Source organism: Rana temporaria, chromosome 3 (assembly GCF_905171775.1).
Source record: "Rana temporaria chromosome 3, aRanTem1.1, whole genome shotgun sequence".
NCBI lineage: Eukaryota > Metazoa > Chordata > Amphibia > Anura > Ranidae > Rana > Rana temporaria.
The window spans coordinates 341,117,079-341,244,146 of NC_053491.1; the positions used below are offsets into that span (position 1 = coordinate 341,117,079).

Genomic DNA, 127,068 nt, shown 5'->3' on the forward strand with positions numbered 1-127,068 from the left:
TTATGCTGATATGCTCGACATGTTTCGCGGAAGATAATGTATAATACTATAGAATAGAAAAGAGAAATACACTAATCATAATAAACAGTGTATAACATCACAAAAGGTGACAACATAGTCATAGAGTAATGCTGAGCACAGTGTCCCTCCCTCAAGGTAATCATGACCGTTACCTAAAGCGGCAACAGTGGGTATAGAAAAAAATCACCCCCCTTGAAAATAATCAAATTTTTATGCTTTGCAGTCTGAAATGAAGGCAAATTACAGTTTTTATTTTATCCAGCTGTATTTACAACTTATAACATCCAGGTGAAAGATATACCATCAACTCAACAGGTGCCAAAACGTACCTTGAAGATTCTGAGGCCACATGGAAAAAGGTGTTATGGTCAGATGAGACTAAAATGTAATTATTTGGCCTCAACACCAAACTATATGTCTGGTGTAAATCCAATACAGCTCACCATCCAAATAACACCATTCCTACAGTAAAGCACGGAGGTGGTACTATCCTGTTATGGGGTTCTCTGCAGCAGGGACTGGAGAACTTGTCAGGACAAAAGGAAAAATGCATGGGTCAAATTTTAGATTTTAGATTTAAATACAGCTGCATAAAACAAAAATTGTATCTGTCTTTATTTTAGGCTACAAAGCAACAAAATGTAATTATTTTAAAGGGGGAAAGGGTGATTCTTTTTTATACCCACTGTATATCTATATATGGGTATAAGGCAAATAACATAGTTCTTATTTTATTTTCAATATAGCAATTAAGTAGCTCAGGAACAGGAGGGCAAGAAATTACAATGGGCGGCACACACACACATGAAATTGACTCTCATAGTGACACTGACAGCAGCGTGCAGCAGCACAGATGATGATGACACCTCACTGACACAACACATCCCCTCCTCTGTCACAATGACAGTCTTTCTCTATGTCAGGTGGTCCCTTTAGTTCACTCTGGTCCAAACAGCACTGACAGTCCCACTCCCGGCTTGCATTGCTCCCGTCCCCAGAAAACCTCACACGAGGCTCCGGCCGCTCCACTCAGCTCCCTTGCACATGACATCACACAACACACTCAGGAGCACTGCCTCCACCAGACCTACACTCCACCAGTGAGGCACAAACACTGTAGCAGGTACTCGGATAGTCTTGGCTGGCTCCAGACTGGAACTGCGCATCTGCCTAGCGTCACAGCCATATTTTTTACTGGCAACCTTTTCCTGTCACTGGCATTCACTGGCAGGAGAAAAAGTGTCCAATTTTTACTGGCTGCTAGTAAAAATACTGTTGGTTGGCAACACTGCAGGCATTGATTACATATTAAAAGTGTCTGTAAAGGTTTTTTTTTTATTAAAATAACAAACATGTCTATACTTACCTGCTCTGTGCAATGCTTTTGCACAGAGCAGCCCCGATCCTCTTCTTAAAAGGTCCCCCGCCTGTGCTCCAGGCTCCTCTACTTCATTGGGTGTCCCCACGGAAAGCTGCTTTCCATGGGGGCACCCATGCGGACTTGCTACTGAGTCTTTCTGCTGCGTCCATTGACACAAACAGTGAGACCCGGCCCCACCCCTGCTCCCCCGTCACAGGATTTGATTGACAGCAGCAGGAGCCAATGTTTCTCACTGCTATCAATCTATCCAATGAGGAGAGAGACAGTGGCTGAACCACTGCGTTCGTGGGCATCGCTGGATCGGGTCGGGCTCGAGTAAGAAAAAAGGGGAGCTGAGGGAGTTCTGCAGCACAGAAGGTTTTTCCCCTTAATGCATGGAATGCATTAAGGGGGAAAACCTTCAGGCTTTACAACCACTTTAAGGAGATCACAATACACCACCTAAAAATGCCTTTGTGAAGGACTTGTATGCAATTGCCTATATGCTTCAGTCTAATTCTCTCCCTGCTTTTTTAATGCTGTGTGTGTTAGGTGTAAAAGGTGATTTCATGGGGACCCGAATGACTCATTCCTCTGCATAACAGACTGTTGAAGTGCTAATTTACCATCCCCAGCCAGCTCTCTATTTTAAAAGGTAATTGATCTATTGTGTGTGTGTGAAGAAGACCTGTGTTTACCCTTAAGAAATGTGTCTGTCAGGTTCGGTGCCAAAGTGTCTACCTATAATCTGTATGGGAGCCCCCAGTGTGTGGAAAGGGGGTGGAGATTTCATTGTTCTTGGATTGATGATTAGCTTGTAAACTGCATATAACTAGCTGAATTCTGCCATTAAAGTGTCTCTTGTTCCAGCATTAAGCTTTGGCTCATGTGTGGATTATTGGGCGATTCCAGGGATTTCTACTCATGGAATATTGGGTGATTTTCTTTTATGGGAAGAAGGGAATGCTTGACAGGGATATTTTCTACTACCATCACAACTGGTTGGCAGCAGTGGGATTTTCCCTTCTACTCTCCTTTACACCAGGATTCCAAGCAGACACTGGAAGAACTACTGGAAGTTCGTGGAAGGATTGCTAGCAACAAAACCAAGCGGGTCATCATAGCAGAATTAATGGAGCTAGACCAGGAGAACTTGGTTGCAGCAACGCCAGCAGTACAAGAGATGGAGACACCAGTGATTTAGGAAGAGGAATCACCAGCCAACAAAGTAATGAGAGAGAAGCTAGCATGGTTCGGTCCGAACTCAACGGCGGATGTGGTGCTGAAAGTGATAGATCTGTTAGCGGAGGAGGCTAAACAAATAAGAGATGCAGAGCTACAGTTAAAACTGGCAGCAGTCCAACAAGCAGCCGCACATTCTCCAAACAGTGAGTACAGCACAGCAGACACAAGGAAGATTCCGTTTAGCGCTTTTAAAGCTTTTGATGAAAAAGACTGTGAAATTGATAACTACCTGGCAGATTTTGAGCAACAATGTAACCTGCACCGAATAGCTAGGAGAGTGGGTTTCAATATTGTCAGGCAAACTGTCAGGCAAAGCTTCTGATGCTTTCCGGACCGTGCCAGATCAGGAGATCCATAGCTACGCCAGGGTTAAAGAAGTGCTCCTGGCTCGTTATGCAGTAACCCCAGAGTCCTACCGACAGAAGTTCAGGGACTCACGCAAAACCACGAAAGACTCTTACGTGGAATGGGCATGCCAGTTATCCCTGTCGGCCTCTAACTGGGTTAACAGCAGCCAGGCCACCACCACAGAGGACATTTTGCAACTAATGCTCCTGGAGCAATTTTACAATCACATCCAGACGAATGTCAAAGACTGGGTGAGAGATCGCAGGCCCCTGACTCTACCAGAGGCCGCTAAGTTGGCGGATGAATATGCGGATACTCGCAAGTCGAACCAGGTCACACCACGGGTACAACCTCCACGACCAACGGTGCCCTCACACCCATCAGCCGCTAGATACCAACATCCTAACAGACCGGTGACATCTAGCCCTCGCTATCCTCGCCAGGAGGACAACGAACAACGCTGCTTCCGGTACAAACAGCAGGGTCACTTTAAGCATAATTGCCCCATGGACGACAACACCAGGTCAAATTGGTCTCGACCTGGGTACCGCCCACCAGCAGCAGTCCATTGTGTAGACTCGGCTTGGGATCCCCAGGAGCTGGGTGAGGAAGAACCATTGGGCACCCCTTACGAAGCCCTCATGGTACAATCCGTTATTCCGGACAACAGGAAACACCATTGTCAGCTGGGCATGGGTAATGGAAAAACTGCCCGGGGATTAAGAGACAGCCGGGTGGGTGACAGCCATGAGCCGGAGGGGCCCTGGAGGGAGCTGGGCAGAAAGAGGCACCGCCGGCTACCCTCCAAGAAGAAGAGGTCCTGGAAGCCGTATAACAAGCTGACCTGGGAGGAGAAGAAGCGACTGGAGGAGAGGGAGTCGCAGCGGGCGTCCCAGATGCGGGCCGAGATGTTCGCCAAGGGCCAACCGGTGGCCCCTTACAGCACCACCCAGTTCCTGATGATGAAGTACCACGTGAAGAGCCTGCAGGACATGAGCAAGCAGGAGCTGATCCGTGAGTACATGGAGCTGGAGGAGTGCATAAGCCGCATGGAGGAGGAGAACAACCGCCTGAGGTCACAGCAGGCTGACCCCCCCAAGCTCCATGAACTGGAGATGGAGCTGGAGAAGCTCAAAGAGGAGAACCGGAGGCTGCGGAGGGAGCAGGGGGTGGCTGACCCTATGGGGCACTGATCCAACCCCCCCCCAGACTCTGAGCACCAGTGCTACAGCATTTCAACAAATATCAATTTTCCTTTTTATGAATCTCCTGTGATTGTCACTTCAGAGCCATAACCTGCCCCTTCCCATAGCGGGACACTATGTGAAGACGGCGCACAGACCCATCCGCCGTCTTCACACTGACTTCTGGTGACTCTGCAGATCGCACAAAGACTTGGGGACTGACCGGCGTGTGATCTGACGACCCGGTGGCATACCTGAGTCAGAAGCTGTTGCCAAGGGAGGTCAGTTACGCCACCATTGGAAAAGAGTGTTTGGCCTTGGTATGGGCACTCAAAAAGCTCACACCTTACCTTTTATGGCCGGGCTTTCACTCTCATCACCGATCACAACCCCTTGGTGTGGCTTAACCGGGTTTCAGGGGACAACGCCCGTTTGCTACGCTGGAGCTTGGCCTTACAGCCCTATGACTTTGCGATTCATTATCGCCCAGGCAAGCAAAACAGGAATGCCGATGGATTGTCACACCAAACGGAGTTAACCTCGGACTAAAAGCTCTGAACCCGTCAACCCTACTGGACCAGGAAGGTCCAACCGAGTTGCCGGAGCAGGGAGAAAAAGGGGGGCCATTGTGAAGGACTTGTATGCAATTGCCTATATGCTTCAGTCTAATTCTCTCCCTGCTATTTTAATGCTGTGTGTGTTAGGTGTAAAAGGTGATTTCATGGGGACCCGAATGACTCATTCGTCTGCATAACAGACTTTTGAAGTGCTAATGTCCCATCCCCAGCCAGCTCTCTATTTTAAAGGGTAATTGATCTATTGTGTGTGTGAAGAAGACCTGTGTTTACCCTTAAGAAATGTGTTTGTCAGGTTCGGTGCCAAAGTGTCTACCTATAATCTGTATGGGAGCCCCCAGTGTGTGGAAAGGGGGTGGAGATTTTATTGTTCTTGGATTGATGATAAGCTTGTAAACTGCATATAACTAGCTGAATGCTGCCATTAAAGTGTCTCTTGTTCCAGCATTAAGCTTTGGCTCATGTGTGGATTATTGGGCGATTCCAGGGATTTCTACTCATGGAATATTGGGTGATTTTCTTTTATGGGAAGAAGGGAATGCTTGACGGGGATATTTTCTACTACCGTCACAGCCTTTATCTTTCTTTCTCTCAGAAGTTCTTGCCACCTTTGCTCAAGCATCATTCAGGGTCAGCTACTTTCTTATTTTATCGTTATTGCGGTTACTGAGACCAATGTTGGTGGTAAGTATTGTTTCATTGAAATGGAGCTAACTAAAAGCCTAAAACATTTTTTTTTAAAGGGAGACTATTTTACACCCAAGTTGGAGTCCTTGTGGTATATAATAAAGGAAAAGCACCCAAAGCACCACGTGTTGGGAAGCCATATGACTTCAATACACAAATTCTAACATATAAATGTATAACCATGAACTACAAATAGTCTCCTGTCCATTCATCTTCAATGCTGAGGCTGCTGAGAAAGGGAGATCGATGCCATGGGAGGGACAGCTGCAAGCACCAGTCTTTCTGTATGGCATTTTAGCTGACAGCCGCAGGTGGGAGAGGAGGAGAAGCGGCTGTCAGCTGCCTCAATTAAAGCGGAGGTTCACCCTAAAAAACATCTATATACCATTACATCCAGCATACTCCCGACATCTACAGTATGCCAGAACCCAGAAGCCGGGGGGAAAATAACAATAAAACGGTATGTACGGCAAAAAAAAAAAAAAAACAGCATACTGTAGATGTCGGAAGTATGCTGAATGTAATAGTATATGATTGTTTTAGGGTGAACCTCCACTTTAAGGCTATACAGAGAGGTCAGTGCTTGCACCTGTTCCTCCCGCTGCACCGATCGCCCTTGACTGTCAACCAGGGGATCATCCATGGGTGCACTATGGGTCACAGTGCCCCCCCCTACTAGGAGCTTGTGTGCAGTGAACACCCTGCACCCATGGATGATACACTACTGGTCCCAACACTGAACCTTGGGGTACACCACTGATAACCTTATACCATTCAGAGTATGAATCATTAACCACTGCTCTCTGAATTCTATCTTTTAGTCAGTTTTCTATCAATTTACAAACTTTCCTTTCCAAGCCTGTAGACTTTACTTTACACATGACCCGTGTGTGGGGAACCGTGTGAAACGCTTTTGCAAAATCCAAGTGTAGTACCTTGATGTTTAGGCAGGGTTGCTCTTAAATTTATTTGCCAAGTGATAGTTGCCTTCGCCAATTGCTAGGGGGTCGACTTCGCCCTATTAATGGAATTACTGCACTTCTCTCTTCTGTCACTAGGTGGCTGGGTACCTGGTGACATTAGATAAGGGCATTGCAAGGACAGATTTGGAGTATATGGGGTATCTCAGCCAATGGGCAGGGATTTTCTAGAATTCCTTGACATGCTGGGAGAACCTATTTGTTTGGGTGGAGTCAGGTGATCGGGGTTCTATGCTGTATGGGTGGACGCGTGTTGTACTGCCCCGGGCTGCTAGATCTATTGAGAAAGCCCAATCAGAGGGCGATACGCGCATTGAGGGGAAGAGCCGAGCCTGTGAGGTCACGCAGCCACAGTAGTGAGCCAGATTATACAGAGCTGGTTTTAACTGAATGTTTTGTAAGTGTTTTTTAATTGGGGCATTTTAATAAATGTTGCAAATGGACAGCACTATGTATCCTCTACTTTTTTGTTGCATGAATGTGGAGCCATATCCTATCAGAAATACCGAGTAATAACGCTGGTGTCAGGGCTGGCCTTAGGTGTTCAGGCGCCCTGTGCAAGCTAATCCTGTGGGCCCCCCATCTTCACCCCCTGGTCACCTAAACATACACAAAGGGGCCCTGTCAGGCCCTGCCCATGACCCATTGCTGGCCCTACCATGACCCACCATTGGCCTTAAATTTGTACAAAGTACTACCTTTAAAAAAAAAAAACACTGTTTAACAACAGAGTCTAATGGGACCTAGAGGGGTTTCTTTTTCTAACAGTGTCCCATGGACAGTCTGTTAGAAAGTGTCCCCTCTAGGCCCCATTAGAGACTACAACAGAGTCTAATGCGACCCCCTCTTTGTGCCATGACTCTCACCCCTGCCACAACCTCTCACAAAGTAGAAATAAAATTGTAGTGCTACTCTTACCTTAACTATGGGTGCTGTAGCTTTGGCTGGCTCCCCCATCCTCTGTGGCTGGCTCCCGCGTCCTCTGTGGCTGGTTCCTGTGGGTGGCTAGCTGGCACCTGTTGGTGGCTGGCTGGCACCCTGCTGTGGCTGGCTGGATCCCCGGTGTGGGTGGGTCACTGTGGGTGTCTGGCTGGCATCCTGCTGTGGATAGTCACCATGGCTGGTTTGCTCCTGTGGCTGGCTCCCTGCTGTGGGTGGGTCTTTGTTGCTGGCTGGCTCCTGTGGGTGGTTGGCTGGCACCCTGTTGTGGCTGGCTGGTCTCCTGGTGTGGGTGGGTCACCGTGGGTGGCTGGCTGACACCCTGGCCCTGCTGTGGATGAGTCACCATGGGTGGCTGGCACCCTGGCCCTGCTGTGGGTGGGTCACCGTGGGTATCTGGCTTCAGTGGGTGGCTGCCTATCACCCTGCTGTTGGTGGCTGGCCTGGCTCTCTGCCGGGGGTCAGTGGGTGGGTTGGTGGCTGGCTGACATGGTGCAGCCTGCTGTGGGTGACTGGCCTGGCTCCCTGCTGTGGGTCAGTGGCTGGCTTGCACGGTGCACCCTGCTGTGGGTGGGTGGCTGGCCTGGGTCCCTGCTGTGGGTCAGTGGGTAGGTGGCTGGCACAATGCACCCTGCTGCAGGTGGCTGGCCTGGCTCCCTGCTGTGGCTGACAGAGAGGGGGTGGGCTGAGAGGGGGGTGAGCTGACAGACCCCCTCCATTAGTACAGACCCCCAGGACAAACCACCCCCCTTCGACTATTACAGACCCCCTCAGGACAAACCACCCCCTCCATTAGTACATACCCCCCATGACAAACCACCTCCCCCTCCATTAGTACATACCCCCCAGGACAAACCACCCTCCCTCCATTAGTACAGTCCCCTGGGACAAACCACCCCCTCCATTAGTACAGACCCCCCAGGACAAACCACCCTCCCTCCATTAGTACAGACCCCCAGGACAAACCACCCCCCTCCATTAGTACAAACCTCCCCCTCCATTGGTAAAGACCCCCCTCCATTATTTCAGACCCCCCCCAATATTAGTACAGACCCCCCTCCATTAGTACAGACCCCCCTCCATTAGTACAGACCCCCCCCCTCCATTAGTACAGACCCCCCCCTCCATTAGTACAGACCCCCCTCAGGATAAACCCCACCCGGGCGGCAGCAGGAGAGGAGAGCACAGTGTGCAGCCGTGCCGCCCGGGTGGAGAAAATGGTGACAGAGACTAAGGAGGAGAAGCACAAATGACGGGCACTGCACTGCACGGACCGCCCCCCAACGACGTCACTGCGCGGGTCTGCCACTGTGATCTCCTCTGACAGGAGGATGGATGGGGACGGACTTTAGCAGATCAGGAAATATAGCGGCGGTGACCGGCAGAGAGAGCTGCCTCGCCTCGGACACTGACAAGGAGAGGAGAAGGGAGAGGAGCACTCTTGCGCTTGAGCGCCCCCACCTCTGTGGCACCTGGGTGAACTGCACCCCGTGCACCCGCCTCAGATCGGCCCTGCTTCATGTGAGTAACTGACTGCGACACACAGCTCGCACACCCCAAAGGCCAGCCCTGGCTGGTGTGGAGGAAGGAGAAAAGCAGTGGGAGTATATACAGTAAGAGAGATCTTTCTTGTGATCCCCCTGGGAGGCTACTGATTGGAAAGTGGACACAGAGTAGCTGGTTGGAAGTGGAAGAGATGAGACCATAGCTGAAAGAAAGGAGTTGTTTTGAGTCTGACTCGTGTATGAGGTGAGCAGGTATAACGGCTGGTGAAGGTGTGCACATTATCTTCTGAAGATACAATTTGCACAGTGGTGGATGATATATGAATTGAGAAGTCACAATAACTTAACACAGAAAAGTTTTAGCATATGAACTTTAATTGAACACATTATTATATAGATTAATTAATTTATTTGAATATAATTTGACATCACTGGATATTTCACATGATAGATTAATAGCACTGCACTTAAATTTTTCATTTTATTTTATATGCTGGGAGAACCTATTTATTTGGAGTCAGGTGATCGGGGTTCTGTGCCACCTGCACGGCTGTCTGGGTGGAAGTGTGTTGTACTGCCCCAGGCTGCTAGGCCAGAGCCTGAGGTCTATCCCGGGGACATCTGGCTGCTAGGCTGTCTGAGGGCCTATCCAGAAGCAACAGAGCAGTGCAGGGTTGGGACTGCAGCTTGCAGTCCAACCAAAAGTGACCATCCCCCTTATTACCAGGGACCACTGTGAGTAGCTGAAGCATTACCAGAGCAGAATTCTCACCAACCGGGGACTGTGAAGAATTGGGAAACTTCAGCAAGTGTCAAGCCAGGGACGCATCCAGCAGAGGTGACGCTTGCAGAACAGTCTTGTTTGCCAAGCCAGGGACCGAGCAGGCCAGTGGGGTGATGCTTGAAGAGTATCTGTGAGTGCCAAGCTAGGGACCCAGCAGGGAAGCGGGGGTGACGCTTGAGGAAGATACCGTGTGCGAAGATTGGAAGAGCTCAGAGGATCCAGCAAATCTAGTGAGAGAGACTGGGAACTTGGTTGAGTGAAGATCTACGAGAGAAGAGTAAAGTAAAGGAGTTTGTTACAACTTATGTTAAAAACTGTTATAAGATTGTTGCCATATGAGATAGTGATCCTACTCATGCAGATGTGGTGTCTTGCTGGATGCATTTCCCTGCATGGCTGTCTGCCTATAGAAGTTTTGGAGTCTGCCAAATTAACATTGCAACTACTAAAGGATGTCCTGGTCCTAACCCTCTCTCCCACAGTTCCATTCAAGGGAAAATAAATCTCTTTGCATTCAAGAAGTGTCTGGTGCCCATAAATTTACTTTGCACTACACCCACCATGCCTAGTAACCCACTCTACATAGAAGGCTGTCAGCTGTATCTAACTCTGGAGGTCACCATTAGGCCCCAGGACCTTGCTACACAAGTATACCACGTCCACATACACTCCTTTGTCCAAGGTTTTACTTACATATTCATAAAGCTGCTATTGTGTGACCCTCTAGGTGTGCACTTGGGGCCCCCAATAATTTTCAAGTTGACCACCTCTGCTGTATTCTATCAAAATCTAAAAACTGTTTAGGCCATAAATGCACTTTATTAAAGTTTCAAGTAGTGCTCAAACTTACTATAGTCTACTAGCTGCCTGTTAAGTGACAGGCAGGATGCCAATTTAGTTGTGTGTTTAAAATACACAAATTGGAGTTAAGGCTACTTTGAAAGTTACAAAAAGCAAACAAGGGCTTAGTGAAAGCTTTGAAAAGGCTTTGCATACACTGTTCTTATACAAGCTGATGCCCATTGTATGCAAGATCTAAGATGGATCTGGCCACTGGTAAGAACTGCTAAAAAAATCCATATCTGGCTTTTTTTTCTCAACACAAATGTAAGTCTTGCAACCTTAATATACAGGATATAGTGGGAGGTGGCAGTTACGCAATCACCTGTTTTACTCCTTTATAAATGTCCTGCCTTCCCTCCGTCTCCTGTGATTCAATCCAAGACAGGAAAGTTGGCACATTGCAGAATCTTCACAACTCCTACTACGTACCTAATACGCAGGTAATGGCAACTTTGTGCAAATCATTATTTATTGGTCTCTATTTTATTCCTTATAGAAGTGTAGTGTAGTAAAGATGAATCTCATTGCATGCTTGCATTTTTAGGGTTTTCTCGCTCTAGATTAGTGTTTCTTAAACTATGGATCAGGACCCAAATTGTTTGTGATGGGTCCTTACATGACTGAGTAGTAACCTATTGCTAGTTTATGCAAGCATTAAATAGGAGGTAAGTGATACAGTGCAATTTTTATGTTCATATTCTGCCATATGAGATTTAACCTATAAGCAATCTCTGGAATTCATAAAGAGTTTTGTAGACAGATTCATGTAACCGTCAGTTAAGTGTATATGAATCTGTTTCAGAATTGGTCAAATGATTGTCCAATTTATTTTGGAAAAAAAATGTATAATTCACTTGGATACACTAAGTCATTGCATTGATATTTACAGTTTTACTAACACATGGCAAAGCTGCAAAACTGGTTTCAGGCATTAAGATTTGTTTTACCTTTGGCATTATGAGGTTAATCATTAATAAACTTGAAAAGTGTTTTTACTTTCACCATTGTATGTTAGGATTGTTTGTAGTTGTGGCAAAAGAAAATAAATCTTGGTGTCAATGGGTACTTACCCGTTAGAAGAGAGGAAGGGCTCCACTAGTTCCACACCACTGGACCGACTAACATTGGTGCCAGAACTATGCAGGCGTTATCACTAGTGTTGCTCACGAATATTCGCATTGCGAATATTCGACTCGAATATAGCATATTCGAGAAATCGCGCTATATTTCGAAATTCGCGGTGAATATTCGCAATTCCGAATATTCGATTTTTTACAATTTTTTTTTTGAATCAGATCACATCCTAGATATCTCCATCGACGTCTAAAAGCATTGCTGGTATAATTAGAGACCCTGGGCCGAGTAGCTGAAGCGTTCATTGAATTTTCCAGAAAGATCGCAATGCGATTATTCGGCAAACGCAATATCGCGCGATTATTTTCCTCGCCCCGATCTTCCGCATCAGAGCGATTTTTACAGTTTCATTTTTAAAACAGATCACATCCTAGTGATCTCCATAGACGTCTGAAAGCATTGCTGGTATGATTAGAGCCATTGGGCCGAGTAGCTGAAGCGATCATTTTATATTGCCGAATATTCGCAATGCGAATATTCGGCAATAGGAATATTGCGCGATTATTTGCTCCGCCCTTTTGCATCAGAGCCAATCAGAGTTCTCCTTCCACACTCGTCACAGGTTAGCAACCAATAGGAACCTGCCTGCATGGACATTATATAAGCTCACTCCCAGCACCATTTCATTGCAGATTCAGAAGCTTGCTATAGAGTGTGGAGGCTGTTTCTGTGTTCCTGGTTTCCTGGTTTCCTGTGTCTTTGTTCTTGATTGATTTAGATCATCACCAGCATTGCTATTTAGTGATTCCAGTGGATCTTTTCCAGTATATCAACTGCTTTTTTCAAAGCAATAGACCCAAGAGCTTTTTTCAAAGCTACGTTTTGTGCTGTTTTGTGCTGTTTTTTTCATTTGTGTTACTGTTTGATCCTGCAATCCTCCCTGTTCAGTTATATTTGCAAGAGATTTCAGAACACATATTGATCTGAGCTTTATAAAAGAGCTTTTCTAAAAGCTAAGTTTTGTTCATCTTGTGTTACTGTCAGATCTTGCAGGTTCACTGTTCAGTGATATTTGATAGGCATCTCAGTTCAAATTTTGTTTAGTTTTCCCTAAAGAGCTTTTATAAAAGCTAAGTTTTGTGTTCAGTTTAGTTAAATTTTGTGTAGTAAGTGTACACACTGTTAGTGTACATTTATTTCATCTAGCTTAGCTTAGTGTGTGTTTAGTGTCTGTGTTTAAAAAAAAAAAAAAAAAAAAAGTTAGTGTTTGTTTAGTGCTTTTTTTTTTTTTCTTTAATTTTGTAGTCCTTGTCTGGTGTACTACTTTTCTTATAGTTTAGTAGCTGTCTGTGTACGTCTTTGTCTGCGTGCCTGTCTTGTAAAAAAAACACAAAAACACATTTTGTTCACATTTTCCCCCCCAATAAAGTTTAACCCCCCCACACACATATCAGCAATTATGAGCGGCATCCGTGGCCGTGGCAGTAGGGGTAGGGGAGTTACTCCCAGTGCTGGATCGCTGCCAGCACGGGGTACCTCTCGTGCCCCTACTAGTGGTAGAGGATCGGGTGCAAGGGGAGTACGCCTGATCCGGGAGTTCTTCCCATCGGGCAGCCGCCCGATATTGCCATCTCAGGCTCAAGTAGTGGTGGACTACATGGGGCACAGCAGTGCCACTGAGTCGTCGGTCCCGACTCACAGTAGTACCACCATTACACCGTTGCCTGTACTACCCCCCCCCAGCCCCCAAGAGTCCAGCATCTTACTGTTCGACAGCGACAGTGATAGGGATCTCTTGGGGGAGGCCATGCATCAGGCAGACCTCCAGCTCTGTCCTGATGGTCAGGACCTTTTTGAAGGGATGGATGAGGAGGATGGGATACCTGCTGGCAGTATCCCAGAGACATCCCTTCAAACTGGTGCTGCTGTTTTGGTGCAGGAAACAGCAGCACCTAGTCAGACCCAGGCGTGGGTGAGGGGACAGCGGAGCCAGGCTAGAGGCTCCATGTCACGTGGTTCCCTCAGACCAACACATCTCAGCCCTTGGTCTGACATCTCTGGGGGCGAAGAGGGTGACCCATCATGGTTGCCATCTGACGCGTCGGCTCACTACGTCAGTGACGACGGGGAAGGTAGGCACCCTGGTGAAACGGTGCGCCAGGTCACCACCAGGGAGACCATCGTCAGGGTCTCCACTGGTGATGGCAGCAGGAGGTGTCAGGAGGAGGAGCAGCAGCAGCAGCAGCAGCAGCAGGCAGCTCCACCTGTGCGCACCGAATCCCAGCAGGTGCAAGTAAGCGTCACCCCATCTGACAGGAGGGCGGTGCTGAAGTCACCTGTCTGGAATTTCTTTACCCTGGTGGCAGACAACCCTACCGTGGCCATCTGCCGGATTTGTAAAGTGAGGGTGAAGAGAGGGAAGTGTTTGGCTCGGGTGGGTACCACAGCCCTGAACCAGCACCTCAGGATAAACCACTGGGCGTTGTATGAGGAGATGAAGCGTGGTGGTGGTAGCAGCGCCACCACCACAAGTGAGCAGGGTACAGCAGCCCCTGCCACATCTTCATCTGTTTCCAGCAGGTCATGCCCCCCCGCTCCCTCTAGTAGAGGTACTGGTACCGGCAGCCAGACCTCTACTTCCACAGCACCCTCCACGTCTGTGTCCCGCACTGCCGTCCGGCGCCAGGCGTCGATTTCAGACGCCTTTGACCGCACCACTCCCTTCCCCCCTGGAGACCGACGTGTGCGTTCCCTCAATGGGCTCCTGGCAAGGGTTATTGCCCAACATCTGCTGCCCTTCAACATAGTTGACAGCAACCCCTTCAGGCAGATGTTGGAGCAGGCCCAACCCCAATGGCGTGTCCCCAGCCGCCATTTCTTTGCCAGGACTGGTGTCCCTGCCCTACACCAGCACATTGTTCAGAATGTAACCCTGTCGCTGGATCACGCTGTCAGCGACAGGGTTCATCTGACAATGGATGGCTGGACCAGCAGGCATGGGCAGGGACGCTACATCAGCTTCACGGCCCATTGGGTTTCCCTCCGAGGCGTCGGTGAGGGATCGTCGGCAACCGATCTTGTGGTGCCGCCCCGGGGTGTCCAGGGGAGAACTGCTGGTCTCCCTCAAGCCACTGTCTCCGCAGCTGCTGAGCCTCCCAGCAAGCGCCCCCGTAGCTACTCAAGTGTGGGGCACGTGCGCTGTCAGGCCGTGCTCCAGCTTGTTAGTTTAGGGGACCGGAGACACACTGCAGAAGAAGTGCTGAAAGCACTTCAAGCTCAGGTCCAGAAGTGGCTGACACCCCGAAGGCTCCAGCCAGGTATGGTTGTCTGCGATAACGGCAGCAACCTACTCGCCGCCCTCCATGCTGGCAGTCTGACGCACGTGCCCTGTCTGGCACATGTCCTCAACCTGGTGGTGCAGAAGTTCCTGCGCACTTATCCAGGGTTGAGTGACATTGTGGCAAAGGCGCGTAGGATTGCCAGCCACTTCAGGCGCTCCCCAACCGCTACCGCGTCCCTGTCCAAATTGCAGCGGAAGTACAATCTGCCCCTTCACAGGCTGATTGTGGACAGTGTGACGCGGTGGAACTCCACCCTCCACATGCTGAAGAGGTTGTGGGAGCAGCAAAGGGCGGTGAGGGAGTACCTGATGGAACTAGGCACTCAGAGGGCTTCACCACAACTCCCTTTCATCGCCTGTGCGCAGTGGGGGCAGATAAACCAGGTCTGCCAAGTGTTGTCCTCCTTCGAGCAGGCGACCAAGATGGTCAGCAGTGAGCAAATTGGCCTCAATAGCGTGCTGCCAATACTGTTCATGCTGGAGAGGACACTAGATCGCCTGCTCGAGGCTGGGGAGAGTGCCTTGGTGGAGCAGGAGGAGTCAGCAATGCTCCACCGAGACCAGGGCCAGGACCAGGAGGAGGAGGAGGAGGAGGAGGATGATGATGAAGAGGAGGAGGAGGTGGTTGCTGGTGTCGTCCCGGAGTCAGGGCCTGGTCAGGAGGGAGAGCCGGTGTTGGGGGCACCGATAGTCCGGGGGTTGGGCATGTCTGAGTTTGACCAGCAGCGCCTCAGGGAAGAAGAGTCGCACCTCATTCACCTGGCCAGCATTGAGGAGTCACAGCGGGCTGTGCTCTTCCCCATGGCTGCCCACATGCTCAGATGCCTCAGGAGGGACCCCCGGGTTAAGACCATCAAGACGAGGGATGATTTCTGGATGGCCACCCTTTTGGATCCCAGGTGCAAGGGGAAACTGGAGCAGTTCATCCCAGCCAGCCGGAGGCAGCACCGGATGGAGGAACTGCAGGCAGCCATTGTCAGACGGTTGGAGCAGGCAACTCCCCGGCCTCCAGTTGTCCCCCCTCATCTCACCCAGCAGGTGGCTGCACCCAGCTGCAGCCGAGCAGGGGACCTAATGGAAGAGATGAGGATGTTCTTCCAAACCGAGCGACCCAGTACCACCACCAGCAGCAGCAGCAGCAGTCACCACCAGCGGCTGGCCCACATGGTGGCAGACTACATGGCGTCCGTCGGTGCTTCTGACAGTATGAGCACCGACGACCCCATGGAGTACTGGGTTGCCAGATTGGACACCTGCCGCGAGCTCGCTCAGTATGCGCTGGAGTTATTGTCTTGCCCCCCCTCCAGCGTACTATCTGAGCGGACATTCAGCGCGGCAGGTGGGGTGGTCACGGACAAGAGGACCCGTCTGTCCACAGAGTCCGTGGACAGACTCACATTCATAAAGATGAATGAGTCCTGGATCGGCGGTGACTTTCTGGCACCCGTCGTCGGTTCAGGGCGCTGAAGGGTCCCTTGCCATGCATTCCCTGATGAAGCCCCGGACCTGATGTATTTACAGTGCTGAATATAACTATTTCAACATCAGAGAAAATCAATGTTAATATTTGGTACAGTAGGCTTTCTTTGCAATTACAGCGGTCAAAAATTTCTTTTATTTTTACACCAGCTTTGCACACACTGGAGGAGGGATTTTGGCCCACTCCTCCACACAGATCTTCTCTACATCAGTCATGTTTCTGGGCTATCGCTGAGAAACACGGAGTTTGAGCTCCCTCCAAAGATTCTCTATTGGGTTTAGGTCTGGAGACTGGCTAGGCCACGCCAGAACCTTGATATGCTCCTTACAGAGCCAATCCTTGGTTATCCTGGCTGTGTGCTTTGGGTCATTCTCATGTTGGAAGACCCAGCCTCGACCCATCTTCAAAGCTCTAACTCAGGGAAGGAGGTTGTTGCCCAAAATCTTGCAATACATGGCCCCGGTCATCCTCTCCTTAATACAGTGCAGTCACCCTGTCCCATGTGCAGAAAAACACCACCAAAGCATGATGCTACCACCCCCATGCTTCACATTAGGGATGGCGTTCTTGGCATGGTACTCATCATTATTCTTCCTCCGAACACGGTTAGTGAAATTATGATCAAAAAATTATATTATAGTCTCATCTGACCACATGATTTTCTCCCATGACTCCTTTGGATCAGTCAAGACAATTATGTCAGCAGTTATTTCACACCCTATATACTCTTATTAAGACTGCTGTACATCATGGCAACTCCTGCCCATGTGATATGACTCTGTATCAACTACTACTGTTAATACTACTACTGATGCTTCTGCTGCTGCTGCCGCCCAGTCAATACACCTATGTCAGCAGTTATTTCACACTCTATATACTCTTATTAAGACTGCTGTACATCATGGCAACTCCTGCCCATGTGATATGACTCTGTATCAACTACTACTGTTAATACTACTACTGCTGCTTCTGCTGCTGCTGCCGCCCAGTCAATACACCTATGTCAGCAGTTATTTCACACTCTATATACTCTTATTAAGACTGCTGTACATCATGGCAACTCCTGCCCATGTGATATGACTCTGTATCAACTACTACTGTTAATACTACTACTGCTGCTTCTGCTGCTGCTGCTGCCGCCCAGTCAATACACCTATGTCAGCAGTTATTTCACACTCTATATACTCTTATTAAGACTGCTGTACATCATGGCAACTCCTGCCCATGTGATATGACTCTGTATCAACTACTACTGTTAATACTACTACTGCTGCTTCTGCTGCTGCTGCCGCCCAGTCAATACACCTATGTCAGCAGTTATTTCACACTCTATATACTCTTATTAAGACTGCTGTACATCATGGCAACTCCTGCCCATGTGATATGACTCTGTATCAACTACTACTGTTAATACTACTACTGCTGCTTCTGCTGCTGCTGCTGCCGCCCAGTCAATACACCTATGTCAGCAGTTATTTCACACTCTATATACTCTTATTAAGACTGCTGTACATCATGGCAACTCCTGCCCATGTGATATGACTCTGTATCAACTACTACTGTTAATACTACTACTGCTGCTTCTGCTGCTGCTGCTGCCGCCCAGTCAATACACCTATGTCAGCAGTTATTTCACACTCTATATACTCTTATTAAGACTGCTGTACATCATGGCAACTCCTGCCCATGTGATATGACTCTGTATCAACTACTACTGTTAATACTACTACTGCTGCTTCTGCTGCTGCTGCCGCCCAGTCAATACACCTATGTCAGCAGTTATTTCACACTCTATATACTCTTATTAAGACTGCTGTACATCATGGCAACTCCTGCCCATGTGATATGACTCTGTATCAACTACTACTGTTAATACTACTACTGATGCTTCTGCTGCTGCTGCCGCCCAGTCAATACACCTATGTCAGCAGTTATTTCACACTCTATATACTCTTATTAAGACTGCTGTACATCATGGCAACTCCTGCCCATGTGATATGACTCTGTATCAACTACTACTGTTAATACTACTACTGCTGCTTCTGCTGCTGCTGCTGCCGCCCAGTCAATACACCTATGTCAGCAGTTATTTCACACTCTATATACTCTTATTAAGACTGCTGTACATCATGGCAACTCCTGCCCATGTGATATGACTCTGTATCAACTACTACTGTTAATACTACTACTGCTGCTTCTGCTGCTGCTGCCGCCCAGTCAATACACCTATGTCAGCAGTTATTTCACACTCTATATACTCTTATTAAGACTGCTGTACATCATGGCAACTCCTGCCCATGTGATATGACTCTGTATCAACTACTACTGTTAATACTACTACTGCTGCTTCTGCTGTTGCTGCTGCCGCCCAGTCAATACACCTATGTCAGCAGTTGTTTCACACTCTATATACTCTTATTCCTACTGCTGTTCATCATGGCAACTCCTGCCCAAGTGATATGACTCTGTATCAACTACTACTGCTAATACTACTACTGCTGCTGCTGCTGCTGCTGCTGCTCAGTCAAGACAACTATGTCAAAAGTAATTTCCCACTCTATATACTCCTATTACCACTGCTGTTCATCATGGCACCTCCTGCCCAAGTGATATGACTCTGTATCTACTACTACTACTACTACTGCTGCTGCTGCTGCTCTGTCAAGACACCTATGTAAAAAGTTAATTCCCACTCTATATATACTCCTATTACCACTGCTGTTCACTGATACCACTGATAGTTAATTTATCCCTTAACTACCCCCATTTGTGAGGGTCGGGGTTTTCCTTTAAAGTCCCATGCAAATCAATGGAAAATGTATGTTCCCACATAACTTCTGTACGCCTGGAGATATTTCAATAATACCCGCTATACATATTACTTATATGCCAAATAAAAATATATAACAGTTAAATTAACCCTTACCAACACCCTTATATAAAAGATGGGTATATTTATATTACTATGATTTTCCTCCCCAAAAGGTTAAGATAGGAAGACCGGGCAACGCCGGGTATTCAGCTAGTAATAGTATAAAATGTTTTCGGTTATTATTAAGCTAGATGTGTTGATGTTGATGTTGATGTGTTAGATGTGAAGTTAGATGTGAAGTTAGATGTGTTTAAAAAACTAACAATTTCAATAAGAAATGAAACCTTTGCAAAATATAACATTTTTTATTAAAAAAAAAAAAAAAAAATTAGGACATTAACTTCTGAAGCTCTGTCACCTCATCCATGTTTTTCGCCAGTTGTTGCACCAGTTGTTGATTTTGGCGCATCAAAAACAGTATCTGCTGCTCATTTGCCATTACTCTCTTCGTGAGGTTTTTCATGGCAGCTTGCTTCACCTCTAGCTTTTTTAGAACTGTTAGGATATAAGAAAAAAACATTTGGATTTCAAAGACCGTTACGAAAGATTATTTTCAGCCATAAAAATAATAAAGTCTGACTTAAGAGACTCTATGAAAGAGGATCTGGCAGAGGCAATTCTCTTCCTTAGAACTCTACATTGCATTTATTTGCATTTGCTAAGCCTAGAACTACATTTCAAGATTAATATAAACCATTTCTAGGTTTTTCATATTTTTTTTTTTGGGTTCATTATAGATAAGCTTTGTTTTGGTTCTAAAACAGCCAAATAATGTGGTCTGTATTTTTGAACTGTTAAAGATCATGTTCCTGATGTTTAAGCCTGCTGCTACTATCCAGTCACTTGATTGTTTTCATTGTGTTTGTCTTTTGCTTAAACTGTGCAATACAGTAGACTGTTGGCTTCCCAGCCAGTAGTCCTGTGGTAGTTTGCGTTTCTTTCCCTCAAGGAATCTATAAAATACATTCGCATATTAATACAGAGGAGTCGGAGTCGGGGAGTCGGGGAGTCGGAGTCTGAAGTACATAAAACTGAGGAGTCGGAGTCGAAAAATTTATCTACCGACTCCACAGCCCTGCTTTAAATGCTGTCCATTTTTAGAGCTACATTTTATTGTTGAAATTTTATTAATATATGTGCACATATTTACCCTCCTGATTGACGGTATAATTAACCGTCTCATCCTGCTCCTCTTCCTCGTCACCCACTACTCCACCAGAAGTTTCGGGGGGGGGGTGCAGCTCCTCCTCTTGCTCCTCCACAGGAACTGGGGGTGGTGATGTGGATGGCCCTGGCTGCTCCTCCTCATCCCTCTCCTCCTCTTCCACATCCTCCTCCTGCTCCTCCTCTGCGGCCTGTCGCCTTGTGCGCTTGGGGCGCACAGTTGGTAGCGGAGCTCCTATAATAACACAATGTTCATATATTATAAAAATGTTTTCTAATGACGTATGCAAATTCTGTGTACTCTACTGTATTGTATATGAATACAAATTAATTTATATAGACAGTTAACCAATGGGACAATGTTATATTAAAGGGTCTTGTGGGCACTACAGGGGACTGAGCGTGAGCTGGGCTGCCACCATGGTAAAATGAGCTGTTTTTGTCTCCTTTGTTTTGTTCAGACGATCTCATGTTAAAAAAAAGTACTTGATGGAGTACACAGGATTACTATAACAACCCCACGCCTAACACAGGAATTTAGTGGGAATCTATATATATAAAACTCAACGTGTGTGTGCATGTATGTATGTATGTTCCACCATCACGTCCAAACGGCTAAAGATATTTACATGAAACTTGGCACACAGGTTACTTATATGTCAGCCACAAATATAGGATTGGTGGTTTAACCCATACCCACCCCCATTTGCCTTGGTCAGGGTTTTTCTTTAAAGTCCCATTCAACTCTATGGGAAATACATGTTATTTCATAACAGCTGTAGATATTTCGATAACACTTGGTCACATGTTATCTATACGTCCACTTAAAGTATAGGATCGTTAATTTATCCCTTAACTAACCCCATTGGTGAGGGTCGGGCTTTTTGTTTAAAGTCCCATGCAAAGCAATGGGAAAAGTATGTTCCCACATAACTTCTGTGTTCCTGTCTGCTGTCCCATGTTTTTTTCCAACAGTACTATGAATACCTTGGCTGGTGGTGATATATGTTACAACAACATGGCGTCTTGGTTAACAACATCTGACCTTACATTAATTACATATGACCTTCCATAACTGTCCCCAAGGGACCCGGGCTGGCTCAACGCGATTGCCACTGCGCTGACAAGCCATTCACCTCTGCAGCTAGGGGTTCGGATCCCGCTCTCGGCTACATGTGAATTGAGTTTGGTGGTCTCAGCTCGGCCCCCGGTGGGTGTGCTATGCGAGGTAAGCCTGCGCTTAGTATGCCCACCTCCCTCCCACAAAAACCACCACACTTACACACGCACTCGCAATTGGGTTAACATGCACGCACTCTGACCATGCGGTCTCTAAAAAGAGAGGCGAAGGACTAACGGGGCTGGTTGAGCGGGCAAATCCTCTCACTCCCTTATAGGGAGTCCCTCTGCCCCGTGGGGCTTCGAAGCGGAGCAGGTAGGACGGTCTGTGTGGGAGGACCCCCTCACACCCGCCATTGCCACCCGGGGCATGGAGAAAGGTGGCAGATTACCTCTGGGGGAGGCCTGCCTACTCCCAACTCCTGCAGTCCGGCTCCTCTCTCGAGTACACGCACAAAATACACTTTAGGGAAAAAAAAACATAACTGTGACCAATAACTTACCAGGATGATATTTATTCCGGATACGCCTGACCCGGTTCATCTGGCGCCTCTTCAGGTCGGACCACTTTTTGAGGATCGCCATGCGAGTGTGTTCTTCGCCTAGTTCCTCAATCAGGGAGCTTATAACTCCCTGTTTTTCTTGCTGCCTCCGCAGCTCATCGTATCCTGTTTCCAGGAACTTCTGCAAGATGAAGAACAAAGTATATTGTAATACTTTTGTTGACAGCCTTATGGATATATGACATAAATGTATGCTATTCAACAATTGGAAGCATTCTCGCCTTATTAATCAATGACAGGGGTAACATGACAGATTTTATATACTGCCATTTCCGTCGCCACCTTTTTTACATAAATATAGCAGCCATTATCATTTGCATAATTATGAATATATACTAACTTTTAAACTAGACTAAAATGCAGTTGAAGATAATGAAATAACAGTGGTCAAAATACTTACACAAATCAGCAACTTTTCCTCAGATACAGTGAAATTACTTCCAACCATCTTGCTCTGCGATTGCGTTGCGATCATAAAGTTGGAAACTGGCAAGGGTCCAGGAAATGGTCGCGTGTTGTTCGCGTGTTGATTGCGCTGCTTGGACCGAGATGGGTCCATATGGCTTCGGCTGTATGGACCACAGTAACTCTTTTCCCTGTCAGGAGCCTAACGCCCCGGGGGGTCAGAGACGGGACCTTTTCGGAGGACCACTGACGTATGCAACCGTCGCAGTTTTTTGTGATGTCACTCTTTAGGTGTGTGCAAATTTTTCCTTGCACCGGGTGGAGTTTTTGGGTTGTGTTTTGCACGCCACAGGCTTTTCAACAGAAAATAACCAGCTGGAGGCAGAATGGTTGCAAAACACTACGGGTTTGTTACCTAACTCTGGGTTTCAAGACCAGTCCACCTCCAGCTGTTGCAAAACTACTACTCCCATCAGCCACGGTCTGTCAGTGCATGCTAAGAATTTTACTTTTGCTGCATCTAGGGTGCCACAGTTTAGAGACCCGTGCATAAAGGCCTGAAAAATGTGGGCCTGCAGAACTTACAATACTAGAAGTGCCAGCATTCCCAGGCATGCTGGAAGTTGTAGTTCTGCAACATCTAAAGGGCAATATGTATTCGAACGTCCTTGGGCCTTGAGGACACTGAAGTCAGGACGTTCGCATACGTCCTATGTCCAAAAAAATTTTAAATTCATTATGCTAAATAACAAGGAAAAGTGCCTAAATACACATTTGCCAACCAGGGTGTCTGCAGCTGTCCAGGCATGCTGGGACTTGTAGTTTTGTAAAAGCAGGAGACACATTTTTGGTTAAATACTAATATCTGATCATATATACTAACTTTTAAACTAGACTTAAATGCAGTTGAAGATGATGAAATAACAGTGGTCAAAATACTTACACAAATCAGCAACTTTTCCTCAGACTTTGAGAAATTGCTTCCCACCATGTTGCTGTAATATTGGGAAACTGGCAAGGCTCCAGGAAATGGTCGCGTGTTGTTCGCGCAATTGCGCATGCGCGATCGAAAAATCGCAATCGCAATATGTATTTTGGTTAAAATATCATACATATTCGATTTCAGAGTGCTGCTACAGCAGTTTTCGAAATATCTGCAATAAATTTCGCATTCGCATGTTGCGATATTTCGATAAAATATCAGGAATATTCTGAGCCAATCAGAGCGCTCCTCCAGCATATCTCGAAATTGCGCAATAAATATCGCATTCGCATGTTGCGATATTTCGATAAAATATCAGGAATATTCTGAGCCAATCAGAGCGCTCCTCCAGCATATCTCGAAATTGCGCAATAAATATCGCAATCGCATGTTGCGATATTTCGATAAAATATCACGAATATTCTGAGCCAATCAGAGCGCTCCTCCAGCATATCTCGAAATTGCGCAATAAATATCGCATTCGCATGTTGCGATATTTCGATAAAATATCACGAATATTCTGAGCCAATCAGAGCGCTCCTCCAGCATATCTCGAAATTGCGCAATAAATATCGCATTCGCATGTTGCGATATTTCGATAAAATATCACGAATATTCTAAGCCAATCAGAGCGCTCCTACCGCAGTTATTAAAAAATCGCAATTATTTTCGCATTCGCAATAGCGAAAAATCGCATTCAATTAATTTCGATAAAATATCACGAATATTCGAATTTAGCGAATATATCTCGAATATTCGAATATATATTCGAGATATATCGCGAAATCGAATATGGCATATTCTGCTCAACACTAGTTATCACACAGAAGATCAATGCCACTGCTCAAAGAACCTAGTACCAGGGTTGCCAACTGCTAGTACATTTACTGACAGTTTGTAAAAATCAGGGATTTGTGAACTGCCATTAAATATCAGGGGCTGATAATTTGATGTTGTGTTTACTTTTTAAGTGTAAATCAAGCAAATTACTTTGTTATAGGTATTGTCAGTGTTTTCATATCATGTTTATACTGTTTAAATATTCACTGTGTTAGTTTTCAATAGGAGTTTTGTAATTTCTCAGGTTGCTAGTAAAAAATGTGCTCCGCCAGTAAATTATTCTATGTTTTGTTAGTAAAAAAGAGGTTGGCAACCCTGCCTAGTACACTGCTCAAAGAACCCCAGCAATCTCAAGAACAAATGTAAAAACAACCAAAAATTAGGTTGAACGCTGCACTCAAATAAAATAAAAAAAATACAACTGAATATACTACAACAGCTGCCAGCACAAAAAAGTTTGCAATACACAACTCATAAATAAAATGAAGAAAGGGTGTGCAGCGCTATAAAGTGATATACCAAAACAGTATTGAATACAAAAACTAAATAGTAAAAAATATATTGAATGTGAAAAATAAGTTAAATTAGTAAAAACACTTCTAACATATGTGAACGCCAAAATGTGAACTGCAGGATTCGGTATCACTCAAAGATATAAAAAGAATAAACTTTCATGATGTAGTACTGATTAACTTCAGTTTTATGAAAGTAAAAAAGTCGCACTTACAAAAATGCATATACAAATACGCGGTGTGTAATAAAAACGGGAGCGGCGTCTCCTCGGGCTTCCTCTGCTATATTCCATTATTGTTTGTTGTATATTTTTCACCATTATTCACATTTTGGCGTTCACATATGTTATAAGTGTTTTTACTAATTTAACTTATTTTTCACATTAAATATATTTTTTAGTATTTAGTTTATATTAGGGCTGTTACTGATTAAAATTTCCACGTTCGAACAATCGTTTTTTCTTTAATCGATTAATCCAGCAGTCCAACCTTTTTGACACTGGGGACCGGCTGTGTGGAATAAAATTATGCTAAGGCACGGGGGGATGCGTTTTTTCGCGGGCGATTTGTTGGGGAAATGGCTGGTGTCGGCGCTTCAATCATCACAACACCATGGTTGTTATGGTGTCAGGATGATTGAAACGCATAATTTCTATTATTACATTGTAATAAAAAACAAATAGTTCAACTCACCATAAAGCAAAATCAGTGGGAACCCTGAGTGTGTCACTTGCCACGTCACCTGCCGCCAGAGGGGGACTGTCAGATGGGGATTGTCACTTGCCAGATGGGGATTTTCACTTGCCATGTGGGGACTGTCACTTGCTAGGTGGGGACTGTCACTTGCTAGGTGGGGACTGTCACTTGCCAGGTGGGGATGGAGCTGCTATACTTAGGTAGAGTTCATTTAGGTATGACTCTATCACTGGAGTGGATACATGTGAAAGTGGATGCAAAGGGACTGCAGGATATCATCAATGCCAAGATATAAGGATTGTAAAAAAACATGCGGCAATGGGGGTCGGGCAGTGAGAGATTTTATCTCTCGGGCCGCCGCACCTCAGTGTAGTGATCGCGCCAGCTGTGAGGACTGGACGGTGGTGGGGCAAGGCAGGCAGTAAGAGATAACATCATCTCTCTGCTCTCACACACCTCAGACAGTGTTATGTTCTCGGCCGGCTGTGTGGACGGAACAGCTGTGATGCGGGGCAGGCCGTGAGAGGTGATGTTATCTCTCTGCTGGCCCACTCCTGCCGAACCTCCGAAAGTGCAGCCTTCACAGCCCGGCTACAAATGGGCTACGGCTCGGTAGTGGGCCGCGGGCCGGGGGTTGGGGACCCCTGGATTCAGTGCCGGCCCAAGACATGGTGCTGCCTGGGACCAAGAATGAAATGCTGCCCCCCCCCCCCCACAAAAAAAAAATAATAATAACGCCCACCGAAAGGCCACTCACATTCATTGTTTTATATCATGATATAAAATCGAATTTATCAGAAAAGCAGATTTACCATATGCAAAATTACATGACATACCATTACGTTCAAGTTCAAACCATGGCACAGTGGTGACAATTGATGGCACGGTGGCTGAGTTTGATGGCATGGCACAGTGGTGACAATTGATGGCACAGTGGTGACAATTGATGGCACAGTGGCTGCGTTTGATGACATGGCACAGTGGTGACAATTGATGGCACAGTGGCTGCGTTTGATGGCATGGCACAGTGACTGCGTTTGATGGCATGGCACAGTGGTGACAATTGATGACACAGTGGTGACAATTGATGGCACAGTGGCTGTGTTTGATGGTATGGCACAGTGGTGACAATTGATGGCACAGTGGCTGCGTTTGATGGCATGGCACAGTGGCTGCATTTTATGGCATGGCACAGTGGTGCCAATTGATAGCACAGTGGTGACAATTGATGGCACAGTGGTGACAATTGATGGCATGGCACAGTGGCTGTGTTTTATGGCACAGTGGCTGCGTTTGATGGCATGGCACAGTGGTGACAATTGATGGCACAGTGGTGACAATTGATAGCACAGTGGTGACAATTGATGGCACAGTGGCTGCGTTTGATAGCATGGCACAGTGGTGACAATTGATGGCACAGTGGTGACAATTGATGGCACAGTGGCTGCGTTTGATGGCATGGCACAGTGGCTGCGTTTGATGGCATGGCACAGTGGTGACAATTGATGGGCCCAGTGGCTGCATATGATGAGCACAGTGAGGCTGCAATAGTTTTTTTCGCCGGCCACTGGACAAACTAATGAATAAACTAATAAACTAATGAATAATAGTTTGCAGACAGACAGGCAGTGCACAGCTGCCCAGGCCCCGGCCCAGCACATGCCACATTGCCACAGCTACTGAACTGTAAGTTTAGTTACATTTTCTTTAGAAGTCAGTCATGATGCACAGTACCATCCATGTCATGGCACAGTGACTGCGTTTGATGGCATGGCACAGTGGTGACAATTGATGACACAGTGGTGACAATTGATGGCACAGTGGCTGTGTTTGATGGCATGGCACAGTGGTGACAATTGATGGCACAGTGGCTGCGTTTGATGGCATGGCACAGTGACTGTGTTTTATGGCATGGCACAGTGGTGACAATTGATAGCACAGTGGTGACAATTGATGGCACAGTGGTGACAATTGATGGCATGGCACAGTGGCTGTGTTTTATGGCACAGTGGCTGCGTTTGATGGCATGGCACAGTGGTGACAATTGATGGCACAGTGGTGACAATTGATAGCACAGTGGTGACAATTGATGGCACAGTGGCTGCGTTTGATAGCATTGCACAGTGGTGACAATTGATGGCACAGTGGTGACAATTGATGGCACAGTGGCTGCGTTTGATGGCATGGCACAGTGGCTGTGCTTGATGGCACAGTGGCTGCGTTTGATGGCATGGCACAGTGGTGACAATTGATGGGCCCAGTGGCTGCATATGATGAGCACAGTGAGGCTGCAATAGTTTTTTTTTGTTTGCGCCAGTCGCCGGCCACTGGACAAACTAATGAATAATAGTTTGCAGACAGACAGGCAGTGCACAGCTGCCCAGGCCCCGGCCCAGCACATGCCACATTGCCACAGCTACTGAACTGTAAGTTTAGTTACCTTTTCTTTAGAAGTCAGTCATGATGCACAGTACCATCCATGTCATGGATGGTACTGTGCATCATGACTGACTCCTAAAGAAAAGGTAACTAAACTTACAGTTCAGTAGCTCAGCTGTGTGGCAATGTGGCATGTGCTGGGGCCTGGGCAGGGCAGCTCTTACTTATTGCTCATGGAATACATGAGCAATAAGTAATAGCTGCCCTGCCCAGGCCCCAGCACATGCCACATTGCCACACAGCTGAGCTACTGAACTGTAAGTTTAGTTACATTTTCTTTAAGACCCCATACTCACGACCAAACATGTCTGCTGAAACTGGTCCGCGGGCCAGTTTCAGCAGACATGTTTGGTCGTGTGTGGGCGCGAGCGGGCCGAATTCCAGCAAACATTTGCCCGCCGGGCCTTTTCCCAGCGGGCAAATATTCCTGGACTTGTTTTAAAACCGTCCGCTGGAATCCTGCCCGCTCGGACATGTACGGTCGTCAGTACAGACCTACCGTACATGTCCAGGCGCCCGCCGTCCCTCGCATGCGTCGAATGACTTCGACGCATGCGTGGAAGCATTTTAAAGGCAGGCCGCCCACGTCGCCGCGTCATTGTCGCGGCGACACCGCGTCATCGGCGCGGCGACACCGCGGACACGCCCCGCGTATTGTTTACGCGCGGACTTCTGTACGATGGTGTGTACAACCATCGTACAGAAGCCCTCTGGCAGACATGTACGGTGAAAACGGTCCGACGGACCGCTTTCACCGTACATGTTTGTCCGTGTGTACCCGGCCTAAGAGTCACTCACTGTCTTAGAGGCTGGCCGCTGGCTCACACTGTCAGTCAGACAGTCTGGTCGGTGGTCGGCGTCGTCCGGTCCACGTCCACAGCACAGTCAGGAGTCAGGACTCGAGATGGAGGATCAGGATGGATCATCCGATCATGGAGGAGGTGCAGTCGACTCGTGCAGAGCAATTTGGCGCAGAGGAGCGGCGCGCTGTGAATGCTGGGGCGGTCGCAACCTCCTCGGCTCCTCCTCTGCTCCTCCTGATGTAATCACTCACTGGGTCTCTCTGGTTGCTAGGCGCCGGTCGCTGCGGTCGGCACGGCTCTCCGCGGTGCTCGTATGTTAGTGACTGTGAGTGAGACTGTGTAACTTTCAAATTCTGTCGGCCGGATTGCCGCTCCCACCAATATGCCGCCTGGTACCATGGGTACCATTGGGTCCCATGGTAGGGCCGGCTCTGCCTGGATTAATTGACTAATTTTGATTAATTATAACGCACATACAGATTCAACTACTACTTTTAGCTGATCTCCTTGCAGGCTGATTCCCAGTGCAGCTACCAACCACTGGAAAAATTTATAGCAGGATTAAAAAAAAACACACAAAGGCAGCGCTCGATGGGAATAGCATTAAAACTTTTATAGTCTAACAAAATAAAATAAATATTGCACTGGAGATAAAATCGATGTAGCTACATAAACTGTAAAAATGGTGCGAGTAATACCAAACGGTAGTAAAAACATGTAGCTAAGTGTGATACTGGTATAAAAATGTGTACAACGATACCACTGCTGAATCCAGATGAGAAGAGGTTAACATCAGTCCGTAGGCATGTAGATGTCCCATGGAGGTAACTATCACAACTCCCAGTGGATGGCTGTAGAATCCCAGGTTGATAGAGAGAAGTGATAGAGGGAAGTGATAGAGGGAAGTGTGTGGCAGATAGTAAGGTCCCGCCAGCATGCAGATATGAAGGCACAGCAGGGGAAGCCCTTCAGATGGACACAGCAAGCCCCACCGGTGTGCGTGACATCACCGGATCTCTTACAGAACTCCCTAAAGACCCAGAAGACAGCGGAGAGGTGAGTACCGATCAAAAGAATTTTGATCGATCAAAAAAAATAACGATTCATTGAGGAATTAATAGTTACATTTCCACAGCCCTAGTTTATATATTTAAAGCGGGGGTTCACCCTATCAACGAAAAAAAAAAATTTTTTTTTTCTTTTACCATCGAGACAGGCATTGTAGCGCGAGCTACAGTATGCCTGTCCCGAATTTTTTCCCCCCGTACTCACCTTGTACGCGTAGATCGAAGATACCGGGGAATGGGCGTGCCTATGGAGACGGAGGATGATTGACGGCCGGCTCTGGCGCGTCACGCTTCTCCGGAAATAGCCGAAATAGGCTTGGCTCTTCACGACGCCTGCGCATAGCCTGTGCGCAGGCGCCATGAAGAGCCGAGACCTACTCCGGCTGTCTTCGGGGAGAGTGACGTGCCAGGGCCGGCCGTCAATCATCCTCCCTCTCCATAGGCACGCCCATTCCCCGCGGGAGCCGAAATCTACGATGTCCGATTACAAGGTGAGTCCGGGGTTAAAAAAATCGGGACAGGCATACTGTAGCTCGCGCTACAATGCCTGTCTCGATGGTAAAATCAAGCCAGTGAGGGTGAACTACCGCTTTAATACTGTTTTGGTATATCACTTTATAGCACTGCACACCCTTTCTACAATCTCAAGAACAGGCTTTCTCAACCAGGCTTCCTACTGAGGTTGCAAAGGGTTACTTGAGCAATGAGCAATGGGGAATTGATCTCCCACCTATGCTTACCACCAATTCTACACTAACCATCAATGTTAGGGAACACTATCATTTTTATTGTCTACATTCGTTTTCTGATATTATGATTGATTTGTAATATTTTTGATTTAATCTTAAAGCCTGACTCCAGGCAATTAAAGTCTGAGGCCCCGTACACACGACCAGACATGTCCGATGAAAACGGTCCGCGGACCGTTTTCATCGGACATGTCTGCTGGCTGAATTTGGTCTGATGTGTGTACAAACCATCAGACAAAATTCCCCGCGGACAAAATACGCGGTGACTTGGCGGCGACGTGATGGCGACGATGTGCGCAAACCGGAAGTTCAATGCTTCCACGCATACGTCGAATCACTTCGACGCATGCGCGGGATTTCGGGCCAGCGGACATGTCCGATGAGTCGTACTGACCATCGGACATGTCCGACGGACAGGCTTCCAGCGGACAAGTTTCTTAGCATGCTAAGAAACTTTTGTCCGCTGGAAACCTGTCCGCTAGGCCGGAAAACTGTCCGGTCGGCCCTACACACGGTCGGACATGTCCGCGGAAACTGGTCGTGTGTACGAGGCCTTAGAGAACTATAAAGGAAGCCGATCCTCCGCTCCTCCCCACTGCTTGACCGGTCCCTGCAGCACCTTCTTCCCCACACTCCAGCAGTCTAGGAACATGGCATCATCAAGACCAGAGCGGGATCCATAGCCCTGCATGGATGTGACGAAGCCGGTGGACAGTCTACTGCCGGAGCATGGGGAAACATCGTCTGCCTGGGAGAATGCCCTGAGTTGTGTTTTAAGATTCCTAAAAAAAAAAAAAAAAAAAAAAAAAGATTGTTGTACAGAGCAGAAGAGTATGAAAAATGATCTACCCAAGGTGTCAATTATGCTAAGTATGCCTATTAAATCTTCATTTAAAATATTCTGCAATTTAGTGATTTTAGCATGGGGTTCCCTCAAACCTGAAATACACCATATTGTCAAAAGTCTTGGTACACCTACCTTTACACGCACATGAACTTTACTAGAATCCTATTCTTAGCTCGTAGGGTTCAATATTACGTTGGCTCACCCTTTGCAGCTATAACAGCTGCAACTCTTCTGGGAAGGCTGTCCACAAGGTTTAGGAGTTTGTCTAATGCCGCGTACACACATTCGTTTTTGAAAAACGTCATTTAAAATGATCGTGTGTGGGCTTCACATCATTTTTCAGATTCTGAAAAACGACAAAAAAAAAAAGTTCGAACATGCTGCATTTTTTAACGTCGATTTAAACTATGTCGTTTTTCGGCTTGTAAAAAATGATCGTGTGTGGGCTAAAATGATGTTTTAAACCCGCGCATACTCAGAAGCAAGTTAAGACATGGGAGCACTCGTTCTGGTAAAACTACTGTTCATAATGAAGTAAGCACATTCATCATGCTGTAACAGACAGAGAAGCGCGAATCGTCTTTTATTAACAAGGAATTCGCTAAAGCAGCCCAAAGGGTGGCGTCATCCGCATGGAACTTCCCCTGAATAGTGCCGTCGTACGTGTTGTACGTCACCGCGCTTTGTTCATAATTTTTTTAAAACAATGGTGTGTGGGCAACGTCGTTTTTAATGATGAAGTTGAAAAAATTTTGTTTTTTGGATACGCTGAAAAACGTTTTTTTTTTTTCATGCTGAAAAATGATCGTGTGTACGCAGCATCACTCTATGGGAATGTTGGCAATGGCCAGTGCCATTAAAGGCAATCGGAGGTCCTTGTGACTAAAATTTAAAGGAGACCTACACTTTTGGTGATGGCACTGTCACTGTATGCTGCTCAAAAATAGATACTGTAACTTACCTGTAAAGACAAAATTCTATAGGCTACCATTGCTGACCTTCTTCTGAAAAAATAGTGGCTGCCTGACTGCCTCTGACTTCAGTTCATTCTGGGTCACAAGTTTGAAAAAAAAACATGCTGTCAATAAAGTCAGAGTGAAGTACAGAACACAGCTTTGGTTTAAGAGCCAATGAATACAAAGGTAAATAAGTTACAGGGAAAGATAATATAATGAGACAACTAGAATTTTCAGCAGAAGTGTTCCGGATGGATTACTTGTATATTTTTCTCATGACAGGATTCCTATAAAGAGATTAGGATGTTTGTTTGCATCCTGCTCCCCACCGCTACTCGAAGAAGCTGCTGGCACACAGGGTACAGGTTCTATATTCAGGCATAATAACTCCTTAAAGTGAAGTTACGCCGAAAAAAAAAAAATTAAAAGTAAGCAGCTACAAATACTGCAGCTGCTGACTTTTAATATTAGGACACTTACCTGTCCTGGGTGCCCGCGATGTCCTGACCCGAAGCCGATATGTCCCTTTGCTCTTGGGTGCCTTGCGGCTTCACTTCCTGGTTCCCTACTGCACATGCACAAGTCACGATGCGCGATCCCACTGGTTCCTGCTGTCTTCTGGGACCTGTGTGTCTCCCAGAAGACAGCGGGTGGGACAAAGTAGGCTCTGGACGTGGCGTAGGTCACCAAAGTGATCTGTGCCCAGAAGTGGAAGAAAATACCTGGTTTACATAGGTATCTGCTCCCTCTTCCCCCCTGAAAGGTGCCAAATGTGACACCGGGGGGGGGGGATTCCGAAAAGCGGAAGTTTCATTTTTGGGTGGAACTTTGCTTTAATACTGACTGTATGCACATATGTGTTTACAGGAGAATATTTCCTTGGTGTCACCTCAACAGCTAGTGATCATATAGTTACATAGTTACATAGTTAGTCAGGTTGAAAAAAGACACAAGTCCATCCAGTTCAACCACAAAAAATAAAAAAACAAAATAAAAAACACAGTAAAATCCTATACACCCAACTCCCGAGAGGCAATCGGATTTACCCTGGATCAACTTTACCTACAAATCTTAGTACTCAGATATATTCTGTACATTTAGGAAATAATCCAGGCCTTTCTTAAAGCAATCTACTGAGCTGGCCAGAACCACCTCTGGAGGGAGTCTGTTCCACATTTCACAGCTCTTACTGTGAAAAAACCTTTCCGTATTTGGAGGTGAAATCTCTTTTCCTCTAGACGTAAAGAGTGCCCCCTTGTCCTCAGTGTTGACCGTAAAGTGAATAACTCAACACCAAGTTCACTGTATGGACCTCTTATATATTTGTACATGTTGATCATATCCCCCCTTAATCTCCTCTTCTCAAGAGTGAATAGATTTAGTTCTTCTAATCTTTCCTCATAGCTGAGCTCCTCCATGCCTCTTATTAGTTTGGTTGCTCTTCTCTGCACTTTCTCCAGTTCTCCGATATCCTTTTTGAGAACTGGTGCCCAAAACTGAACTGCATATTCCAGATGAGGTCTTACTAATGATTTGTACAGGGGCAAAATTATATCTCTGTCTCTGGAGTCCATACCTCTCTTAATACAAGAAAGGACTTTGCTCGCTTTGGAAACCGCAGCTTGGCATTGCATGCCATTATTGAGCTTATGATCAACTAAAACCCCCAGATCCTTCTCCACTACAGATCCCCCCAGTTGTACTCCCCCTAGTATGTATGATGCATGCATATTCTTAGCCCCCAAGTGCATAACTTTACATTTATCTACATTAAACCTCATCTGCCACTCAGTCGCCCAATTAGACAGATCATCCCACATGTGCTTAACCACTTCAGCCCCGGAAGGATTTACCCACTTCCTGACCAGGCCATTTTTTGCGATACGGCACTGCTTTATTTTGACTGACAATTGCACGGTCATGCAACGCTGTACCAAAATTGATGTCCCTTTTTTCCCACAAATAGAGCTTTCTTTTGGTGGTACTTGATTACCTCTGTGATTTGTATTTTTTGCGCTATAAACAAAAAAAGACAAACAAATTTGGAAAAAAACACTATGGCCCGGATTCACGTAGCACTTACGCCGATGTATCTCGAGATACGCCGCGTAAGTGCACATATGCGCCGTCGTATCTCTGCGCCTGACTTTGAAAGCAAGATACGCCTGTAAATAGTCGTATAGTGGGCGCATATTTACGCTGGCCGCAAGGGGCGCTCCCATTAATTTACGATTCGAATATGCAAATGAGTGAGATACGCCGATTTACGAACGTACTTGCGCCCGGCGCATTAATATACGCGGTTTACGTAAGTCGTACGTCCGGCGTAAAGTTACGACTCATAAAGCAGGTGTAAGTCAGTAGCATCAATGCAAATGGCTGCACCAGGGAACACAGCCGTGGTTATTTACGTTGTTTATGTAGTACGTGAATAGGGCTGGGTGTAGGTTACGTTCACGTCGTAGGCAGTGATTCGACGTATCTTAGGCGTTCGATCCAAATGATTCTGAGCATGCGCACTGGGATACGTCCATGGGCCGGCGCATGCTCCGTTCGTTATCCGTATCTCGATGGCGCTCGGCCCATCATTTACATGGGGTCACGCCTCATTAGCATGGCTCACGCCCACTGCCACTTACGACGAGTTACGCCGAGGGAACCCAGCGTAGATTTGGGGGCAAGTACTTTGTGAATACTGTGCTCGCCGCTCCGTGCTACGTCGGCGTAGCATATATTCGATACGCTACGCCGGCATAACTATGCGCCAAGGTATGTTTTTATTTTCTGCTATAAAACATACCCACTATAAACCAAAATTATTGATCAGTTTAGGCCAATATGTATTCTGCTACATATTTTTGGTAAAAAAAAAGCATATATTGATTGGTTTGCGCAAATGTTACAGCGTGTACAAAATATGGGAAAGATCTAGGGACATTTTTTTTTTTTTAGACCCCTTTCACACTGGGGCGCTTTTCAGGTTTTTTAGTGCTAAAAATAGCGCCTGTCATGCCTCCCCAGTGTGAAAACCCAAGTGCTTTCGCACTAGGGGGGTGCGCTTGCAGTATGGGAAAAAAGTCCTTTACCACTAACACCGGCACCGCCCCAGTGTGAATGTAGCATTAATTTTTTTATTCGTAATGGCGCCAATCTGCGATTTTTAGCAGGACTGCAACATTGCGGCGAACAAATCTGACCCTAAGTGACACTTTTTGATGACCAGTGACACCAATACAGTGATCAGTGCTATAAAAATGCACTGATCACTGTATAAATGACACTGGCAGGGAAGGGGCTAACACTAGTGGTGATCAAAGGGTTAAGTGTTTCCTAAGGAGGTGCTTTCAAACTGTCAGGGGGATGGGCTCACTGGGAGTAGAGAGAGATCGCTGTTCCTGATCACTGGGAACAGCTGATCTCTTTCCCCTGTCAGAATAGCGATCAGTCTTGTTTACAAAGGCAGATCCCTGTTCTGCCTCTCTTTCTCACGATCGCGGGTGACTGGTGGACATCAAGTCCGCCGGACCCACGACAAGCTCCTGCGAAGCACGGCAGGCGTGCATGTGTCCACAAAAGCCAGTGCAGAAACCGACATACCAGTACGTAATTTTGCGCAGCCGAGCCACCTTGCCGCAGTATACTGTAACTGTGGCGGCTGGTCAGCAACTGGTTAAGTGATTGTAAACGATCACCTTGTAAAACCACCCATTCAGCTTAAAATAGAAATGAAAGGCAAAACATTTTTTTCCCCTCTTTTTAATAAATGACCAAATTCCTTCTGTTCTGGTGTAAGAGAAGCAGCAGCACATTGAACTTTCTAGTGAAAGGCTGTACAAGGGAAGCCGTGTCAGGACAAGTCTGATCGTTGGGAGAGAGCAGGCTGTTCCCAGCACAGCTTGAGAACTGACCAAATTGTGTTCTCCTGCTTAGTGTGGTCAGTTTTTAATAGGAAAGCAGAGGGAGTGGTAGAAACACCAGGGATTTCACACAAAGTAAGCAATACAATGAGAACATGATACTTTTTCTTACAATTACATGGCACAGCTGGCACCTACCAGGAATATGAATGTTGGGTTTACAAACACTCATGCCGCATACACACGACCGTTTTTCGGGTTGTAAAAAATTACATTTTTAATGGTCTAGAAAAAACAAAGTTTTTTTCAACCCGATCGTTAAAACGGCCTTGCCTAGACACAATCGTGAAAAAAAAATGCTCTAGCAAAGCGCGGTGACGTACAACACGTACGACGGCGCTATAAAGGGGAAGTTCCATTCAAATGGCGCCACCCTTGGGGCTGCTTTTGCTGATTTTGTGTTAGTAAAAGACGATTTGCGCTTTTCAGTCTGTTACAGCGTGATGAATGTGCTTACTCCATTATGAACGCTAGTTTTACCAGACCGAGCGCTCCCGTCTCATAACTTGCTTCTGAGCATGTGCGTTTTTTTTCACGTCATTAAGGCTCACACACGACCATTTTTTTCAACGTTAAAAACGACAACATTAAAAACGTCGTGAAAATTTAGAGCTTGTTCGAAAATTTTAATGCCCATTTTTTACATCGTGAAAAATGCTCTGGAGCCCACACATGATCGTTTTTAATGACATTAAAAAAACACGTCATTTTTTACAACCCGAAAACGGTCGTGTGTATGCGGCATAGCGGTTCACAAACAGCTTGATGCAGATTATTTTGCAGCACAACACGATGTAAACAAAAGTCTGCAGGCTGCAATGAGGAGATCACATTAATCTCTGCAGGTAAGGTACAGAGTGACATTTTTTTACCAATAAAAGGATCGGAACTGGAAGCATAGTGATCTCTAATGCCGCGTACACACGATCATTTTTCGGCATGAAAAAAAACAACGTTTTTCAGCATGTAGAAAAAACTATGGGCCAGATTCAGAGAGAACTTACGCCAACATATCTGTTGATACGCCGCGTAAGTTCTAGGATGCGCCGTCGTATCTATGCGCCGTATTCTTGAAACCAGATACGCCTGAATTCTGGCTCCATCCAACCGACGTAAGTCTCCTACGCCGTCGTATCTTGGGTGCATATTTACGCTGGCCGCTAGGGGCGCTTCCATTGATTTACACGTTGAATATGTAAATGACCTAGATACGCCGATTCACGAACGTACTTGCGCCCGTCACAGTAAGCTACGCCGTTTACGTAAGGCATACGTCCGGCGTATAGTTATCCCTCATAAAGCAGGGGTAAGTCATGTTAGGGTATGGACGTCGGAACATCTGTCTGATTTTTCGTTGTTTGCGTAAGTTGTACGTGAATGGGGTTGGGCGTAGGTTACGTTAACGTCGTACGCATTGAGCCGTCGTTTCTTAGGGAGTATATGCGACGTGATTCTGAGCATGCTCGCGCATGCGCCATTCGTTCGGCCATTCATTTACATGGGGTCACGGTTAATTTTAATACAACACGCCCACTACCTTCCAAATTTGAATTAGGTGGGCTTACGCTGGCCCATTTACGCTACGCCGCCGTAACTTAGGGAGCAAGTGCTTTGTGAATACTGCTCTTGCCTCTCAGAGTTACGCCGGCGTAGCGCATATGAGATGCGCTACGGCCGCTCAACGATACGCCGAGCTACCTGAATCTGGCCCTATGTTTTTCCAACTTCATCATTAAAACGACATTGGCCACCATCGTTTTAAAAAAATGCTCTAGCAAAGCGCGGTGACGTACAACACGTATGACGGCGCTATAAAGGGGAAGTTCCATGCGGATGACGCCACCCTTGGGGCTGCTTTAGCTGAATCCGTGTTAGTAAAAGATGATTAGAGCTTTTCTGTCTGTTACAGCGTGATGAATGTGCTTACTCCATTATGAACGGTAGTTTTACCAGAACGAGCGCTCCCGTCTCATAACTTGTTTCTGAGCATGCGCAGGTTTTTAACGTCGTTTCAGCCCACACACGATAATTTTTTACAACCCGAAAAACGACATAATTTAAAACGTTGTTAAAAAAATGCAGCATGTTTGAATTTTTTTTTTTTGTCGTTTTTCAGAACCCGAAAAATTATGTGAAGCCCACACACGATCATTTTAAATGACATTTTTTTAAAACTACGTTTTTTTCATGCCGAAAAATGATCGCGTGTACAGCATTAAACATCCAACTGCATGGCATTGAGCCACATGATTTTAGGAGCTCTAGGTACTCATTCGAGACTGGTTATTGTAAACAATTATTCAACATTGAAGCACCTTTTAACCAGTTCCCGACGGCTGTACGACTTTGTACGGCCGTCGGGTGGCTCTGAATCTCTGGGAGGCCGTGTTTTTACGGCCGCCCCTTTCCTCGTTCCCCGCGCGCGCTCCCGAGCGCGCATCGGGGAACTCCTGTACTGGCCGTGTCCCTTGGACACAGCCAATTACAGATCGCGGTAAATAGCCAATCACAGCGGCTATTTACAGCGCGATTCTGTGGCCAATGAGAGATGATCTCAAATGTAAACATATGAGATCATCTCTCATTGCCGGCTCTCCCTCCTCACACACACAGCGCGTGTGAGGAGAGAGATTGTCTGTGAGTAAAAAAAATCAGTGCCCAGTGATACCAGTGTCCATCTGTGCCACCAGTGTCCACCTGTGCCACCAGTGCCCAGTGCCCACCTCTGCCAAGTGCCCACCTGTGCCAAGTGCCCACCTGTGCCAAGTGCCCACCTCTGCCAAGTGCCCACCTCTGCCAAGTGCCCACCTGCCACCTCAGTACCCAATCAGTGCCCAGTGATACCTGTGCCACCAGTGTCCACCTGTGCCACCAGTGCCCACCTGTGCCAAGTGCCCACCTCTGCCAAGTGCCCACCTGTGCCAAGTGCCCACCTGTGCCAAGTGCCCACCTCTGCCAAGTGCCCACCTGCCACCTCAGTACTTTTCAGTGCCCACCTGTGCCACCTCATCAGTGCCTACCTGTGCCACCTCATCAGTGCCTACCTGTGCCACCTCATCAGTGCCTACCTGTGCCACCTCATCAGTGCCTACCTGTGCCACCTCATCAGTGCCTACCTGTGCCACCTCAGTGCACATCTGTGCCGCCTCATCGGTGCACATCAGTACCCATCTCAGTGCCCACCTGTTTCGCCACATTAGTGCCATCTGAGCCGCCTCATCAGTGCCATCTGTGCCGCCTCATCAGTGCACATCTGTGCAATCAATCATCGCACATCTGTGCCGTCTCATCAGTGCACATCTGTGCAATCAATCAGTGCACATCTGTGCCGCCTCATCAGTGCACATCTATTCCACCCCATCTCTGCCACCTCAGTACCCATCTCTGCCACCTCAGTACCCATCTCTGCCACCTCAGTACCCATCTGTGTCGCCTCAGTGCACATCTGTGCCACACATCTGTGTGAAGTCGCCAGCAACAATGTCTAAGCGTCTCTATTCCACCGAGCAGGCATTTGCAATTATTGCAAGTGACGAGAGCAACGGGGAGCTCTCGTCTTCCGATTCACAGCTGGATTCGGATGTGGATGTAGACTACGAGCCAGTCTACAGCAGTGGAACCGATACAGGCTCAGAGGGGGAAGATAATCAGCCCGCCAAAAGAAGGCGCTCTGGTGAGGCAGTGCCATCCACCAGCACCGTCATGCCATCCACCAGCCCCGTCATGCCATCCACCAGCCCCGTCATGCCATCCACCAGCCCCGTCGTGCCATCCACCAGCACCGAAGTGCCATCCACCAGCACTGCAGTACCTCGGCAGCAAAGGCCAAGGACCCATGCAAGCCTTCCCTATGCCCTTCAGTACCCCTTGTGGCTTCCTCCAAATTCCGGAGAAGCCAACATTCCCCCTTTTACTGCCCAGCCAGGAGTCCAGGTGGACACGGACAATTTTTCACCAATACATTTTTTCAATTTATTTTTTACTGAGGAACTGCTTTCTAGCGTTGTGGCCCAGTGCAACCTATATGCCCAACAGTTTATCACCAACAATCCCACATCGTCCTATGCCCGTCCCTACAATTGGAGAGATCTAACAGGAGGACTTCAGAATTTTTTTAGGCCTCACCTTTTGTATGGGACTCAACCCAAAAAACGAAAAACATTCATTTTGGTCCAAACGCCCCATTTATCATATGCCCGTCTTTTCTGCATCAATGCCCCGAAACCGATATTTCACGATCCTGAGGTTCCTCCACTTCAATGATAACACCCAGTGCCTTCCCCGAAATGACCCAAATTTTGATAGGCTTTTCAAAATTCGCCCCTTATTAGATTATTTTTCAGAATTATTCCCCCAAATATATACCCCGGAACAACACATTTGTGTCGACGAGTCCCTAGTAAAATTTTGTGGCCGACTTAAGATCAAACAGTTCATTCCAAGCAAAAGAGCCCGCTATGGGGTGAAGATGTACAAGTTATGTGAACGAGCCACAGGGTACTTGTATTCCTTTTTGGTGTACGAAGGGAAGGACACCCAGCTGAATCCCCCCGATTGCCCAGACTACTTGGGATCAAGTGCAAAAGTTGTCTGGCAACTTATCACCCCCCTCCTGGATAAAGGATACCACCTGTACGTGGACAACTTCTACACGTCTCTTCCTCTGTTCCACAACCTGCACCGAAAGAAGACGCCAGCATGTGGCACCGCCAGAAAGAACCGGAAAGGCTTTCCTCAAAGCCTTGTGAATACAAAGCTGAAGAAAGGGGAATCGGCGAGTCTGCGCAACAAGGAGGTTCTGGCAGTGAAGTGGAGGGACAGAAGAGACGTGTACATGTTGTCGTCCATCCACAACGATTCCTTTGTAGAAACCCGCAGAAGGCGTGGCACCACCATCCAAAAACCCACCTGCATTCAGGACTACAATTTGTTCATGGGGGGAGTCGACCTAAATGATCAAATGATGGAACCATATCTACCCACAAGACGCACGTACCATTGGTACAAGAAAGTAGCAATTAATTTTTTTCATTTGGCCGTCTACAACTCCCATATTATTTACCACAAATCCACCCAAAACCCCCTACCCTTCCTTGGCTACCTGGAGGAAATTACCACTACCCTGATATTCCCGGACGACCTGCCCCAACACATCCGATCAGATGTTCTAAGTCGGCTCTCCGAACGGCACTTCCCGGATAAGGTCCCTCCCACAGCATCAGGCCGACGAGCTCAACAAAAATGTAGAGTGTGTGCCAGTGTAGGAGTCAGACGGGACACAGTTTATTATTGTGCAGAGTGTCCTTCACAACCAGGCCTCTGTATAATTGACTGTTTCAAACGTTACCATACTAAACTAAAGTATTAGTTTAGTATGGTAAACGTAATCCTCCGTTCCTGCCTTCTCACCCCTTATGCCACTGCCTGCTTTGTAACTGACCCCGGCTTGTTATTGGACCACCCTTCTGCCTAATGCTTTTGTAATACCGCTGCCTGATTTGGAATTGACCCTGGACTGTTTTTTGACCATTCTTCTGCCCAACGATTTTGTAATACCTCTGCCCGATTTGGAATTGACCCTGGACTCTTTTTCCACCATTCTTCTGCCTAACGATTCTGTACTGCCTCTGCCTGATCTGGAACTGACCTCGGACTGTTTGACCATGCCTTTTGCCTGCCTCTTGGACTGATCTTGTACCCTGCTACTGGACTAGTGGGATTCAACACAGGGGTCTCACATATGTGAGGGGCGCCAGAAAAGTTTTTCTGGATGAAGAAAACTTTTTTGTTTTCTCATGCTAGATTAGGGTCTGGTTGCCCGGAGGCTTCAAAGAGATTTGGGTGGGAGAAGCCTCTACCCCTGTCCCCATTCTGTCCTGAACGAGGCCCTCCTGCTGCCTGTAGGACCTATGCCATCATGCCTCTGCCTGTTGCATGAACTGACCACCTGCAGTATCCCTGCCTGGACGTTGCTGACCAAGTCCCTGCCTGCTGCCTGGACCAGTGCTATCCTGCTGTGTAGAACTGCGCTACTATTACCAAGGTAATCTTTTGTTTACGCTTTGCTCAGCATAATGTATTTTGGGGTGTAATTCTTGGTATGTGCATGCTATGTGTCTCTGGAACACCTGACGGTGTTCCTTGCATGTTGGATCTCTATATGTGGTCAGGCTGTGTAGAAGTCTCACACATGGGGTATCGTTTTACTCAGGAGGAGTAGCAGAATGTATTTTGGGGTGTCATTTTTGCTATGTACATGCTATGTGTTGGAAATATCTTATCAATGGACAACTTTGTGTAAAAAATATGCGTTTTCATTTTTTTTCCACATATTCCAAAAACTTCTGGAAAAAAATGAACCGTTTAAAAGACTCATTATGCCTCATAGATTATACGTTGGGGTGTTAGCTTTCCAAAATGGGGTCATTTTGTGGGTAATTCCATTGTCCTGGTGTTCCAGGGCCTTCAAACGTGTAATAGGTTGTCAACTAGTTAGATGTGCAATTTATGCTCCTAAAACCCCTGATGGCGCTCCCTGCATGTTGGGCATCTGTATGTGGCCAGGCAATGAAAAAGTCTCACACATGGGGTATCGTTTTACTCAGGAGGAATAGCAGAATGTATTTTGGGGTGTCATTTTTGCTATGTACATGCTATGTGTTGGAAATATCTTATCAATGGACAACTTTGTGTAAAAAAAATGCGTTTTCATTTTTTTTCCACATATTCCAAAAACTTCTGGAAAAAAATGAACCGTTCAAAAGACTCATTATGCCTCATAGATTATACGTTAGGGTGTTAGCTTTCCAAAATGGGGTCATTTTGTGGGTAATTCCATTGTCCTGGTGTTCCAGGGCCTTCTAAATTGTAATAGGTTGTCAACTAGTTAGATGTGCAATTTATGCTCCTAAAACCCCTGATGGCGCTCCCTGCAGGTTGGGCATCGGTATGTGGCCAGGCAGTGGAAAAGTCTCACACATGGGGTATCGTTTTACTCAGGAGGAGTAGCAGAATGTATTTTGGGGTGTCATTTGTGGTATGCACATGCCATGTGAGAGAAATAAGCTATTACAATGACACTTTTGAGAAATTTTTTAAATAAAAAATAAAAATCTTAATTTTGCAAAGTGTTTTGGGAAAAAAATTACAACTTCAAATAACTCACCATGCCTCTTAATAAATACCTTGGGATGTCTACTTTCCAAAAAGGGGTTATTTGGGGGGCATTTGTACTTTCCTGGCTTGTTAGGGTCTCAAGAAATGAGATAGGCCTTCAAAACATCAGGTGTGATCAGATGTGATAATTTATTATGATTTGCACTATAGCTTGTAGACTCTAAAACTTTCACACAGACCAAATAATTTCCAAAAAATGTGGGTTATTTTTATCAAAGACATGTAGCAGTATAAATTGTGGCCAAAATTTATAAAGAAAAATTAATATTTTGCAAAATTTTATCACAGAAACTAAGAAAAAAACATTTTTTTTCTAAATTTTCGGTCTTTTTTCATTAATAGCGCAAAAAATAAAAAACACAGAGGTGATCAAATACCACCAAAAGAAAGCTCTATTTGTGGGAAAAAAAGGACAAAAAAATCATTTGGGTACAGTGTTGCATGACTGAGTAATTGTCATTCAAAGTGTGAGAGCCCTGAAAGCTGAAAATTGGTCTGGTCAGGAGAGTGTTTAAAGGGTCACTAAAGGAATTTTTTTTTTTAGCTAAATAGCTTCCTTTACCTTGCTGCAGTCCTGGTTTCATGTCCTCATTGTTTGTTTTTGCTTTGATGTTGCTGTAAATCCTCTCTGTTCTGGACACTTCCTGGTTGCCTGTTTCCTGATAACCACAGTACTGGGAGATTTCTCACGGTGGTCACTAATCAAGGAGCTGTGTGTAAAACGAAACTGGATTGGTGCTGAGGAGTTTTAGACAAAGTATCACTGCTCTCTATTGGCTGACTGCCCTCTAGTGGCTCTCTGTACATCAGAGAACCAGCAAACAACAGCAAAAACGAAACTACACTGCAGGCACATTATATGACTGTTTTTTTATCTATTTGTAATCATTTTTAAAAGGAATCAGTTAACTATTATGTCTCTATGCCCTGTAAACAGTCATTTCAGCTAAAAAATTTTTTTCCTTTAGTGACCCTTTAAGTGCCCAGTATGGAAGTGGTTAAACATTAATCCAGGTGCTGGCCATGCTTCAAATCTGAGTAAGCAATGTAGTTCAAACATAACAACTGTTGTAGTACAGAGTACTGACTGATAAAAATGGAAAGATCAATGGAAGATTGTGGCTCTGATACAGGTTCCTTCATTCATGTCGTGTGGTCGTTAGTGACATTAATTTAATTGGTAAACTGTGGGACCCCTGCTATCCGATACCCTTACTTCTCGGTATCTGTGACACGAAGCCCCCCAATTAAAAAAAACTCTTTGTATTTTACACAGCCTTCTATGCTAGGAAAGCGATTCTCCTCCAATGTAATAAGCCACTCCCCCGACTGTCCATCAATGGAAAGCTCTTGTGAACACAGCCCTACCTTTATATAAGTTAACATACTGTAAATGGGACGCAACTGCCCAAAAAAAGTTTGATAAGATATGGGCAGCATGGGTCCGAGAGAGACAGGTGACTCTGGAGTAGGGTTTGAACCTTGGTTGGCCTATTGAATACATGTAAACTTCAATTGAGTTCTTTTGTGGATCCCCTTTTGGCCGTTTCCACTTTCTTTTTCTTTTTTATGCTTGCCCCCCCCCCCCTCCCCCCATGCAGAGCGGACACGAACACAGCCTGTTGTTGTCTGGGGTGGTCAGATGGAAACAGACTATCCTTTTTTATTCGCCTGTCATCTAATCCGATTCGCCGGACAGATGAGGTACAGATCCCCATCCATCTGTTTTTAGCGGACAGGATCAGATTGGATGTCGGTGGGAGTCAGTGGACATCTGCCACTCCATAGAGAATAATGAATGGTCTGATCAGGTCCAGCTGAAAAACTGACAGTTAGACCCAATCGGTCCATTATTGAGAAAGGGGCCTTTATAGAGCTTATCTCGCAACATCCAAATGCATTCCCCACTGTATACTAGACATGCCATGTCACCTAAACTTGCCCTTTAGTTTACTGTCCACCACCCCAGTCCCCATTTCTGCCCTAATGAAAATTTATATCTAGGTATTTGGAACATATGACATTCCCTCTGCCTACCCATTGCAGGGATGGCAAGTCTCTTAATACTGGAGTGTGTTATTCTTTTTTGGGGATACATTGTTACTCATCAGGTGGTCTTGAGATATTTTCTGTGTATGTAAACACTAACCAAACTCCTATTTGTTCCCAATTCAACTAATAAAGCACTAAGGCCGCTTTCACACTGCGGCGTGGCCGGCGGTAAAGCGTCGCCATTTTTAGCTGCGCTTTACTTTTGTTTTTGCAGAGGTATTCGGCCACTGCTTTAACCCCCGCTAGTGGCCAAAAAAGGGTTAAAGCCACCCGCAAAGCGCCGCTGCCCATTTACCGCGCTGCCCATTTACCGCTCCTTCACCGCAAAGATGCTGCTTGCAGGAGTTTTTTTTTAGCATCCTGCCAGCGCATTACACTGAGACTGCAGGGGAGACGTTTTTCAGGCGCTTTACAGGCACTATTTTTAGCCCAAAAGCCCCTAAAAATTACTCAGTGTGAAAGGGGTCTAAAAGTGTTTTGTCACATCTCTTTAACAAATCTAAAAAAAATACTTGTTTATCTTGCCAGAAATTCAGAGCTGTCCTGTATCCTGTGCACACTTCTTGTGTTATCTCAAGGAGTCTAATTAGCCTTCCCAGTACTTATCTTGGGACTGCAGAATGATTTGTCTATATTTTGTGGCGATGGGAGTGGAGGTGGGTTTAAAAGGCAGGAAAAAATTTGGCAGGGCTGATAACATTAATCCCATGGTCCAAACAAGAAATTAGGGACTGAGCAGGTGCATGCGCGGCAGCTTCCAAGATGGCCGCCGGCATCTAAGGCTCCGCTCCACCACGGCCTAACTTCTCTCACCGGAGCCGACTGAACGCCCGCACAACTTCCTAACCGGAGCCATCGTGTAAGGGAACCTCCCCGGTCCCCGCGGATGTCACTACCGCCGACCAGGAGGGACTTATCTGCGCAGATGGCGGCGACTTCCGGCCCCCTCTGCTATGCCAACATGGCGGCTCCACGAGGCCTGCTTGCAGCGCTTCAGCCTGGGGACTCCATTGCTGATCAGGACCTGCTCCCCCCGCAGTCTCCAGGTAATGACTTTCCCCCCTTGGCTGCTGCAGCTTCTCCCTCCTCCACTGAGTCCCTGCTGGACAGGATGGGAGCTGGATTCCCCACTACCCCCATGACAGATCCTCACAGAGATATGCTGTTGTCTGTGTGTGCAGTACAAGAGGAGGCCCCTGTCCCCACTGACTTTCCCTCAACAGCTTTCTCCCAAATGCTATCCAAAAGCCTGGCATTAAATGCAGCGCAAATTACATCATTCATCCATGCGGACTTGCTGCAGTTGGGGTTGAGGATGGACACTATTGAACAGAAGGCTGATCAGACAGTGGCGCGGATTAATCAGAATTCCACCAGGTTACAAGAGGTTCAGGATCAATTGGAGACGGCATTTGCTAAGATCGACGACCTCGAGAACCGATCGAGACGCTATAACTTTAGGGTACGGGGGCTCCCGGAATCGGACAAGGAGGTACAAGTGGCGGTGAAATCCCTAATTAAAAGCCTCATTACGGATATTGCTGAGCACCGTCTCAAGCTAGACAGAGCACACAGAGCCTTGCAATCCCCCTGATCGAATGGACTGCCCAGGGATATCATTGTGAAACCGCACTATTATGCTGTCAAAGAGGAGGTTATGAGAAGGGCTAGGCGATCGGACAATCTCACTTTAAACGGCCACAGTATTCAAATCTTTGCTGACCTGTTTTCTTACACAGTGCAGAAGAGGCGCGCTCTCAAGCCGCTGCTGCAGGTCCTTATGGCAAAGGAAATTACTTATAGCTGGTCCTTTCCGCTCCGTGTGAATTTTTCCTACAGAAACAAAAACTTTGGTTTTTCATCCCTCCCAGAGGGGGAACGTCTGCTGATTCAACTAGGACTGATCGTCCTAGAACCTCCAACTTCACAGACCAGCAGGGGGACTCCACGAAGAGGCCTCCCCCAGCAAGCCCACTGCAGCAAACCTGGCTGACACAGAACCACAAGCGTTCCAAAGAGAACTCTCTAACCTGAGAATCGATCTCTGAAGTCTTTCCTGTCCTGCCAGGATCCTGACCTTGGAAGGTCTACCCTTCCCTAAATGGGATGGGGGGCCCCTGTTTCCCCCTCTGTCCCTGCGTTTGCCCTTGTGGGAACTGTTTGCCTATCGCATGGTCTGTTCGCCTTTATGAGGCCTTTCAGGACTTTGTTGTGCCTTTTTTTCCTTGGGACTGGGGCTATTGACTGGGACTCATGGGGGGGGGGGTTTCGGGAGCCCCGGTGCTCCTGGGGGATCCGTATTTTTCAACACCGTTTCTGGTTTATGTTTGTTCATATGCAACTCAGCCTTTCCTAGGAGGCTAGGTGAAAGTATCGGAATGGTCGCAGATTTCCTGATAGGGGGGCCATTATTGGCTCTTTCATGGTTAAAAGTACTTGTTTCCCTGGGTGGGATTTGCCCGTCCCACTGGCTCCCTGGATTTTGGGGAGGGGGGGGGGGTTGGGTCTCCCCTGGGGTTCCTGGTTGGTCAGTTTTTTTTTTCCTATCTCCCCTCTCCTTTTTGGTTTTTAGTTTCCCTTTGGGGATTTTTGCCTACACGGTAGGGGCGTTCAGTTTTTGGGAATCATAGGCTCCCGGTTAGCCCTAAGTTATAGTTTAGTGGTGATGAGGCTGTGGTGGACTCAGTGCACCTCCATTGGATCAGGGTCACCAGTGGTGAAGCCATATCTGTTTCCGGTCTCCCGGTTTTAGGGACTTACCGGTTCCCTAACGTTTGTGAGGTGGGGGCAGACTCGCCCAATTCACCCCGGGGTGGGGAGGGGTCGGGGGACCCCCGGATTCAGTTTATGCAATGTTTTCTAATTATAAGCTCTTATTTGCTTTGCAGCAGCTATGTATTAATTTTGTTATCTCTTTTTTCTTCTTTCTCTTTTTCATCTCTTTTGCTTCTGATTTCGCCTCATTTCCCTTGGAGTGCTCCTAGGTTCCACAATGGGTTCCAGTCCTTCATCCCAGATCCCGGGTTCACACCGCTCCGGGTGCCCGAACTACGCAGGGAATACTCTCTACGGGACAAAGGTAGGTTACATTTGTCTAGTATAGCTCCCACACCTCTGATCCATGGCTGACACACATTCTCCCCCACCAACCCTCAAGATCATCTCCCATAACACTCAGGGCCTAAATTCTCCCATTAAACGCAGGAAGCTTCTCCAACTATACCACTCTATGCACGCGGACGTCCTTCTGCTTCAGGAGACACATTTCCCATCCTCCTACACGTTCCTCCAATACCGTTATCCACAATTTTTTCTGTCATCGGCAGATAACAAAACTAAGGGGGTGGCCATTTGTTTTGCTAAACACATTAACCTCTCCCTGGTGGAATCGATAGTTGACCCTCAGGGTCGCTATGTCCTGGTCTCGGGCCACATAGACGGGGAACTATACACTTTTGTCTCCTACTACACTCCTAAGGGTCAAAGACTCTTCTTTGAATCATTGTTACGCAAACTGAAACCTCACTTTAGGGGCTCTGTCTTCGTGGGGGGAGACTCTAACACAGCGTTTGACTTCTCACTTGATAAGTCGGCGGACGGCACATCTAAACCTAAACGCCCTTCCAAACAGAGCTCTAAAATAGCCAACCTCCTTCATTCTGTAGGGTTAATAGACATTTGGCGGGAAGCAAACCCACGCACAAAAGATTACACCCACTTTTCTGCCCCCCACAACTCCTATGCCAGGATTGACCACATATTCTCCCACGCCACGACACTTCCTTTACTGTGTAACTCCAGGATTGTAGATTCCCCCCTTTCAGACCACTCTATGGTCACTCTGCTTACTCGGAGGCCAACGGGATCTAGAAATCCGCCTCGCTGGCATCTGAGAGAGTCACTTTTAAGCGACCCGATACGTTGTACCTTATTAGAGGAGGACATTAATGAATACTTCCTTATCAATGCTACGAACGAAGTGTCCCTTCCACGGTCTGGGCGGCTTCAGTTAGCTGCTTGTAACGTTACGCGGGATATTATTTGAGAGTTAGGATCTCAACTGCGGAGACTACTCAGTTTTGGACCCAGGTTTCACTCTCTTGTGTGCAGAGAGTTTGAAATCCTACCATCACAGTCTCAGTCAAGAAACATGGCGCATATTCCTTCATAGGCGCCAGTGAAAACTCAAACAAATAAGTATAAAGTCCAGGTAGAACTGATACTAGTTAAATGCAAAAGTAGCCGAGCATGCGTGGTATGTAAATAACCTTAACGGCAAAGTCCTCAAAGTAATAGGTAGTATATGTGCACAAAATAACATTTGAGAAGGAGGTACATAGGCATGAAAGACTTCCGTTTATACTAGGTGACTTAGAATGTAGAAATCATGGCAGGATCCTTATTAGAAGTACCAAACATAGAGAGACTATGGCTGCAGCAATTCCTGGTATAGTTAGTATACATAATTAAAATAGTTGAAGCTCCTGCGCTGTGTAGGATAAGGGGAAAGGGAGGTGAGAAAAGGGGGGGAGGTGGGCCAAAGGGATGAGTGCAATAATGGTGAACACTGCAGCAAACAAATGGGGAATCTGTCCTTTAAAGACAAAAAAGGTGTATGTAACAAGTGGTAATTGTCTGCGCTGTGATATGGCTTGACCAGATGAGTGGATGAGGGGATGGTGAGTGAGCGGGCTGATAGGGCCTGGGGAGTGACAGGTGATGCAGACACAAATTAAACAACCTTAAACGGTTTTAAATAGTTTTAAATAGGTACAGTCCTAACTGGACTGTAAAATATAGCACAGTAGAGTCTTTCAGTGAAGAACAAAAAAAGTGTATGTGAAAATCAAAGCAGAAGCTTGAACGTAAAATCCTAGGTAAGTGCAAAACAAAAGAAAAGGACCACAGTTCCACACTAGAACTGATGCAGCAGTGAGAAAATGGTTAAAGTGGAAAAAATTCCAGATTCTACAAGGGATGTACAGTCCAGACAGATCCAAGAAAACGCATGCAGCCCACACCTCAGTGACTCGTGCAGCTTTCCTTCCAGCTGACATATAGGGTCAAACACATTACCAGTTTTCCTATTGGGTGGGTATCTTGCTGCCAGTTCTCAATAGTTGGTCATACATAAGAAAAAGAATAATAAAAAAAGTTGTAGCCTTATCCTCCTAACACTCATACAACTGTAGGGAGAGGGGTGCAGTTTGCAAGGTGGCAGATTAAGTATCCACTTACACAACTTACACATAGTGTAGGGAAAAAATGCACATCTCCACGAGTGCCGAACTCGTCTCCTAGTACTTCTCACTGCCAACACTTTTGCCTCTTTAGCTTGTGTGAAGCCGTCCGCTCGTGTCAGGGTGAAGGAGGCAGGGGAAGGAGGAAGGAGAAGATGCACATTGCATAAAACTGCACAGCAACTTTAATAACTAAAAACAGTAAATAAAAAACTCACATGGAGCAGTGAGGTGGCGATCGTGTATCCACGAGCACCGTACGTTCGGTACTGCTCCCGGTTAATGCTCTGAGTCCCGACGCGTGTTCGTCACATCACGTGACTTCATCAGGGGATCTCGCTGGCATCTGAGAGAGTCACTTTTAAGCGACCCGATACGTTGTACCTTATTAGAGGAGGACATTAATGAATAGTTCCTTATCAATGCTACGAACGAAGTGTCCCTTCCACGGTCTGGGCGGCTTCAGTTAGCTGCTTGTAACACTACGCCGGATATTATTTGAGAGTTAGGATCTCAACTGCGGAGACTACTCAGTTTTGGACCCAGGTTTCACTCTCTTGTGTGCAGAGAGTTTGGAATCCTACCATCACAGTCTCAGTCAAGAAACATGGCGCATATTCCTTCATAGGCGCCAGTGAAAACTCAAACAAATAAGTATAAAGTCCAGGTAGAACTGATACTAGTTAAATGCAAAAGTAGCCGAGCATGCGTGGTATGTAAATAACCTTAACGGCAAAGTCCTCAAAGTAATAGGTAGTATATGTGCACAAAATAACATTTGAGAAGGAGGTACATAGGCATGAAAGACTTCCGTTTATACTAGGTGACTTAGAATGTAGAAATCATGGCAGGATCCTTATTAGAAGTACCAAACATAGAGAGACTATGGCTGCAGCAATTCCTGGTATAGTTAGTATACATAATTAGCAGGCAGGGCAGTTCACAGGATAGCAATGCATAACAACATCAGGGTACTTGCGATACTGAAGTGAATGATGTAGGCATAAGGTCAGGCTCCAAGGGTCCAGACGGGTAAGGCTGGTGAAGCAGGCAGTGGAGACTCCTGGTCCAGGTCAGGAAGCTGAAGTTCAAAGCAGGTGCGTCTGGATACCCAACCGATAGAGGCGTTGTGTCAGCCAAAATAAAGGAACACTTCCTGGTTAGTGCTAGGAGCTTAAATAGGCCGCCCAGCAGCTTAACAGGAAGTCACAGGATAATTAGAAAGAACTATAGTTGAACTTCAAGTGAGAGACTCTTCAGGAAGAAGGTTTGGGAAGGAAGTAATGGATGAGAGTTAACTGGGAAAGAAGCACAATTGTATGTAGTGCAAAATTGTTCGTGAGACGTTACATAGCCCCCCCCTCTAGGGAGCGCCACCGGAGCTCCAACCACCAAACGGCCAAAGACTCTGGAAACACTAGAGCTGGAACGTCGAACTAGGACAAAGGATTCCGGGTACGGGTACAGGTTCAGATCCGGGTACAGGTTCAGATCCGGGTACAGGTTCAGATACAGGATTCAGGATTCAGATACAGGTTCAGATAGTAGAGACGAAACTCCGCCAGATACAGGTTCAGGTAAAGGTCCTGGTCCGGATACAGGTTCAGATACAACCGGTTCTATACATGGTACAGATGCAGCAGTGTCTCTGTAACCCATCCTCAATTTTCTCCTTGGCATTTTTGTCCCAGTATACTATCCAAATATGTCATAATCATCTTCATGGTGACTCCTGCTGGACGCCAATCACCAGAATCTATGAAGTTGCCACAAGCCCCAGTGTCATTCATGGCCTCAATGGTGATTCTCTCGTGGTCCCACTTCAGTTTTCTTTCTGAGGAGTGGGCAATTGGAGAGGTTGTGGTCAGAACTGGCACAATACATACATACATTTTGAACCCTCCTTCTTTGCCTTTCTATTTTGGACAAGGGTCCCCTGACAGAACTCAGATCCATGGGAGTATCCTTAGGGGGAGACCTTGCTCTCCTAGGAGGTGGTGGAGTGTACTTATTGGAACGTTCTGTTCTTCTTTCCCGTAGCCATCGGTCAATGGATACTGACAGCTGCATAAGGTCATCTAGGGTCGTAGGTAAGTCTAGACGAGCAAGTTCGTCTTTCAAGGCTTCGGATAAACCTAGGTGGAATTGGTTCCTGAGTGAGATATCATTCCATAGCGAGTCACGACAACAACATTTAAACTCTGAGATATAATCTTCCACAGGTCTCTTACCCTGTTTAAGACTGTTTAAGACTCCTAATGGTGTTCTCGGCAGATAACTGTTTATTGGAATCCTCATAAAGGAGTGACATGTCATCCATTATGCCAATAACTTGCATATTAACCTTTAAAATTAGCACTTTTGATTTTTCATGTTCGTGTCCCATAGACTTTAATGGTGTTCGTGTGTTTGAACAAATTTTTTGCCTCTTCGCATGTTTTGCTGCGAATCGAACTGGGGGGTGTTTGGCTCATCCCTACTGATGACCTATAAAAAGGTGTCTCATTACCAAGATGTCACACAAGAAACATCTCATGATGGGTAAAAGCAAAGAGCTCTCTCAAGACATTCACAACCTGATGCATTTTTCATGATGAGAAAAATGCAATTTTTTTAATTGGTCGGTAAAAACGGTCGTGTGTAGGCTCCAGAGCATTTTTCTCGTCGAGAAAAATGGGCATTAAAAATTTAGAACATGCTCTATTTTTTTCTCGTCGTTTTTCATGTCGTCGTTTTTCTCAGCGTGAAAAATTTTCATCTGTACGCTTTAACGACAGGGAAAAAACGCAAACGCTCAGAAGCAAGTTATAAGATGGTAAATTAGCATAATCAGCCCAAAGGGTGGTGCCATTCGAATGGAACTTCCCCTTTATAGTGCCGTCGTACGTGTTGTACGTCACCGCGCTTTGTTCGAGCATTTTTTTTTCACAATCGTGTGTATGCAAGGCAGGCTTGAGAGGAATCACGTCGGGAAAAAACGTTGTTTTTTCCCATGACATGAAAAACGGTTGTGTATACACGGCATTATAGTTGCAAAACATAATAATGGCATTGGTTACAGAAGGTTTTCTAAACTTCTCAATGTTCCAGTGAACACTTTTGGGGCCATAATCCGGAAGTGGAAAAATCATAATTTCACCAAACTTTCACTAAACCGTCCATGACCAGGTGCTCCTCGCAAGATTTATGACAGAGGAGTGAAAATAATTATCAGAACAGTTGTCCAAGAGCCAAGGACCACTTTAAAAAGACCTGGAATTAGCAGGTACAATTGTTTCGAAGAAAACAATAAGTAATTCATTAAACCGCCATGGCCTATATGCACGCTCACCACACAAGACGCCATTGCTGAAGAAAAGCATTTTAAAGCTCATTTAAAGTTTGCTGCACAACATTGAGACAAGCCTGTGAAATACTGGGAGAATATAGTCTGGTCAGAAGAGACCCAAATTGAACTCCATAATGCACACCATGTTTGGAGGTCAAATGGCACTACACATCACCCTAAAAACACCCCCCATACAGTGAAGTTTGGAGGTGGGAACACCATGGTGTGGGGATGTTTTTCAGCATATGGTACTGGCAAACTTCACGTCGTTGACGGAAGGATGAATGTAAAAATGTACCAAGACATTTGTGATATAAAAATCTGCTGCCATCTACCAGGATGATGAAGATGAAACGAGGGTGGACATTTTAGCAAGACAATGATCCCAAACAGAAAGCCAAGGAAACTCTCAATTGGTTTCAAAGAAAAAATAAATAAAGCTCCTAGTAGGGCCCAGCCAATCACCAATAGAAAATCTATGGAAAGAACTATCAAAGTTCATAGAAGAGGCCCATGGAACCTCCCTCTATTCATGTGTTCAATACTTTTTACCTGTGTCATTACATTTTATTACACCCAACATAATTTCTGAAATTATTTGTTTTGGTTTCTTTGTATATATGGATTGCATGGGTTGTTATCGACATGTGGTGAAAATTCCATGTAATAGCACATTTCGAAATATACTGTACTTACCTAGAAAAATGGTGACGTGTTCAATACTTTTTAACTGCTGTATAATATATATATATATATATGTATATTTATATATATATGCTTAGCACAGGACCCAGAGGATTGCGACAGTGATTGTCACCTTCCACAGAGGTTATTCAGGAATAAGATATGTATACTCCCATTGTTACTAATGTAATCTTATGCCGCGTACACACGATCGGTTAAACCGATGAGAATGGTCTGATGGATCGTTTTCATCGGTCAAAACCGATCGTGTGTGGGCGCCATCGGTTAGTTAACCATCGGTTAAAAAAAAGGCAACTTGTTTTAAAATTAACCGATGGATTCCTAACCGATAGGACAAAACCGATCTTAGTAGGCACGACCATCGGTTAAAAATCCACGCATGCTCAGAATCAAGTCGACGCATGCTTGGAAGCATTGAAATTCGTTTTTTCAGCACGTTGTTGTGTTTTACGTCACCGCGTTCTGACACGATAGTTTTTTTAACCGATGGTGTGTAGGCGCGATGGACCATCAGTCAGCTTCATCGGTTAACTGATGAAAACGGTCCATCGGTCCGTTCTCATCGGATGGACTGATTGTGTGTATGCGGCATGACTTGGATGTTAGATTTAATAAAATGTAGTAGACAGAGAAAAGTAAAAGAATTTATTTCTGCAATAAAGCAGAGAGATAAGAGAGCTTATCAAAGTACACAACCTTGGTGATTCACCGGAAATAAATGTTTGCTTTACTTTTGTAAAGATATTACTATTTATGTACAAGCATGTCTAGGGAGTGTAGGAGGCAACCCACACAAGCACAAACCTTCCAACTCGGTGCAAATAATGTCCTGAACAGGATTCAAATTAGAGACACCAGTGCTGCAAGGCTGAAGTGCCAACCTATACTATAATGCCCCATACACACGATCGGTTTTCCTGTTGGAAAAAGTCAGATAAGAGCTTTTGGTCGGGAATCCCGACCGTGTGTATGCTCCATCAAACTTTTTCCAATGGAAAAACTGCTGGAAAAAGATAGAGAGCAGGTTCTCTTTTTATCCCGTCAGGAAAAAATCAGATCGGAATTTCCTATCGTGTGACCAAATTCCGACGCGCAAAATTACGACGCATGCTCGGAAACAAATTGACGCATGCTCAGAAGCATAAAACGTAATTTTCTCTGCTTGTCGTAGTCTTTTACGTCACCGCGTTCTTGGCAGTCAACTTTTGTGTGACAGTGTGTATGCAAGGCAGGCTTGTGCGGAATTCCGTTGGAAAAAACAATTCCTTTTTTTTTGTTTTGACTGGAAAACCGCTCGTGTGTACGGGGCATAAGCCTCTGTACAGAACCCTGCAGAAGAGATACTAACATTGTAGAATAAGCCACACAGAATGCATTGTTTTACTGTCAGCCGGCCCTTCATTTGCATGGGGTCACGGCTCATTACAATGAAGCACGCCCACTTCCTTCCCACTTGCAATAACCCCGCCTTACGCCTCGGGATTTAAGTTACGCAAGCGCAATTTTGTGCGCAAATGCGCTGTGGATACGGCACTTACGACACCAACTTAGGGCACCGTAACTTAAATGACATAAGTTTTGAGTAACTTAATTTGCGGCGCTGGCTGTGGATCTGGCCCACAGTATGTATATACTGTGTGTGTATATTGTGTGTGTATACTGTATGTGTATCCCGGATTCTGTGTGTATGTATACTGTGTATGTATACTGTGTGTATACACAGTATGCATACACACAGAATACACATACAGACACACAGTACACACACACACACACACACACAATATACATACACACACTGAGAAGGTACTGAAGAGGTGGGGCACCTATAATCTTGGGATTTTTAGACCAAAAGGATGTCGGTAAGGGACATTTCAGGGACAGATGTAAAAAAAAAAGGATTTTTACATACTGTCCCTGGCAGGGCTGGTGCAAGGATTTTTGACACCCTAGGCGAAACCTAATTTTGCCGCCCCCCCCCCCCCTCAAAACACACACGTTGGCTCCGCCCCTCACCAAAAAATTTGCGGCACCTATTTCTTCAGCCGTGGTCCACAGGCTTGCACCTGTGCCTCTGGACCTGACCCGAAGACAAATGGTGGATGGGACTAGCTCACTTCCTCACGCCAGCCGTGGTCCACTCTGCACGCCCCCCCCCCCTGCAACTCTGTTTCCCCTCAACCCCCCCACACACACACACATCAGTTCCTCTCTGTACCACCCTGCACATCTGTTTCCCCCCCACACACACACACATTTGTTCCCCCTCTGTACGCCCCTGTACATCTGCCTCCCACACACATCTGCTACCCCTCTGTACCCCCCTGCACACCTGCCCCCCCCCCAACACACACATATCTGTTCCCCTGTGCACCTGTCCCCCTTACACACACACATATCAGTACCCCCTGCATGTCTGCCCCCCACACACACATATCTGTCCCCCCACACACATATCAGTACCCCCCTGCACATCTGTCCCCCCCCCACACACATACCAGTAACCCCCTGCATGTATGTCTGTCCCCCCCACACACATATCAGTACCCCCCTGCATGTCTGTCCCCCCCACACACATCTGTCCCCCCACACACATATCAGTACCCCCTTGCACATCTGTCCCCCCCACACACACATACCAGTACCCCCCTGCATGTATGTCTGTCCCCCCCACACACATATCAGTACCCCCTGCATGTCTGTCCCCCCCACACACATCAGTACCCCCCTGCACGTCTGTCTGTCCCCCCCCACACACATATCAGTACCCCCCTGCACGTCTGCCCCCCCACACATACCAGTACTCCCTCGCACATCTGTCTGTCCCCCCCCCTCACATATCAGTACCCCATGCACAGCTGCTGCACACACACGCACACACATATATCAGTACCCCCTTGCACGTCTTTCCCCCCCACAAACATATCAGTACCCCCTTGCAAGTCTGTCCCCCCCACAAACACATATCAGTACCCCTTGCACGTTTGCCCCCCCCACACATATATCTGTCCCCCCCCCCACAAACACATATCAGTACCCCCTGCACGTCTGCCCCCCCCACACACATATCTGTCACCCCCTGCACATCTGCCCCCCCCACACACATATCTGTCACCCCCTGCACATCTGCCCCCCCCACGCACATATCTGTCACCCCCTGCACATCCCCCCCCCCCCCACACACATATCTGTCACCCCCTGCACATCTGCCCCCCCCACACACATATCTGTCACCCCCTGCACATCTGCCCCCCACGCACATATGTCACCCCCTGCACATCTGCCCCCCCCACACACATATCTGTCACCCCCTGCACATCTGCCCCCCCCACACACATATCTGTCACCCCCTGCACATCTGACCCCCCCACGCACATATCTGTCACCCCCTGCACATCCCCCCCCCCCCCACACACATATCTGTCACCCCCTGCACATCTGCCCCCCCCACACACATATCTGTCACCCCCTGCACATCTGCCCCCCACGCACATATGTCACCCCCTGCACATCTGCCCCCCCCACACACATATCTGTCACCCCCTGCACATCTGCCCCCCACGCACATATGTCACCCCCTGCACATCTGCCCCCCCACACACATATCTGTCACCCCCTGCACATCTGCCCCCCACACACATATCTGTCACCCCCTGCACATCTGCCCCCCCCACACACATACCAGCACTCCCCTGCACATCTGTCTGTCCCCCACACACACATACCAGTACCCCCTTGCACATCTGTCTGTCCCCCTCCCCACACACACATACCAGTACCCCCTTGCACATCTGTCTGTCCCCCTCCCCACACACACATACCAGTACCCCCTTGCACATCTGTCTGTCCCCCTCCCCACACACTCATATCAGTACCCCCTGCACGTCTGTCTGTCCCCCCCTACACATATACACATCAGTACCCCCTGCACGTCTTCCCCCCCCCCCCACACACACACATATCTGCCCCCCCCCCCACACACACACACATATTAGTACCCCCCTGCATGTCTGTCCCCCACACACATTTCAGTTCCCCCTCTGTACACAGTGCAATGCACTATTAAAAGCCAGTCAATGTTTTATTTATTGTGACTGGGTGCAGGCTGCCTGTGCTTTCATTGTACCTGTGTCAGCGGCGGTGATTACTTTACTCCAGGAGAGTGGCACTGGCCTGCCTGTCTTTGTACATCAGATCCCCGAGCGCCCGGGAGGAGGGGGGAGCGGCAAGCCCGCCGTAGTTAAAGTACATGCTTGTTCCATCTCATCATCCGCCTCCACCGATCTTGTGGCACTTCCGGCCGGCTGCTCCTCGTTCCGGCTCTCTCCCCTCATCTTCTCACTGCCGCCGCTACTAGGGCAGCACTGTCTGCAGGCTGGGGATAGAGCGGCTGCGGTCCGTTCGGGATGTATTCACAGGCGCAACCGCCCCCTAGTCGGGCGGCTGGCGCCATACAGCATGTATTTCATTTTTTTTTTTAAATGCCGGTCCTTTATTTTAACAATCTGAATCCGGATTTTGCCGCCTCCCCTACCCTGGCGCTCTAGGCAGCCGCCTGACCCGCCTATTGCTAGCGCCGGCCCTGGTCCCTGGTTTTACTGAGGCTGGCAACCCTGATGGGGCCCCCTAGTGGCATGGGGCCTTCGGGCCGCCATACATGGCACAGGGCTTGGAAGGAACAGCATGGATGGCTGTTCCTTCAGAGAATATGCAACAGTGATGTCACTGGCTGCATGTAATGTAAATATCTCCTTAATGCTGCATGTTTTTTTTGGTCTGCACTGGAATCGAATTCCATTCCTGTACTATTTCACAGTTCGCACTGCGATCTGCAAACCAATTTGGGGGTGTCATTAACTTTCCATTGGCACCCTCAGCGGTTTGCAGATGTCAGTGTGAACCAGTGTGCATTTCAGGTGTGATGCGGGAAAAGCACAGGAATCCCAGGGTTTCCCGCAATGCCCCAATGTGAACCGGGACTGAAAGTGAAAAGTTTCAAACAAAATTCTACTAACATACAGTGCGCTTCACTTTTTCCACATTTTAATATGTTACAGCCTTATTCCAAAATGGATCATTATTTTCCTCCAAATTCTACAAACAATACCCCATAATGACAACGTGAAAGAAGTTTGTTTGAAATCTTTGCAAATTTATAAAAAAAACTAAAATGCCATGTACATAAGTATTCACAGCCTTTGCTCAACACTTTGTTGAAGCACCTTTGGCACCAATTACAGGCACAAGTATTTTTGAGTATGATGCTACAAGCTTGGCACACCTATTTTTGGGCAATTTATCGCATTCTTCTTTACAGGACCTCTCAAGCTCCATCGGGTTGGATGGGGAGCGTCGGTGCACAGCCATTTTCAGATCTCTACACAGATGTTCAAATGGGTTCAAGTCTGGGCTCTGGCTGGGCCACTCAAGGACATTCACAGAGTTGTCCTGTAGCCCCTCGTTTGTTATCTTGACTGTAGGCTTAGGGTCATTGCCCTGTTGGAAGATGAATCTTCGCCCCAGTCTGAGGTCCAGAGCACTCTTGAGCAGGTTTTCATCAAGGATGTCTCTGTACATTGTTCCATTCATCTTTCACTTGATCCTGACTGGTCTCCCAGTTCCTACAGCTGAAAAACATCCCCACAGCATGATTCAGCCACCACCATGCTTCACTGTAGGGATGGTATTGGCCAGGTGATGAGTAGTGTCGGGTTTCCTCAAGACATGACACTTGTCATCCAGGCCAAAGTGTTCAACCTTTTTTTCATCAGACCAGAGAATTTTGTTTCTCATGGTCTGAAAATCCTTCGGGTGCCTTTTGGCAAACTCCAGATGGGCTGTCATGTGCCTTTTATTTAGGAGTGGCTTCCGTCTGGCCACTCTACCATACAGGCCTAATTGGTGGAGTGCTGCAGAGATGGTTGTTCTTCTGGAAGGTCCTCCTTTCTCCACAGAGCGATGCTGTAGATCTGTCAGAGTGACCATCATGTTCTTGGTCACCTCCCTGACTAAGGCGCTTCTCACCCAATCGCTCAGTTTGGCCGGGCAGCCCGCACTAGAAAGAGTCCTGGTTGTTCCAAACTTCTTCCATTTACGGGTGATGGAGGTTACTGTGCCCATTGGGACCTTTAATGGAGCAGAAATTTTTCTCTACTCTAGATCTGTGCTTTGATACAGTCCTGTCTCAGAGTTCTGCAGACAATCCCTTGGACTTCATGGCTTGGTTTGTGCTCTGACATGCACTGTTAACTGTGAGACCTTATATAAACAGGTGTGTGCCTTTCCAAATCATGTCTAATCAACTGGATGTACCATGGGTGGACTCCAATCAAGTTGTAGAAACATCTCAAGGATGATCAGTGGAAACAAAAGGCACCTGAACTCAATTCTGAGTGTCATGGCAAAGGCTGTGAATACTTACAGTATGTACATGTGATTGTTTTTTATAAATTTGCAAAGTTTTCAAACAAACTTCTTTTATGTTGTCATTATGGGGTATTTGAAGAATTTTGAGGAAAATTATTTAATCCATTTTGGAATAAGGCTGTAATATAACAAAATGTGGACAATGTGAAGCTCTGCGAATAATTTGCGGATGCACTGTATGGCCAGTGAAAGTTGCTAAAGTGAGGTAAACCCCAGTCATGTACAGCCATTCTAAGCAGGGAGCACAGTATTTATAAAGCATATTACTAACAATACAGAGGAACATTTTTATGTTACCTATGATCTTTACACTGCTATTGAAGTTATACAGTATATAAACTGCGGTTCCTGTGATAAACAATGGATGGAAACCTACCTGACAAGGAAAAGTAGATGAAAACATTTGTGTCACATGAGCACAAGCACAGGGGGCACATACAAACAATAGTAAAAATTTATGTCAAGCAAAGTTTAGGATATGGAAATTGGAAAAAGAAACCGCGCTAAGGAATGAATAAACAAAAGACTGAAATATGTAAAACCAGCTAATGTATGGAAGCTGTAATTATTATGTATAACATAAATACAAACAAACTAACCAATAAAGGAATAAGAATATATAGTGAATCTATATCTATATATATCTATATCTGTATATATATATATATATATATATATATATATATATATATATATATATATATATATATATATATATATATATACAGTATATATATATAATGTAAGAGTGGAAATATAAATAAATAAATAATGAAAAATAAAAAATTAATTGAATTGATAAATATAAAATGAATTCTGAGAACCACATATAAATTGTTGTGATCAAAAGTTAATGTCCAAAGGTTTCTGGAAAAAACCTAACAAACATGATAAATAATTTAATTAAAACACTAATGCAAATAACAAAAACACCAGTGCAAATGACAAAGGAAAAAGTCCAAAGGAAAAAGTCCATATGAACGTGAACTGCTGAATCCACTTGTGAGAATGACAACGTATTGAATGCACAACCAGTAAAAATAAACTCTTACCAACTAGCAATGACCCCCCATGACAGAGGATCAAAGAATACGTGTAAAAGATTACAGCTGAACTCCAGGAAAAACAGCAAGACAGTCATGGACTCCCGACAATCGTCTCCAAACCAGTCAGATCCACAGTGGATATATATGGTACATAAAAAATAGAACGCTCCATATGGTGTAAAACCCTTGGTAATTTATTGTTAAAAAACACAGTATTACACTTACAATTTCGCAGTAAAAGGCAAGCCTGTAGTCTAATGTGCCGGCCGGTACACAAGATAGACAACCCGTCCTTCTGGGTGTGGGGAATGGAGCTTGAGGTGACGTCAGCGCATCGCTCCGCCCGACATACGTTTCGTATTAAATACTTTGTCCAGTTTAGGATAGAATGGTGAAGAATTTGAACCCTGTCCGGTTTTTACCGCTATCCTTGGCTCAGTTAGAAAGATTTACTCTGAATTTTTGTACCACAAACAATGATTTAACCAGACATGAAGTGAGTAGAAATTTGCAATACTGTAGGTACAAAAACAGAAAAAAATGTCTTAGGGCTCATTCACACCAGCCCTATTGTGCTGCATTGGGAAACGACTGCTGAAATTACATCTGACAAGCATGTGAAGAAAAGGCTAGAGCTCCACCTGCTGGCTAAATATGAAAATGCAAAATGTTATATGCAATTATTGTGACTCACTTGACTCCTACAGGAAACAAATAAGAGTCAGCGGGTACAAATACTGTAGCTGCTGATTTTCAATATTCCAGGCATCCAGCAGCGTCCTCACCCGAGCCAATTATTAAATCTTGACTAAGGGAAACCGGAAGTGAAGCCTTGTGACTTCACAGCTAGTTTCCAACTGCACATGCACGAAGCGCGATGCCCTTTGTGAATGGGCCGCAGTCTTCTGGGACCTGTGAAGTCTCCCAGAAGGCTACAGGGGAATGAGGGGGGTCTAACTTCTGGCTTAGTTTGCCACAGCGAACTGTGCTGGAAGTGGGAGCGGGTACCTGTCAAATCTAGGTACCCAACCCCCTCCAAAAGATGCCAAATGTGGCAGCGGAAGAGGAGGAGGCAAACAAGCGGAGCTACCCATTTTATTATTAAAAACCCTAATTTTAAGCTGAACCACATGCGGATATTAAAAAAACAACACCTATTGAGCACAGTTATGTATTCATCAAAAACAAATGCATTTTTAAATGTGACTAGTGTACCTGAACTGGAAATTGTAATTTCCTGTACAGATTCAATCAGACCGGGAGAGGGAGGAGCTGCACTAGTAGCCAATTAGCTGTGCTGCATTGCACATGTGCTAACAAGGGAAATGCTGACAGGAGTAGAGCGCAAAGTGAAAAGAGAGATGGATTCATTAGTTTATTGCTGCTTCTGCACTGTAGGGCCGAAACAACTTATCGATTAATTGACAACTAATCGATTTTTAAAATAGCTGTCAACTATTTTCATATTCGATTAATTGGTCAGCGGATTAGTTGGACTGCATACAGAATGCATTATTTATTTACATATCTGTAAATACAGTGAAGCAAACATACAGCTTTCTATTACAAGGGATGTTTACATTTCTTGTAATAGGAATATAAGTGACACACTTTTTTTTTTAAAGAGCAGTGTAAAAATAAAAATATAAAAGGTAAAATAAATAATAATAATAAAAAAAATTTAAGTGCGCCCGGTCCCACCGAGCTCGCGTGCAGAAGTGAGCACAACCACTGCATATGAAAACAGTATTTAAACCACAAATGTGAGGTATTGCCGCGATCGTTAGAGCGAGAGCAATAATTCAAGCCCTAGACCTCCTCTATAACTCAAAACATGCAACCTGTAGAATTTTTTAAATGTTGCCTATGGAGATTTTTAAGTGTAAAAGTTTGTCGCCATTCCATGAATGGGCACAACTTTGAAGCGTGACATGTTGGGTATCAATTTACTCGGTGTAACATTATCTTCCACAATATAAAAAAAATTGGGCTAACTTTACTGTTGTCTTATTTTTTTATTCAAAAAAGTAAATTTTTCCCCAAAAACTTGTGCTTGTAAGACCGCTGCGCAAATACGGTGTGATAGAAAGTATTGCAACAACCTCCATTTTATTCTCTAGGGTGTTAGAAAATATATATATAATGTTTGCGGATTCTAAGTAATTTTCTAGCAAAAAAACATGTTTTTAACTTGTAAACACCAAACACCAAATCTCAGAAAGAGGCTCGGCCCTTAACCTCCCTGGCGGTATGATTCTTTCAGAAAAAACATGCTGAAAGCGGTACCATTATTTGCAAGGAAATTTGGCGTTTTATATTGTAGGTCTGTAATTTTTAGAAATAACTCACTTAAATCTGACCAAACAAGAGTCTAGTAGGCATCCCGGGTATGACATTTTTTTAAAAACAAAATTATAAATTATAATATAATAAATAATTATAAATAATTATAACAAATAATAATATAATTATAATAAAAATTATTCAATAATGTAATCAAATCAAAATCACTGAAATTTGCTCAGTTGCAGAATTGTTGCTGTCATTATTTTTTTTTTTTTATGACGAATTTCCCCACAAATCGCTATCGCACAATTCTGCAAGTGATTATAATTTATTATCGCTGTTTTTTAGCTGATCTAAAACTATTTTTGACATAAAGGGACACTTTTGGTTGCTATGGACAATCTACAGTTTGCAGGGAGAAAGAAACGTTTTTATTATATAAAATGACATGCATGACACAGGACAGACCACTAGGGACAAGGGGGGTGTGTTTTTTTTTACATACAGTACTGTAATCTATAAGATTACAGTATACTGTATGTATAGTGTTTGTTTACTTTTTTGAATTTGGCGCCGTTCTCCGTCCCCGTGCGTCGTAACGTCGCAGGGAACGGAGATCGGCGTCACACGGAGGCACTGTGTGAATCGAGCGAGGACCTGCTCGCTCACACAGCGCGGTGGCATCGCTGGATCCAGGGACAAGGTAAGTAAAACTCCCTGTACATCCAGCGAGGCGAGCCCGAGTCTGACTCGGGGTTACCGATCCTAGCCCAAAAATCTCACCCCGAGTCAGACTCGGGAACACCGCCCAGGAGGTTAAGTGGTTACATTCTACATATTAATATTATACACCACACTTTAACCCCTTAACGCCCGCCGCACGACTATTTACGTCCGCAAAATGGCACGGACAGGCAGATGGGCGTATATATACGTCCTTGCCTTCTAGCGGGTGGGGGGTCCGATCGGGACCCCCCCCCCCCCGCTGCGTGCGGCGGGCGGCTTCCCTCAGGGAGCGATCCGGGACGACGGCGCGGCTATTCGTTTATAGGGGAGACACAATCGATGACATCAGACCTACAGCCACACCCCCCTTACTGATGTAAACACACACTAGGTGAAGCCTAACACGTTCAGCGCCCCCTGTGGTTAACTCCCAAACTGCAACTGTCATTTTCACAATAAAGAATGCAATTTAAATGCATTTTTTGCGGGGGCGTGGTCTGGAGCTGCATGGAGTAAGACGTGTTGAGTGAGAGCTCCGCTCGTGGCTGATCCTATCTACATCCATCCTGGGGGAATCTTCCCTGAAAACGGCTACAAACCTACCCACATATGCCCCTACTATTTGACTACACCATGTCGCCCCCCAAGAAGTCCAGCACCCTGGCAAAACTCGACAGAGGCCGGCAGGGTGAGCGGGACCAAGTGGAGGAAGATGGCGCCGCCGTACCTCATGGGAGCGAGGACCGTCCATCGGATGACACTGCACGGGTTCTGGAGGCTATTGCTGCCTGCCAAACGTCCCTTACAACCCGGATCGAGGAGGTCAAGGTGGATATCTCGCACATTCGGCATGATATGCAGAAGTTGCGGGACCGGGTGTCTGAGACGGAGCGCAGGCTGGACCACGTGGAGGATGGCCTGCACCCGCTTCAGGTCACGGTGGAGAGCCTACAACATCAGCTCCAAGCGGTGCTCTCCAAACAAGATGATATGGAGAATCGCCTTCGCAGATGTAATTTGCGCTTTGTGGGGCTTCCCGAGCGTTCGGAAGGAGCAGACCCCCCTACTTACCTGGAAAATCTTCTGATCAGAACATTCGGCAGGGAGGCCTTCTCCACCACCTTCGTTGTTGAACGCGCCCATCGCCTTGCTGCGAAGCCCCCTCCGGAGGGCGCCCCTCCGAGGACCTTCATCGCCAAGATGCTTAACTACCGCGACCGGGACGCCGTCCTCCGACTCACCCGCGAAAAAGGTAATATCCCCATCGGCAACGTAACGGTTGCCGTGTACCCGGACTTCTCGTCGGAGGTCCAGAAGAGGAGGGCGCGCTTCACGGAGGCTAAGAGGCTACTACGCGTCCATCACCTGCCTTATGCTATGCTCTTCCCCGCGCGGCTCCGGGTTGTGTGCGATGGTAAGGCCCAATTCTTTGAGGAACCTCAGGCGATCCTTTCCTGGCTGGAGCGCCGCGATGGAGCCGGCTCGTCACGCAACTGATTCTTCGCCTCCTCTCTACCCCGTTAGTCACTCACCCCACGCGGCGGACCGCTCTGATTCTCCTGGACAGCGTCACCTTTGGAACATGTATCTCCTGAACCGTGAGTTGACTTTGCGGCCTCCCCGGGGGCCTCCCCCCTTCTTCTCCTTCCGTGCAACCCCTGGCTGGCTCCCCGCTTCTCCCCTCCCCCCCCCCTCCCCTGCCCTTGCTTCCCCTGATTATTTCCCCTCCTGCCACATGCCACGAGCGGCTCACCCGCACCGGTGTTCCACCTGAACGGTTACCCCACTCTTGCACCAGTGTGTGCTCTGCAGTTTTTTTTTCGCCCCCCTGAACCCGCTGGTTGCCCTGTCCTTCGGGAACTTCCACTACCTCGGGCAACCATGGCTAAGATACTGTTTCCCTGGCCGGCCCCCGTCCCCAGACTTTTGGTGGGTGGTGGGGTGTTACACCTGCTGTGTCGGTCCAGTGCTATTGCAGGTTATGCTCTGCGGTCTCACCGTAGCGCTGTTATTTTTGTTTTTTGTTTTTTCCTTTTTCCCTGTTTTTATTGCTCTATTTTAACAATGTCAAAGTGTGTTGCAGACTCTACTGAATGTTTTGATGTACCTTTCTGTATGGGGTGGGCCCCACGCCCCCCTGCGCTGGGCTCCATTTGGGCCCTCGAGGGTCGCGTGGTCCTCACCTACTGTTTCCGGTTCAAATCACATGGTCCCTCCGCCCCCCCCCTTATCCCACCATTCCCACCCATGGCTTCTCTGAAAATAGTGTCCTGGAACGTCCGTGGTTTGGGGGATCGGGCTAAACGGTCGGCGGTCCTCTCCCACCTGAAGTCCCAACATGCTGATGTCTCTGTCCTGGTGGAGACACATCTCGCAGGTCAGAAGCAGCTATGCCTCAAGAAAGCCTGGGTGGGATGGGTGTACCAGGCCCCCCACACCTCTAATTCTCGAGGGGTGGCGGTGCTGATAGCAAGATCGCAGCAGTTCCAATTGCATACGCTACAATCCGACCCCCAGGGTCGTTATTTGTTCCTCCATGCTACCATTGGAGGCCTCGAAGTATTGCTCCTGGCCTTCTATGTCCCCCCTCCCTTTCAGTTTGAAGTGCTTCAACGTGGGGTGGCTTTTATGACTCTCCATCCGACGGTGCCTGCCATATGGGCGGGCGATTTTAATATGGTCATCTCCCCATCCAAGGACAGACTGGGCCAGAGTGCCCCCACAGGCCCTATACCAAAGATCACTAGGTTTGGTAGGTTCCTAACTGAATTTGCCCTCACTGACACCTGGCGACATAAGTACCCCACTCAATTAGGGTTTTCCTGCTTTACTCCCTCCCGTGCAGTGATGTCACGTATTGACCTTATTCTTGTGACCCCCCCCTCCTCCCACATCTCCTTGACGCAGGGTTTGACACTAGAACACTGTCTGATCACTCTCCGTACTGGATCAAGCTGAGACTCCCGTCACCCCCTACGACCCAGACCTGGCGCCTCAACCCGTTCTGGTTGAGGGTTCTCCCGGAGTTGGACTCCATCGGGTCCGAATGGGTCCGTTTCTTTACCACTAATGACGGCTCAGTCTCGGCGGGACCCGTGTGGGAGGCGTTCAAACTACACGCTCGCATGTTCCTCTCCTCACGTATCAACAGACATAAAGCCTCCTCTAAACTGCTAATCCGCCAGGCCGAGACGCAACTTAGATCCCTTGAGCGGGCCTTTCAGGCTGATCCGTCAGACACTGCTGCCTCCCAACTCCGTTTGCAGTCCAGGCTGACGGATCAGCTACACCTCGAAAGGGCACGTCGGGGTATCTTCTTTAGTAAACAGCGCACATACGAGCATGGGGAACGGGCTGGTCGGCTACTTGCCTATATGGCTCACCTAGATCATAAACCCCCTGTGGTCGTGGCCCTCCGCGCGGAGTCCGGGGCGATACTCTCAGACCCTGACTTGGTAGCGGAGGAGTTTCGGTCCTTCTACTCGAAGCTCTACACCTCCACTGCACAACATTCCGCGGGGGAGCTTACTGCCCTTCTGCGGAGTGTCACCTTTCCAACCCTGTCCCCGAGTCAAGTCTCCATGCTTGAGGCTCCAATTACCACCGTCTGTGTGGAGACGGCTATAGCGAGCCTCCCCACCTCTAAAACTCCTGGCTCCGACGGGCTGCCCCTCGAATTCTACAAGTCCTTTCAGGACTCTCTCGTCCCCAGGCTCTGCGCATTATACAACCACATCTTTGAATCGGGTACGCTACCCTCCTCCATGCGCGAGGCCCTCATTGTCCTTATACCAAAACCAGGCAAGGACCCTATGCTCCCCGAATCCTACCGTCCCATTTCACTCCTTCAGCTCGATGTGAAAATCCTCGCTAAAATTCTTGCCCTGCGTCTCAATAAAGTCATCTCTAGCTTGATACACCCTGACCAGACTGGGTTCATGCCCAACAAAAACACGGCTTTTAACCTCCGCAGGCTCTACATGAACCTCCAGGCCCAACACGCGGAGGTGGGTTCCAGGGTGATTGTTAGCCTCGATGCTGCCAAGGCCTTCGATTCGGTTGAGTGGAAATACCTCTGGGAATGCCTTGGCAGCTTCGGTTTCGGTCCCCGATTTGTGAAGTGGCTTCAGCTCCTATACCATGCTCCTACGGCGCGCATCAGGGTCAATGGTAGAACCTCCTCTCCCTTCCCCCTGACTCGTGGCACTCGTCAGGGCTGCCCCGTTTCACCCATGCTCTATGCCCTAGCTGTGGAACCCCTGGGCATAGCCCTGCGTAACTGCCCAGGGATTAGCGGGCTGCGTTGTGGACAGGTCACCGAGCTGCTCAGCCTATACGCTGACGACATGCTCCTCTACTTATCAGATGCGGGCCCCTCACTTCGAATGGCCCTCCAAGTTATAACCCAGTTCGGGGAATTCTCAGGCCTGCAAATGAACTGGACCAAATCCCATATCCTCCCCTTAGATCTGGGTCCCCCCACTGCAATGCAGGCGGCCCTTCCGCTGCCACGGACGGATGTCATTAAGTACCTGGGCGTCCTCGTCACCAGATCCCCTCTAGACTACATGCGCCTCAATATTGAGCCACTCTTCCATACCTTGAAGTCCAAAACGCAAACGTGGTCCCGTCTCCCTCTTGGGGTGATGGGCCGCATAAGTCTAGTCAAGATGATCCTTCTTCCGAAGCTGCTCTATGCCTTCTGGCATGCACCGCTGTGCATCCCTCCCCGTATTTTTAAAGCCATGGAGTCCATTCTCAACTCGTTCATCTGGGGCCCATCCCGGCACAAACTGCCGTGGCGGGTTCTAAAGTGCCCCTTCAGTCAAGGGGGCGCTTCGGTCCCAGACCTTTACCTTTATTATGTAGCGTCCCAGCTCTCCCACTTCCACTACATTCACCACTCCGAGAGGAGGCGATATCTGGCCATGGTGTGCTCCAAGGCCCCTGGCCCGGTCTCGCACCCCTTTCAACTCATGTGGTGTCCACCTCGTAACTCTAGGCGCCCAGACGATAGTAACCAGCTGCTACACCACCACCGCAAGATTTGGCAAACTACCATGTCAATTGGCGAGGCCCCGTCCCCCCACTCTCATACACCCCTCTGGGATAACCCCTTGCTGCCCGAGCTTGCCATGATCCCTGACCATGGTGTCTGGGTCAAGAGCGGAATTATCTACCTCTCGCAAGTTGTTTCACACGGTTCGGTTAGGTCCTTCCAATCCCTCAAAGATACCCATGCCCTAGCGAACCACATGTTCTTCCGTTACCTCCAACTTCGCCACGCACTTACCACACAATTCGGCTCCGCCATCCCTACCCTCGAGACCCCGCTTCCTGTTGACATTATCATGGGTTCGGACCCCAAGAAACTGACCTCCCAATTCTACTCTTACCTCCTGGTTCCCTCGGCGGCGGCCACCCTCCAGCGGGCAAAAACTCGTTGGGTTCCTGATCTGGGGGTGCTGTCGTCGGAGGACTGGGATGAAGCCCTCGTCAACTGCAGACTGGTATCCCCCAAGATTTCTGACCGCCTCACCCAATTATATATCCTGCACCGTTCATACCTGACGCCCAGTCGCATCCTAAAGTTCAGGCCGGGCGGTGACCCTAACTGCCCGGGCTGCAGCTCCCCAGACCCCACCTTTTACCATCTTCTCTGGGGATGCCCCTGCGAGCAGGGCTATTGGGCCCAAGTGGTCCGATTTCTCCATGACCGCATGGGTTCTCCCATTTCCCTTAGCCCCCGACAGTGTCTGTTCGGAATATTTTCGCTGACTGAGGCCGAAAAATACCTCAACACATTGCTACAAGAGACTTTGTTCCTTGCAAGGCTTCAGATAGCGAAAACCTGGCTTAGGGGCCCCCCCCCTACCCTACAGCAATGGATCAGAGCTGTCAACGACACCCTACCCTTTAAAAAGCTCCTCTATGCCCACAGGGGTTGCCCTGATAAATATAACAAGATCTGGGATAGATGGTTGGGAGACGCTTCTACCTGCACTACCTCCACTGCTTAATGCCTCTCAAGTGCACCTGCTGAGTATTAATGTGCTGTGACCTTCACCTCTGCCCTACCCCGTCCCTATATGCTGCTCTACATTTTTCATATGTTACATGATTTCCATTTACTAAGTCTGTCAAGTCTGCGCACCTGACATTACAATGTATCCTTGTTTGTGGTGCATGTTGCACCGTCTAATGCACTGTCTGTAACCCCCTTTTTTTTACATGCTCATTAAACTTTGTTTTGATTTAAAAAAAAAAAAATGCATTTTTTGCTGTGAAAATGACAATGGTCCCAAAAATGTGTCAAAATTGGCCTAAGTGTCCGCCATAATGTCGCAGTCACGAAAAAAATCGCTGATCGCCGCCATTAGTAGTAAAAAAAAAAAAATTAATAATAATGCAATAAAAATATCCCCTATTTTGTAAAGCTATAAATTTTGCGCAAACCAATCGATAAACGCTTATTGCGATTTTTTTTCCCAAAAATAGGTAGAAGAATACGTATCGGCCTAAACTAAATTTTAAATATGTTTTTGGGGGATATTTATTACAGCAAAAAGTTAAATATTGCATTTTTTTCAAAATTGTCGCTCTATTTTTGTTTATAGCGCAAAAAATAAAAACCGCAGAGGTGATCAAATACCACCAAAAGAAAGCTCTATTTGTGGGGAAAAAAGGACGCCAATTTTGTTTGGGAGCCACGTCGCACGACCGCGCAATTGTCTGTTAAAGCGACGCAGTGCCGAATCGCAAAACCTGGCCTGGGCATTTAGCTGCCTAAAGGTCCGGGGCTTAAGTGGTTAAAGTGGAGGTTCACCCAAAAACTTAATTTTTAACATAAGATTGAGGCTCATTTTGTCAAGGGGAATCGAGTGTTTTTTTTTTTTAAATCGAAGCAGTACTTACCGTTTTAGAGATAGATCTTCTTCGCCGCTTCCGGGTATGGGCTGCGGGACTGGGTGTTCCTATTTGATTGACAGGCTTCCGACAGGCTTCCGACGGTCGCATACATCGCGTCACGATTTTCCGAAAGTTGCCGAACGTCGGTGCGTAGAGCTGCACCGATGTTCGGGTTCTTTCGGCTACTCGTGACGCGATGTATGCAACCATCGGAAGCCTGTCGGAAGCCTGTCAATCAAATAGGATCGCCCAGTCCCGAAGACCATAACCGGAAGCGGCGGAGAAGATCTATCTCTAAAACGGTAAGTACTGCTTCAATTTAAAAAAAAACACCCGATTCCCCTTCACAAAATGAACCTCAATCTAATGTTAAAAATTGTTTTTCGGGTGAACTCCCGCTTTAAGGTTTTTACTCCAATTAATCGAATAATCAAAACAATAATCGGCCAACTAATCGATTATGAAAATAATCGTTAGTTGCAGCCCTACCGCACTGTACATTTACAGGCTGGGGGTTCGGATGTGACCAGGCTGAATAACTAAACTGCAGTATAGAAAGTACACGTCAGCAGCTTGCCTGTGCTGTCTGACAGGATTGTGTAAATCTCAGGGCTTCATAATTATAAATCCTTTGGCAGACAGCTCCTCTATGTGTACTTTAATTCTGTTTAGCTACTGTATGTACCTGCTTTGAAGGTTTCCTTTACAATGACTCTGTCACCAATGAGTCACTTTTAAACTAAGTCCACTAATATAATAGCAGGGGCCACCTTTCCAGTGGCCCCTGTCTTCAAACTTTTCTGCTTTGGCGCTACCCATTATTCAATGCTCTCAGGTGTGTTGAATTCCTGCTCCGCCCATTGCATGTTGTGGTTCCTTCCACCAACTCATACAGCCTGTAAGTGATGTAAGAGCTAGTGAGAGGAACTACAGGGTGCAGCAGGGGAGCAAGCATTCACACAGCTGGAAATGCAGAATAGGTGCCACTCGCTCCTGGGGTGCAGCAAGGCGGCAGAATTTGAAGACACATGTCATGTATATGCAGTAATGTTTGTCTGTCAGCTTACCCCCTCCATGTGTTCACCTTAGAGGCCAGCCACTCTCACCTGGCTGCTTAATTAATCTCTCCTCTAGCATGGCTCCACCCCAGGCCCTATCAGGGAACTCTATATTAACCTGTGCACGGCAAGCCAGCTGTGCTGATCAACAGTGTTTGTTAAGCTATTGTGTGTTTGAGCTCCTGCGTGACGTGTGCTACGTCTGTCTGTTTTACCGATCTTGGCTTGTTCTCGACTATCCCTGTCAGCTAGTCGCCCCGACCTTTGGCTTATCCCCTCACTATCTCTTGTATCCTGTGCTGCTGCTTCCCCTCTATCCTCTATAGCCTACTGTGAGCATGAGCTGGGGGACTCTGGGGGCCACGACCAGGATCCAGTTGCAGCCCAGTCCATCCTCACCACTAGAGGCTTTGGTGAACACCTGCTGGATCTTTGACTCCACACCCTGGAGAATCTTAGGCTCTAGCTCCCTGTGGGATCCCTGTTAGTGCTCCAGTGGATCTACCTTCCTTAGCCACCCAGTGTTCCGTCCACATAAGTCAGCCGTAGGGTTGACTACCTTAGCGGTGCACTCCTGACCCCAACGGTGTGCATCTGTCACCTGACTGCAGGTGTCCTGACAACACAGATGACAAGGTCACTTTAACTACTTAACTATAAATGTATATGACAGTACTTTAACATTTCATGCTTTGGAAATTATATTCTTTATCCTAATTATCTTTTGTCAGGTGTGTCCCCGAACTGTGACACAAAATAATTCCAAAATGCCTGGTGAGAACAGAGACCAATGCAAGCCACGAACTGAAATGTTAAATTGTAAGTCAAATATTTAATTTTCAAGAATCACTCTATATTGTATCTTGACCCGCTAGAATTCATATCTTTAACCACGCCACTGGCGTAGGCCATGCTCACTGCAGTCAAGGCTCCCTTTCCCTATTGGGCTAAGGGGCCTTCATTTCAGGACATCACGTTACACACTACATAACTAAAATATACAATACCATGTGATGGGATACCTAGAAAATTCTTACTCAAATGATTTCAGTTTGTAAGACACTTGACAATGCTGTCATTCTATCCCTCTATTTCTTGTACTGTTTCTTGTATGTCAAAGAAAGAGAAATCTCCTCAATCGGGACAGAAATACAAACCTTACAGAAATTTTATGTAGTTGTAAAAGCTTGATTTTTCTATTTCTAAAATAACAAACATGTTATACAGTACTTACCTGTCCGATCTGTCCACTGCAATGTCGCAGTACCGCTAAAAATCGCAGATCACCGTCATTACTAGTGGAAAAAAAAATACCATAAAAATGCCATAAATCTTTTCCATAGTTTGTAGACGCAATAACTTTTGCACAAACCAATCAATATACTCTTATTGCGATTTTTTTACCAAAAATATGTAGAAGAATATATATTGGCCTAAACTGATGAAGAAATTTGTTTTTTAACCACTTGCCGTCCGCCCACCGTCAAATGATGGCTGGGCGGTGCGGCTCTCATTCTGGGTGGACGTCATATGACATCTAGGACATCTAGGGATGTAATCAGGGCACTGATCGTCACTGATTGTAATATACCTTACAATCAGTTCCCTGATTACAATTAAGTGCTCACCATTGCTAGCAATCAGTGCCCACCTTTGTCCACAAGTACCAACAATCAGTGCCCACAGGTGCCAGAAATTAGTGCTCACAAGTGCCAGAAATCAGTGGCCATTAGTGCTGGCTATCAGTGCTGGCTATCAGTGCTGCCCATCAATGCCCATCAGTGCTGCCCATCAGTGCCGCTTGTCTGTGCCCACCAGTGCCACGTATCTGTGCCGCCTATCAGTGCCACCCATCAGTGCCCATAAGTGCGGCATATTAGTGCCTCCACATCAGTGCCACCTCATCAGTACCCAAATGTGCCACCTCATAAGTGCCCATACGTGCAGCCTATCAGTGCCCATCAATGCCGCTTCATCGGCACCCATCAGTGAAGGAGAAAAATTAGACAGAAACAAAGAAAACCTTTTTTTTTTTCAAATTTTCTGTTTTTTTTTTTATAAAAAACCCAGAAGTTATTAAATACCACCAAAAAGAAAGCTCTATTTGTTTGAAGAAAATTGTAAAAATTTCACATGGTTACAGTGTAGCATGACCGCGCAATTGTCATTCAAAGTGTTACAGCGCTGAAAGCTGAAAAATGGCCTGGGCAGGAAGGGGGTGTAAGTATTGAGGTGGTTAAAACCATTTTTTTTGGGTACATCGTCGCACGACCATGCAATTGTCAGTTAAAACAACGCAGTGCCAAATTGTAAAAAGTGCTCTGGTCAGGAATGGGGTAAAATTTTCCGGGGCTGTCGGACCGGCAACCATACACACGGGCCGAATGTTGGCTGGTTTCTAATTAACCGGCCGATGACGGCCGACATTCAGCCCATGTGTACTAGGCTTAAGAATAGGCAAGAAAAATAACAGGATTTATATTTTATGTAAAAACAAGTATGACCATGGACACAGTAGGTATATCGACATTACAGTTTTCTAATTTTCTACGCTATAATGTTTGTCAGGGATTAAGTCAGACATGAAATCAGCCTTTTCCCAGGACATAACAAGTTAATCATGTCAAGGGCGTAGCAACCTACAAAATATGTTCTCTGATAACGCTCCCCCATAACATTCATAAGAAGGCTGTTCTAACAGGAATTTTACTAGCACATCAACAACATAGCTCCCAACTGTCCCTGATTTCGAGGGTCGGTCCCTGATTTGGAGCAATGTCCCCTTGTCCCTCTTTCCTCCACATTTGTCACTCATTTTGGTCTGATCTATATTGTTGTATACAAAATTATTATTTCTTCTTTCAAAAAGTGATTCCCAGTACTAAACCTTTCACCCAAATTCTAAATTGCTGCATTTGTAAATTTTAAAAGCCAATATAAAGGAATAGTAGTGGTAAAAAAAAAACACTTGTGGATTTACCAATTAAACATTGGTTATGGATGTGGAAGTAAGGATTTTGTTTAACCACTTGCGTAATGGGCACATAAACCCCCTTCGTGCCCAGGCGAAATTTCAGCTTCCGGCACTGAGTCGCTTTAACTGACATTTGCGCGGTCGTGCGACGTGGCTCCCAAACAAAATTGACGTCCTTTTTTCCCCACAAATAGAGCTTTCTTTTGGTGGTATTTGATCACCTCTGCGGTTTTTATTTTTTGCGCTATAAACAAAAAAAGAGCGACAATTTAAAAAAAATATATATTTTTTTTAATTGTTGCTATAATAAATATCCAAAACGTATTTTTCAACGTATTTTTGTAAAAAAAAAAAATCGCAATAAGCGACTGGTTTGCGCAAAAGTTATAGCACCTACAAAATGGGGGATAGATTTATGATTTTTTTTTTTTTTTTACTTATAATGGCGGCGATTTGAGATTTTTTTGTCAGGGCTGCGATATTGCGGCGGACGTATCGGACACTTTTGACACAATTTTGGGACCATTCACATTTATACAGCGATCAGTGCTATAAAAATGCACTAATTACTGTATAAATGTGACTGGCAGTGAAGGGGTTAACACTAGGGGGTGAGGAAGGGGTTAAATGTATTCCCTCATTGTGTTCTTACTGTGTGGGGGGAGGGGACTGACTGGGGGAGGTGACCGATGCTTTGTCCCTATGTAAAGGGACACAGATCGGTCTCCTCTCTCCCCTGACAGCACGTGGAGCTCTGTGTTTACGCCAGGCACTCGCATCGGCTCCCGAGCGATGCGCCGGGCACGTTGTTTCCCCGCTGCGCGCCCCCAGCGGCGCGCACAGGGAACAACAACAACAGGGACGTCCACCCGGCACTTGAGAGCCGCGCTGTGGACGTCTTTCGACCATAGCGCGGATCTCAGGTGGTTAATAGATGCTTTTCCCTAAAGTCCTTTTGGCCCGGATTCAGAAAGAATCGCGTATTTTTAGGCGGGCGTAGCACATCTCATATACGCTACGCCGCCGTAACTTAGAGAGGTGAGTACCATATTCAGAAAGAACTTGCGCCCTAAGTTACGGCGGCGTAGCGTAAATGGGCCGGCGTAAGCCCGCGTAATTCAAATGATCAAGGCAGTGGGCGTGTTGTATTGAAATGAGTGGTGACCCCATGCAAATGAGGGGCCGAACGAACGGCGCATGCGCGCGCATGCTCAGAGTCACGTCGCAAATACTCCCTAAGATACGTCGGCTCAATGCTTTGTCGACGTGAAGGTAACATACGCCCAGCCCCATTCACGTACGACATACGCAAACAACGTAAAATACAACGCTGGTCCGACGTTTCCGATGTCCATACCTTAACATGACTGACCCCTGCTTTATGAGGGGTAAAGTTACGCCGGACCGACGCCTAACATAAACGGCGTAGCTAAATCCGACGGGCGCAAGTACGTTTCTACCTCATTTGCATATTCGACGCGGAAATATACGGAAGCGCCCCTAGCGGCCAGCGTAAATATGCACCCAAGATACGACGGCGTAGGAGACTCACGTCAGTCGTATCTTGGCCGAATTCAAGCGCAGCTGATTCTAAGAATCAGTCGCATAGATACGACGGCGCTCATTCGGACATACGACGGCGTATCTGGAGATACGCCGTCGTATGTCCTTTCTGAATCCGGGCCCTTTTGTTTTTCATCATTGTTGATCATACCTCCCAACAAGCTCCAATAAATTAGGGGTAATTTTTTACTGCTTTGTATGTGTGATGTGTTTGTTGTACTGTATGGTGTAAGAAAGTATGTGGTACATTCCTGTGTTTTATTAACCACTAGCCGACCGCGCACCGCCGTTATACGTCGGCAGGTCGGCTCGGCTGGGCGAGAGCACGTAGTATAACGTCCTCTCTCTCAGCCGCCACTAGGGGCGCGCGCTCGCCCCCGACTCCCGTGCGTGTGCCCGGCGGGCGCGATCGCCGCCGGGCACACGCGATTGCTCGGTACAGAGCGGGGACCGGGAGCTGTGTGTGTAAACACACAGCTCTCGGTCCTGTCAGCAGGGGAAATGCTGATCTTCTGTTCATACAATGTATGAACAGAGGATCAGTGTTTCCCCTAGTGAGGCCACCCCCCCCCACAGTAAGAACACACCCAGGCATACTTAACCCCTTCCCCGCCCCCTAGTGTTAACCCCTTCACTGCCAGTGGCATTTTTATAGTAATCCAATGCATTTTTATAGCACTGATCGCTATAAAAATGCCAATGGTCCCAAAAATGTGTCAAAAATGTCCGAAGTGTCCGCTATAATGTCGTAGTACCGAAAAAAAATCGCTGATCGCCGCCATTACTAGTAAAAAATATATATTAATAAAAATACCCCCTATTTTGTAAACGCTATAACTTTTGCGCAAACCAATCAATAAACGCTTATTGTGATTTTTTTTTACGAAAAATATGTAGAAGAATACGTATCGGCCTAAACTGAGGGGAAAAATTTTTTTTTTAGATATTTTTGGGGGATATTTATTACAGCAAAAAGTAAAAAATATTCATTTTTTTCAAAATTGTTGTTGTATTTTTGTTTATAGCGCAAAAAATAAACGCAGAGGTGATCAAATACCACCAAAAGAAAGCTCTATTTGTGGGAAAAAAAAGGACGCCAATTTTGTTTGGGAGCCACGTCGCACGACCGCGCAATTGTCTGTTAAAGCAACGCAGTCCCGAATCGCAAAAAGTACTCTGGTCTTTGGGCAGCAATATGGTCCGGGGGGTAAGTGGTTAAACATTGGTTATAGATGTGGAAGTAAGGATTTTGTTTAATAGATGCTTTTCCCTAAAGTCCTTTTGTTTTTCATCATTGTTGATCATACCTCCCAACATTTTGAGATGGGAATGAGGGACACCTACTAGCAAATGTATGTAGGCATAGGACACCAAAAAAAAGGTTAATTCTCCGTTAAGGGGGTGTGGCAGGGGGTGTGTCCTATGCCTACATACATTTGCTAGTAGGTGTCCCTCATTCCCATCTCAAAATGTTGGGAGGTATGATCAACAATGATGAAAAACAAAAGGACTTTAGGGAAAAGCATCTATTAAACAAAATCCTTACTTCCACATCTATAACTAATGTTTAATAAAACACAGGAATGTACCACATACTTTCTTACACCATACAGTACAACAAACACATCACACATACAAAACAGTAAAAAATTACCCCTAATTTATTGGAGCTTTTTAATACATTAAGAAAGTAACCTGATTAAAAATAATTCATAATAATTTTCTATAAATAAAGTGTATGTATAGGCAATTTTTTTTGTTTGTCGTTTTGGATAGCCTGGGGGAAGTTTTTCCTTCTTTCTGTCACAGAAACACAATAGGAAGTCAGATTCACAAAAGAGATACGACGGAGTATCTCTCAGAGTATCTATGCGACTGATTCATAGAATCAGTTACGCATAGATATCCCTAAGATCCGACAGGTGTAATTGTTTTACACTGTCGGATCTTAGGATGCAGTACCGCGGCCGCCGCTGGGGGGAGTTTGCGACGTAAACCAGCGTCGGGTATGCAAATTAGCAGTTACGGCGATCCACGAAGGTTTTTCCCGTCGTTACGTCGTCGCAAGTTTTAGATTCCCATCGCAAAGATAGGGCACCTTTAATATGGTGTAAAAGTACTCCACCATGGTAGAGTATGCCCGTCTTTCCAGCGTCGCTTTTGAATTTTTTTTTCCCGGCGTAAGTACGTTACGCACGTCGCGATTCTCAAAACGTTGGCGCGTCGTAATTTCGCGCAAAGCACGTCGGGAAACTTGCGACCGGAGCATGCGCAGTACGTCCGGCGCGGGAGCGCGCCTAATTTAAATGGAACCCGCCCCATTTGAATTGGGCCACCTTGCGCCGGACGTGTTTACGATACACCGCCGCAAATTTCCAGGTAAGTGCTTTGTGGATCGGGCACTTAGACTGAATACTTGTGGCGGTGTAACGTAAACGGGTTACGTTACGCTGCGCCGCGGGTACGTGAATCTGGCCCTTAGAATGAGTGTCCCAAATTATTGGGAATTCCCCTCTTACTCCACACAACAATACAGAGTTCAGTAGGGTAGCACCTACTACTTTCGAGTCGCTGATGTGCCCCCTCACATATTCCCATAACTGATATTTTGCTGCCAGTCCCTTGGTATGAATGGATGAATGTCTGGGAGCTCAGGTTGCTTTTTATCTTTACTTTCCCTACAACGTTGTCATGAATGTTTTTATTAATTGTATGGCAAAGGTTTTGATCTGCTTTTTTGATTACTAATTGGATTGTTGAATAAAAGTTTGATTTTATATATGCTGCAGTGAGTTTCTACATGGAGCCCGATTTTTGACTTGAGCTCATCCCTTGAGCTCCAGTTATACCCTTTTTGCATAATAACTGTTTGGCGCCAGAAACCCCACCCATATATTGGGTGAGCCGGCTACCTACTTATTCATTTGTATCTTAAGTGATATACAGTATATTCCATTTTTAACTTTTTAAATGCACTGTTTCTGAGAATTACCATAATGCCTTGAACACACAGTCGGACTTTTGACTGTGCAAAAGTCCGCCGTGAGTCCATCGGAAGTCTGCCGGAAAGAAAGAACAGGTTCTTTATCTAAGGGAGAAATTGTTAGATAGCGCAGGATTATCAGAGCATAGACAACAATGGCCCATAAATTTAAAATGTATAATTAGTAATGAGGTAAATATAAAAATGAATTAGTAATATTAGTCTATATAGTCCAAGATAACACTAGCGGCAGCAATCCCAAAGCAGAAGCAGGCTCTGAAAAATGTGTACAAAAGAGAAAGAAGGATGCACCAATCTAAGTGCAGTAGAATGAAAACTTTTAATAAAATTGTGTAAACAAACAGCCAAATGGCTACTCACTAAATGTAGGGAATATCAGGCATATATAAACAATATATAAGGTCCGTCGGCCTTCCGACAAAAAAAGTCAGATGGAGGCTACACACAGGCCTTGTACACACGGTCGGACCAAACCGATGAGAATGAACCGAAGTTCATTTTCATCGGACCAAACCGACCGTGTGTATAGGCCATCAGTCTGTTTTCCTTCGGTCCAAAATTTTAAAACATGCTTCAAAACCGAACCAATGGACCGCTGCCCCATCGGACCAAACCGATGGTTAGTACAGAAAAGCATCGGTTCAAAACCCGCGCATGCTCAGAATCAAGTCGACGCATGCTTGGAAGCATTGAACTTCGTTTTATTCAGCACGTCGTGTGTTTGACGTCACCGCGTTCTGACCCGATCGGATTTTGGACTGATGGTGTGTACACATATCAGGCCGTACGGCCACTTCAGAGGTGAACCGATGAAAACGGTCCGACGGACCAGTTACATCTGTTTGGTCCGACCGTGTGTACAAGGCCACAGCCGGACTTTCTGAGAAAAAAAGCCTGTCTGACTTTTTTTCTTGGAAAGTTCGATTGTGTGTACAAGGCACTATCCTCATTTTTATTGCCATCATTTTTTTTTTTTTAAACAATAGATTTTTATTTAAAGTATTTACTTAACAGTACAGATTAAAAATGTCACATTAATCCTTAGTAACCAACCGAGTTACCTTGGTTCATAAAATTGTTCTTATAACAGTACAGTGCTTGGTAGCCTCTACCAGCCTACCCCTACCGGGTTCAATCTGTAGGCATGGCTAGGCCTCCAATTGAGTTAACTATTTGTATATAGAAAATCATAAAGAAACAGAAAATTTGTGCACTATATATATATATATATATATATATATATATATATATATATATATATATATATATATATATATATATATATATATATATACATATATATATATACATATATATATATATATATATATATATATATATATATACATACACACATACATACAGAAATTAAATGAACTTAACAAAACTTGCTACACAGATCAATAAAGTAGGTCCAGGATATTACATTACAGCTGGGGTAAGCATATATCTGACTCAATAGTATCAATTAAGTATCTCTACATTCTAATATGCCCAACTTTGATTTGGTTTCTTAAATCATTAAGAGTCTTGTGTTACAATGATTTATATATATAGGAACATTTTATTATTTGTATCTTTTATGTTATATGTTATCCCTGTTGTAGGGGGAAGAGATACAATCCCCAAAATGCATTGGATTTTTAAACAATTAGATTAAATTTGTGTTCAGACTCAAATATTTTGGTATGGTGCTTTGATTTCAAATTTGCTCATTCCTTTCACAACCCAAAGTGATTATGGATTCCCTCTGGTGTGAAGAAGCTGCCAGATTATATACAGATTATCTGTATTTGCCCTAGTGCCATACTATTAGAGGATAACAATTAAGGGCTCTTTCACACGGAGCGGACCGTTTCTCGGTCCGCTCCGTGTGTCCGCCAAAGCTCAGCGGGGATCCCCGCTGAGCTGTCGGCGGATACGGCGGTCCCCGCACACAGTGCAGGGACCGCCCTGTCTCTGCTCCGCTCTCCCCTATGGGGGACCGGATGCAGACGGTCCGTCTGTCCGTCTGCATCCGATCCGTTCCGCCGAACGGAAGAAAAATAGGGTTTCTTCCGTTCGGAAAAGCGGAACCCGACTGACGCGGACGCTAGCGGATGCTCCATCCGCTAACGGACGCGTCCCCATAGGGATTCATTACAAGTCCGTTAACGGGAGCACGCCTAATTTAAATGGCACACGCCATTTAAATTGGCCCGCCTTGCGCCGGAGGCCGCCGGCGTAGGATTTCATCGCAAGTGCTTGGTGAATCAGGCACTTGCGATGAAAAGTTGCGGCGGTGTAACGTATCTACGATACGTTACGCCGCCGCACTTCTACGTGAATCTGGCCCCAAGTTCCCTCCACTAGAGAAATTGCTGACTTACTGGTCTCAGATTCAAACTCTGTAGTCCAAACAGTCTGCTTTTGCTTGCGAGTTCTATATCTTTTGAGTTCCATTTGCCAATTTTCACTCCAGACCTCTAGAGTACAATGCAACATTCTATTGTCTATGGAAAGACCTGTTCATCTGTCGCCAAGGACTAGGTTGTCCCTAGCTTTGTGGCTCAGGAATCTGGCTCTGAAGTCAGGGAAGTCCTTCCCATCTCTTGGAGGATCCTCATGACAGATGCCAACCTGTTGAGCTGGAGAGAAGTTCTGGTCACCCTGTTGATGCAGAAGACTTGGTCATCTGAGAATTCTTATGTCCCAATAAAACATTCTGGAACTTCTGGCAATTTGGCTGTCTCCAGAGTTGGACAATCCTACTGAATTATAGGATCATATTGATCCTCCTGATGATCCTAGAATAGTTGTTCAAGAAAATGGCATACAAATTGTATAGTGTGTTGCCAGCTTTAGGCTTTTCAGTATCAAACTGCTGTTTCCCTGAATTGCAAGTTCACATTACATTCTCTAAATTTTACCAGGACCAGGTAAAGGTTTTTGCTTCGCCTCATGGCTTCAGGTGTAGAGTCCTTCTCCTTCTGAAAGCGTTTTGTTTTTTCAGCTGTTTTGTCTTGGGTCTGTAAGGCCCCATATACACAGGACGCTGCTAAACGTATGTTCAGAGGCAGTTGAACGCTTTTTTCCTGAACTCATTCAATGTTATCCTATGTGACCATGTACACTTTATTGCCGTTTTTAGGCAGTTGCGTTTAACAGTGTTTCTTTAAAAGCAAAAAAATGGGTTAAGACGCAGAAGATCTCCACATTTCAGATGCCAAACGCGGCATGTAAACGTGGCAAAACAGACGTTTTAAACGTGGGTTACTATCTGTCAAGTTTAATAATTTAGGAGCAATTGTAAAAGTGTCCCGTGTTGCTCTCCCCTCAATTAGGCTGCTTTTGAACATCTTGAAGGTCAAATACTTCCTGTGTCTCTTAATGGGCAAGAATGGGATTTTTGTACTCACTGTAAAATCCTTTTCTTGGAGTCCATTAATAGACACAAGCCCCAGCCCTCCATGTTTATGCTCTTAGTACTATTTTGCCACTAAACTCAGACATGCTGGTAGTAGGAGGGGTTATCTTGGCATGGCCTACATGTGTTTGTTTGCCAGTGTCCAATGTTTCTGTAAGCGACAGAAGGATTGGGCACTGTTAAAAGTTTTCTGTGTCCCTCAATGGATTTCAAGAAAAGGGTTTTATAGTGAGCACAAAAATCCTGTTGTTTTTACTATCTTTTTCTTTTTGAAGATTTAGATGAAATTGCAGCAAAAGCCTTGTTCAACCAAAAACGCAAAGAGAAAAAAGGAGATTGCCAAAACAGAGACAAAACAGATGGACCCACGGACTGATGGACAAGTTAAATACCAGCTGGGTGGGCTTTAGAACTGGTACGTTAGAACTTGGCATTGGCATTTCTTGCATGAACAAGAACAGGCGTAAAACCTGTCGTTCTTCTCGGTGCTCCTATAATGCATAGGGGTTGATTTACTAAAGCCAAATAGACTGTGCATTTAGTAAGTGCAGTTACTCCAGAGCTTAGTAAATAAAGTGAAGCTTCACTTAGCAAAGAATAACCAATCATGTGCAAAAAAAAAAAAAACAGCATTTTTGCTTGCACATGATTGGATGATGGAAGTCAGCAGAGCTTCTGCTCATTTACTAAGCTCTGATGCAACTGCGCTTGCAGAGTGCAACTGCACTTTGCGAAGTACACAGTCTAGTTGCCTTAATGCCCCGTACACACGATCAGAATTTCCGATTGGCGGAGTCCACCGCGTGGAAGATGCCTAAGGCAAAAAAAAAAAGCACTTTTTTCTTTTTTGATCAGTGTTCAGTTAAAAAAAATTGTGTTACTTTAGATGAAAGCACACATATTTAATTTACAAATAAAATAGGGGCCTTTTTTTAAAATGTTATGCTTTTTTTTAATGTGACACTAGAAAAAAAGTTAACAAAAATAAATATTAATGGTTAATAATATATAAAACAGCAGGAATATGATAGTTGAAGAATGAAGGGGAAGAAGGAGTTAATTAGGGATAGTTATGGAAAACTAAGGGTTAACAAGGTTAAATAGACACATTTTATTTAAAGTTACTGGTCAGGTCATCTCATCCCTTTGAGCTGCAGATGAATAAAACAGAGTAGACACAAAAGCCACATTGTGACTTTGTATCTCTCAAGGTCTCAAGGAACTGCCGGAAAGTGGTGGTGGAAGTCAGGCCCGGACTGGCCATAGGGCACACCGGGCATATGCCCGGTCAGCCACAGCTGCCAGGGCCACATGTCAATTTCGGGCCTGACTGACTTCATGGGCAGCTGCTAGAGCCGGCCCTGCTCACCCGCTGCCGGCCTCTCTGTGGCCGGCTCTGCGGGGAGGGCCGCATCCATGTTCTTCTGGCCGGGGTCCCCAGTCCCCCCCGCCAGAAGCCAAAGCATCTAGGCTGCTCCGTGGGTGGGGGCCACTCAGCCGGCATCAACACGGCCAGCTCCGCGGCCGTCCGACTGACTATTCAGCTCAGGGGGGCGGAAATGAAGGGGTCAGGTGACCATGAAGGGGGAGGAGCTGCCTGGAGGAATCCCCTTACGCCGTCTCTTACGCCGTCGAATCTTAACTGCATTTTTTTGTTGACCGCTAGGTGGCGCTTCCGTCGAATTCCGCGTCGAGTATGCAAATTAGCTAGATACGCGAATTCCTGAACGTACGCACGGCCGACGCAGTAAAGTTACGACGTTTACGTTAGGCTTTTCCCGGCGTAAAGTTGCCCCTGCTATATGAGGCGCAGCCAATGTTAAGTATGGCCGTCGTTCCCGCGTCGAAATTTGAAAAAGTTACGTCGTTTGCGTAAGTCGTCCATGAATGGGGCTGGACGTCATTTACGTTCACGTCAAAACCAATGACGTCCTTGTGGCGTACTTTGGAGCAATGCACACTGGGAAATTCCACGGACGGCGCATGCGCCGTTCTGCAAAGACGTCAATCACGTCGGGTCACAGTAGTTTTACATAAAACACGCCCCCCTGATCCAAATTTTAATTAGGCCGGCCGATTTACGATACGCCGCCGCAACTTACGGAGCAAGTGCTTTGAGAATATAGCACTTTCCCGTGTAAGTTGCGGAGGCGTAACGTAAATCAGATACGTTAAGCCCACACAATTTTACGCGGCTGTACAAGAATCTGGCCCAGGTAGTTTAGCATCACTCTTTACTGTGTAAAAGAGACCACTGACCAGAACCAAAGAATGCTCTTATCATGCTGTGTAAATGTAGGTGTAAAACATTGTGTGAGAGGGACAATTCTTGGGCCCAAAAGGTGCATTTAAAGTGTATATATGATATTTTTATTTTTTTTATTTATTTTTTTGTGTTTGTAATTGTGGTATGTTTAGTACTGGTTGGCTGGGTAAGTGCAGTGTTAACAAAAAATCATATATACACTTTAAATGCATGACACCTTTTGGATTGTTTTAGACCCCTTTCACACTTAGGCGCTTTGCAGGCACTATAACGCTAAAAATAGTGCCTGTAAAGGACCCTGATAGAGCCGCTTTATTTACTCCAGTGTGAAAGCCCCGAGGGCTTTCACACTGGAGTGGTGCACTGGCAGGACGTTAAAAAATGTCCTGCAAGCAGCATCTTTGGAGCGAAATGAATGGACAGTGCGGCCATACCACGGCACTTTGCAGATGGTTTTAACCCTTTTTCGGCTGCTAGCGGGGGGTTAACGACAATCCACAATCGGTTTACAAAACGCAGCACAGTTTGCCGAAACGGATCGCATGGGTGTGAACACCCATGCAATCTGATTCTGGTGTGGACAATAAAGGGTCCTGCACCAGTGTGGTTTGAATGCAGTATGATTTGAGCCATACAAATCCATGGCTTAAATCGCACCCCAGAGACACCACATGTAATTCGCACAGGAATGTTGAGCGATTCCTGTGCGAATTACATGTGGTGTCTCACACCGCAGTAGTGTGAACCAGGGCTGAGGCCTTAAAGCCAGCTGCAGCATTCCCCTTGGCAGGAGTGAGCTCAGGTGTGTTTGGATCCTAGTCTGAACTATCCTGAGCTTTTCAGCCAGGATAGTCCAGCAGCCGCGCATATACACTCCTCTTGTATATGTACAGCTGCAGACCATGAAATTTCCTTGCTGCTTACAATTGGAAGCACACTGTAATAGGAGGGGGCCGGGGGTAGGGGGGGGGGTTGATTTAATAACAAACATGTCATGCTTCCTTGATTTGTATATATAAAAAAAAATGGGCTGCTCAGCCTAAAATGCCCGGGTCTATTATTTGTCCCAGTCCGGGCCTGGTGGAAGTGCAGCAGAGGGGCAGAAGGACTGCATGTGCTACACATGCCCAGTATACTTTGATGATGTTTTTTGTGTAGCACATCAGTTTCCTCAACTAGTTAATTGCTTGTATACTGTATACATGTGTTGCGTACCTGATTTTGACATGTGTTTGAAACATGCATCAAATGCAGGTCAGCAGTTTTCCATTTACCTCAATGTTAGAGTGTGGAGGACAATTTGTGGCAACAAGGCTACATTTCACATTTTTTGGGTTTCCTTTTTCTGAGAGCAGCATGTCCCATTGGAGATGCATTTTCATTATAGTTACATAGTTAGTCAGGTTGAAAAAAGACAAGGCTCAAGTCCTGCGGGAACGCGTGGGAACGGCGTCCCTGCACTTTTTTCACAGCAGGAACTCAGTTCCCTTTGCAGGACTAGAGCAGCCGAGAGCAGCCGAGCCGCCCGAGCCAATCCTTTACTAAGCAGGGATGCCCAGCTCAAGTCACTGTCAGGGGCAGGCGAACCTTAGTAATGCTTTATGTTACTGGCCGCTTCCTGTATATGGATTCATCGGGAAGTGTGCGGGTATTCCATCACTTCCTCGATGCCGCAATGTCTTCTGGGAGCTTTTGTCATTGTTCTCAGGGGACATTGCGGAGGTCTGCCGCGAGTTATCGCGGGATTTAGAAAGAACTTGCTTAAAGTTCTTTCTAAATCCCGCGATAACTCGCGGCAGACCTCCGCAATGTCCCCTGAGAACAATGACAAAAGCTCCCAGAAGACATTGCGGCATCGAGGCATATGAGCGTATCATTTTTTTTTTTTTTGTGGGGGAGTGGATCTTGGGTGTGAGTTCCCACACTTTTTTCCCCAGGACTTGACCCCTGCACAAGTCCATTTAGTTCAATAAAATAAAATAAAAAACAACCATACGATCCCATATACACAATCCTTCACCCACAGGTGATCCAGATGTAGGTGAAAAACCCCAGCAAAACATGATCCAATTTTCTCCAGTTGGGGAAAAAATTTAATTCTGATCCCCCAACTGGAAATCAGATTTTCCTTGGGCCAACTTTACCTATAGATGTCAGTACCCAGTTATACAGTCCTGATCAAAAGTTTAAGAGCACTTGAAAAATGGCAAAAAATCATATTTTACATTGTTGGATCTTAACAAGGTTCCAAGTAGAGCTTCAACATGCAACAAGAAGAAATGAGAGTGAGACAAATTCAATTCAATTAATTGAAAATAACGAATAAACTGAAACAGGCTGTTTTTCAGCTGATCAAAAGTTTAGGACCACATGCCTTTAAAAGGCCAAATCTGTGCAAAGATGTGGATTAATTGTCACTTTCTGTCAGGTAGTCACACGTTGTGATGGCAAAGACAAAAAAACTCTCCCTTTTTGAACGTGGTCGGGTTGCTGAACTGCATAAGCAGGGTCTCTCACAGCGCGTCATCGCTGCTGAGGTGGGATGCAGTAAGACAGTCATTTAGAATTTCTTAAAGGGTCACTAAAGGAAAAAAAAATTTCAGCTGAAATGACTGTTTACAGGGTATAGAGACATAATAGTTAACTGATTCCTTTTAAAAATGATTAAAAAGAGATAAAAACCAATCATATAATGTGCCTTCAGTTTAGTTTAGTTTTTGCTGTTCTTTGCTGGTTCTCTGATGTACAGAGAGCCACTAGAGGGCAGTCAGCCAATAGAGAGCAGTGATACTTTGTCTAAAACTCCTCAGCACCAATCCAGTTTCGTTTTACACACAGTAATCACACCTCCTTGATTAGTGACCACCGTGAGAAATCTCCCAGTACTGTGGTGATCAGGAAACAGACAACCAGGAAGTGTCCAGAACAGAGAGGATTTACAGAAACATCAAAGCAAAAACGAACAATGAGGACATGAAACCAGGACTGCAGTAAGGTAAAGGAAGCTATTTAGCTAAAAAAAAAAAAATCCTTTAGTGACCCTTTAAATGATCCTGAGGGTTATGGAACAAAAAAGTCAAGTGGAAGACCCAAAAAATGTCACCAGCACTGAGCCGGAGGATCCAATTGGCTGTCCGTCAAGACACTGGACGATCCTCGACCCAAATTAAGGCCCGTACTGGTGCTGACTGCAGCCCCATAACCATCAGACGGCATCTGAGACTAAAGGGCTTCAAAACCAAAAAAAGTCTTGAAAAACCTTGTCTCCTTGAACGCCACAGAACTGCTCGTTTGGACTTTGCAAGAGAGCACCAAACATGTGACATTCAAAGGTGGAAGAAAGTTTTAGCCCCCATTCACATCTAGGCGTTTTTACGCCTGTAGCGTTACGCCGCTGCCGCCAGAGGGCTGGAAACACATTTCCCTCTATGGAGATGGTTCACATCTCCACGCTGACCGCTGGACGCCTGCCGCCTGCCGCCTGTAAAAAGGTCCCGGACCTTTTTTTCAGGCGTCTTTCGGCGTTGGGCTAGGAGATGGGAAGCATCTCCATAGAGGGGGTCAATCTGGGGCACATCTAGGCGGACAATACCGGCGTTTTGTCGCCGCAAATCGCGGTACAAAACGCCGCTATTTGTACCACGATTTCGTCCGCCTAGATGTGAATGGAGCCTTATTCTCTGATGAGAAAAAATTTAACCTTGATGGTCCTGAAGGTTTCCAAAATTACTGGCATGACAAGCAGATCCCACCTACGGGCCACAGTGGAGGGGGCGCCATAATGGTCTGGGGTGCTTTTTCCTTCAGTGGAACAATGGAGCTTCAGGAAGTGCAGGGGCGTCAAACGGCCGCTGGCTATGTCCAGATGTTGCAGAGAGCATTCCTCATGACTGAGGGCCCTTGTCTGTGTGGGTTTTTCAACAGGACAACGCTACAGTACACAATGCCCGCAGGACAAGGGACTTCTTCCAGGAGAATAACATCACTCTTTTGGCCCATCCTGAGTGTTCCCTTGATCGAAATTCAATTGAGAACCTTTGGGGATGGATGGCAAGGGAAGCAGGGCCGGCCTTAGGCCTTTAGGCGCCCTGTGCGAGAAAGCTTTACAGCACCCCCTGGTGACCACGCCCCCTCCGTAACCACACCCCTCCGTAACCATGCCCTTTCAGTGTCCACACCCATTTCTCCAATACCGGCTCCATTTAAAGCCTTCCATTCTGTTAAGTTCCCAAAAAACAGATTACAAGCTATGATAAAAATACAACTTTTATTCATTCAATAACTCCACCTATACTGCAAATCACACGCTATAACGCCACCTATACTGCAAATCACACGCTATAACGCCACCTATACTGCAAATCACACGCTATAATAACGCCACCTATGCTGCAAATCACACGCTATAACGCCACCTATACTGCAAATCACACGCTATAATAACGCCACATAAAGTAAATCACATGGTATAATAACGCCACCTATACTGCAAATCACACGCTATAATAACGCCACATAAAGTAAATCACATGGTATAATACCACTACCTGTAAATTTACAATCAAATATCAAACATAATTACAATAAAGTATTTTTTTACTTTTGTATTTACTGTTCCTTTAAGAAACACCCTATTTAAATAATAAAATACAAAACAGACATTAAGCAGTACACTGCACTTATAAAAAAATTATTTACTTACAGAAAAACGTTTTTGGCACCCGGGGCGGATCCTATATCTGCCCCCCCCCCTCACTGTAAAATGTAAAAACCCCACTGTGCCCCCTGCATCCTTCAATATCTCTGTCACTACTGTGTACCCCCTCTCCACAACTGCACCACTGGACCCCTTTATATTACACAGCACCCTGCATCACTTTACTCTACACAGCCCCCCACAGCTCTAGACACCTATATGTTACACAGACACCCCCTAACAGTTCTGGACCCCCTGCATGTTATGCAGACCCCCCCTACAGTGCAGACCCATCCCCCTACAGTCTCCCCCTACAGTGCAGACCCCCCTTACAATACAGACCCACCCCTACAGTGCAGACACCCCTCCCCTACAATACAGACCCCTCCTTACAATACAGAACCCCCTCTACAATACAAATTCACCCCTACAGAGCAGACCCCCCTACAATACAGAACCCCCCCTACAATACAGATCCACCCCTACAGTGCAGACCCCCTACAATACAGAACCCCCCCACAATACAGAACCCCCCACAATACAACCCCCCCAACAATACAGAACCCACCCACAATACAGAACCCCCTCTACAATACAAATTCACCCCTACAGAGAAGACCCCCCTACAATACAGAACCCCCCTACAATACAGATCCACCCCTACAGTGCAGACCCCCCTACAATACAGAACCCCCCCACAATACATAACCCCCTCCCCCCTACAATACAGAACCCCCCCCCACAATACAGAACCCCCCACAATACAGACCCCCCTACAATACAGAACCCCCTCCCCCTACAATACAGACCCCCCTCCCCACAATACAGAACCCCCCACAATACAGAACCCCCCCTACAATACAAATTCACCCCTACAGAGCAGACCCCCCTACAATACAGAACCCCCCTACAATACAGATCCACCCCTACAGTGCAGACCCCCCTACAATACAGAACCCCCCCCACAATACAGAACCCCCTCCCCCCTTCAATACAGAACCCCCCACAATACAACCCCCACAATACAGAACCCCCCACAATATAGAACCCCCCACAATGCAGAACCCCCTCCCCCTACAATACAGAACCCCCCCTACAATACAGATCCACCCCTACAGTGCAGACCCCCCTACAATACAGAACCCCCTCCCCCTAAAATACAGACTCCCTCCACAATACAGAACCCCCTCCCCCTTACAATACAGAACCCCCTCCCCCCTACAATACAGACCCCCCTACAATACAGAACCCCCCCACAATACAGAACCCCCTCCCCCTACAATACAGAACCCCCTCCACCTACAATACAGAACACACCCACAATACAGAACCCCCTCCCCCCTACAATTCAGAACCCCCCCCACAATTCAGAACCCCCCACAATACAGAACCCCCCTACAATACAGAACCCCCCTCCTATAATACAGAACCCCCCTACAATACAGATCCACCCCTACAGTGCAGAACCCCCCCTACAGTGCAGACCCCCCCTACAATACAGAACCCCCCACAATACAGAATCCCCTCCCCCCTACAGTACAGAACCCCCCCACAATACAGAACCCCCCCCCACAATACAGACCCCCCACAACACAGAACCCCCTCCCCCTACAATACAGAACCCCCCCAAAATACAGAACCCCCTCCCCCACAATACAGAAATACAGACCCCCCCACAATACATAACCCCCCTCTTTTAATACAGAACCCCCCTACAATACAGATCCACCCCTACAGTGCAGATCCCCCTACAATACAGAACCCCCCCCACAATACAGAATCCCCTCCCCCTTACAGTACAGAACCCCCCACAATACAGAACCCCCCCACAATACATACCCCCTCCCCCTTACAATACAGAACCCCCCACAATACAGACCCCCCCACAATTCAGAACCCCCCACAATACAGACCCCCCACAATACAGGACCCCCCCCACAATACAGAACCCCCCCACAATACAGAATCCCCTCCCCCTACAGTACAGAACCCCCCACAATACAGAACCCCCCACAATACATACCCCCTCCCCCTACAATACAGAACCCCCCCACAATACAGAACCCCCCTACAATTCAGAACCCCCCCACAATACAGGACCCCCCTCCCCCCTACAACAGAGACACCCCCATTCAGACCTGGCACCTGGCAAGCTGGTCATCTGAGCCACGTGCTGCACACACAGCACAGGACGGAAAATGGGGGAGGCGGCTGCACTGCTCGGCTGTGTGACTGTGAGACAGTCACAGGCAGCCGAGACTCAGACCCGCGGCGCTGCACAGGGAAAGGGGGATCATTGCGGCCGATCCCTGGTGTGCTGACGGCTCGCTCGGGTGCGGCTTGCACACCCCCCCTGAAAAACCAGGCTTCACCCTTGCCGCTGCCTCCCTGTCACCACGCACAGCATGCCACCCAGTGCCCGCTAACGGCGCTAAGTCCTATTTAGTCACGGAGGGGGGGGCCGCCGAATCTGTGCCAGTCAGAATCTGTGCAGGTCGCCAGGCGCCCATGTTGGTATGGCGCCCTGTGCGACCGCACTCCCCGCACACCCCAAAGGCTGGCCCTGAAGGGAAGTTTACAAAAATGGACAACAGTTCCAGACAGTAGATGGCCTTTGTGCGGCTGTCTTCACCACTTGGAGAAATGTTCCCACTCACCTCATGGAAACGCTTGCATCAAGCACGCCAAAACAAACTTTTGAAGTGATCAACAATAACAGCGGAGCTACTCATTACTGAGTTCATGTTTGGAAGTTGGATTTCTGTTTTGGGGGGGTTTAGTTTTTTTTTTGGAGGTGTGGTCCTAAACTTTTGATCAGCTGAAAAACAGCCTGTTTCAGTTTATTTGTTGTTTTCATTAAATTTAATGCTCAAAAAATGTTTTGTCTCACTCTCATTTCTTCTTGTTGCATGTTGAAGCTCTACTTGGAACCTTGTTAAGATCCAACAATGTAAAATATGATTTTTTTGCCATTTTTCAAGTGCTCTTAAACTTTTGATCAGGACTGTATAACTGGGTACTGACATCTATAGGTGAAGTTGACCCAAGAAAAAATCTGATTTCCAGTTGGAGGATCAGAATTTTATTTTTTCCCCAACTGGAGAAAATTGGATCATGCTTTGTTGGGGTTTTTCACCTACCTCTGGATCAACTGTGGGTGAAGGATTGTGTATATGGGATCGTATGGTTGTTTTTTATTTTATTTTATTGAACTAGATGGACTTGTGTCTTTTTTCAACCTGACTAACTATGTAACTATAATGAAAATGCATCTCCAATGGGACATGCTGCTCTCAGAAAAAGGAAACCCAAAAAATGTGAAATGTAGCCTTGTCGCCACAAATTGTCCTCCACAATGTAACATTGAGGTAAATGGAAAACTGCTGACCTGCATTTGATGCATGTTTCAAACACATGTCAAAATCAGGTACGCAACACATGTATACAAGCAATTAACTAGTTGAGGAAACTGATGTGCTACACAAAAAACATCATCAAAGTGTACTGGGCATGTGTAGCACATGCAGTCCTTCTGCCCCTCTGCTGCACTTCCACCACCACTTTCCGGCAGTTCTTGGACCTTGAGAGATACAAAGTCACAATGTGGCTTTTGTGTCTACTCTGTTTTATTCATCTGCAGCTCAAATGGATGTCTATTTAACCCCTTGTTAACCCTTAGTTTACCATAACCATCCCTAATTAACTCCTTCTTCCCCTTCATTCTTCAACTATCATATTCCTGCTGTTTTATATATTATTAACGATTAATATTTATTTTTGTTAACTTTTTTTCCAGTGTCACATTAAAAAAATCAGGATTGATCAGGACTGTATTATGTACATTTAGGAAAGAATCCAGGCCTTTTTTAAAGCAATCCACTGAGCTGGCCAGAACTACCTCTGGAGGGAGTCTATTCCACATTTTCACAGCTCTTAAAGCGGTGGTTCCCCTAAAAATAAACTTTTAACATTGCTTTTCCCACATTAATTACGATTAGAATCGGCTGGTTTTATTTAAAAAAAAAAAACGTCCGTACATACCGCTTGCTATATTCGTTCCCACCGCCACTTCCGGGTACGATGCTGGCGGTGGGCGTTCCTAATTGATGGACAGGCATCCGACCGACGCATACATCGCGTCACGAGATGCCGAAAGAAGCCGAACGTCGGTGCGGCTCTATACGGCACCGACGTTCGGCTTTTTTCGGCATCTCGTGACGCGATGTATGTGTCGGTCGGATGCCTGTCCATCAATTAGGAACGCCCACCGCCAGCATCGTACCCGGAAGTGGCGGTGGGAACGAATATAGCAAACGGTATGTACGGACGTTTTTTTTTAAATAAAACCAGCCGATTCTAATCGTAATTAATTTGGGAAAAGCAATGTTAAAAGTTTATTTTTAGGGGAACCACCGCTTTAAGCTGCATTCACACCCGGGCATTTTCAGGTAAAAAAAACGCTCATCTCAAAAGTTCCACAAGCAAAATCCTATTCATTTCAATGGCACCTGTTCACATCTGAGCGTTCTCTAGCCTGAAGAAAAATGCCCGAAGCTCAAAAAAGTACATGAGCTTCTATTTTGGCAGATTACAGGCATTTAACTGCTTTTACATTGGTGACCTTTTAACCTTGAAAACGACTGTACAAAAACGCTGCAAAAACGCCTGAAAAAACGCCCTAAAAAAACACCCTAAAAAAACACCTGAAAACGATACGCTCAGGTGTGAATGCAGCCTTACTGTGAAGAAACCTTTCTGTATTTGGAGAAAAAATCTCTTTTCCTCTAGATGTAAAGTGTGCCCCCTTGTCGACCTTAAATGAAATAACTCAACACCAAGGTCACTATATGGACCCCTTATGTATTTGTATATGTTGATCATATCCCCCTTTAATCTCCTTTTCTCAAGAGTGAATGAATTCAGTTCCTCTAATCTCCCCTAATAGCTGTGCTCCTCCATGCCTCCTATCAGTTTGGTTGCCCTTTTCTGCACTTTTTCCAGTTCCCAGATATCCCTTTTAAGAACTGGTGCCCGAAACTGAACTGCATATTCCAGATGAGGTCTATAGTATGTGAAATATAGAATTGTGTGTTATAATATAAAAGGCAGCTTTTGACTGCAATGCCTGTGTACATAACCCCAAATTGGAATGCTATGACATTATACTCTCTTGTATAGGATCTAGACTAATCTTTGTATCTTTCTTTTTAGGAAGTAACCAACTGATGCTTCAAATTTGACTCTGGGTATATTATGGCACGATATTATATATTTTCCTTTTTCCAGATAGAACAAACATTCTGACCAATGTACCAATTCTATATTCATTCTCTATCGCACGCACATGCACGCACAGTATATGTGCTCCTGTTGTAGATTATACTGTATGTTGTCTGTTGCTCACTGACCAATTACTGTTGGAACACAAAAATTTGCATTAACACCATGATGAAGTATTTATACCACAGTGGGGCCTAAAGACATACAATGTTTTGTCGTCAAGTGTTTGAATGTTGGATTTCATGAGGATTCATCCCCTATTTCTCGATTAATGTATTTAAAAAGTGCATTTGCCATCATTATTTGCTGACATTTTGTCCACTTTTTTTTAGGTGGTGCACCTTCTCAATCATGTAACTTCTGTGATTGTCTCTCACAATAGTCATATAATAGGTAGCCCCTCCTACTGGCTCCTGATTAAAAGATGTGACCGAAAGCTGTCAGTGACAACTTGGCCAGTGTGGTTAGAGCATGCTCTTGTACACAACCTCAGGCTGCCATGGATCCATATGTGTGATATGTGGTCTTTTTTTTCCATGTTAAATAGGAACTGAACTCTGGAAGATGTGCAAGCAGAGGAGTATTCATTTGTTTTTTTGTGTGGTCTCCCTGCATCTGATCCTTTCCCATTACTCACAAGGCCATCTTTAATATTAATTGGACCCTGGGCAAACATTTTCTTGCCCCCCCCTCCATTCAATTTCACTCTCATATTACACAGGACTCCTCCCCCATACTACCCCTATCTTTACATAGGACCCCTCTCCCATACTACCCCAACATTAAACAAGACCTCCTCCCCCATACTACCCCCATTATTACATAGGACCCCCTCCACCATTACTACCCCTATCATTACCCAGGACCCCCTCCCCTATACTATCCCCATCATTAAATAGGACCCCCACCTTCATACTACCGCTTGCATTACACAGGAACCCCCTCCCCTCCTTCCACAGACCTCTGCATCCCCCCCCCCACCCAACTAGTGTCCACAGGATGTCAGGCAAACACCAGGCACACCTCCGCCGAACCTTTAGGCAAAGAAGTTCCTCAGTGGGCCAATGGTCTGCAGCTTTTTGGACATGGTGAGGAAGAGGGGTCAGTGGGAATGTGCCTGGGACTGATAGGTGCTTTCCTCACACAAGGTTTACCAAGCTGGCCAATCACTGTACAGGCTGCAGACATAACACCCAACTAATCACCAGAGCCCCTAACATTCAATTCTGCCCTCATCACCTGAGTGATGGCCAAATCAACTTATCAATCATTTGTGGGCAGTGGCGCAGCGTGGACTTAAGGGGTGGCTCAGCTGCTTTGGGCCCCTCGCTATTGGCTTTTGCGCCACGTTAAAGACAGCTTTGATTACGTACTTTACATGGCTCATTTTGCACTGTCTCTATGTGGAGGTGCTCCTTTGGGTACAAGCAGAGCTTTGCTTCCTCATGTCAGAACCTCCAGCAAGCAGAACAATGAGCAGCACAGCAGTAACATCACCAGATCTCACTCCAAATCTTCTGATACCAGCAGTCAGAGGCAGCAGTGCCTTAGATCTCACACGGCAGATATACAGCCATAAAGCTGTGGGCATAGCAGGACATAGGCACCCTCACCAGGATGTGTGCTGCTACTTTTAAGAAAGAATTGAGTATAAAAAGTAAATTTTTCATGGGCACACTTTTTAGTTGTTCGTATAACAAGACAAATCTTCACTTTTGGGTACAGGTCCATTTTAAATGCTAGTCTCAGAAACATTGTCCGTATATGGGAAAGAATTAACCCTATTCACAAGGACATATTCCAGAAATTCTGAAAGTATCCCTGTGCGATGGATGCATCAGGTAGTTGGAAATGCTATTATCTCCCTCTTGCAGAACAGAGACAGCTAAATAGCTGAAAGAGTTGCTTGGAAACAAAAGTATTTTTTGCAGATATTACGTTGTATACACCTATTTATGTATAATCCAGCATTTGTTTTAGACATGTGTACTGCTCTTGTCCTAAATTCATATTCATCACAAGTTCAGTTTACATTTGCCAAACATACACATTCCCGTAGCGTGCATGCGCCTATCAGTAAAACTGCCTCCTGGGATGTGTGAAGTGGACATCCTAGGAGGCAGTGATGGGGGTCTTACTTTATTCCCACCTAGACAAGATAGTGGGAAGTGCTGAACTGCAGCACTAAGGGTTAAAATCTTTACAAAATATAAGGAAAGATTAGGCATTTCTGGAAGGAGGCAAAGAAAAAATAAAGCTATTTAATGGGTGATGGTCTGCTTTAATTCATATTTTACACGATTTGTATTTTTCTTTATTCACTATTTAGATTTATATGTACTCTTGTATCCAGGCAAATAATCTCCAAATCATCATCATCACCAGTCACTAATGTGCAAGATACTAGTTACAACTAGTGAGAACTTTGCTGCCTTTTTCATGCAATCAAAACAGGGAATCTGAGATACAGTTACTGCCAATGTTACTTCTTGACACACTAAGTTGATTTGCTTAAAGCGGAGTTCCACCCAAAAGTGGAACTTCCGCTTTAAGCACTGCTCATCCCCTTAGGTGCCACATTTGGCATGTAATTTTTTTTGGGTGGGGGGAGTGGGGGCTTCGGTAGGAGTGGGACTTCCTGTCCCACTTCCTCCTTCCGCCTAGGGACTGCCTCTGCAACTTCTCTTCTTGCCTTAGGCTGCCCCTCCCTTCAGACGATCTCCATGAACACGTGACTGGTCCCAGAAGATCGCCTGTCCTTTCATAGAGCGCAGTGCGACTCGCGCATGCGCAGTGAGTGCCCGGCCGTGAAGCCGAAAGGCCGGGTGCCCACATTATGAATGGAGGTGCCGGCCGGAGAGGGGGGGGGGGAGGAGCGGAGCTCCGGGTGGCCGCGTCACTGGACCGTGGAGCAGGCAAGTGTCTGTTTATTAAAAGTCAGCAGCTATACTTTTTGTAGCTGCTGACTTTTAATAAACACTAAAAGGCTGGAACTCCCCTTTAATTATATTTCAAATTAATAAAAATGCAAGGAATATTGTAAAATGTTTCTAACGAATCAGATCAGTCCCATACCTCTATTATTTGGTTCCACAATACCACCAAGGGGAATGGATATCCATAGTTAAGAACCCATACCATAAAGGTTAATTTTGCAGAAAAAAATGCTTGTCATTTGTAGGTATAAATTTACTCACTAAAATGAAAATGGATAATGCAGACTAGTATCCAAGATTATGCTGAGAAAAGGTACATCTTTAGTGGAGAATCAATGCAGAAGAATTGCTAGTCCAGGGTCTTCTAATGCTCCTAACCTATGCTTCATGCATGGCTTTGGCTTAGTGACTAACACGTCTGCCTTGCAGTACTAGGATATCCCAACCCGGACACTACCTGCTTGAAGTTTACATATTCTTCCTGTGATTCCTTGGGTTTCATCTTGGTACTCCCACACTGCAAACACATGCTGGCAGGTTAATTGTCTCTTGTCTAAATTGGCCTAAGGCCTCGTACACACCATCAGACATGTCCGATGAAAACGGTCCGCGGACCGTTTTCATCGGACATGTCCGATCTGAGATTTCGGTCTGATGGCTGTACACACCATCAAACCGAAATCCCTGCGGACAGACAGCGTGGTGACGTGGCGGTGACGTTGACGCCGCCACGTCACCAAACCAGGAAGTAAAATACTTCCACGCATGCGGGAGATATCTGTCCGCTGGTTAGGTGTACTAATGTCCGCCGGACAGCTTTCCAGCGGACATGTTTCTTAGCATGCTAAGAAACATTTGTCCGCTGGATATCTGTCCGCTAGCCTGTACACACGATCGGATCTGTCCCCTGAAACTGATCCGCGGACCAGTTTGAGCGGACATGTCCGGTCCTGTGTACGAGGCCTAATATGTGTATGTATGTATGCATATGAGGTAGGGACAGTAGATTATAAGCAACTAATGAAAATGCACAATATTAATAAAATGCTGCATAAATTGTCACCACTATAAAAATAGCTGTAATAAATCAATCTAAAAGGCTTGTGCAGATGCGACCAGTAGACAAAGGACTTGTGGCATTGGGATGTGAACAATCCCCAGATCCCTCCTTGTTTAAAGGTGCACTTATTGTTTAATGCATGCATTTTTTTACCTTAAAAGTATAAAGTATGTTGGTTAAGTCTTTGTCATGTGTTTTATATCTACAGTATATATTTATGCTTCAGCTATGTGATTTCTGCTTTTTTTCTGTTTTTATTTTTTATTTCGATTTTTATAAAACATGCTGTAGGGTATTAATGTAATGTTATAATAATGTATATATAATTAACCTACTGTATTAATAAAATCACATATTAAAAAGCATTTATTACAGTCATTAAATTGTTTGTCTATGTTAACATGTTGTGCTTATACGGTATATATAGTGTAGAACACTTTTATTGGAAACGAAAAAAAAATATTTTTTTCTTTATTATGTTTTTTTTAATGTCCCTACTTACCTAGGACTACCACAGTATTTTTTTTTTTTTTTTTTGAAAGGTGTTTATTTATAATTTTTGCAGTTATATATAGCAAAGTATAATAAGAAGGATACATGAGAAGAAAAAAAAGGGGCGGGACAACAGGGGACCAAGTACACATTGCCTAAAAAAAATATATTTGGGGGGCCTTAGTGACCCAATAAAAGCAATGACATGACTTAGGCCCCGTACAAACGACCGAGTTTCTCGGCAGAATTCAGCCAGAAACTCGGTCGGAGCCGTATTCTGCCGAGAAACCCGGCCGTGTGTACACTTTCGGCCGAGGAAGCCGACGATGTTCTCTATTTCCTCGTTGTTCAATGGGAAATTTCGGCTCGCGGAGATCCTCACAAGGAACTCGACGGGCAAAACGATGTGTTTTGCCCGTTGAGTTCCTCGGACGTGTGTACGGGGCCTTAGTAGGCGCATACACCATCCCAGAGCCCTGGGACAATATATCCCTTTCCCCCCAACTGCCACAGTATTTAATTGCCATACCAAAGGAGCTTATTGGCAACATCCCTACCACAGTCCCACATCACATGGTTACACTTTTTACTGCCAGTTTGGTCAGAAGCCTCCTAAAGTGAACTTGTCACTAAGAAGAAGGAAGCCATTTACAGTGGTATTCATCCCACATAAGCAAAGGGCCTCACATATTAATCAGTGTACTAAATGCTACAGAAAACTGTCAGGCCTCGTACACACAGACATACTGTCCGATGAAAACGGTCCGCCGGACCGTTTTCATCGGACATGTCCGCTGACGGATTTCTGTCTGATGGTTGTACACACCATCAAACAGAAATCTGCGCGGATACGATACGCGGTGACGTGGCCGCACCGTCACGGCGACGATCACGCGGCGACGTGTGCGGCCCTGGAAGGTCAATGCTTCCACGCTTGCGTCGAATCACTTCGACGCATGCGAGGGCTTTCGGCCGAGCGGACATGTCCAGTGAGTCTGTACAGACGACCGAACATGTCCGACGGACAGGTTTCCAGCGGACATGTTTCTTAGCATGCTAAGAAATTTTTGTCCGCTGGAAAACGGTCGGCTGGACAAATGTCCACTGGAAAACGGTCCGATAGGCCGTACACACGACCGAACATGTCCGCGGACCAGTTTTAGCGGACATGTTCGGTCGTGTGTATGGGGCCTCAGAGGTTGTGGGCATGCTACAGAAGATGGTCAAAAGTTGTGGGCATTGAACAAAAAATAGTTGGGAGACTGTAGGCATACTACAAGATATAGTCAGACTACATGTGTACTACACAAGATGGTTAGAGACTGCCAGGTGCATCTAAAATGGGACTAATAGTGCTAATATATATATATATATATATATATATATATAGATATACAGTCATCGACAAAAATATTGGCACCTCTGCATTTCAGATAATGCACCACTTCGCCCAGAAAATTGTTGCAGTTACAAATGTTTAGGCATTCTCATGTTTATTTATTTTGTTTGTATTTGTATGACACAAAAGTAAAGTGGAGAAACAAAAAGCCAAATCTGATAGGTGATGGAGGTATTAGTGGTGCTGCCTAATAATAAATATGTGATATCCAATAAAAATGTACAAACTAAAAATAAATAGAAAAGGGAAATATAGTGACTGTGTGCTATCTCTTTATATCCTACAATGTGTGTACCTTAAACCATTATAGCCTCGTACACACGATCGGATTATCCAATGGGAATTGTGTAATGGCAGGCTATTGTTGGAAAATCCGACCGTTTGTATGCTCTATCTGACAATTGTTGTCGGATTTTCTGTGGACAAATGTGGGATAGCATGCTTTAAAATTGTCTGCCAACAAATGTGTGATCTCTTCCTGCCAAGCCCCTGAAAACTGTAGAAGCCTTCCCCCCACTCAATCGAGTGGGGACGCCCCTTCATAAGGAGGCCTTGGGACTATGTTATGCAGGCTTCTTCCTCCAAGGCTTCTTCTGGCCTTGTGCTTGGCCTTGAGGCTTACCTCTTGAACCTGATGGCGGAGGTTATCGTGACTGCATGGAGGCTGTTGCACCTGGTACCTGGGAAGAAGAATGTTTAAATGAAGGACGCATACTCCTTCTTTTAACTTGTAAAAGGGCACTCTTACCATCTGAATTTTTTTGGGATATATTTATCCAAATCTCACCTGAACAACCGTTCCCCATGAAAGGAAAAACCTGGCAAGAGTTTTTTGAATGGCAATTCAGCTGACCAATGCTTCAACCAGAGAATTTTACGCATATGCACTGATAAGAGAGCAAGGCCTGACACCTGATGAATAGAATCTTTAAGAGTGTCAACCGCAAAACATAAGGCCCTAGGTAGCTCAGCTAACTCAAGGGCCACTTCCCCTTGAGCAGGGACACCTTTAATAACCTGCTTAAGTTGGTCTTTTAGGGATTGGCAAATGCCTATTGCTGCTACTGCAGGCTGCGCTGCTGCACCAGCCACAGAAAATGAGGCTTTAAGCAAAGATTCCAGCTTCTTGTAGGCTGGATCCTTAAAAAACGGGACATTGTCCACGGGACAAGTTAGACCCCTATTCACAGAAGAGATAGCAGCGTCTACATACTGGCAAACTCCACTTCTTAGTGAATTTTTCCTCCATAGGATAAAGAAGAGAAAATCTTCTAGGAGGAAGAAAATACCTATCTGGGTGATCCCAATCCGCATATATCAGCCGACCAGAGCATCACAGGTTGCCCCTGGAGTCCTCTTCCACTCCTCCATGATGACATCATGGAGCTGATGGTTGTTAGAGATCTTGCGCTCCTTCACCTTCTGTTTAAAGATGCCCGACAGATGCTCAATAGGGTTTAGGTCTGGAGACATGCTTGGCCAGTCCATCACCTTTACCGTCAGCTTCTTTAGCAAGGCAGTGGTCATCTTGGAGGTGTGATTGGGGTTGTTATCATGTTGGAATACTGCCCTGCGGCCCAGTCTCCAAAGGGAAGGGATCATGCTCTGCTTCAGTATGTCACAGTACATGTTGGTATTCATGGTTCCCTCAATAAACTGTAGCTCCCCATTGCCGGCAGCACTCATGCAGCCCCAGACAATGACACTCCCACCACCATGCTTGACTGTAGGCAAGACACACTTGTCTTTGTACTCCTCACCTGGTTGCCGCCACACACACACTTAACACCATCTGAACCAAGTAAGTTTATACTTGCTCTCATCAGACCACAGGACATGGTTCCAGTAATCCATGTCCTTAGTCTGCTTGACTTCAGAAAACTGTTTGCAGGTTTTTTTGTTCATTATCGTTCGAAAAGTCTTCATTCTGGGTCGACAGTCACAAAGACCAATTTGATGTAGTGTGTGGAGTATGGTCTGAGCACTGAAAGGCTGACCTGCCGCTCCTTCAACCTCTGCATCAATGCTGGCAGCACTCATACGTCCATTTCCCAAAGACAATCTTTGGATATGATGCAGAGCACATACACTCAATTTCTTTGATCAACCATGGCAAGGCCTGTTCTGAGTGGAACCTATCCTGTAAGGCCGTGTACACACGGGCAAACATGTACGATGAAACCGGTCCGCCGGACCGTTTTCACCGTACATGTCTGCCCGGGGATTTCTGTACGATGGCTGTACTAACCATCGTACAGAAATCCGCGCGTAAACGATACGCGGGGCGTGTCCGCGGCGATGACGCGGCGACGTGGGCGGGCCTGCCAGTTAAATGCTTCCACGCATGCGTCAAAGTCATTCGACGCATGCGAGGGATGGCGGGCGCTCGAACATGTACGGTAGGTCTGTACAGACGACCGAACATGTCCGAGCGGACAGGATTCCAGCGGACTGTTTTAAAACAAGTCCAGGAATATTTGTCCGCTGGGAAAAGGCCCGGCGGGCAAATGTTTGCTGGAATTCTGTCCGCTCGGTCCTACACACGACCGAACATGTCTGCTGAAACTGGCCCGCGGACCAGTTTCAGCAGACATGTTTGGTCGTGTGTACGGGGCCTTAAACCGCTGTATGGTCTTGGCCACTGTGCTGTAGCTCAGTTTCAGGGTCTTGGCAATCTTCTTATAGCCTAGGCCATCTTTATGTAGAGCAACAATACTTTTTTTCAGATTCTCAGAGAGTTCTTTGCCATGAGGTGCCATGTTGAACTTCCAGTGACCAGTATGAGAGAGTGAAAGCGATAAAACCAAATTTAACTCACCTGCTCCCCATTCACACCTGAGACCTTGTAACATTAACAAGTCACATGACACCGGGAGGGAAAATGTTAAAATTACAAATACACACCCTCAATTAAGTACAGCTGAAAATTTAACTTTGAAAATAAAATATACACGCAAAGTAGCTTTCTACTCGGGACTGATATTCTTCATACTAGCATAGCGATAAATTGTCAGGTTGCCTAAATGATTGGAATCGTGTTGCTGCCATGAATGAGCATGCCATGTATTTCCAGCTCCATCCAATCAAAGAGAACATCTGGCAATGGATTGAGGGTTCACATATAAGAAATGGATCTGAGCACAGTTACAAAGAAATAGCATAGTCCACCTTTTGCAAAAGTGTAATAAATTCACTCACATTATAAAAATTGGTTGGCTAGTGAGCTCAAACAACTATGCTGAATTAATAAACAGACAGAAGACTGCAGTGAGAATCGCCTCACGATTCATGTAAGTTGGGGGACATTATGAGGGAGGGGGTTGTTGTGTGTTGCTGCTACAGCTCTGTAATTATCAGAGAATGTAAACTTTGCTGATTGCAGAGCTACTGGTCTGATCTGGGGGATAGGTAGGAGGGCACGATGGACTGCTGCAGAGAGAGGACCTTTTTTGCAGCAGCCTGTACTTTGGATTTTAGACTGGCGCTGGGGAGCAATTTAAATATAGGAAGATTGAGTACCGGTAATTTACATTTAGCCCCCATTCACACCTAGGCGTTTTGTCGCCTGTAGTGTGACGCCGCAGCAGCCCCGAGACGCCAGAGGGACGAAAACACATGCACCTCTATGGAGATGGTTCACATCTCCACGCCGAACGCCGTACGCCTGCCGCCTGAAAAAAAGTCCCGGGCCTTTTTTTCAGGCGGCTTTCGGCGTTCGGCATAGGAGATGTGAACCATCTCCATAGAGGGGGTGAAGGCTGCATTCACAATCGTGGCGTTTTGTCGCCGCAAATCGCGGTACAAAACGCTGCTATTTGTTGCCGCAATTCGCGGGACAAAACGTCGCGATTTTGTACGCAGAAGTGTGAATGCAGCCTTAGAGTGTACCTGCAGAGTATGGACAATGAAGCATTTGCATATTCCTAAGAACACTTTCACACTGAGTCACTTTTCAGGCGCTTTCACGCTAAAAACAGTGCCTAAAAAGCTCACGAAAATCTATTTCCATTAAAATCAATGAATGCTTTAACACTGGGGTTGTGTTCTGGCAGGGCTGTGAAAAACTCCCCTCTCCATTTAAATGAATGGAAAGCTCTTCAAAAGCGCCTGAAAAGCGTTCAGTGTTTTTACTGGCAGTTTAGAAGCGCCTCAGTGTGAAAGTGGCCTTACAACCACAGTTACTGAGTTGCAAAACAACGCCTTCTTGACCTCACTAGCTGCAGAAATTGTGGAGTAATTCATCCTCAAGCTTCACAGTAGAGATTTTGAAGTCAGGAGTCAATCAATTTCTAACAGTTTTAGTTTGATTTTAAATATTTAGGGAAGCCTATAGTGGTTGAAAAATGTAGGCTGCTGTTGTTGACCTCCATTTAAAATGCTAGCTGTCTGACTGTCATGTTGATCCAAAGGCTTTCTATAAATCCAACATTTCATATTCCTGATATGTGACTGCTTTACCATGTACTTGTATAAAAACGTATCCTGTTTTCTTTGTATTGCCTCCTTTATGTGAAATCCCTGGTGTTCCTGTCCGTCCCTCTGCTTTCCTATTAAAAGATAACCACACTAAGCAATAGAACACACCATGGTCAGTTCTCTAGCTATGCTGGGAACTCGGTGTGCTCTCCTCCAATGATTAGACTTATCCTGACTCACCCACTGCAATATCAGCCTCTGCATTTATCTTAGCGCCGATTTCCCTTAAAGGGTCACTAAAGGAAAAAAAATGTTTTGCTGAAATGACTGTTTACAGGGTATAGAGACATAGGGCTGGATTCACAAAGAGTTACGCCGGCGTATCAGTAGATACGCCGGCGTATCAGTAGATACGCCGACGTAACTCGGAATCTAAGCCCGTCGTAAGTTGAAGTGTATGCTCAAACTGAGATACACTTAAACCTAGCTAAGATGCGACGGCCTGCGGCGTCGTATCTTAGGGTGCAATTTTTCCGCTGGCCACTAGGTGGCGTTTCCGTTGATTTCGGCGTAGAATATGTAAATGACTAGATACGCCGATTCACGAACGTACGCTTGCCGGTTGCAGTAAAGATACGCCGTTTCCGTAAGAGGTACGCCGCGTAAAGATAAAGCTTCCCCCTAGATGGCGTAGCCAATGTTAAGTATGGCCGTCGTTCCCGCGTCGAAATTTGAAAATTTTACGTAGTTTGCGTAAGTCGTCCGTGAATGGGGCTGGACGTAATTTACGTTCACGCCGAAACCAATACGTCCTTGCGGCGTACTTTGGAGCAATGCACACTGGGATATGTACACGGACGGCGCATGCGCCGTTCGTAAAAACTTCAATCACGTCGGGTCACCAATCATTAACATAAAACACGCCCCCCTCATCCTCATTTGAATTAGGCGTGCTTACGCCGGCCCCATTTACGCTACGCCACCGTAAGTTAGGAGGCAAGTGCTTTGTGAATACAGCACTTGCCTCTCTAACTTACGGCGCCGTATCGTAAATACGATACGCCGCCGTAAAAATGCGAGGATCTACGTGAATCCAGCCCATAATAGTTAACCGATTTCTTTTAAAAATGATTAAAAATAGATAAAAACCAATCATATAATGTACCTACAGTTTAGTTTCGTGTTTGCTGTTGTTTCCTGGTTCTCTGATGTACAGAGCTAGAGAGCCAATAGAGGGCAGTGATGCTTTGTCTAAAACCCCTCAGCACCAATCCAGTTTCGTTTTACAAACAGTAATCACACCTCCTTGATTAGTGACCACAGTGAGAAATCTCCCAGTACTGTGGTGATCAGGAAACAGACAACCAGGAAGTGTCCAGAACAGAGAGGAATTACAGCAACATCAAAGCAACAACGAACAATGAGGACATGAAACCAGGACTGCAGTAAGGTAAAGGAAGCTATTTAGCAAAAAAAAATTAATTCTTTTAGTGACCCTTTAATGATATGTTTACTAAGTGAAGTTAAAATATAAAAAGTATTTTGTATATTTAAAAAATAATGAATAGTTGTTCTATGAAAAAATATTAGGTCAGTGTTGCCCATATTTATTTATAAGCTCTACGCCCTGGCAGTTTTGAAATGTGTTTTTAGTGTAGAGTACAAAGTACCGGTCATCTAAATGTACTGTAATTTTTCCCTCCTTCACCGAAGCTAAAGTATTTATGTACAGCATCTGGTTAACACAACATCGATTGCAAGTGACTAACCAGAAAGCCCTCTCACAAACGCTGTTCCATTATTTGGGCTGTCATCATGCATCAGTTTAGACTTGGTCTCAGGAGTCTTCATCTCATTTATCTCTTCTTTACATGACAGCTGCTCCCAGGTAAGACAGTTGTATCTAGCCTGCAGCGGAATTGATACACAGGCAATATAAAACTTGGCTTGATCGTCAACATGAGCTGCATAAACGACCTTGTTTGTTTTAGATCATTCATCTGCTCACCAGGCTGGCACTTACCAAGCTGCGCTGAGATGCCGGAACCAGCGAACACACTAGGCTGTCAACAGTCTAAGGGCATTTTGGAATGTGATGGTACGAAAAGGATTTAGCTAGCAGGATATCTTGGCAAAAATTACCAAAATAAATATTAGGGTTAAAATTAAAGTGGATGTAAAGCCACTCTCATCCTTTCTAAACTACTGCCATAGAGCTGCCATAAGATATAGATGCCACCTGAATGTATCCTTACCTGTCAAATGTCTCCCTTTTGTCTGTTATAAGAACTGAAAAACTGCAGATTCTGTGGGTGGATCTGTTGTCTGGAGCTCGGTGGGTGGAGTCGTGATGTCAGTAGACTCCCCGCCCTCCTCTACACTCCCCTTGTCAACATGAATTTTGTCCTGTGTATTCCTTACACTAAATTCTGCTATGATCACTAACATCCAGTCAAAATCCAGAAAAGTAACCACATGACTTCAGAAAAGGAGTGGGGATGGGAATTAAAAAATAATGCCTGTCAGGCTAGTTCATGAGATATGTAAATAACCTGTCATTCACAGCAAGGGGGAAGAACAGACACGTGTTCTCCTGTTTGTCTGTTTATCTCACTGAAAAAATAAAATATGGATTAACTCTTTGTGGCAAGACTGGGCACAGAAGGCGTTTTCATCCACTTTAAGGGATTACTGCACTTCCAGTGAACTTTAAAAAAACTCCTTTATTAATACAAATACTCTATGATTAAGTGCTTTTTAGCATGAAACTTGTGAAATTTGTCCCACTTGGATTTGTATTGATAAAGGAGTATTTTTGAAGTTCACAGGAAATGCAGTTATCCCCTAAATTAACTCACCTACACCAGTGACAAGCTGGATGTGAACCTAGTAGTAGTGTGGGCAAGGGTGGACCAACCTGGAGCACTTTTTAAAACACCAAAATAAAAATTACAGCCATGCTATTGTTTCCCATGAGTCCGCTCAGCTGGAAAATGTTTATGTTTGGTTGGAAGCAGCCGCCGGACCTTGCCGGAAAGAAGTCTCCCGTGCACATGCATGGGAGTGACGACATCGCGGCTTCAGCCACTCACAGAGCTAGAGCCGCGATACCCCGAAAGACACGCCGAGGCGAAATGTCAGCTGCCTTGGCGTGCGGTGCATACTAGCACATTATGTCTTTTCCCTTACAGGTGTAAAAGAAAAAAAAGGCAGTGGGTTTACTACCGCATTAAGCCCAGGTTCACACTGGGTACGATTTCACATGTGAAATCGCATCTCAAATCGGCGGCATTTGCCGGCAATTGTCGGCAATGACACCGTCCTAATTGGTGCGACGCCGCATCTGCGGCGCTGCACCGATTTCAAAAAGTAGTTCCTGTACTACTTTTTGCGATTTCGGGCCGCAATTTACATCTGTGCAGAAACCTGCACAGATGTCTCTTAAATCGCGGCCGAAATCGGGACTGCCGGCGGGAGTGAAATCGTGCGAGTTCAGCTGAACTCGCACGGCTTCACTCCCGCAGCCCAGTGTGAACCAGGGCTAAAGGAGAAGTTCTGCACTCCTGTAACCTGTTTTCAGTCAACAGCGGGCCAAAGTCTGCTTTTGGCTAATATCATTTATCCAGGTGCTGGGTCGATCCTAACTTTATAATCAGGATCCACCCAGATGCCTGGACCGGCAGCTAGCTCAGCCTCTCCACGAGCTGTTGGGAATCTGAGGCAGACACTCCCGCCCCCTCCACAGCCCAGTACTCCTGTGAATGCTGGAGGGGCAGAGCAGAGAGCAGGTGATGGACAGTCTCTGCTCTCAGGGAGACCTGATTGATCGATGGGGACAGATGCAACATCTGATTGACGCTGCATCCACCTAGGTGAATATATATTTGTTTTGGGGGGGGGGGGGGCTTCTATTTTAACCTCTTTATACTGGTGAGAGCCTCTGATTTAAATGGGACATGACAGGTAGGAGCTACTCCCCATCATGCGGCACTGTAATTGGCTACACAGTGCGGACGTCATCGGTAGCCTATCCTACCAGCTCTCTATTGTTGTTAGTAGCTGACCATGAGCTGTCAGTGAACACGACAGTGACGTATATATGCGGTCGCTAGACATTAAGGCTACATGCACTGCCACCGCATATACTGTATGCATATTGTCATAAAGGAGTTTAAGTGCTTTTTGCACAACTTTCCCCATGGTTTGTCTCTTAATAAATGCTGCCTGTTCAGAAAAGTGTTGGTGTGTCAAAAATCCATTGAACTCCTATCTTCCCTTTGTCAGCTGACAACTCAAAAATATCAAACATTGCTCTCAGCCCTGCCTCTGTTTTACCTTTCCGGACTACAGACTTATGTTATAAAGGTAAGGAGAGGGAGAGATGAAGTTCTCAGTGTAGCACTACCCCGGAAGGAGCTGCTGGTTTGATTTGCGTTTACGCTTTGGCTATCAACCCCGAAACTGTCTCAAACCGTCCCTTGGCACAACTGGTATCAGTAAGAAGTGTGGACCCCAATGGTTGTTGGGGAACACAATATTTTATCGCAACACGATAAAAATATATAAACAAATTGTTACCTGGTGTTGTACTGTCCCCCAGTATGACAGATAGACTGCACACAGATTTAACTTAATCAATGGAATTTTACTGGGTAAGCATAAAAGCAAAGGGACAAATGTAAGACAACAGTGGACTACTTACAGAGCCCTGTAAGGCCGCGTACACACGGTCGTTAAAAACCGATGAGAATGGTCCGACAGGCCATTTCTATCGGTTCACCGCTGAAGTGGCCTGATGGTCTGATGTGCGTACACACCATCGTTCTAAAAAACGATCGGGTCAGAACGCGGTGACGTCAAACACACAACGTGCTGAATAAAGCGAAGTTCAATGCTTCCAAGCATGCGTCGACTTGATTCTGAGCATGCGCGGGTTTTGAACCGATGCTTTCTGTACTAACCATCGGTTTGGACGGATCGGGCAGCGGGCCATCGGTTCAATTTTGAAGCATGTTTTAACATTTTGGACCGAAGGAAAACAGGCCGATGAGCTATACACACGGTCGGTTTGAACCGATGAAACTGTACCTCTGTCCATTCTCATCGGTTTTGTCCGACCGTGTGTACGCGGCCTCAGGCCTCGTACACACGGACGGACTGTCCGATGAAAACGGTCCGCCGGACCGTTTTCATCGGACATGTCCCCTTGGAGATTTCTGTCTGATGGTTGTACACACCATCAAACAGAAATCCGCGTGGACACGATACACGGTGACGTGGCCGGGCCGTCGCCGCGACGATGACGCGGCGACGTGCGCGGCCCTGGAAGGTCAATGCTTCCACGCATGCGTCAAATCACTTTGACGCATGCGATGGCTTTCGGCCGAGCGGACATGTCCGGTGAGTCTGTACAGACGACCGAACATGTCCGACGGACAGGCTTCCAGCGGACATGTTTCTTAGCATGCTAAGAAACATTTGTCCGCTGGAAACCTGTCCGATCTGCGGGAAAATTGTCCGGTCGGACGTACAGACGACCGAACATGTCCGCTGAAACTGGTCTGCGGACCAGTTTCAGCAGACATGTTTGGTCGTGTGTACGGGGCCTTAGAGTCGAAAATATTAGCAACAATTAAATGCAAGTTAAATTATAAATATAAGGACCTGGGTAAGTGCACAGCAAAGAGATCCCTTCAGCAAGATATTCACTCTGAAGCACCTCTCAGCCAGGCCTCACCCAGTTCTCTCTAATAACAATGCTGTTCAGCATAACCAATTGCTTATATAAAGAGTGAATAAATAGATATTAACAGTCTATTTTACCTATCCGGCAGTCTTTAAATACTATACTACACTAAGGTAGTTTGGTTGATCAGACCAAACGTTTATATGATCGTTCTTAACTGTTCACACATGTTTTAGTTGCATGCGTTGGTGCACTGTAGTTCCATTGTAATCCATAACGGGAACAAACAACTGATGAGATGAACCAGGTAATCAAACTGCACCGGCAAGTCTAACGATCCACCCTCCTGCAATACAGTCAGTATGTTAGGGCAGGTGCCCGTCTCACCCAACCAAGTTAGGCCTTGTGCTTCCGGATTGCTCCGCCTGCAGACTCCGATCCACGATCCTTCCGGCACTGTCAGTCTCCGGTCCTCAACAAGTCACCGTTGCACTGGAACACCGTCCAATCACTCCGTCGGCGATCCTCTCTCAAACTGATGGAGATCCGCACAGCCGTGAATAGGCCTCAAGACTCTGGCCTAGATTTCCGGAGAGAAACCTCACACAGGCGTCCTCCTGGGTTGAAGAGGCGGTCCAGAGGGAGCGCGCCAAACACGTCCTCCTCCTTAAATTACCTCCCCCAACAGGCTGTGCGTGGGGAAAGCATTCTGGGACTGCACAGTTGCTCTCTGGGTAGTGTAGTCTATAGACTAACCAGGGCAATGGAGTCTCTTTCTCCCTGTACTTCGTTTCCCAACCTTCCTTGTGGTATCAGTGCAAACTAAATAGAATGTGGCTATCCAGCAATTGGCCACCGGAGGGAGCTGAGTTCCTTCTATATCTGCAAATGGCAGTCTTTGAATCACATATACAGTGATGCCTTGCTACAGCTGCATTCCAGGTAAGTATAATTTGTTACAAAATGTTAGAGGAGGGGTTTGAAAAAAGATAAATGTACTAAGCTTGTAATCTCTTTTATCACATGCTAAAAACGGTATATCGCGTGATATTCTCTTTTCCTGGATGAAAAAGCCAAATCTAAGTGTATTTAGAAACATAGTGGTCCTTTTTTTCTTTCTTTCTTCATATATATATATATATATATTTGGTTTTTTTTTTGTCTCAGTATACAGTATATCTATGTTTATCCAAAGCATGTTTGCATCCACTTATTGTTGACTGACTCACTACCTCTGCTGGAAGTCTATTCCAAGCATCAACTACTCTTTCTAAGATTAGTTTTGAACTTTTCTCCTGCTAATTTGAGGTCATGTCCCTGTGTTCTTGATCTTGGCTTCATGTTTTAAATACTGTCCTCCTGAACCTCGTTCAACCCTTGATGTATTTAAAGGTTTCAATCGTGTCTCCCCTTTCACTTCTTTCCTCCAGGCTGTACATATTAAGGCCCGGATTCTTGTACGAGTTACGCCGGCGTATCTCCTGATACGCCGTCGTAACTCTGAGTCCGAGCCGTCGTATCTTGGCGCCTGATTCAAAGAATCGGATACGCCAGAATTTGTATAAGATACGACCAGCGTAAGTCTCCTATGCTGTCGTATCTTAACTGCATATTTACGCTGGCCGCTAGGGGCGTGTACGCTGATTTACGCCTAGAATATGTAAATCAGCTAGATACGCCAATTCACGAATGTACGCCCGGCCGTTGCTTTACAGATACGCCATTTACGTTAGGCTTTTCCCGGTGTAAAGTTACCCCTGCTATATGAGGCCTAGATGAGGCGTACCAATGTTAAGTATGGCCGTCGGGCCAGCGTCAAATTTTTCACGTTTTACGCCGTTTGCGTAAGTCGTTTGCGAATAGGGCTGGGCGTCATTTACGCTCACGTCGAAAGCATTGGCTTCTTGGGGGTTAATTTGGAACATGCGCACTGGGATACTTTCACGGACGGCGCATAACACATTTACGCTACGCCGCCGCAACTTTGGTTTGAGAATACGCCACTTGCCTGTCAAAGTTGCGGAGGCGTAACGTAAATAGGATACGTTACGCCCGCACAAAGATACACGCTTCTACGTGAATCCGGGCCTAAGTTCCTGGATTCTCTCCTGATATGTTCTATCCCTCAGACCTGGCATCGTTTTTATTGCCCTTCTCTGGTCTTGTTCTATCTTAAAGGGGTTGTAAAGGTTCGTTTATTTTCTAAATAGGTTCCTTTAAGCTAGTGCATTGTTGTTTCACTTACCTTTTCCTTCGATTTCCCTTCTAAATGTTTTTTTCTTTGTCTGAATTTCTCACTTCCTGTTTCTCCTCAGTAAGCTTGCCCCCATCATCCAAGACGTTCTGGCTGGGGGTTAGTCAGCCAGAACAGCTTACTGAGGAGGAACATGAAGTGAGAATATTGACAAAGAAAACAAAGAAAAAAAAACTTTTAGAAGGGAAATCGAAGGAAAAGGTTAGTAAACCAACAATGCACTAGCTTAAAGTTGATCCTTTCTAAACTACTGCCATAGTGCTGATCTATAAGGATATAGATGCCTCCTGCATGTATCTTTACCTGTCAAATGTCTCCCCTCTGTCTGTTATAAGAACTGAAAAACTGCAGATTCTGTGGGTGGATCTGTTGTCTGGAGCTTGTGGGTGGAGTCGTGATGTCAGTAGACTCCCCGCCCACCTTTACACTCGCCTTGTCAACATGCATTTTGTCCTGTGTATTCCTTACACTAAATTCTGCTATGATCACTAACATCCAGTCAAAATCCATAAAATTAACCACATGACTTCAGAAGAGGGCTAGTGAATGAGATATGTAAATAACCTGTCACTCACAGCAAGGGGGTGGAACGGACAAAAGTTTTCTCCTGTTTGTCCGTTTATTTCACTGAAAAAAGAAAAGAGGATCGCTCAGAGCTGGATTAACTCTTTGTGGCAAGACTGGGCACAGATGATAGGAAATATTTTACTCTACATTGTGAAAAAAAAAAAAAAAAAAAAATCACAAAGTCCCCACTCCCCCCCCCCCAAAATAAAAAACAAACCTTTACAACCCCTTTAATATCTAATTGGACTTTAAGTATTGTCAGAGAAATCTTAAACAGTGATAGGGTGCTGGTCTGTGAGCCCTGACAAAGGTTTCGCCATGTTTTAAACCAGCATGTAGTCAGAGTTCACAGCATACTTCATATTGGAACAAGAATGACTTCCAAACTGACAATTTCTGTGCCGCCCTTGTAAACAACTCCAAATGAAGTCAACAAACATACAGCATCTTTATACTGTCTGGAACCAGTGATCCTGCCTTTTCCTTCAGTGGTTTTATAGCAAATACTGAATGCAGAGCGGCAGAACGTTGAGCACCAAGTTATCCATCATTGTCACAATCCCTGTCACTGTCCCAAAAACAATCAAGATTAACTGATCATCTAATGTTCTGTCTGAAGATCAGACGGGAATTTCTGCTAAGCCTGCTGGCTAAGGACATTGAAACATATTGAGCACTTTATTGGCGAGTGTCTGCAGCACAGGTATTAGATCAGAACCTGTCATTTCCACAATCAATATATGGTCACTGGAAGAATATAAAGTTTGTAGACTTCAGCTTCTGGATTTAGATAGATCTGGTTGTGCTCTTTACTATAGCATCTCCTACTTTTTAAAAAATTAGATCAGTGTTTCTCAACTCCAGTCCTCAAGGCTCCCCAACAGGTCATGTTTTCAGGATTTCCCTCAGATGAAACGGCTGTGGTAATTACTAAGGCAGTGAAACTGATCAAATCACCTGTGCAAAATAATGGAAATCCTGAAAACATGACCTGTTGGGGTGCCTTGTGGACTGGAGTTGAGAAACACTAAATTAGATAATTGTTAGCCTGAGGAAGTGTGGATAGACACTATAAAGGCATAAGGGCCTGTTTTCATAGGCTTTGTTCACTCCGAGTTGGTTTTGCCTTCCCATACAAGTCTACAGAAATGCAAACCCTGCTTGAAGCAGGTTAGATAATGTCAACTTCAGATCACATATACCTGTCAATCAGTGGCGGCTGGTGCTAAAGCAAACTAAACATTTTTTTTTTTTTAAAAACATCAATTGCAGCCACTGTGCCATCAAATACTGCCACTGTGCCATCAAACGCTGCCACTGTGCCATCAAATGCTGCCACTGTGCCATCAATTGCAGCCACTGTGCCATCAAATGCAGCCACTGTGCCATTAAATGCAGCCACTGTGCCATCAAATGCTGGGACTGTGCCATCACACGCTGAGACTGTGCCCACCAAACGTTGCTACTGTGCCATCAAATGCTGCCACTGTGCCATCAAATGCTGCAACAGTGCCATGCTGCAACAGTGCCCATCAAACGTTGCCAGTGTGCCCATCAAATGCTGCCACTGTGCCAAATGCTGCCAGTGTGAGTGTGCCCCCCCACCCGCTCGCCGTCTGCCTGGCACTTACCCTGTGTGGTAACCCTGTTTGCTGCAAGTTCTGCCAAAGTTTCTGGAGAGAAAAAGAGAGGGTGTTGGCACTATTCCGTATCATTTGTACTATTTCTACATTGGAAATCAGCATCTGGAAAGGCTGATCGTGTGGAGAATTTTTTTTTTTTTAGGAAACCTCTAAATGTTTTTAGAAGCAGGCCTCAGGTCAGGAATACCTGAGTAGCCAGGATAGTAGAGCTCCGCTATAATTAAGGTGTTTTGTAACCCCCCATTCCTGGCAACAAATCAGGGTCCTTTTTACATACTCTAAAGGCCCGTACACACGGTCGGACTTTCGGCCAACAAACTTCAAAATCAACACGTTTTCAAATTTGTCCGATCGTGTGTACGCTCCATCGGACCAACTTTTTCGGGTTTCATCGGACAAAAAGTTCGGTCTGCAAACGGACAAAATTTTCGGCAACAAAAGTCCGATGGTGCCTAGTCCGACCGTATGTACAGCAAGCCATCGGACTTTTGTACAAAGTGCAAATACGCATGCTCAGAACCAATGTTAAAATCAACCAACAATAGCAGACGTTAACCAAAGGGTGGCGGTAAAGAGCAGAAAAGAGCAGAAAAAACACGTGATGTTGGGAAAGTTTTAGAAAAGTTTGCAGAAAAGTCTGAGCGTGTGTGTATGCTATGGGTGTGACCGGACAACTCCCTTCGGACAAAAATCCAAGGGAAAGTTCGTTGGATGTCCGACCGTGTGTACGAGGCTTTAAACAATTTTGGAACAGGTGTTAAAAGATGTACCAAATTGTGATAGGTAAACATGGATCAGGTGCTTGAAAGAAGGGATAGCTGCTGATTTAAAGGGATATTGTCAAAAAGCAAAACACCAGCGGAAGCAGCCATTCCCCTACTAAACGTGTAGCCATGCTTGGTGAATAGTCTCAGCTCAGCTTCGCTGACCTAGAAGCAGCACATGCATTGAGGGATGGCTTCTTCATCAGAACCTTCTCAGACAGGTGTTTGCTTCATGATAGCTTCCAGTTAAAATGGACTCGATTTAATGGTTTCCCAAAAGAATTACATTCAAGTAATACCATGAATGACAACTGTTATGCCCCGTACACACATGCAGGATTTCCGACAGGGAAATCCCGAGGGGGAAGCCGAGAACCTGCTTGGTTAGTCTTTCATCCTACACACGAGAGGTTTTACCAACAGGAATACTGCGATGGAGCTTTGGTTGGGAATCCCAGCCGTGTGTATGCTCCATCGCAGTTTTTTCCATAGGAAAACTGCCAAAAAAACGCCGGGCAAAAGTCCGCCGGTTTTCCTGGCGGGAAAAAAGAGAGCTGGTTCTCTTTTTTTTTGTCCGGCGGTTTTTGGGCAGTTTTCCCGTCGGAAAAACTGCGAGGAGCATACACATGGCCGGGATTCCTGGCCAAAAGCTCTCCTCGCAGTTTTCCCGTCGGGAAAACCGAACGTGTATACGTGGGCTTGACAGTTACTTGTGTGCTTATGTCAGCTCTCAACTAAGCTTTTAAAGTGGAACTCCAGTCTGCTCACATAATTTGTAATAAAAGCTTCCCTCCAACCACTTTGCATATTATTTTATATATACTGTAAACTGTACTTGCCAAATATGCTGCAGAAATCTCCCTCCACTGAGTCTGGCTTCATCCATTTTAACTGTGGGCAGCTGAAGCTGCTGCCTGTTCACTTCCTGGATTTCCACAGAGGCACACCTCCAGCTCTCATTGGCCCTCTTATGACTCATCCCCCCTCCCTTCCTTGCAAACTTTCACGAGAGTGAGCAAGAGAGCGTGTGCATGATGTCATAAGCCTAGGCTTTTTACCAGACAAGAAACAGGAAGTGGGCTGTATAAGGTATTTACTGGCAGAAAAAAAAATGTTTTACTATCCAAAGTTAAAACAAGGGCAGAAGATTTAATAGATGGAAAGTTGAAAAAAAAATACTGAAGGTCCGCTTTAAGCCATCAAATGGCTGGTTATATTTCTGATTTCATATGCAGCATCAGGACAAACAGAAGCTAAGATGTAAAGGATAGGAGGTTTTAGTGCCTTTTTAAATGCTGTTTGGAAACAAAGAGAGTTGCCCTTACCGAGTACTCCTGTCTTGCTTGCTTTATAAATTAATGAATTGCTTGTTGTTTTTTTCTCTTACTAACGTATATGAAAATGTATAAACACTCATTCCTACTAACAGAGGTTTAAAATGACAGTTTTTACCTTACCCTTTTTAAAAAGCTTGCACCTATAAGCAATAAATAAACAGGACACAGACGGCCTAAAAGTCACTGGGCCGGATTCAGAAAGAGATACGACGGCGTATCTCCTGATACGCCGTCGTATCTCTGAGTTCCGACGGTCGTATCTATGAGCCTGATTCATAGAATCAGGTTACGCATAGATATCCCTAAGATCCGACAGGTGTAAGATCCGCTCACCTATCTGAATCTAGCCCGTCGGATCTTAGGGATATCTATGCGTAACCTGATTCTATGAATCAGGCGCATAGATACGACCGTCGTATCTCTTTCTGAATCCGGCCCCGACAGGTGTAAGTGACTTACACCGTCGGATCTTAGGCTGCAATCTCACGCTGGCCGCTAGGTGGCGCTTCCGTTTGTTTACGCAAGGAATATGCAAATGAGTTACGCCGATTCAGAAACGAACGACCGCCCGGCGCTTTTTTTTTACGTCGTTTGCGTTCGGCTTTTTCCGGCGTATAGTTACCCCTACTATATGAGGGGTAGCTAATGTTAAGTATGGCTGTCGTTCCCATGCCGAGTTTTGAAATTTTACGTTGTTTGCGTAAGTCGTTCGCGAATACGGATGGACGTCATTTACGTTCACGTTGAAACCAATGACGTCCTTGCGACGTCATTTAGAGCAATGCACGCTGGGATTTTTTTGGGACGGCACATGCGCAGTTCGATCGGCGCGGGGACGCGCTTCATTTAAACGCCCTCTACACGCCCTCTACCTACCGAATTAGAATTCCACCGGGGGATTAACGATACGCCGCCGCAACTTTACAGGCAAGTGCTTTGTGAATAAAGCACTTGCCTGAAAAACTTGCGGCGGCGTAACGTAAATGAGATAGGTGAGCGGATCTTTAGATCCGCGTAACCTATCTGAATCTAGCCCACTGTGTTCTGCAGCAACTGGAGGAGCCCACATGGTGGGCTCTACGTTGTTTAGAAGAATGCCAATATTATTGGGGTACCTCTGATTATTCATATATAATGTGGCACCTTTCTGATTTCACTTCTCCCTAGTTTGTGATATTGTTGGCTGACTTGAATATTCTTACCTCCCAGCAAACCTCTGCTGCTTGCTTCCCAACCACACACCATGACCACGAGGAGCCTAGGACCTTACTTTTACCTGGTCTGCCATGACCAATGCAATGACAGGCCACCCTAAGCTTCAAGAATTATTTCTCTAGTCTGCCTATAGAATCCTCATTACACTTATTGGTACTTTACCGTGGATTCCCCCCTGCACATGCGCCGCCCGCATTGCGGGGGTAATATCTCCTAAACCGTGCAGGTTTAGGAGATATTATCCTTACCTACAGGTAAGCCATGTTGTAGGCTTACCTGTAGGTAAAAGTCCAAATAGTGGGTTTACAACCACTTTAAGTAGTTTACAGAAACTATACATCATTTTAAGATAATTGAACTAAAGTATAAAAAAGTTAGTTTTATTTATTAATTTTTAAGATCTGATAGCCCTTTAATAGCTTAGTATTAAACAATTTTCTAGTTTAATTGCACCGAAATCACAGTCTGTACTATACACTTCAGTTTTTTTTTCTCTGAATAAAAAAATAAGAAGCTTAATGTTCTAATGTGGCGTTTCTCTAATCCCTCAACCGAAAGTCTTTTTATCCAGTATTACTGAACCCATTTGGATTAACCTATTCGTAACCAGACCTTGATTGCACAGCTTGATGATGGCTCAGTTAAACAAGGACACCCACAAGCTGTTACTATCATTTTGTTGATAGAGAACTAGGCCTTGCAGATCTGGATGTTCTATGTTACATTCCCCTTAGGCCCCATACAGACGAGCGGACAGTCCGATGAAAACGGTCCGCCGGACCATTTTCATCGGACATGTCCGCTGGGAGATTTCGGTCTGATGGCTGTACACACCATCAAACTGAAATCCGCGCGGACAGAGAACGCGGTGACGTAGACGTCGACGCATGCGTCGAATCAATTTGACGCATGCGCGGGATTTCTGTCCGCTGGTTAGACGTACTAACCAGCGGACATGTCCGCCGGACAGCTTCCCAGCGGACATGTTTCTTAGCATGCTAAGAAACATTTGTCCACTGGAAATCTGTCCGCTAGCCTGTACACACGATCGGATCTGTCCGCTGACACTGGTCGGCGGACCAGTTTCAGCGGACATGTTTGGTCGTGTGTACGAGGCCTTACAGAAACCACCTGGACAGAGTTTACACGCTCTTTCCACCATTGTATGGTCTGTTAAACAGGATATGTTATCCCTCTAATGTTGGACACCTTATGTTTGCATCCATGAGCTGTCCTTTGCCCCAGCTTTAAGTCCCTTGGTGGACCTCTAAGCTATCTATGTTTGGCACACGTTGCGTGTAATGTTTTAACCACTTCCATACAGGGCACTTACGTACCTTCCCGCCCAAGCCAATTTTCAGCTTTCAGCACTGTCGCAATTTGAATGGCAATTGCGCGGTCGTGCTACACTGTACCCAAACAAAATTGGCGTCCTTTTTTACCCACAAATAGAGCTTTCTTTTGGTGGTATTTGATCACCTCTGCGATTTTTTTTTTTGCTCAACAACTAAAAAAAGACCGAAAATTTTGAAAAAAATTAAGTTTTTATTTTTTTCTGTAATTTTTTTGTAAATAAGTATGTTTTCTTTTTCAATTACGGGCACTGATATGGTGGCACTGATGGGCACAGATGAGATGGCACTGATGGACATCGACGAGGTAGTACTGACGGGCACAGATGAGGTGGCACTGATTGGCGGCGCTGGTATGCGGCACTGATGGGAACACATAGGCGGCACTCATGGGCACACATAGGCGGCACTGATGGGCACTCATGGGCGGCACTGATGGGCACTCATGGGCGGCACTGATGGGCACTCATGGGCGGCACTGATGGGCACTCATGGGCGGCACTGGGCACTCATAGGCGGGACAGATGGGCACTCATGGGCGGCACAGATGGGCACTGTGGCGTGGCACAGATGGGCACTGTGGGGTAGCACTGATGGGCACTGTGGGGTGGCACTGATGGACACTGTGGGGCGGCACTGATGGACACTGTGGGGGGGCACTGATTTACTTGTTGCCAGTCAGTGCCCATTAGTGGGCACTGATTGGCATCTTTTTTTTTTGCATCTTTTTTTTTCCCATTTTTTCAGACTTTTTTTTTTTTTTTTTGGACTTTTTATTTTTTTATTTTGCCCTTCCCTGGTGGGCATCCCTGGTGGTCCATGTGACGATCCGAGGGGGGGCTGCGCTGATAAACAATCAGCGCGAACACCCCCATTGTCAGCAGAGCCGCCGGTCGGCTCTCCTCTACTCGCGTCTGTCAGACGCGAGTGAGGAAGAGCCATCGACGGCTCTTCCTGTTTACATCGTGATCAGCCGTGGTTGGACACGGCTGATCACGTGGTAAAGAGTCTCCGTGAGAGACTCTTTACCGAGATCGGTGTTGCGGGGTGTCAGACTGACACCCCGCAACAACGATCGCCGCGATGCGCGCCCCCGGGGGCGCGCAGCGGCTCAGAATCCTGAGGACGTCATATGACGTCCAGTCAGGATTCTACAACCACTTTGCCGACATCAATCTGTCATTGGCGGGCGGCAAGTGGTTAAATACACTGTCAAATACTTAGATACATCTCTGCCTGACATAAATACTGGATATATTCATTCCCCTCTTATTTTTCTCCCCCCTTTTTTTCATTTTTTCCTTTCTTTATCTCTTGTCTATGTACTACCTTTCTAATTAAAATAGGGATTCGGTTACCCGTACTTTTACCCCTCGTACGCCTCCTTTGTCTATGGATTGAAGTGCCTATTCGCTCATGCCATCATAGACACATTTGGCCTGGACCACTGGTATGTTCCAAATCTATATGGTTGATTCCCTGCTATACTATATACCTGAGGGTTAGAAAGATTTTGCACAATGTTTTTTATTTTTATTATTATTATTTTTATATTCATATCTATTTTTATATTCATTTTTGGTTCTTCTTTATCTCCATGGATATTTTATATACACGCATGTAGACATATATGTATAAGCGCACATGACAATGCTTATAATTACATATATATACAATTTGTATATACATGGGTTTCTATCTATTTTACCCTTTTGTCAGATGATCGATCTCTAAACGTGATTTATATACTATCTCCTATCATCGGTATATACTCCGTCTATCTTTGGAGTTATCCTGGATGGATTTATCCACCGCTGTGTATCAGGTGATGTAGTCACACGATGTAACCCATATGTTTTGAAAAAATTACTGTTTTTTCTCCCGATTTTAATCAATTGATAAAGTTATCTATATATTTTTTATTTTCATGTAAATACTACCATTATCATTTTTATGTTGTATTAATATGATACAGTGATGAAAATAAGTATTTGAACACCCTGCTATTTTGCAAGTTCTCCCACTTGGAAATCATGGAGGGGTCTGAAATTGTTATCGTAGGTGCATGTCCACTGTGAGAGACATAATCAAAAAAAAAAAATCCAGAAATCACAATGTATGATTTTTTTAACTATTTATTTGTATGATACAGCTGCAAATAAGTATTTGAACACCTGAGAAAATCAATGTTAATATTTGGTACAGTAGCCTTTGTTTGCAATTACAGAGGTCAAACGTTTCTTGTAGTTTTTCACCAGGTTTGCACACACTGGAGGAGGGATTTTGGCCCACTCCTCCACACAGATCTTCTGTAGATCAGTCAGGTTTCTGGGCTCTCGCTGAGAAACACGGAGTTTGAGCTCCCTCCAAAGATTCCCTATTGGGTTTAGGTCTGGAGACTGGCTAGGCTACGCCAGAACCTTGATATGCTTCTTACAGAGCCACTCCTTGGTTATCCTGGCTGTGTGCTTCGGGTCATTGTCATGTTGGAAGACCCAGCCTCGACCCATCTTCAAAGCTCTAACTGAGGGAAGGAGGTTGTTGCCCAAAATCTCGCAATACATGGCCCCGGTCATCCTCTCCTTAATACAGTGCAGTCGCCCTGTCCCATGTGCAGAAAAACACCCCCAAAGCATGATGCTACCACCCCCATGCTTCACAGTAGGGGTGGTGTTCTTGGGATGGTACTCATCATTCTTCTTCCTCCAAACACGGTTAGTGGAATTATGACCAAAAAGTTCTATTTTGGTCTCATCTGACCACATGACTTTCTCCCATGACTACTCTGGATCATCCAAATGGTCATTGGCAAACTTAAGACAGGCCTTGACATGTGCTGGTTTAAGCAGGGGAACCTTCCGTGCCATGCATCATTTCAAACCATGACGTCTTAGTGTATTACCAACAGTAACCTTGGAAACGGTGGTCCCAGCTATTTTCAGGTCATTGACCAGCTCCTCCCGTGTAGTCCTGGGCTGATTTCTCACCTTTCTTAGGATCATTGAAACCCCACGAGGTGAGATTTTGCATGGAGCCCCAGTCCGAGGGAGATTGACAGTGATGTTTAGCTTCTTCCATTTTCTAATGATTGCTCCAACAGTGGACCTTTTTTCACCAAGCTGCTTGGCAATTTCCCCGTAGCCCTTTCCAGCCTTGTGGAGGTGTACAATTTTGTCTCTAGTGTCTTTGGACAGCTCTTTGGTCTTGGCCATGTTAGTAGTTGGATTCTTACTGATTGTATGGGGTGGACAGGTGTCTTTATGCAGCTAATGACCTCAAACAGGTGCATCTAATTTAGGATAATAAATGGAGTGGAGGTGGACATTTTAAAGGCAGACTAACAGGTCTTTGAGGGTCAGAATTCTAGCTGATAGACAGGTGTTCAAATACTTATTTGCAGCTGTATCATACAAATAGATAGTTAAAAAATCATAAATTGTGATTTCTGGAATTTTTTTTTTGATTATGTCTCTCACAGTGGACATGCACCTACGATGACAATTTCAGACCCCTCCATGATTTCCAAGTGGGAGAACTTGCAAAATACCAGGGTGTTCAAATACTTATTTTCCTCACTGTATGTATTACTTCCAGATTGTGAAAACTATAGCTACATAGTAGCAATAATCCTGTTCATTTCGTCCTGAAGAAGCCCCACGGTGAAACGCGTAGGCGACTTCAATAGGATTCATTCACTATTCATTTATTTTTGTTCCGGATGGTTGTATTGTGATTGTAATTAGTTGCATTCCATTATACCATTGTTAGTGTACATTTTGTAAATTTGTGTAATAAATTATATTTTTATAACTTCCACGAGCCTCAAAGTCCGACTTTGCCCACTCTTTTGATTGGGTACTCTTCTATCTTCTTACCATTACGGATGTGGCCAATGTGAGTGCTTTCCTTGTGTATCTTGTCTTCTACTTTTTCTTCATTTTTTGTTTCCCCTCCATTTTTTTTTCTTTTCCTTCCCCTTTTCCCCTCTTTTTCCCTTCCCTTCTTCTTTACCTTTTTTATCCCATTTTCTTTTCCCTCTCTGATCACCCCCTGTTATGTGTTTTCCTATTCCCCTTCAATTTCCCTCCCCTTTTTTTCTCCACCATTGTATGGGTTTCCTTCTGGTGCTTCGGTTCCTCCCATGATCTTACAGCCATCTCCAGACAAAAAATATTTTAGCATTGATTTGGGTGGGGAAAGGTGAGCACTATTCCGTTTTTTTCCTAAGCGCAAGAATATTTTATTTTTAAAAATGGCTACCATGGCTCCATGTGTGAACTCCAGGTTGGACTTCATAAAGCCAATTTGGTAATGTCCTTAAAATGAATGCAACTAACCAGGCAGGTTGATTTTTTTTTTCCTTGTCTCGGTCTGCAAAAGTGGAGCCACAATTTGAAGCACTGTCCAGTTTTTAATTTTGTATTTGTCCCCAATGGGAAGATTTCCATCATTTCCTGTCTCACTGACACAAAATGTCACTTGAACAAGAGGTGAAATGGCTGAAGGAAATCAACAGCACTAAGGTGAAAAAAAAACATTATGCACTTCACACTCATTCCTTATCGTTAGTGCTCTTTTGGGTTTCTAGGTTTATAATTATGGCAAAGCAGAATTTGCTATTAACAGTGTCGCTAAAAAAGGGAATAAAAACGTTGTGATTAAACATGTTTTCTCCAGAATAACTATATTTTCTTATACTTAAGCCACAACCATTATGCTACGAGGGGGGCCGTTGTCAGAATTTTGCTATGGGAGCCTGTGATTTCTAGTTACACCCCTGACTGTAGCCTAAAATACTGTATATACTCTAGTATAAGCCGAGTTTTTCAGCACATTTTTTTGTGCTGAAAATGCCCCCCTCGGCTTATACTTGAGTCACCCTTTTGCGCCTGATCTCCCAGACTTTGGGGACCCGGTACCAGCCCGCCGTAGGTCCCCTGGACCCCTTTACAAATGTGCAAAGTTTAATGTCTGGGGGACCTACGGCCGGGGAGCACCGATATTTCAAAGCCAGGCACCCCTTCCATAGACTCCCATGTTAAAACGGTAATTTCTCCAGTGACTTTGGGGACCCGGTACCAGACAGTTGTAGGTCCCCTAGATCTTGGCACACATGTAGCCCCTTTTCTCCTCTACAAGTGTGTAAAGTTTGTTGTCTGGGGGACCTACGAACAGGGAGCACTGATTTTTCAAAACGAGGCACCCCTTCCTTAGACTTATGTTAAACGTCAGTCTAGTCATGGACACAGGCAGGCACGGGTAAAGTGAGGCATGCACATGGACACAGTGAGGCATGCAGATGGACACCCTAGGCTTATACTCGAGTCAATAAGTTTTCACAGTTTTTTTGTAGTAAAATTAGGTGCCTCGGCTTATATTCGGGTCGGTTTATACTCGAGTATATACGGTAGCTTTTATGCAACAAGAAAATAATAGGGACATCTGTTATGTTTACTGCTGCAGCTGTGATTTGTATTTTTTTTATGGGGTTCTATTAAAGGGTCACTAAA

The 127,068-nt window shown here is 45.7% G+C and overlaps 1 long non-coding RNA gene across 2 annotated transcripts; it reads left to right on the top strand.

Moving 5' to 3' along the window:
- Positions 1 to 10,655: 10,655 nt before the first annotated feature.
- Positions 10,656 to 99,009, top strand: LOC120932604. Of its 2 annotated transcripts, none has more exons than XR_005748019.1 (5): positions 10,656 to 10,911; positions 48,509 to 48,603; positions 73,980 to 74,067; positions 84,471 to 84,610; positions 96,369 to 99,009. It is a non-coding gene; the product is annotated as an uncharacterized LOC120932604 (long non-coding RNA). The 2 variants fall into 2 exon arrangements; XR_005748020.1 differs by having other exon boundaries at positions 84,471 to 84,594.
- The last annotated feature ends 28,059 nt before the right edge of the window (positions 99,010 to 127,068 follow it).